General features: G+C 42.1%; 2 protein-coding genes across 2 annotated transcripts; both read left to right on the forward strand.

Moving 5' to 3' along the window:
• The first annotated feature begins 25,721 nt into the window (after nt 1–25,721).
• Nucleotides 25,722–69,683, forward strand: LOC133887485 (achilleol B synthase-like). Its single transcript, XM_062327454.1, has 14 exons — nt 25,722–26,008; nt 27,105–27,290; nt 27,733–27,822; nt 27,940–28,128; nt 38,604–38,688; nt 48,344–48,510; nt 49,919–50,107; nt 51,611–51,724; nt 58,788–58,910; nt 59,002–59,121; nt 59,713–59,811; nt 69,046–69,102; nt 69,368–69,414; nt 69,514–69,683. Exons 1-14 carry the CDS (start codon nt 25,811–25,813, stop codon nt 69,662–69,664), a joined length of 1,815 nt encoding a protein of 604 aa, XP_062183438.1. The 5' UTR covers nt 25,722–25,810; the 3' UTR covers nt 69,665–69,683.
• Nucleotides 69,684–92,037: 22,354 nt separating this feature from the next.
• Nucleotides 92,038–97,433, forward strand: LOC133886254 (ETO1-like protein 1). Its single transcript, XM_062326000.1, has 5 exons — nt 92,038–93,029; nt 93,187–94,896; nt 95,190–95,481; nt 96,249–96,558; nt 96,926–97,433. Exons 1-5 carry the CDS (start codon nt 92,902–92,904, stop codon nt 97,144–97,146), a joined length of 2,661 nt encoding a protein of 886 aa, XP_062181984.1. The 5' UTR covers nt 92,038–92,901; the 3' UTR covers nt 97,147–97,433.
• The last annotated feature ends 6,591 nt before the right edge of the window (nt 97,434–104,024 follow it).

The following is a 104,024-nucleotide window of genomic DNA, read 5'->3' on the forward strand; positions in this document are numbered from 1 at the left end:
ATGTTAAAAAAAAATTTAACATGTAAACATATATTTTTCTTGTGTAGAACGTATCTTAAGAGGATCTTTAAAATTGATTTCACTTTATTTAGAGTTTTATTAATTTCTCTATGATTTTTACAAAGTTCACAAGCATAAAGTGAATATGTTAAGAAACAGTACTGTAATTAACTTTTTCATATCTACTATTATTTTTACTATGTAAATAATAGTATAAATAAACTAATAAAAGTGGTTTCACTAATTTTTAGATGTGATGGGTCAGTTATGAATTAATCTAGTCACAACACATTTACACAATCCTGCATGTTACAATAACTAATTCATGAGTTCATGTATTTTTAAAAGACATAGAATCATGTAAGAAGACTTAAAAAATTAGTTTCATGATTTTTAGATTAGCGAAGAGTAAACTATATATTTAACTTGGTTTAACAAATATATTTTCTCACAGAAACTTTTTAACTTTTTTATGAGTAAAAATACTTTTGTCATGTAGATCATATTACAAGGAAACCAACCAAATTTGTTTCACTTCATTTGAGGCTCAGATGAATTAGTTATTGATTTTACAAGATTGAGATAATTTTTAGGTTTTCTGTTGAACTTCACTGAAAATTGAGAAAACCGCTCGATAAATCGAGAAAACAGAGCGGTTACCGACAAAATCGAGCGGTTACCGATAATGCAAAAAATTCGAGAAAATCGCTCGATAAATCGCAAAAACCGCTTGGTATCCGGTCCAATTCGACCGGTTACCGAGCGGCTAAAATTGCGATTTTTTCCCCAAATTTCAAATTTATTCAAATGAATTTTGTCCGAACTTTTTTAAAAATTTGAGCGGTTGCCGTGGTAATCACGATTTTTCGGTTACCGAGCAGTAACCGAGTTCCGGTTGGTAATGTAAACCCCGGTTTCGAACGGGTTCATAAAGGTCTTGGAGGAAAAAAAAAACAAATTAGGTCTCCTTACCAACTATTGATGGTAGGTATAATACTGGAACGAATTCATATGCGCTTTCAAGAAGGACTCAATTTCCTTTCTCTTATTACTCCCTGTTTCACGATATTTGTCAATTAATTGTGGTAATTGTTGCTCTTTTATTTTCAAAAAAAATTAAATGTAGAGTGTAGCTTTTAAAGAGGAAAAATCAATGCATGTAGAACAACTGAGGTAGGTTTACATGTTCGTGGCACATAATTTTAGAGGATATATTGTATTTTGCATTATTTTTTAATTTCTTTGGTCTATATTACAAATTAAAAGACTGCGAATTGATTGCACGAATTTTATGCAGAAGCAAACTATTTGGTCTCGAGCTGAGGATCGAGCGATGGAGTATTAGGTTGGAGATCAGCCGGTGACCATCCATATTCACTGCTACAAAACCGATCATATATGTTGATCTATCACTGCTGGTATCTAATGGGCTGGCAGTGATGATGTATCACTGCCAGTTTAAAAGCTGTGCGGGAAAAATTAGCTAATGTGATTTATGAACCAGCAGTGATGAAGGGCATCTCTGCTGTGAAGAACGGTGACGTCTTAAAAAAATGTTGAATTAGGACACTTAGAAACTAATGACTCTAAAAACATCACAAGACAAACCAATCTTAATTTCTATTTAAATGTGTTCTAGATTTATCTAATGTCTACTCTAACGTTCAAGATGATTGCAACATACTCTAGCAAGGTAAATTGTAAGTATGTAAATACGGAAACGTAAATAAGGTAGAGAGCCAAACTCAGCACAAGGGATTTTTATTCTGTGGTATCGGTGACATACAAGTTACTCCTAATCCACGTTGGAGCTTCACGAAGGATATGCTTCTGGTCGCCAAGTCTCTTTCGATCACGGCTCTTGAGCTAGCAAGTCACCAAGACAAGGCCTTAACCACGATAAGCCACCAAGGCGAGGTCTCACCACTAACATCTCTTCCAGTCACTTAAACACCATCTTCACTTCGGAGCTTTAGTCATAAAGACAAGGGACTTTGCGTCCCCGCACAATCTTCTTGCCACCGCTCCACACCAAGTCGGAGGGTCAACAAGTTACCGGTAAATCACAAAGACTCCAAGGCGTCGGTGTACCCCTCGGTACACGGTTGGATCTCTCCATAATCCACTCTCTATGTTGCAGTACCTAGCAACACTTCTCTCTAGGCCTAATAGCACTAACACTCCTCTAATGTTGTGCTAATTGCCTTCAATGAACACTTTTAGCACTTTGATCGCTTCTCAAGTGTATATGGGCTTCTTTGGACTCTGGCACCTTCAAATGGCCGAGTGGGTGGGTATTTATAGCCTCAAACCTGCCAACTAGTCGTTGCTCCAACGGCTAAATTTTACTGTGAACATCGGATGATCCGGTGACAACAGTAGTACAAGCATCGGGCGATCTGGTGTGTACAACATCAGAAAGTAGCCATTAGAACCCACTCAGAACTACTTTTGAACACCGGATTATCCGTTGTATACTTCATCTCCATCACCGGATAATCCGGTGTTTATACTTAAGCCTGATCGAGCCAACTTCTTCACTGTTCAACTGTCCGATGTGTACATCTTCTGATCACCGGACCTTCTAGTGTGTTAATTTCCATCTCTTTGCAACTCTCTGGAAAACACTTCGGTGCACTGTCATCTAGTCACAGGATCTTCCGGTGTATTAATCTTCAGCCTTCGATAGTTGTAGTCTTCTCTGGAACATATGCTCTGGTGTGTAGAGCACACAGATCACCGGACCATCCAGTGAAGTCATTTCTTTCCTCCTCTGAGTGAAAACACTCCGGTGTGTGCAAACTCCTGAGCACCGGATATTCCAGTGAGAACAAACTAATTTCGTCTCAATTTTCTACCCTTCTGGAAAATGCTCTAGTGTGTATTCCTTTGGTATCACCGGACTATTCGGTGTATTCATTTTCCGTGTGACTTCTCCATTTCAATCAAACTTTGTCCCGACTTTGGTGGCTTTTTCATGTATTGCATCCATGAGACCTACTAACATATATTCTTGACAAATATGTTAATCTCATTGACTATGTTGTCAATAATCACCAAAATCACGATTATAGCCTAATATGACCATTTTCGCTACAATTTCCGGTCGATAACTTGAGCTGGCAGTGATGCCCTATTGTAGGATCACTGCCGGGTGAGGGCACCGACCGGCTGTAATACCTAGACTATCACTGCCAGTTCTAGGCATGAACTGGCAATGATAGTTCATCAACTATCACTGCCGGCTGGTGTTATGAACCGGCAGTGATAAGGGGTATCACTGCTGGCTCAGAAGAAGGATCAGCAGTGAAAACAGGTGATCAAAGCAGGTACTGGTCGAGTGACTGGTCGGGTGGAGAAAAACTTTATATGAAAATCATAGCCCTCGATGAGATCTACAACTTTGTAGTTGAATTATTTTCATTGGAAGTTATTTAGATGTCCAAATTATCGTTTGAAGTCGGATGATAGATTATCTTAAAAAATTAATAATTTTTCATACGACGTTAGATGGGGATAAACTTTATATGATAACTTGTAGCCTTCTACCTATAACTTTGTAGTTGAAAATTTTGTCATTAGAAATATTTAGATATCTAAATAATCATTTGAAGTTTCGTACAGAAGAGATCAAAATAATTACATATGCTAATACAATCAATAGGACTACTGTGGTGGGGATGGTAAGAACATATCACGCGAGTTGAGAGGTTCCGGGTTTGAGTGCCATAAACCGCACGCGCTCGAAAAATCGTGTGACTTGCGCGGGCGCGGTTGTTCCTCTGGTGCAATCATTCTACTATACCCTCCGGGCAGCAGAGCAGTAGTTTTTCTGACCCTAAAAACTCGAATCAGGAATAGACTATCACTACTGGCTGAAGTCTTTAGCCGACAGTGATAACTCTTTCACTGTCTGTCCTTAGCCATCAACTATCACTACTTATTACCTACTGTCGGCTTCAAAATCGGCAATGAAGATCACTTTAGAACCGGCAGTATTGAGCTTTTCTGCCATAGTGATTTGACACAATGATATAAAACTGCTCTAGCTTCTCACTCTCGAGAGAGAGTTACAAGCCTGACGAATCAATTTTTAGGGTGATGAGTATGTTTGTACAAGACCGACGAGGATGACCCGCATTATAATGGACATTTATAGGGCATGGACATATGAGCTGATATAGTACTGTTCCAATGCTTACTGTGTATAAAATATTAAGAAGATGATTTCTTCATAAGAATCTACTAAAATATTGTTAGGATGACCTGTTCCTGCCAGCAATTACTGCTGAGATGGACCTCCATTTATGTCAGTTGGTGATGTCGGCTGCACTCTACCCCGACCACAAAATAAAATATTTCAGCTCAAATTTCCATGTCCCCAACCCCTAAGATATTTTCCCAACTAGTCGCGAAAATTCAGCTGTCTTTTCGCGAAATTCAAAAGAATAAATTCAACCGTGAGCTACACCGTTGGAAATCTCAGAGTGACACCATGTGAAATGACACTTAGCTACAGTTCAGGGCTGCAGTCTGGCAGCTGTTTCGATCGGGTTCATAATGGTTTTGGTGTGGGGATATAACAAATTAGCTCTCCCAACCAACTAGCTAGTGATGGTATCAAAAGTTGCCAGGAACAGCAGCCAACCTTGTGTTCCCAGCTCATTTCAAACGTTTAAAAGAGAGTGTGATAATACTCCGTTTTACGATATTTGTCCATCAACCTTTGATAATGGTTGCTCTTTATTTTCAACAGAATTTGAATGTAAAGTTTGGTTTTTAAATGCAAGGTAGGCTTACATGCTCCAAGAGGCTGGACACATAATTTTAGAGGATTTATTATGCTTTTTGTATTTTTTTTTAATTTTTTTTAAAGTGATGGATGATAACTCTTATAGGTGACGGGTCCCGCACTCGTTACCTCGAACACGTCACTGATGAGGTCATAATTTGACTCTTAGATCGTATCTTTAACATATTACCTATAACTGAATATAAATGACAGGTCATAACAGTGACCTATCACTTATGACTGATGGACGTGTTTCGTGTTTTTTTAAACACAAAAAAGTCAAAAAAAAAAAAAATTCACCCGAGAGCACCCTAATAAAGGCCCCATTGCATATGCACAATCCACATCATTTTCAAATATATTTTGGTCTTTGCATTTCGTGAGACTCGAACTCGCGCCCAGGGTCTTGCGTGTGCCTCCCTTACCCCCTCAGCTATCACGTACTTATGATAAAAATAATTTTTTTTAGCATCATATACATATATATTCCTAAGATTGTATATTATATATATATATACACCCTGATGAATGAAGAAAAATAATATAGAATACAAATATATATGAGTATATGTTTGTGCTACTATATATATATATATATATATATATACACACACACACACACACACATAGCATAAACCTAAGTATATAAATACCTAGAGGTATATATTGATCAAGTCATTGGTGACGGATCACAATTTGACCCGCCACTAATTACTAACTAGGTTGATCCGTCACTGATGAGTTAGTTATTACTGACGGGTTAAATTATGATCCATCATCAATAACTGGTTAGGATGACTCGTCACTTATGAATCGTAATAGGTGATGAGTTAGAACTATGACTCGTTACCTATAACTAATTTAAGATGACCTGTCATCTATGGCTGATCTAATAAGATGACTCGTTATAAGTGACGGGTTACAACTATGACTCGTCATTTTTACTATCAGTGATGGATCATATTATGACATCACTCATTTATATCTCCTTTATCTGTTTTTCACGTAGGAATTATAAATTAATGGGCCAAAAATTGATTCCACGAATTTTACACGGAAGATTGGTAGGGGGTAGGGGGAAGGAATGCAAGCAAACTATTGCGTTAGACTATCTCCAACCATTTTTCCTTCATTTCGTTTCCTTCCCGATTCCCTTCCCCGTTCCCATTCCCTTTATTTTCTCTCATCTCCAACAGCTTCCCTTCGAGGGGAATCGCGAAGGGAACGGAGAGAGAATCCCGTCCTGAAGGGAATGACCCTGGGAATCCCGTCGTGAAGGGAACCGTGAAGGGAAACCGTTGGGAGCGCTGAAGGGAACGGGAATCCCTTCACGACGGGAATCTACCCGTGAAGGGACTCCCTTGGGCTTGGTCTTATGTCGTAGTGTAAAACACGTGAAGTCACGGGTAAAGCATTTACACAATACACCTATATACTCCACAAAACTGCAGAATCAAACATCGTAGCACAACGAGGCCTTGTGGAACAACGGAATCCTCCCGATCGATCTACGGACTTGGACTATTTCATGTAAAATTTGTAAAAAATACATATCAAACACATGGGAGTTGATGCTCGTATTTGTTTTCCTGACATGAGACTTGTTCATACGTAGTCATTTTATTTTGATTAATTTGCAGGGCCTGCAAACTACTACGAGTCTGTTCATCGATCTCTAAACGTACAAAAGAATTCATGTCCGCTTTCGAGAAGGACTCTATTTGTTTTGATAATACGTAATCATTTATTTTGATTAAGCTGCCAGGAACAGCAGCCAACCTTGTGTTCCCAGCTCATTTCAAAAATTAAAAGAGGCAGAGTGATAATACCGGAACGAATTCATGTGTGCTTTCGAGAAGGACTCTATTTCTTTTCTTGCATATTACTCCTCTGTTTCACGATATTTATTGATCAACCTTTTAATAATAGTTGCTGTTTTATTTTCAAAAGATTTAAATACAAAGTATGGCTTTCAGGGAGAAAAATCAATGCACATAGAACAACAAATTACGAGAAACTAAGCCTTGCTTGGATGGTTAGTGAAGGTGATTGTATCTCTTACTCACCGGGGATCAAACCTCATATTTGTTTCTTGTGTGTCTCACCAATACGGAATTTTCTTTCAGCGGTAGGTAATATACCTGTCGACAGCTCTGCATCTGTGGTGACTCTATTAATCTCTAAGTTTCACATCTTTAATCTTCAGTAGATGTTGTATGAGTATGTATGTGTGATGATATAAGCATGTGCGTGAGTCTATAAGTTACACTGATGTTTGTAAAAAAAAAAAAAGGTAGGTTTACATGTTCAAAGGGGAGATCACATAATTTAGAGGCTATATTGCACTTTTGCATTACTTTTTAATTTCTCTGAATGTGTGCAGCAGTGGCCGTGGACGAAGGTAGGAGGGATTACAAAGACCATAAATTGATTGCACGAATTTTATACGGAAGCAAACAATTTATTCTGGGGGACAAAATGTACAAGCAAACTATGTGTATGCCTGTGGTGTTCTTATGTATATGCCTATGGTGTTCTTATATATATCATGAAGTGTGATGTATGCTATATCATGAAGGCAAGGAAAAAAAATAGTTTCTCGGGGGAGGGGGGAAGGGTCACATAGACAGTTTTTTATTAAAAAAATCTTCTATGACACTTTATACAGACATGTTTCAACAAAATCTGACTATGACCCTTAATATGCATAGACGGTTTTTCAGAAAATCCGTTTGTGTGTATTGTAAAAATGACATGTGTGTAGCTTTGTTATAGATGGAGTTGTATTCTTCTATAACAAGCTCGATATCTAGACATTTTTATAGAGATGAAACCCATAACAGTATGTGATATGGTTTAAAATCCGTCTGTGATAACCCGTTGTTCATTCAATTGTTCTGGAAAAAAATATTCGTCAAAATTGAAGTGTTGATCTCCGATATGATCGAAGCACATTATTGGGTGCGATCAGGGTTAACAAATTCATTTGGGAAATGAAAACCTCTACCCACCGATTTTCCAAAATTCGTGAAAACTGAAAAATTCGGTCAAAAATCGGCGAGAATTTGGACAAATTCACTTGGTCAAATTTATAAATCAGAGTAAAAACCGACCGAATCGAGTGAGTGAAAACTGGTCGAATTCCACCAAAAACCGAGCGAATTCTCTGATTTACCTATCGCATTTCCCACATTGAACGTATTTTGAATGAATTAGTCAAAAACTGGTCGAATTTCCCGATTTACCAATCGTATTTCTCGAATTTCAATAAAGTTCAACAATAAAACCAAAAAATTGCTCAACATTGTAAAATCAATAACTAATTCATCCCAGGTTTAAATGAAATGAAACAAATTTTGTTGTCTTTCTTGTAACATGATCTGCATGACAAAATTATTTACAATAAAAAGAGTTGAATGTTTGCTGTGAAAAAATGTATTATTTGCTAATCCAAAAATCATGAAACCAATTTTGTTAGTCTTCTTACATGATCCTATACCTTTTAAAAATATATAAACTCATGAAATAATTATTGTAACATCCAGGATTGTGTAAATATGTTACCACTAGATTAATTAATAACTAACCCATTACACCTCCAAAATTAGTGAAACCACACTACTACAGAACTAGCCTTATATGTTGGCCCATCATTGCTGGTTCCTAATGGACCGGCAGTGATAGGGCATCACTAACGGTTCGTAAGTCGTGCGGGAAGAATCGGCCATCGTGGTTTATGAATTGATGGTGATAAGGGTCATCACTGCTGGTCGATGGATTGAGCCGGCAGTGATGCACAGTAGTGATAGCATAACATCACTGTCGGCTGGTTAAATGAACCGGCAGTGATATCCCGGCTATACAAAAGTCATCCTCTCCTTTCATAAGCTTGAGCACAACAGAGAGGAGCTCTGTTCTTGCTCGGTGGCGGCCATTTTTACTCATCAGGATCTTGGTGGCTTCAAAATTTTGAGGAATCCTCATACCTTAGGTGTTCCAAGGTGTGTAACTTCCTCTCCAATCCATTTCTATTTGAATTTTATTTGCTAAATTGCTCTAAATTTTTAAATGATGGAGATGAACCTATGACCATGATGTTTTGAGACAATGTAGATGCAATTATACCTCATTTATGATATAGAAGCTTCAATTCTGGTGGAAACTGTCTTTATTATTGATTTACATTAGCTATATGTATGAGCATATTTATTTTTGGTTTTTAATGAATTAGAAAATTTATCCATGATATTAATTTATATAGCAAAATCCAATTATATTTTTTATATTTTAATTAATTAGCAAGCTCCAATATAGAACTTTAGGTATGAGCATATTTATGATTAATTTTGAGTGAATTAGAAAAATTAGCCATGATATTTAGGTATGTAGAAAGCTCCAATTATATTTTTTCTATTTTAATTAATTAGCATGTTCCTAATATGGAAACTTTAGGTATGAGCGTATTTATTTTGATTTTTAATGAATTAGAAAGTTTCGCCATGATATTTAGGTATGTAGCAAGATACAATTATATTTATGTATGAGCGTATTTATTTTTCATATTTCCTTAATGAGTCATAGATAAGGTGTTGAATAATAAAGAAATTTTTTAGGAATGGCACCAATAAATGCTCATCGGAAGCGGACACGAAAGCATGCAAAAGGCGGCTCCTCCAACCCGAGCCAATTGCTGGTAGGAGATGACGAGGTAATTTATTTGTTGGTGATCGCAAAATGTTCTAGATCTTACGAATTTGGATTTACAATAGTGATATAATTGTAGATGGACAGAAGATGGATGTACGATGCGAGTCGTGTGAGCGCAGAGTACAAAAACGGCGTTGATTGTTTCCTGGTACAAGCCGTGACGCCCAAGTCAAATACACAGTCTCAATACATCTGCCGTCCATGCATCGATTGCGAGTACAAGAAGCAGTTCTCCACCACCCAGCAAATACATTCCTACTTGATGCCAAGGGGCTTTATGCCTGACTATGCCCGTTGGATCGAGCACGGTGAAGCTGAGATTGTACAGGAAGGGCAATACATTGAAACAGAAGACAAAGATATGTGCACCGATATGCCGATCGAAGAATACATCGATATGCCGCCTGCCGAAGATACGTTGGCCGATGATGATCTAGAGGAGATGTTGGCCGACGCTGACATCGATGATTTGGAGTAGATGTTGCGCGATCGGGTGGGGAACTTCACCAATAAAAGAGGGTTTCAAAAGGTCCAGTGTATATTAGTGGACTTTAAAACACTGTTGTTCCCAGGCTACGAGAAGGAGCACACAAAGTTACCTACCGTACTTTCACTGCTGCAATTGAAGGCAAGCAATGGGTGGTCTGATACAAGCTTCACAGAGTTATTACTATTCTTGAAGAACTTACTTCTAAAGGAAAATGTGCTACTAGAAAACACGTACCAGACCAAGCAGGGTGTGTGCCCATTGGGGTTAGAAGTACAGAAAATACATACATGTCCAAATGATTGGATGTTGTATCGCGGAGAGCACGCAGACATACAAGCGTATCTCGTTTGTGATGCAGCATGGTACAAGCGTGATGATGATCATATCGATGGTGAAGGAAAGAAGAAAAGGTGTCCCGTGAAGGCGATGTGGTATTTTAGGACTTCAATATTAATTAATGTTCAGAGAGAAAGCAATCTTCGCAAGTTTGTATTTCTGTGCTAGTCCTACTAGTTCAGAGAGTATCATCTCTCAAGACGAGCTGGACATCCTATCTGAGGTTGGCCTAAACAGATTTCTTTTAGTTCGTCCAGCTCGTCTTGAGAGAAGCTGCTCTCTGAACTAGTAGGACTGGCACATAATTGCTGACTTGAGAAGAATGTTTCCTCTTCAAACCCATGAAATCAGTACTAAAATCCTAGAAGTAATAAAGAAATACGGCCTCGAGCCATATCATCATCGCCACTGTTTTATTGTATTTCAAAAGAAACATTTGCTTCTCCTTAGAGAGCATGATATCAAAAATAAGCATAGCATCAATATCTATATATTAGGGTGCATTGATTAGTATGAAAATAAGCATAGCATCAGTATCTATACATTAGGGTGTAAGAAGAAAAGCAACCAACAAGAATAAAAATTAGTCACCACAATCATATGCAACCACCACCCACCAAAGTCTATTATTTGATTGATCCGCATCAGATTATGGAGATAATTATATATGACTGCAAGCTCGACTGGGATAGTGAAAAAACGTGTAAGGTGCATGTGTAATAACCATCCCAGTCGAGTTTTGCATTCATATGTATAGTAAATTGTTATCTCCTTTCATCATTTGCGACTGCAAAATATGCTTAAGCACAACTCGAATATACAAATTAAGAAACAAAGTAGTTCACATACACTGAACATGAACATACACGTAAGTGCCACAAGTACAGAAGCAAAACCACCTCCCATCAAGCAAGATAATGAACTGAACAACATATGGATGATTGAATAAAATTGCTCTCAGATAAATATAACAATTGGCCCCGGACTACGATATCCTGCTCCCTAATTGTCCATTTCACACATCACAAAGCTGGGCTAGAAGCTAAGATCACAACTAGATGTAAAACTGAAAAAAAAATATTCTCTGAAATTAAGCTTTCTTCCTGGACAATGCTGCTGGACATAAAAGCTGACAGGGAGAGGATTACTCTTTGAGAAACAAACACTAACCGAGTAGCAAAATATCAAAGCAGTACCAAATGTTTTCCTGTTCTTCCATAATTCAATCAAAACAGGATTAATTGAATCAACAAATACAGCAGCTCCTAGTTTAGGAATCAAGCCTAACTGGCAATTTACAGGCTACCAACAATAAGCACAGGGACTGAACAATGGAATGAACCACTACTATCGGGGCAATCTGTGCCGATCCAACAACAGAGAACAAACAGATTTAACACCTATTGCACTAGACATCTAGCCCAACCTCAGTGTTCCATTTGATCATCACAGAGCATATCACCAAGCCGTCCAGAGAGCAGAAATGAAAGGGAGGAGAAAACTGAAATACTCACAGTGCAATTCGGCTAAAGGAAAAATCATTACAGTCAATAAGCACCTCCAACACATCATCTCCACCAATACAGCACCACCACCAATCGATTGCCTGAGCACCAAAGTTCTAAACACCAGAACTGAGCTCATTCAGCTTAATTTGAATTGACTAAACCACCCAGTGGTGAAACCAGAACTCAATTACCAAATCAACCATTAACCTCACAGTACATATCACTTCGCAGCAACCACAAACACCGTCTGGGAGGTGGAGGGAGACAGCGGGCGGTGGAGTACTCACCGCGATGATGTATTGGAGCTCAGGGATGAGAGCGATGGGGACAACCACGTGGAGGAACGCGGCCTCAGGAACGGGGCGGTGGCGTAGAGGCAGGCGACTCCGAGGAAGGTGGTGTTGGGGACTAAGGATGGGTTCAGCGTCTGGGAGGACGACGACGACGACGTCGAGGAGGACAGGGAACGGTGTCGAGGAGGACAAGAATGGCACTGGGGAGGATGACAGTGACGATGGCGCGGAGGAGGATGATGGTGCCGAGGAGGACAGGATGGCACCTGCCAGAAGGACAGTGACGGCATTGGGGAGGAGGACAACGGCATCCAGGAGGACATGGACAGTGGGCACGGCTCATGGACCTCCGGCGGTGTGGGCTCCTCGGTGTCAGGAGGCGTTTCGGTGGACGGCACAGGGAACGAGAAAAATTTTCTAAGTGTTAAAGGGCGCAGGGTGTCGAGCTATTTTATAGGTGAGGACTTTCACTGCCAGCTCAATATGACTACCGCCAGTGAAATGGTACCTTCACTGTCGGCTCACTAGGACAACCGGCAGTGAAACTACTTTCACTGCCGAATCAATAAGTACACCGATAGTAAAAGTAGTTTCAATACCAGCCCAATATGTCTACCGACAGTGAAACCCTTTTCATTGTTGGTACCGTGGGGTGCAAAAAAATTATTTTAGCTTCACGTGAGCACTGAGACTGAAACCCAAGCACTACGCCAAGTAAAATCGAACAAACCGCTGTGCTACTCAGGTGATTTCGATTGAGTTTGTACTATCTATATTTATTAATATTAAGTTGACCTAGCAGACCTAGTACATATTTATTTAAATTTGAACTTACTATGTACCAAAATTAATTTTTGTATATACTTAAAATCAAAAATCAATATGGTCAATAATAAATATATCTTCCACCATACACTACAAATTGAAGCTTCCATAACAAAATGAGGTATAATTGCATCCAAAACAAATTCATACATAGTGATTAATACAATTTAGCTACTTTATCTTAACGATTCGCCCTTCATTATGATCACGACGTACATAAGGAGGTTCGCCGGTGTTTTCCATGGGACCTAGGTTGATGTCCTCTCCGAAAGGAGGTAGCGCATCTAATTGATTGTAGTCTTCCTCATCAACAACATTCTCAACTCCAATAATCCTTCTTTTTCCTTGAAGAACCATGTGGCACTCCTCCTTGTTAGCCGAGTTTGGGTCCTTAACATAGAAGATTCGCATAACATCATTTGTAAGTACAAATGGTTCTTCTCTGTATCCAACAAGATTTTGGTCCACTGTAGTCAAACTGTTCTTGTCGATCTTCACACCCCCTGGGAGTCTGACCCATTGGCACCGGAAAAGAGAAAACTTTAACACTCCATAGTCGAGCTCCCATATCTCCTCTATGAATCCGTAATAGGTCTCCCTGTTTCCATTGCAGTCGTATGCATCTATACGGACACCGCTATTTTGGATGAAGCTCTTATTATCTTGAGCTCTCATATAAAATGTATAGCCATTCATGTCATATCCTTGGAGTGTTAGGATTGTAGTAGATGGTCCGTAAGCCAACACATTCAACTGAGCACACTCTATCTACTTATGCATCACCTGTGTGCGTAACCAAGCATCAAAATGATCTCTGTGCTCTCGCGTGATCCAAACATCGGACTTCCCTAGGTTTCTGGTGTGTAGCATCTTCTAGTGTTCTTTGACATACTGGTCCACTACAACTGATTATTGCATAACTGTAAAATGTGCTTGTGTGAATGAAACGGGGTCATTCGTGCGGAATGCGTTTGCACCAATCGTCCCTTTCCCCTGTATCCTCCCTTCATGGCGAGATACAGGCACACCAACTGATTTGAGATTCATGTAGTCAATGCGGAAATCAATGACCTCCTCAGTTCCCTAGCCCTCGGCCATGCAACCTTCCGATGGATTTCGGTTATGAACATATTTCTTAAGAACTCCCATGAACCTCTCGAAAGGGTATGTCTAATGGAGAAACACGGGGCTAAAAATCTGTATCTTTTTCACAATGTAAATAGTGAGATGCACCATGATATCAAAAAATGATAGAGGAAACAACGCCTCAAGCTGGGATAGAGTCTTGACCACATCTTCCTGCGGCTTATCTAGCTTGGTCGGATCGATGGCCTTCTGTGATATCGCGTTGAAGAATGAACACAGCTTTATGATTGGGTTTCGGATCTTCGGCGGCAGAATACCTCTGATTGCAACTGGAAGCATCTGCGCATCATCACATGACAATCATGAGACTTCGTGCCAGTTAATTTCAAATCTTTCATGTTTACTAGTCTCTTTATGTTGGCAGAGTAACCGAATGGAACTTTGATTCCATGCAAGCACTTGTACATTGCAATTTTCTCCGCCTTGCTCAGATTGTAGCTCGTGGGGCCAAGATATTTATTGCCTTCTTCCATCTCTTCGGGATATAGATCATGTCTAAGTTTCAAACATTTTAGGTCCTTCCGTTCTTGGAGTGTATCCGTTGTTTTGCCAGGTGTGTCTAGTAACGTACCAATCAAGCTATCACACACGTTCTTCTCAATGTGCATGACATCGATTGCGTGTCGAACCACCAAATCCGGTCAATATGCTAAGTCAAAAAAGACAAATTTCTTTTTGAACATAGGAGCTCTAAGATTAGATTTCGGAACCGGTGTACTCCTGCGTCCCTTTCCAAGGATAACCCTAAGTTCCTTTACCATCTCATATACCTGTCTCCCAGTGCAATGCTTAGGAGGTGATCGAGTCTCAACTTTCCAATCAAAAGCTCTCATGTTGCTACGGTACGGGTGATCCTTACGAAGAAATTTATGATGACATAGGTACACTATTTTTTGGCTGTTCTTCAGCTACAAGCTCTCTGTTTCATCTAAGAAACGCACACATGCACAGTAGCCTTTGATAGCCTGGGCTGATAGGTTGCCAAGGGCTAGCCAATCTTGGATTATTACAAACAACATTGTGCGTAGGGGTGAAGTTCTTGTTTGTATGCATCCCATACCTACACACCATCGTTCCACAAGATCTTCCATTAATGGTTTCGGGTAGATATTGATATCGTTGCCAGGTTGCCCTGGTATTAGCACTGGCATTATAATGTATTTTCACTTCATACACAACTAACGAGGAAGGTTGTAGATAGAGTCACAAGCCAAGTGCTATGACTACTGCTCATGTTGCCGAATGGATTCATCCCATCCATACTCAACCCAAATCTTATATTCCTCACACCTTCTGCAAAGGGCTTCTTGTATTTCCTATCGATGTTTATCCACTACGTAGAATCAGCACGGTGTCTCAGCATTCTATCATCCTTGTGCTCATCGGGGTGCCATCACATCAGTTCGACATGCCTTTTGTTCGTGAATAAATGCTCCAAATGGGGGACTATAGGAAAATAGCACATCACCATCACGGGATGCCTTTTCTTCTTTACTTCACCATTGATATCATCACCATCATGTTTGTACCCTGCTACACCACAGATGAGACATGCTTGCACGTCTGCATGCTCTCCGCGATACAACATCCAATCATTTGGACATACATGTATTTTCTATACTTCCAACCTCAATGGGCACACAACCTGCTTGGCATGCTTTATTATTCAACACCTTATCTAGGACTCATGAAAAATAAATATGCTCATACATAAATATAATTGTATCTTGCTACATACCTAAATATCATGGCGATTTTTTCTAATTCATTAAAAATCAAAATAAATACGCTCATACCTAAAATTTCCATATTAGGAACATGCTAATTAATTAAAATAGAAAAAAAAATATAATTGGAGCTTTCAACATACCTAAATATCATGGCTAATTTTCTAATTCATTAAAAATCAACCATAAATATGTTCATATCTAAAGTTTCTATATTGGAGCTTGCTAATTAATTAAAATATAAAAAATATAATTGAAGTTTGCTATATACCTTAATATCATGGCTAAATTTTCTAATTCATTAAAAACCAAAAATAAATATGCTCATACATATAGCTAATGTAAATCAATATTAAAGACACTTTCTACCAAAATTGAAGCTTCCATATCATAAATGAGGTATAATTGCATCTACATTGTCTCAAAACATCACGGCCATAGGTTCATCTCCATCATTTCAAAATCTAGATCAATTTAGCAAATAAAATTCAAATAGAAATGAATTGAAGAGGAAGTTACACACCTTGGAACACCTAGGGCATGAAGATTCCTCAAAAATTTGAAGCCACCAAGATCCTGGTGAGCAAAAATGGCCGCCATCGAGCAAAAACAGAGCTCCTCTCTGTTGTGCTCAAGCTTGCGGAAGGAGAGGGTGAATTTTATATAGTTAGGACATCATTGCCGGCTCATTTAACCAGCCTGCAGAGATGTTATGCTATCACTGTCGTTCGGTGGATTAAGCCGACAGTGATAAGAGAGCACGGCATCACTGCCAACTCAATCCATCGACCAGCAATGATAACCCTTATTACTGTCGGTTCATAAGCCACGATGGTTGATTCTTCCCGTGCGGCTTATGAACCCGGTAGTGAGCATATAAGGCTAGTTCTATGGTAGTGTTAGTTTACTTATACTATTCTTTATCTGAGAAAAATAATGGTAAACATGAAAAAGTTAATTACGGTGCTTTTTCTTAACAAGTTCACTTTATGCTGGTGAACTTTGTAAAAATCATGAAGAGTTAATAAAAATCTAAATGAAGTGAAATAAATTTTAAAAATCCTCTTAAGATACGTCCTACATAAGAAAAATATGTATTTGCATGTTACGCTTTTCCTTAATGTGATGGGCCAAATCATCATGTTCATACGACCCATTTCAGTATTTTTCCTTTTTTTAAAAAAAAAACTTCCTCCATATAAAATATGATGCAAATGACATTATTTTAATTTTTTTCACAATTGGTTTTAGAATTTTCTCTAGTATTTTTATGATTTTTTGAATTTTTAATTCAAATTTGAAAACTGGTCAAATTCAGAATTCGGTGCGGACCGAATTGATCAGTTTTCGCTCATCTCCCTAGGCTCTTTTGGCTTCCCCCACACACAACCCCTTGTCTGCCCTCAATATAAAATGGCGAGAATTATTTTTCTTCCTCACTCGCCATATCCAAGTGTACCACTACACTAAGAAGCGAGAAGTGTTCTACGTCCTTACTCATCTTCAGCGTCGGAGAAGCGATTTCTCAGCCGAGGGGGGGGGGGCATGAATCCTTTCACTACACCGGGGTGAGTATCATATGGTTTCCATCGTGGTTTATTTAGAGTTTGTTAGGTTTTCATTGTTTCGATCTGTGCAACTAATGGCACAAACTTGTTTCCGTCGTAGATATGCAATTGCGCAATTCATGGCAATCAGGATGTGGCAGGATGGTGTTGTCCCTATGGTGGCTTCGATGGTGTGGATGCTTGCCGTCGACTTCGGCCCAGAGGACTTCGTCTTCTTCGCTATTGTGAAGGCCCCCTCCGTCAATAATGCGTACGGCGTCAACCGCGTTCTCCATCTATTCTACCTGATGGAAATTTCGCCATTTCTGTTTGTCATAATGGAGACATTTTTTATCAACTGCAAGACATGCTTGAATATCCATTTCTTGCTTATCCATGTCCGGCAGTTTGGCAGTAACACAGTCTGATTCTGGCTGATGTGTGAGATAGTCAAGGTGCAACCAGATCCGGATGACTGCGAGCTGCTAATTGAAGATGATGCTTGGGTTAATATTGTGCAAAAATATTGGAGGCTGAGATGATGTCTATCATGTCATCTTTTTGAAAGATAACATCGATCGACTCAAGTTTGTCGATCACTTTTCATCTTTTTGGAAGACGGCTTCTCCATGATGTCAATCATTTCATCCTTTTGGAATATGGTGTCAACCGACCAAAGATGTATAGCTAGCTAGAATTATGTGTTCTGAACAATATGTGATTTACATCTGTGGGATGTTCTTAACCTTTGTGATATATATGTAAATGCCTGTGTTTTGTGTTTTGAACAATGTGTGATCGATATTATGAATAATGTGTGATCGATATTATGGACAATGTGTGATCGATGTTCTAAACAATATGTCAATGTGTTTAATTTGATAATTATAAAGTATGTATCTGTGTGACCATTTCCCCCTATAAGCAAATTTGCTTTGAAAGAGACACATATAGTTTCTTTTTAAAAAAATGTCTGTGACAATTAACACAAATATGTTCAAACAAAACATATCTGTGATTCTTAATACCCATAGACAAGTTTAAACAAACACGTTCTGTGACTCTTACTATGCACAGTCGGTTATCTAGAAAATTCGTCTGTGTGTAAGTGTATTGCAAATGGTTCTAAAACTATCTGTAACAAGCTCGATATCATGTACACTTTTATAGAAATAGAACTTATAACTATCTGTGATCTAGTTTAAAATTTATCTGTAAAAACCTATTCTAGGTAGTATAGGTCTGCTGATGGTGGCAATAAAGACTCTTCGTAACCTTAATGTCTTTCAACTTTCAAAATAGTCTGGATAGCCATTTTAATACAGATGCAGTACTAGGTTTTCTATGCTGCGGATCAGTACAGAATATTGATGAATCAAAAGAGATAAGCATGAAGCTTCATACAAGTTATACCAACCGCTCCTACATGGAGTAGCTCAAGTTAAAGTAAAAATCTGCATCAACTGGAGAGGAAGAGAAGGTATCTTGTTAGCTAATTGTTACACTCTCGAAGATGATTTCTTAAGAATCTACTAAAAGATTATTAGGATTGGTATTAACCACTATTGAGATTGTACTGAGGTGAGTATCATATGGTTGCTATCGTAGTTTAGTTAAGGTTTGTTAAGTTTTAATTGCTTTGATCTGCGTACATAATTTGTAACATCCTAAATCAGGTATGTGGTTGATTACAAAGTTAGTCCCAAATTAAAACTTTTTAGGATTAGATAAGTTGGCTAAGATGAGTACGTGGATGTGTGTGTGTCAGTATATGCACACTCATATCTGTTGGACTTGTTGAGTTGAGTAGGTGTTCTAAAAATAATAGAAGGAGTTCCAATTTAGTCGCTGCATCAAGTTAGTTTATATTTGTTGCTGGAGGTTTCTATGGAACCTTGTAAGGAGGATCGAAATTGAATGTTTCTCAATTTCAATCTTACTCTTAGCCTCTGCTCAGCTCAAATCTATTTTGAATTCAAATTTATGGATTCAAACCATCTTCAAGGTCTCTAGATCAAGTCCAAATATTTCAAAGGAACTTGATCTTAATCCCAATTCAATATTCCAAATTGAATTATCCCAAAGATTCCAACTAATTCTCTCTTTCTTTTCTCCTTTAAATTCCAAGTGGGCCAACTTCTCTTTCTTTTCCCTTGTGCAGCCCAACTTCTCGGCCCGTTTAACCTTTACCTCCTCCCCCGCGCTGGGCCGCAAGCACGTCACCACGGCCCACTCACCATCCTCTCGGTCTCGGCCCGTTGTTGCACGCTCGCGCTGAGAAACGTTGACTGAGCCGTCCCCTCATGCCACGCGTCAGCCATCGCCGTCGCCTGCGCGTCTCCTTCCTCCCCCTTCTCTTTTCGCTAGCACGACGCGCCAGCTCGCCGGCCGCCGCTAGCTCTCCTCTCTCATTCCGCCCCCCCCCCTCTCTCTCTCGGCCCCTTCAGCGCCCATGCCCAGCAATTGCGCTGCCGTACGCGCGCGCTGGCAGCCCTTTGCCGCGCGTCACCCGGCCGTGGACCAGAGTCGCCACGCCACCGCCACCGCCACGCTACCATCCTCACGCCGCACCCTGCCGCTTGCCGAGGACAGTACGATGCGCCACGTTCCTGTGTCCCTCTCGCCGCACCGACCTCTCTCTCGCTAATAAATAGCATGGCCGCACCCCTGTTTGCCCCCTTTCACCAGACTTACCACCGCCGCCTCCAATTCACGCCACCGCCACTCACCGACGACGACGTGCCACCGACGTGTTGTCAAGGAGGACCGGGCGATCAGACGTTGTCCCCGTGCCACTGCCTGATCGCTGGAGGCCGTACGTGAGCCATCCGCGCAGAGAAGCCGAGCCACTCCGCCATCGTCCTTCGACCAAGCTTCAGCCATCAGGACCACCACCATCCGCCCTTCTGGTGAGTCCCCTCGCCCTCCTAGAGCTGCAGAATTAGCATATAGGTGGCCCCCGTAGTGATTCTGTGCGCATAGCCGTGCTTCGTCGTGTGGTTGAGTCCGCCGCCGGCAACTTCTCGCCGCCGGCTTGCATTGGTACTCCATGTGACTGCCGGCCATCGAGCCATGCTGCCCAGGGCCTTAGGCCCCATTTTCTTGCAGGTAGATCACCTCCCCGTGCAGGGGAGGTGCTGCCCGAGTCGCACCACACCGTTTTTGCCCTCCGGCCGCTGCCCGATGCTGTATCTGTGGCCAGCTATCGTCGACGGACCACCAGACGAGTCCGCCGCATTGTGTAGAGGCATGGCGTGCTATCGTCGCTGCAAAAATCCGGCTAGAGCACGCCGCCGTCTAGGTTCCCGGCGCTGCGCTGCTGTAGCCACTCGCCGCTGATGCCAAATCCCCTTCCTCCCGCCGCGCGCCAGCGCGTGTGCGCCGTCGGGCCACACCCGCGCGCACCCGTGCTAAAACGGCCTCGGGCCATAAGCTTGGCCTGGCCAGCAGGCCTGAATTGGCCCAGTAGCCGGCCTGGCTGGCTTTACTACTACTGGGCTATGCCCTGTAGATCGGCCCAGTTCCCCGAGCCCGTTGGCCCCCAGCCCAGAGACTGTGCGAGCGCGGTACTATGCGACCCAGCCCGTTCAAAGCCCAAATTCGCCCATCCAGGCCCAGGTTGAAACTAACTGGGTCATGTTGGTACTGTTCACGAGGGCCCCACCTATGAATAGTGTATTTTAGGATTTTGTTTCTGAATTAAATTCGATTTAATCTTCCGAGAGCCGTAACTTTTCCGTTCTGGCTCCGATTTCGGCGATTCTTTCGCCGAGATTCATCAAAAATCGAGATCTACTCATTGGTCACGTTGATATGTCCTTTACGGCTTATTTGGCTTTCAAAATGGTATTAAATGAATTCTCCCTAGTATAGCTCGTAGTTATAATTGCAGGAGAGCAAGAGCACATATTCTGCGAATTCTGCGCCGGGAGTGTCAGGACTAAGGAGGATCCTGACTTCAACCAAGACCTCGAGGAAACCTCTGGAGAAGGAAAGTCCTATCTCCTTGATCATATTGAACCTATGGTTTTCAAATAATGTACATGATCAACTAAAATCGGACTTTTTATCGCATGTGCTATATATTGCGTTTTCCTTTCAAACTACTTGTAATAGTTAATCCTATCAACACTGCTATACCTTATATGTCATCATTCAGAATACATATCACCCTAGGAATACCTGTTGTTACATATATTAACAATAGACGACGTCTTAATATCTAGCATACTTAGGATGGAATACATCTCCTCGGAGATATCGCTTTTAAAATACTTCTCTTCAAAGGCAAGATTTACTATTATCAATGATAACTCATATACCATGCTTCCTTGATGGTTGTGAATTCCGTGATGGTCGGGAAATCCTTGATGTCATGTGGGACATGGAAGGTGATGTGTAAAAAATGGATGAAAACTGTTTTGGCGAGGGCAGGTAGAGTAGTCCTCCGGGGAGGGTGCTCTTGGGGGCATGAGGTATCGTGGTGGTACTCATTGCTGGAAGATACCTGCCCTGGTCGCTTAAGGACCGAGTCAATGCGCCGTCATGCTTAGCCACCCAGTGCAACCATGCGTCCTGTATGGGCAGGACTTGACTTTTCTTTCACCAGACTGAGTTGGGCATAATACCAGGAGGCTGAGAGCAACGCTTGAGCCAAGTTACCAGTTGTCCTGATGTTTGGAGGTTGCTAGCTGGCTTAGGCTTAAAAATGGGACTGGCCTTCGGAACATGGCCTCTGGTACTTGATGGATCACGTGGAAAAGCCCGGCAGGAAAGGTGTTTGGAGAATCTCGGTATGATTCGCTCCTCCGCTTGCAACGGTTGGAGGCTGAGCATATCGTATGGGTAAAGCTGTACAACCTCTGCAGAGTGTAAACCTATTCGAATAGCCATATCCACGGTTATGGACATGCGATAGCAGTAACCGTTTTGACTAGACTCTGGGTGCGTGGGTTTTGATGAGTGAGTGTGTAGATTAGATGTCCATGTGATGAGGTTTCTGGCTCGATCCGCCAGAGCTATGTGGTACTAGAGGTACACTAAATGTGATAAAAGGGACTACGGAGTGAGGTGTAGCCCCTCCCAGGACCAAAAAACCCCCAGATACAGTTGGTTACTGGTTTTTGAACTTTTGAAATTCTTTTAAAATCAATAGCTGATGATAAAATGAAATACCTCCATAAAATAGCTTTATGCTAAAACTATAACTGTAAAGCCTTATCCTTGAACTACACCATTATGCATCTATCAACCCTTGAAAGTAGTATAGGGCTTGCTGAGTACCTTCCGTACTCACTCTTGCTGTCATTCAGAAGAAGAAACTGATGTCGACTTCGCCACAGGTGAAGCCGGGGATGAAGAATAGTCATGAGTGTCATGTTCGCACCCTCGCTGCTTGTGGCTTGGGCGTGGTTTCCACTGTGTACTTTGATGGCCGTAGGCCAGGTTTGTAATATGTAGTACGGTTTGTAAACCTTTATTACTCAGTACCTTAAGTTTATGTACTAAGTTAGACTATGATACTACAACTGTTATACTGTGCGTATCAGCTACGTAATCCAGGGACTGATACAGGAGGCACAGGAGATCCCGGCAACGCGGGTCTTACATAATTGATGGTAATGCCTTCTTTCCGTCATATATCTGCAATGGCGCAATTCACAGCAATCAGGCAGTGGCAGGATGGGGTTGTCCTTATGGCTACTTCGACGGTGCAAATGCTTGGCATCGAGTTCGGGTGGGTGGATTTCGTGTTCTTTGTTGCTATGAAGGCCCCCTCCATGGACCCTGTGTATGCCGTGAATCGTGTTCTCCATTCTATTCTTTCATATGGAAATTTCGCCATTGCTGTTTGACAAAATGAAGACATTTTCATCAACTGCAAGATATGTTTTAACACGCATTTCTTGCTGAACCATGGTTGGCGATTTGGTAGCAACGGAGTCTGGTTCTAGCTTATGCGTGAGCTAGTCAAGGTGGGGCTTGATTCGGATGACTGCAAGCTGCTCACTGAAGATGATGCTTGGGTTAACAGTGTGCTGAAACACAGGAGACTGAGATGATTTCTATCATCACGTCTTTTTGAAAGATGGAGTCGATTGACCAAAGTTTGGCGATCACTTTTCATCTTTCTAGAAGATGGCATTGCTATGATGTCTATCATCTTATCCTTTTCGAAGACAACATCGCCAATAATGTATAGCTAGGGATTGTGCTTAGCCAACTAGGTTTACGTGTTCTAAACAATGTGTGATGTTCATCTGTGCGATGTTCCTAACCCATGTGATATGTAAATGCATGTGTTTTGTATTCTAAACAATGTGTGATGGATGCTATGAGCAATGTTTGATCGATATTCTGAATAATGTATCAATGTGTTGTTTAATTTATAAATTGAAGTGTGTATGCCATATTATGAGGGCAGCCAGAAAGCAAATTTGCTTATAGGGATCCCTTCTCTCTGGAGGAAAGGGTCACACAGACGGTTTTTAAAAAAACTCCATATGTGACAATTAATACAAACGGATTTCAAATAAAACCGTCAGTGACTCTAACTACTCACGAGTTTCAATAAAACCTGTCTGTGATCCTTGTTATGCACAAACGGTTTTTACAGAAATTTGTTTATGTGTAACTCTATTACAAACGTTTCTGAAACCGTCTGTAACAAGGTCGATATATATCATAGACACTTTTGTATAGACGGAATCTATAACCATCTGTGATAGGATTTAAAATCCGTCTGTAATAACATGTTATAAGGTAGTGAATCATGAACTTATTTTGCAGTTACCTTCTTAGTCTAAATATAAACTATTTAAAAAAATAACAGAAGCTTGAATAGATCTATAGAAAAGAACACAAAAATAAAATTGAGAACTATATACATGAAGATAACTTAGTAAAATAAGAAAAATACAAAGATCTAAGTAATTAAGGAATTAATAACGAAAAACACTATTATAAAAAGGAAACACCATTTATTCGCATATACTTCTCGCCACGTCTCAAATGCGGCAGAGAGAAAATGACAGAGCCCCAAGAGAATTAAATAGAAGGAACAGGAGGGCATGCAATGATGGATGCGCACAGTAAACATGGAAAAGCCCCTCATTACACCATAAATTAAGGAAACGATAAGAACTACCCCCGTCGACAAAATATTTCAGTAGGTTCTTGTTTGGAACCCACTGTATGTGTTCAATTATTATAATCAGTTTGTAACATGAACTAACTGTAAAATATTTCAATAGGTTCTAACTATAATCCGACTGTATTAGTCTGATTGTTCCAGTCAACTTGGGGCATTAACCGACTATAATATATTGCAGTTGGTCCTTATTACAAACCAACTGTAACATGCTATTAGGATAATTGGCTCTTTGCTGGACAGCTAGTTTCAATCTATCTGAGCTAAAGAACCAACTATAATACATTTAGTATGGATGGGTCAACAATTCGGCTGTAAGGACATCTCCAGCAATAGAGGTATCCGTATCTTTTTTTACTGTGCCGACTGCTACAGTATGCAAATGCCGATCGCGGGCTGGAAATGGCCACTCCAGCAGTGCCCGTATCGGCTGCTACAGCGATACGAGCGCCAATTACTGTAGTGCTCGTGGGAGCAAATTTGCCGCCAGGTTGAGGTCTCCCGCAACACTGTTCCTGAGTATACGCGTGGGTCCGGGGGAGGAGGAGATGAATGGAAGGTAGGAAATAGGGTAGCTGTTGGAGATGGAAAAAATAGGGGATGCTATAATAGTATTAGGGGATACTATAATAATATTATAGAGGATGAATTTTTAAGTATCTGTTGGAGATAGTCTAACTTGCCACTTGGAAAAATCATTTTTTTATACTGTCATGTCCCCAACCACTAAACTATTTCAGGTTCAATGTTCTCTGTTCCCTCCTTAATAATTCGATAGTTAGTACGGACGTGGGACAGGAAGCTTATAATGAAGCTGAACCAATAAAATGCCAATATCCTTTTTCTGTTTGCCTACGTATATTGATGAATAAAAAGAGATAAGCCCGGAGCTTCATACAAGTTACTACCAATCGCTCCTACATGGTGTAGCTCAAGTTAAAGTAAAATTCTGCATCTAATGGAGAGGAAGAGAAGGCATCTTGTTAGCTAATTCTCGCACTCTCGAAGATGATTTCTCAAGAATCTACTAAAATATTTTTAGGGTTGGTATTAATCACAGTTGAGATGGACCTGCAATCACTGTTGAGATGGACATCCATACGCAGCCCCATGCAGCCAACCACTAAGTCGGTGATCTGGGCTGCTACCCCTATAAAAGCCAACCATCATGTATGCATGCCTCCATACAGCTCCACAAGTTCGGTCAATTAATTTACCCAGCTTCTTTGCAAAGCTAGCTGCCTCCCTTGTGCACAAAACTTGAGCATCGCAGACCGGCCGGCTCGATCATGTGGAGGCTGAAGATCGGCGAGGGGGTCGGGCCGTGGCTGCGGTCGGGTAGCAACTTCCTCGGTAGGCAGGTGTGGGAGTTCGACCCGGACGCCGGCACGCCGGATGAGCGTGCCGAGGTCGAGAGGCTGAGGCAGGAGTTCACCCAGCACCGCTTCGAGAAGAGGTTCTCCAGTGACCTCTTGATGCGACTGCAGGTAAAATGCATGGTACATTGGTACGATCAAAAAGTGTCTTCACATGCAAACAGAAAAACGGCTTGTTTGCATGTTGGAGGCATGCAGTTGATGTTTGATGGGAGGGAGTGAAAATTGAGGGGAACCTTTTATTTTAAAATGGTTTTAATTAGGTGTTTCGGTGGGATGTAAATTGGAATTTAAGAGCATATAATTCCCATTACTTTGAACTCCTCGAGGCTGGGAACTGCAATATTGCTGTTGTTTAAATAAAGAAGGATACATCTCAGCCCTTAGTGGTAACTTTGATTAGGTGCCTTACAAGCATAAACTATTTCTTTCGGCTATGTGAGTTCTTCCTTCCGTGATGAACTGTCAGCACCAGTAGTCCTACATTTTTTCTGTGGAATTTTTGGTTGGGAAATTCAAATGAATCATTGAGTGGTGTTTTATTTATTTTACCAAATAAGGGGTAGTGGCTTAAACAAGTCTTGTATATCATGTTGAAGTTTAATTGTCCATCATTCGTTATTAGTTTCAGCTTTTGAGTTCAATTGCTTGATGCACGTAACTCGATATGGTATCAAAGTCAGAGATCTTGAGTTTCGGTCCTAGCCGGCAACATTTAAATAAAGAAGTTGCAGCATGTCCCTATTGCACATTTGAGGCCTCAGAGAGCCTGCATGCAAGTGAGGGAGGATGTTGAAGTATTAGTGAATTTCCACCTTTCCTCATTGGATTAAGCTTTTGGGGTAGGTGTAGTTTCTTCCCTATAGTCACCCTCTCTATTTCTTTAAGCAGATGTAGTAGTTTCTTTCCTATAAGTGGCTAGATTAAGGGGGGTTTCTTGAGTTTACTTCATAGATGATTTAAATTATTCAAACCTCTTCGACATAACTCGAAATTCTTTCGTAAAGAAAACTTGAGACCATGACTGTGCTTAAGGAAGAAGTCCCTGCTAGCAACGTGTTAGTAGCCGCAAACACGCTATGTCAATATGGCCTATTCAAAGTTATACAGATGACAATGTTGATTTTTTTATATTGTATATCATGTGCACCGACCTTAAATAGTTCTGGAATAAAATTCTTATAATAATGTCCCGTATATATTGCAGTACGCAAAACAAAACCGTCTTCAGGCAGATATTCCAGCCATCAAGGTTGTAGAGAGTGCAGAAGCCACAGAAGATATCATATTAACATCACTGAGGCGAGCCCTCACTCAACATGCTGCTCTGCAAGCAGATGATGGTCATTGGCCTTGCGATTTCAGTGGGATTATGTTCATTATGCCTCTTACGGTACGTCTTTTATTTAATTTGGCTGTACCATTTGACTGTCTTACTCTAACATATCTTGTAGTGAATTGGTGGATATTACTACGAGAAAGTACTAACTTCATTGGGTTAGCCAATAAGGTTGTCTTTTCAAATATTTTTTAACTAAATGATCTTGAGATATTTCTCTTCTCAAAAAGTCGATTGTGTTCAATGCCTTCTATATAGCTCATATAAAGAGTCTTAGAAAAAAATTATATTTACAAAATGACATCCGAGAAATAATGGAGTTGATTGTCTGTGTCGTAGTTCATGAGCTCGATTTAGTATGACCACTTTACCAGATATGGAGGGTTCAATGTAATTCTTCGTTTAACAGACCTGAACTAACTGCAATGAAATGGCATACCATATGGTTGACTTGCATGCAACTTACGGGTATTCTGTATGTTCTGGATTTCCACAGGTATTCGCTCTATATGTCACTGGATCACTCAATACCGTCCTATCAGCAGAACATCGACATGAGATATGTCGCTATGTTTACAATCATCAGGCATGTCAACAACTGTCTAATTACATTTTGTGATAGTATTAGGTCAAATGTGCAGTACTATTCTTCCACATGTAGCAGACTATATGACAAAGTATATTTGTAATATAATCCTTCTAGAATGAAGATGGTGGTTGGGGCACACAAGAGTTGGGACCCAGCACTATGTTTGGTTCATGCTTAAACTATGTTACCTTAAGGCTTCTTGGCAAGGCATGCACGGATGACGCATTGACCAAAGGACGTGCATGGATTTTATCTCGTGGGAGTGCAGCTGCAATACCACAGTGGGGAAAGATATGGCTCTCGGTATGCTATTAAAATAAAAGAAACTATTAAAATAATATTTTCTTATATTTGTATGTGTTTGTGAATAAAGCAACTAGGCCCATGTTCTATGTCTAAAATTTATAGTTTCCCATAGGTATCATGCATAATATTTTTGAACCACTTATATGTTGGGTGTAACCTTTTGAGTATTGCTTCACCGATGCCAGTGGCTTGCTTGAACAACCACGTTGCCACCTCCAATTCTAATAATGACAACATTGACCAGTGGGGTCTTACGGTTTAGGGTTAAGTGAAGGGTTCATCGGTGACCCCAGGGTATAAATGAAAGGGGATGGTAGGTTGGCACCACGAAGTGGACCACCAGATGAAGGTTCAAAGGAAGGCAGTGACAGAAGGGGCAGAGTTAGGGTAGGGCATGGCTAGAAGGTTGCTGAGGCCATGCTGCTGCAGCAGGTGGCGCTGGTAGTGGAGGTGTCGCAGGAGGCGAATGCACCAGAGGTGGGCGCCCAAAGTTGCAGGGCAAGAGACCCGGCAGGGGTGAGGATGGTAGTAGACATAGACACGATGACAAAAAAGAGAGGTGGGAATAATAAGTTGTGGTTACACTGGACTGGTTGCATGATCCGCTAATTGTGCTACTCCTCGGGCTACAAAAGCCTCCTAACCTTTTATTCTAACAATCTTGAAGTAGGACAAAGTAAGATCCAAACATGGGTTTTTAGATGAACTATTTAATGTATGTATGTGCTATCATTTGAGTAAAAAAGTGATGATGAGTAGTACAGAACTATCATATCCGGATACCCTAGGGTTTTCTATCATTCTTGATGCATATCTTTATCTCCGAGAAGAGAATCCATGGACGTATGGAAACTGCCTGCAAATACCCAGGATATCTCATAAACAGGAAAGTTTATCTCCAATAACATGAAGGAAGACTCCAGAGGCCGTACGACGCCACCTCCCCACCCATATATATGCAGAGCCTGCGACCCTACGGAGGACAAGTCCCAACAATTAGATACAAGCCAACACACGATTAAAGCATGCAGAAGCTCTGCAACCACCAAGCCTTTCGTAGTTAGATTTGTATTAGCATATCCCCTCGAGTACACGTAAGGAAGCCATCCGACTAGGTTTAGATTCATCTAAGCTAGCCACGCACCCCCTTGTAACAGTCTCAGAGATCAGTGCAAGATAAATATGACGTAGGGCTATTATCCTAATAGAGGCATGAACCTGTGTAAAAACCCCTCTGTGTGTTCTTTTATTCGTCTACTCGAAGCATCCCCTACCTCTTCTACAAGTTCGTACGATTGGCGGTTCACCAATCGTCAATAGCTGGCGCCAACCATGGGAATCATGAAAATAGGCATTGAAACATCTACACGCGGCATGCTGTCGACTTCGCCCAAGCCTATACCGAGGACCGACTTCTCAGATGAGGGGTTCTACGACAAATTTACCCCTTCAACTGATGATCGATCGGGTGAACCTCGACGAAGAACTCTCCGGCAATGATTCTGGTTACAAGATAAGTCGCTTCATGGATCAATGCGCTAAGGACTATGGCATCGAGTTCGAACCACTCGGCTGCCAAGGCAATCGTGAATGCGATATTCACCATAAGTCAAGACCCTCCCACACAGCTTTCGACAACATGGATTGTCGAGACACCTACCCGGAGCAATCTGATGACAAATCCATGATGGACCTGAACTCCTCTGGTGGAGATTACCCCAAGAAGTCTTCTCCATCGGAGATAGGGATGATGACCTGGTCAATCATGATGATAATCCTACAAACACACAAATCCTTGGTGCTCTGGTCTGGGGCAACAGCCATCCTCCGTTGACCACACCTCCCCAGATCCAAAACCCTAACAGAGCGTAGGGTTTACCATATCCTGACCATCAGCAAGGGGCTTGGCGCTATAGATCTGCAACAGCATAGAGACTCCTCCTTCTACAAGAAGCTCTCATGTGCCCTCCGACTGTTGATCTGATAACCCCCGCCGGCAAGGGTTGGATAAGCTCGGTGACTGGCATGATGAAGGAGGCTCTCATTCAGACCGAGAACTCCCATCTGGTTGTTGCCGGGAATAGCTATAATGGGGGGAAGTCCCGCACCACCCCTCTCATGATGGATCAGACTCAAAGAGGCATAATCCCCAGAACAAGATGACCCAGGAAGATAATCGAGCAACTAACCTCTGCAAGAACTCGCTGGTCAAAGGTCATCCGATCAATGACATGCGTAAGGTTATCAACAAGAGAAGGCACTCAAAGACCCTCGAGGAGGCATCGACTGCACCTCGATGATCCGATCAGAGGACGCCCCAGCACCAATTGAGCTAGGGTCGGTCTCTGACCCCCGTGGATAAGACACATGTGGCCGCCCGGACCGAGCAAGGTGCCATCAATGGATGCCGGGCCTTCTCTCCGAATCTACACAACATGAACTAGCCGGTGAGATTCCGTATCGAGTCGATTGAGAAGTACAACAGGAGCATGAATCCTGTTGAGTTCCTCCAAATCTACACCACGGCTATCCAAGAGGCTGGTGGGGATGAGAAGATAATGGAAAATTACCTCCCCACAGACACTGAAGGGGCAGCCAGTACCTAGCTGACCAACCTATCACCAGGAACAATCTACTCGTGGGAGCAGCTCTGTGATGTAATTCGGGCTAACTTCTAGGGTACATATGTTCACCCTAGCATGAAAAACGATATCTAACATTGCGAGCAGACGAAGAAAGAAACCTTGTGCGAGTTTGTGCGCCACTTCAGCAACACCCGGAACACCATCCTCAAAATCAACGACTATGATGTCATCCAAGCATTCACTCAAGGGGTTAGGAGCATACGATGCATTGAAGATGTCACCAAGAAGGAGCCCGAGACGGTCAAAGAGCTTATGAAGATAGTCCATATGGTGGCCAAGGCCGAAAAGGCACCCCTCTTCATCAAGGAGAAGACCTAGGGCATCAAACAACCATAGCCTAGGCTCGACAACGACATGGCCAAGAGCAAGCGCAAGCAAAACTCCAAGGAGGGTAAGGGCAAGAAAGCCAAAGCTGATGAAGTTTTTGCAGATCTGCCCGACACCCGAACAGACAAGCGCTCTGATTCTTCCCAGGGCAAGAGCTATACACCAGGCACCGATGAACGTGACGACAAGCCTTGGTGCGATCTTCACCAGACCGACAACCATAGCCTCCACGAGTGCTACCTCTGGTAGAAGACGGTAAAAGTCAAGATCGAGAAAGTGGCTAAGGGCAAGACCCAAGTCGCAGCCCAAAGCAAGGACTCCAACTCCAGCAGCAGCGAGGACGACTCGGATCTGATGTCTTTCCAGCCGGACGAGAGGACTATCGACCACATGTTCGGTGATTTCACATCTTACAAGTCCAAGCGGCAGTATAAGACGGTGGTCTAAGAAGTCTTAGCTGCCATCCTCAAGGGTCGCCAGACCATTAAGTGGTCAGATATCGAGCTTTTCTTTAGTCATGATGATCGCATAGAGAACTTCGTACGGCCAGGCCACTTCCCAATAGTGGTCAAGCCTACGATCAACAACTGCAAGGTCACCCGAATGCTTATCGATGGAGGAAGCTCCCTTAACACCCTCTTTGCTGGTGCACTCGAAGTGATGAAGATCTCCTGATCTGCCATCAAGTCGGTTACACAAGCTTTCCACGGCATAGTACTTAGATCCTCAGCCACTCCCATTGGCCAGATATCGCTCCCCGTTACCTTTGGGAAGCATGACAACTTTGGCCAAGTTCATGACTATCGCACACTATGCTTATCAATGCGTGAAGATTCTAGGACTTGAGGGAGTCATTACTATCCGGGGTTGCCCTACGGTAGGTCTCCGTTGTGACAAGCGGAGTCTCGATATGGCGTCTCAACACCGACTTGCCAAGGAACCCAAGAGCTCAAGGATCAAGGTGAATGAGAAGCCTACATCATGACCACAACCACAACACTTCGACGAGCAAACCTGATAACCTGGGGATCTAGTTCCACGACTAGTTCAGAACTCATCTAATAGCGCTACACTACCCCGGAAGTAGTAGGGTCACTGATTATTGGCTTAATCTAGTATAGGTCTACAATAGCTTGTGGGTCATGAATTAGCTCTGTAAGTCCCAAGTGTAAGTACTAAGAGTACCTCGTAATAATAAAGATCATATTTCCTTTATTACATTTTGTGAAGAACCGTCCAAATTGTATTCTAATTAATTATTAGGGCGATCATTTGCACAATCGCGACCACAATGATTAACCAAAATCCAATCCCGGTAGTCCCGGTAAGTGTTTAATACCCAAGATCGTAACACGGGCCTTTACAACATACTTCATCAACTCAAGGCATAACAAAGAGCAAGTAATGAAATTATATTACAAGTTCTTAAGTTATTACAGATTTTCATCAATTAACAGAAACTTACACTAGGAGGACAAAAGCAGAACTTCACCTCCTAGCCGCTTAGAGATACTACGCAGCAGAAAATAAAGTCTATTAACAACAAAAGATAGGTGGAGCCTTTTGCCCTAAGGCACCACCCCAAAATGACATCACCAGAGTAGATGGCACTACTCTTGCCAGTCGCCAACATTAGCGGGCGTGAAGTAACCGAAAACTACCTCTTTCTGACCTACAAAACTCATCAAAGCAACGTGAGTATGAAGGTACTCGCAAGATATAATCCATAATGGGTACATATAATAACCCGACTCCAAGGATAATGCATCTGGATGAATTAGTAAGGAATCAGCCATAAGGTTAAGTGAATTTGTATGCAAAAGCAAAATTCAACTCAAGTATGTGAGCAGCTACACCTAACCACTTATACCCTTCTATCTTGAGATCAACAACATAAATATATATATAACTTGAAACATCTCAACTCATCATCAACCATCACAACTACTTCCCAACATACCATAACATCATTCCACATCGAGACTCTACGATTGATGCAAATGGACAGAAGCATGCTCATGACCGAGAGCACGACAATTCAAATTGTTCTTACACTCTGCAGGGTGGTACATCTTTGCCCACACGACTCGGGTCCATCCTCTTGGCCCCCCGAGATAACATTTCTCATACCTGAAACTACCCACTTGCTCATGCCCCTATGGCACCAGGGTTATCGTAAGTGTGTCTCGGACACCTCTGGCTCCCCGCCACCTTGCTTCTTCTCATTCTTTTTCTCTTATGTGTCATAGGACCGCAAGGCAAGTGTCAGCATGGCGTATGTTAATCGGCTCATTCGTCCATTATCCGAATATGTGGTAGTACGGAAAGTGCTAAAGCCAACTGCAACAACGGTCGGTGCTTAATCAACTCAGGCAGGCCTATAGCATCCGAGACTCCATTCTCGAGCCATCCCTATCGCCCGTCTAAATCTCGCCTCATCCTCACTATCTCATACATCCCAACATCATTATTAAAATTGTGAATATTACTAAGCCCTAAGCTCGCGAACGATGGTCAAACCACCACTCAACTTCTACCGAAGACCTATGCATTGCTAAGCATCTCAGATACTTTTTAAGTTAGACAACAACATGTTAAACCCAGGTTACAAGGATTAGGATTATCAGCAAATAAGGTAGAAGTAATGCATCAACATAGGTTCTACCCACATACCCGACACAGACTCGCTAACATGCATAGTATACATAAAGCGATAACTAATCAAATTAGTCTCGACATGATCCAAAGTATAAGGTGGAACATGCTTAGATGCTTGCCTTGGTGCCCAGCTTCATAATTAACAGCAACAAACTCTAGATCGCCCTCGATCACGCCTGCGTCACACACCGACCCTTCGTTCTCTAAAGAACGGCGCATGCAATGCGATGAGCATGAATAAGGTGCAATGAGGTATGCTACAAGAATCATCTGAATTGAAATGCAAAAGCTCATGGTATAATTGATTTACTTAAGGTCAGTGCAAAACAGACCTTAATTAAGCTAGCTATCAAGATTAAATGAACTTCAATAGTTTAAAAAACACTTTCATACAAAAGTATATTTTTACTATATAGCACTGATCATAACATGAATTGTCCAAGTGGTTTCATAATTTTAGGATTTTGCCTTAATTAACTGTGATTTAATTAAGCTGAAACACATTTAATTAATTAATTATCAGAAAGTATTTCTTGAGTTTCAACATTTTTAACATGTAGTTCATACTCATACGAAGCTAACGCAACTGGTCTCATAATTTTTGGAGTTCATATGACTTAACTACGAAATATACAAGCTATCAGCAACGTAAACAAATAAAAGAAAAATATCTGATAAACAGTAACTCATAAAGTTCCGGGTCTCGATCGGAAGTTCCAACCTACCAGAAGTTCTGGATGAACTTCCGAATGACCCTCCTCTGTCTTGGTCATAGTGACAACCTAGAAGTTCCAGATGAACTTCTGGATGACCCTCCTCTGTCTTGGTCATCGTGACAACCCGAAAGTTTTGGATTAGGCCGGAAGTTTCAGATTGAACTGGCAAACATAAGTTCGCAATGATTTCCTTGCCGATTCAACTTGCGTGTTAAAACCCATCCCACATGAGCATGTGTTGGCACTAAAGCATGGATTCTAGACTTAAATTACCCACTTCACAAGCATGATTCACTAGCTCTTGCTCATCCAAACATTCCCCTACAGGCTCCAAAGCAACAAGAATGAAGCGGTGTTCACAACTACAATATCACAGCCCAAAAACTCGACCTTAACCAAACCAAAACGTGCATTCTCACCATGGAGATGAGGAGATCCTAGGATACTTACCCAAGATCCTTCTTGAGGTTGGTGACCGTTGGGTGAAGGAGAAAACGGAGGAAAAAGCTTAGGGAAGAGAGGTCAAGCTGCTGCTCCTTGTGGCTTGATTTTTGCTTCTTGAGGGAGGATTTGGGGGAGAAATTGGTGATTTGAGGGAGGGAGAGCTACTGCTCTCCTTGGCTGGTTCGTTGGGAGTGAGGGAGCGTGAGAGTGAGAGAGAGTGAGGGAGAGAGCTGCTGCTGCAGCTCAAGGAGAGGGAGGGGAGTGGGCCAGCTCAAGTGGGGCCCACTTGTTAGTGTATCATGTCCATTACAGCTGCTATTTCCCTTTCTTTATCTCCCTAGTTTCTTTCTCCCTTTAAATCACCCAACCCGAGGTGCTCTAGTGCTCCAAAAATTCTAGCAATTATGGTGCAGCGATTTAATACGAGATGAACCCATTTTAAATGGATTCACCCACAACTCCTATGCGGAACTTAAACTAAAAGAAAACTCTAAGGTCGGGTATTTTCATAACTCTTATCAAATTTTAAGTCGCCATGGGAATTAACAAGCACTCAACAATGCTCAATGATTAAACATGATGCTCATGATGCATGATTATGCTTAATGATATGTCTACGAGATTTAGGATGTGACACGTTTTCTTCATTTAGACTGCTTACCTGGGAAACCTTTCTGAGCAGACAGTCGGGGGCTTAACAAGTATTTAGTACTGGAAACCGAAAATGACATATTGTGTACATTCTGAAAGCCGATTCTAATGAGAAGGGAAGGACCGCTACGTTGCAACGTCGGAGTTGCAAAAAGGGTGTTATGACGCCTTCCACTCAGGCGGACCTAAGGCTGGCCATAATAAGCTCTCTGACTAGTGACTAATGAGTCTTGAACTAATCAAAGGAAGAAGTAAGTAAGGATATCACGATATATTTTGTAATATTAGTTGTCATATTACTAATTAGATCAATATACATTTTCCCTATTTCGATCCAATGCCTTAAAAGCTGAGGTAAGCCCCTATTCGGGTATTTACGCCCATGTGCGCACTCAGATTTCTAGACTGGCTATCTAGGAACTCTTCCCCGATAACCAGTCGGGGGCTTCATATGTACTCAGACTACAAAAGCTTGTTGTACGTGCCACAAAAATTGTTTTCTAATGAGTAGGGAAGACCATCTTTGAACCACGGAGAGCCTTATCGAGTCCATGAGCGCCTAAAAGCTAAGATATTTTTCGCTCAAAGTCTGACCTAAGGTAATCGTGATGAACATCCCGACAAGTGGTTTCAAAACTCCTTAAGTTACTTGGAAGATACAATTCAAAGGTCGAACACTTGTTTAAACGTCCCTTGTAGTCATGAAGATTCACAGTCATACATAGGCATTACAGTAGAAATAGGAACTTTTGGTTTAACAAGATTTTGAGCTCTTTTATAGATAAGCTAAAGGAAAATAAAGAGGTTTGCAAGAAGCCATAAGATCTACTCAACGCCGGGCTATGGAGGAAGAAAGAAGACAAGTCAAGGAAGTATCTCCCTCCTCATTCTCCTCTCTGACTACTGCTATCATCATCGGCAATGTGGAGGATGAGGATGGTGTGAAGGCCCTGGCTCCTCACCATCATCGTCGGTGTTGCTACCCTGGCTATTCCCTTCGGCCGTCCTCACCGGCGTCACTTGAGGACGAAGGCGAAGAAGAAGCCGAGACCTTGCCATCTTTAACAGAGACGATGTTGGTTGCCTCCTTTTTCTCTGCCTCAGCTGCCGCCTCTTCTTCCCGTATCTCTGCCTCCAAGAGGTCCTAGTCCACTTCATCTTGGACTGGGGATGACTCTTTGGGTGCCAAGGGCTTACCATCTTTACCAAGGACGCCACTGGTCGCCGCCTTCTCTTCAACCTCCTCGACGAAGGAGATGTTGACGACTTATGCAACAGAGCTAGACATGGCGGGAGATGATGGTGGCATTAGAGGATAATACTCTGGTGAAGATGGAGACTCCATGATTGAACTTTGGTTTGGTGCAGTGAGGCCTCATCGCCTAGGGGCTTTTAAAGGCTTCACGGTCAAGGAGACGGTGTCTCTTTGCCTTCGAGCATCAAATGCCCGGCACGGCCTCATAATGGCTCACGGGAAACCAAGCGCCAATCAGTCGTCAAATCGTGTCTTTTTGGCTAGCTCACGCAAACAAAGAGGTGGCCTCTTGATGCGTTTAATTAACTGTTGTGTTTTTCAATGCGAGCGGGGTGGTTGAGAGGACAGAACATTACTTCATCGTACTTGTGCGGTTCTTTTTGTCAGCTAGAGAATCTCTTCACCACCACGTAAAACTTCTGCTATGACAGTTCAACTTTCAAACCTAGCTTGCTATAAGTCTTCTCCTCCCCATCATTTTGCAAGGTTGGGACGATATTTTTGAGCGAATCAGAAATCCTGCTCAGATGGAATACCTTCTCGAGGACTCACTTGAGAAGTCGAAGGCATTTAGAATCCCGAATAGATGATCTGAGAACCCCGAGAACCCGGTCGGGCATGCTATCCTAATTGGGAACCTGAGTTCTACTCGATGATTCGGTTGGTCAAAATGCTTATCTTTGCTAACCAGGTTTTTGATCCGTCGAAGCCCTATTTCACATACTAGTGGGGGGCTTGACGATGACTAGTATAGAACTAACATATCTGGATACCCTAGGGTTTTCTGTCATTCTCATGGCATATCTTTATCTCCAAGAAGGAAATCCCTGGACTCATGGAAACTGTCTGCAAATACGAAGGATATCTCATAAATAGGGAAGTTTATCTCCAAAAATAGAAAGAAAGACTTCAGAGACCGTATGACACCCCCTTATATATGCGGAGCCTGGGAACCCAGCGGAGGACAAGTCCCGACAATTCGATACAAGCCAACACACACCATTGAAGCCTGCGGAAGCTCTGCAACCACACAACCTTTCGCAGTTAGATCTGTATTAGCATCTCCCCCTGACTACACGCAAGGAAGCTGTCCGACTAGGTTTAGATCCATCTAGGCTAGTCATGCACCGCCTTGTAACAGTCTTAGAGATCAATACAAGATAAACAGAACGTAGAACTATTATCCTAAGGGATGTCTAAACCTGTATAAAAACTTCTCTGTGTGTTCTTTGATTCATCTACTCAAATCATCATCTACCTCTTCTACGAGTTCGTAAGAAACCAGACCAAAATTGATTTCAATTTTTTCATATTGTATGGTGTTTTTAGTTGGGATGTTTTCACTTCAATTATCATGGAGTATATAACTCGAATTGTAATTTTTTTAAAGAATAGTAATTGGCCTCAAGACAAGTATTACAACAAGCAGTAGCTCATCAAGTAAAAGATGACAACGATCGCAGACAGAGAGCCATGGCGCGCAAAATTATTTTAATTATTAGTTAGTGACTTCTTGTATCAATATAAAGGAGAATTCAATAGCTAACTCTAGTTAAAACTGGGTTCAAACTATCAGCTTTTTTTTTTCTAAATTGTTTTCACTTTGATGTTGTGGAGGCACGGTCTGAACAAAATAGCTAGTGTCAGGCTCTAGGTTCAATAGATCCTTCTTCTTTGAACCTAGGTCTTATTAAAAATGTTATTACATTTATATATAAATTATTATTTACTGGCTAAGAATGGACTAATTCAAGATATTCATCTTTTCAAATGAAGGTGATCGGTTTGTACGATTGGTCTGGAAATAATTCGATCATTCCTGAATTATGGCTTGCACCACATTTTCTTCCATTTCATCCAGGTACTTGTTTCGTTTCTCAGGACAGTTATAATTGAACCTTTCATATAGCTAATGTCCCAACATAAAAATTCATTTTGATGTTCCACATTTATTATTACTGTCCCATTAGCCATCACTGTCACCTATTATTCGATTATAAAATAGCTGGTTGAAACGAATGCGTTGGTGATCTGTATTGGACATTGTCAATTTGTTTTTACCGAATGTTCTTTATATCGATCATGTATCCATAAGGACATTTTCATCTTTTTGCAGCAAAATATTGTGTTCGCGAGATTATTAGGGTTTTGGGTTTATAACATGCATTCGGTTTATAATATTTCAAACTTATAACTAAGGTAAGATTAGGCCAGTTATTGAAGGCTATTTCAATTCCAATGTGCATGTTTCAATGGTGAATCAAGAGTTGAGTCACTGATTTTTTAGGGAAAAATAATTTTTTTACACCCTGTTTTCAACCAATTAACACCACAAATCATTTTGTACCAAGTTATACTAGATGGTAAAAAGAATAATGGATTACCTCGGGAACACTACGTGATGAATGATTGCTCTGTTTTCATTTCATTTATAAGTCAATCACATGTTGACGACATATTTGCGATGGGATGGGCCATTAGTTTCTGTTGACCTTATCTCACTTGTTTTCATCTGGTTCCCCATTAACATCCATTTTGTTTACAATATTCTAAACTATGTATACTAAGTATGATAATATTATTCCTAGTTTTGAGAGGCTAGTTTTAGAAAATAATGAATCAAGTGTTATTGTGTCAAGGCTATGTTTATTTGGCCCTGGCTTTTCTAACAAGAGCTTCTTGATGGCTGCCCCGAGAAGCGACTGAAAAGCCAAGCTGTGAGAAGCCAAGCCACTTCATAGGGCTGGCTGTTACTTGGATTTTATTTCAAGGCTAAAATATCTAAAATAAACTTTTATAAAAATCTTGAAATTATAAAGGTTCATATTGTCATTGTGTGGATTGCAAAATTAGTCATGTTTGAATAAATTATTTGTAATTTAAAAAAAATTGAAATCCAAATTATTGACTTTGTAATTCAAAATTAGAAAACAAATATATGGAGTTTGAGCTCTATATACTCGTAATTTGAAAAGTAGAAACTAATTTTTTTTAATTCTAGGTTTCAAATTTACACAATTTGAATATTAGTTTCAAATATTTGAAAGTTTTGAAATATAGAACTCAAGTTCTTGGTTTCATATTTTGGATTTGAAACTATAAAATTACCCCAACTTCAGCATGGAGAGGCCAAATAAGTAAAGAACACATGTTTAACCCATCAAATGCCAGTTTTACTCCAACATGGGTGCCGTTGTTTGACTTGTTGGGATCCTTTTCTATTTATCTCTTGACATGCTAAATACATCTTGGAATCCGGCACAGGTGCAGTTGCCGGCTAGTCAAAAAGAAAATTAGGACTTGGGTGTCTGAGTAACATTGCCAAACGCACCTTCCAACCAACTTCTGATTTTTAGTTGTGATGAGGATATATAATTATTATTATATATTCTATAAATATAGTATATCTATAAGGGGTATAGATCCACATGCGTATCTTACTTGATTTGGTATGGTTTATAACCACCACGAAGAAATGTATGGAGATAAAGTATAAGAAAGGTAATCATATTGAATAGGGAAGTCATCCCTATTCGGAAAGGGTCTCCTAGATATCCGGGAGAAAAATATTTTGGAAGGGATTGCAGTCGGAGAAGTCCGGTAGGTTACGCCCACCTTACCCCAACTATAAAAGGAGTGGAGCGAGTACATCCAAGACACGCCAATCTACAGAAGCACAAGCCTCATAGCACCAAAGCAGCTCGTGCATTCAGATCTACAAAGTCGTGAAAACCCAGAACAAGCCTAATCGGGTAGGAACCATCAACACCCAGCAAAGATCCAAGATAGAAACAACCATCATCCGATTACGGCTTTAGCAATACGAACATGGAGAAATCTGCCTAGATTCTTATGACTAGATCTATACTCACCCCTTGTTGTAAACTCTGATCTTGAGATTAATCATGGAAAGACATGATGTATGGCTATTATCCACTCAGAGGCCTGAACCTATATAGGCGATATTCTTCTATGACCACATAGGTATCCCTATATTTTACATTATAAATATTTAGCAGTCGTGTACAATTCCTCAATAGCTGGTGCCGTCCATAGAGATACGATTAGATCAGTTGACATCGGAAGATATCACATCTCCAACCATGGTTGACACAGAGCATAGGTCCTATAGTGACTTTGGACCTAACATTTATGGCAAACCCGACAAGTTACCAGAGATTAGCCAACCTCCGAAGACAATCTACGACCAACCGACTCTCGAGTCCGTTGGTCAAGACGGTCATCCAAGCGATCGTATGGTAAGGGATTGAGTCATCTGACCACCAAGTTTGTCCCACCTCCCAATGGCGTTAGCTACCCAATTTAGGACTCCGATGGGGAAATCCTAGAGGACGAGCCCCGATTTTCTGAGTTTGATGCCTTCTCCTCCTCCTCTTCTTCCAATGATGACTAGGAGCATCATGAGGTCAACATTCTTTCGGTTGGGAGTCAGCTAAATGATGGTACTGCAAAGAGTGCCGCCCACCCTAATTGTGGGGATGACTTACCCACCCTAATTCCTCCAGGGAATCCCCCGCGAATGCTAGCAATGACCAAGGCCAAGACAACGAGGTTACTCTAATCAATTGGAACCTCTTTGGCCAGTTCAGTAGCGTTGAGCTCATCTCCAACATGACATGACAACTAGAGCGTGACAGGGCTCTCCTTTTCACCATCCCGAAAGAAGGGCAAAGGAGCCCAGTCGCCATGTATTGGATGCAAGAGATGACGGGATGTATCGTCAGGGCCCAACAGTAGGCGGAAGCCTTGGCCCGATGTGCCCAAAGAAATAACTATCGTATACGCACCTTAGGTAGTCGTATACGGTAGTTATATACCACTCATCGTCAAAAAGGTGCGCCACCTCTTCTGCATGGCATTTGTGCTCCAACTCAGAGCATCGCCTCTCTTCAGCCAGCTTAGATCAGAGTCTCTCCGACTCCATGGAAGGGGTTTAGAGGGAAGAGATGAGATTCCGCATTGAGGGGATGATCTCTTCGAGCTGTACAGGCATTCAAATAAACATAAGAATTGGAAAGAGAAAAAAATTCAAAGCCCACCATACCCAGACAAGTACCTGGGTGTCACTTTCGGGCATCGGGGATGAGGGTGCCTCGGGAATCAGGGACTCAGGACCCACCAACAAATTCGGCGAAGCAGGGTCTTCGGATCGTTCCCGGGTAGGATCCTTTTACATCGTGATAGAAGTTTTGGCAGCCTCTCAATTGCCCACCATCATAAACAAGTCGGCGATTGCGGCAACTAATCCATCCGTCGCACCAGGTAGTTCTTCCCTGGGAAAAGCAATGCTTGTGGTGGCAGGAATCATAGAGTCCCTTGAGAAGCAATGCTTGTGAAGGCCTAGGGTCTCCCTCCCTCGGAAGAAGGCTTATGCGGCTAAAATCCAAAACCATGTTCAAAACATGTTAACCAAAAAGTGAATCGACTCAAAACCATGCTTGCACATGCTTACCTCAGAAGATAGGGCTAATGAGGAGGTGAGGGAGATCTACCCTATGTGTTAGCTGATCCACCATTCTCCCCCGAGATGACCGGCGATAGGTGATCCCTCGAGCCAGGCACAGACTCCAATGACTCGACAGTCGACAGATTCACCAAAGAAGTCGATTGTTCCTCTGACACGGAAGCTTGCTCCGGTGGCTCTCCCAGCGGGGATGAGGTAGACGCAGCCGGGGGCTGGTCTGGCTCGAGTGGAGCATCCCATTGAAGCGTCAGGGAGGAGAGGACTTGGACCATGGCATCTTCGAAGGCGGTACTCGCGCTATCTCTGCTAAGTACTCTCCACTGCTGCCCCGCGATGGTTTTTCTCAGCAGCTTCAAAGGGTGACGTTCATCCAAGCTGGAGGAAGAACGAATGTGCACGACAACACAGACCTCCAGCTTACTCGCCCTAGAAGGAGCTGCTCGGGATGATGACTCGAGCTGAGGGAGAAGTTGTAACGACTACAAGATTATGGTTATTACTCGGAAACAAAAGGTTTCCAACTCATATAAAGATAAAGGCCTATACCCTAATGGTGTCTCCCATGACAATAGTCGGAAGGTCGCAAAATGCCTTCGGGATATCGTCACGATTGCCCAGGAAGTGATCGGCAAAAAGGTATTTAGCCCTTTGTGGAACAGGCTCTTCAGGAAGAATTGCACCTATGAAGTGGAATTTCCTTTAGCAATTGTTACAATCAGGCAAACATAGTAAGAGATGCCATGATGATGCCTTATCGTCAGGGGTGTCTCTGGTCGGATCAAACGACCTCGAGTACTTTCAGGCTGAATGGTCCCTAGCCTTCAAGGGGCTGATGCGGCACTGATAAAGTCGATCGCCATGTCCCAGGCAATCAACCCTCGCCCTTTGAGGTTCTTGATCGCCTCGAGGAGCACCTAGACTTAGACCATCTCCAACAGAGTCTGTATCCAGTGCTACAGTGTAGAGGAGAGAGAATCTGGGACCCCAAATTTGTCGAATTACTGTAGCAACCGCAACACTATTTGTAGATGTTGACTGTGTGTCCGGAGGGATGAGAAGAGTAGTAGAATGTAGGAAATATGGTAGCTGTTGGAGATAGAAAAAATAAAGAGTATTGTAATAGTTTTAGAGGATGCTGTAATAGTGTTATAGGAGATGAATTTTTAGAGTATCTATTGGAGATGGCTTTAAGAAGTTACTTGGACTCATGATTGCTAGTAGGGATTCTTCTCCACCCAAGTTGTACTCGAGAGGTCCATAAGTGGTGCACTCATAGTAACCCCGACTACAAAGCCTTGGTTGAGATGGCGAGATGCTCGCTAGATACACCACTCCTAAGGACAAATCCAGCTAAGCCCGAGCCACGCCTTGAGAAGATCTTCAAATGGTAGAAGTAGCAGAAGAAAGGGAGCAAAGGCCTCACCTCAATAAATGCCTTGTAGAGATGGACAGAGACTATAAAGGAATTGGGGTTGAGGTGGACGAGATTTACGCCATAGGAGGCAAGAACCTCCAAGAGGAATGTAGAGGCTGGAAGTTAATGTCCGCAGGATCAGACTCCACGGGATTAGACTCCATGAAGGAAGCAAGCCTTCCCCGCCAGTCTGCTGAGGTGGGATTTGCTCATTTCCAAAATCTATCATCCATCGGGGGAAGAGGCCATTGAAGAGCGCTTTGGGAATGAAGGTCGAAGAAAGAGGAAAGATTTTCTAATGGCAGAAAATTTGCAAAGGAGTAAGGACTAGTGACCACTTACTACTTCTAGTTATAAAGGCAAATGGGGTAATAATGGCTCCTTTCGTGAAGTCGTGATTACCGTGCCCGTGGCAACGGTAACATTTTTTATAATTGATTCGTCGTATTTTCTCTCACTTTCTTTTTGACTGGCAGCCTGACGTCTCGGGTGCACTCAAGTGGTGATGTGCATTAAATGCGATGTTGATCGAGAAGGGAGACATGATGGTTGGACATTACTCAAGTGTTGTTGCAACTAGAGTTATTCCCGATCATGTGATTTTTGTCGGACTAAGGTTTTTCTATTCAAAGGGGTCATTGATTGGGTCAAAGTTCTTATTCGATCGAATGTTGTTCTCGATTAGGAAGGAGGCGGCCTTGGTGAGGACAGGTACTTGGGTAGGTTGAGAATCTCAGCACCAAGGGGAAAACTCAACAAGAACATAGAGAAAATTTTATAAGGGTTTTTCTTTCATTAAGATAGATAAAGACTGTACATCAAAAGGTGTCAATTCACACCACAAAATTCTCAAGTCCTAGGATATCATTGACTCGAGATGACTTAAAAAAAGAGACGAAGCCTAGTAGAAGAGTCTATGCCTTTGGTTCCTTCCTCCTAGTGAGGTGTTGTGGCTAATGGATACGAAGTTGCTCGTTGTCCCATAAAATCGTCATCGAACGAAGAAGAAGAAAAAGATAATGAGAAGCTGGAGGATTCCCGACTGCCTGCTTTTCTCTTTCTTCCTTTTCACTTCCTCCTCGAGGAGGCCAAGTCAATCTCCTCCTTATATGGAGCCTGACTGCCGAGGTCTGATAGTTTATCTGGCCACTCGAACTCCACCTTGATGACATCTTCACCTCCCGCTACTTCTGTCCCCTCCTCCTCATCGGAGGAGATGACGATGATCTTTGGGGTCACCACCGAGAGGGCGGGACAATGTGGTGGAGCATTAGGTGGGGAAGCTTACTATAGAGGCAGTGGCCCCACCAACGATGGCGAGGGAGATACCAGTGGTGGGAATCTCAATTCCCTTGACAAAGAGGATGATGAGGAAGCTATTGCTGCGAGGCCGGAGGAAGATGAAGCAAGGGAGAGGGTTTTGACTTGAGTGCTAGGATAGTGTGAATGTAAGTTTACAGGATAACACCCAGGGAGTCTCCATTTATAAAGGCACAACATCCTATGGATATCCACCTCACAAGCAAGACCGGCGCCATCTAACATTAACAACAGGCGTGACCCTTTGACTCTCGATGGGGTATGGCGGGAGTTTAAGCGCACTTTAAGTAATTACCCATGGTCTCCGAGATAATCTAGCAGGGGGTCTAATCATGTCAACTCCCCTCAGATGTCACGTACACTTAATAGGGAACTAATGATAAGGAGGGAGGAGTTGAAAATTTTCTCAAATCCTCTAGTCAAAGGAAGTTCCATGATACATTTGCTTTAAGACTTGATTCGATCAAAACTCCCTTTTGGCGGACCTGCCTCATTCAATCAGAAGAATTCCTAATTAGGAGGGGAATGGTTTAGCAAAAAAAGGACCTCTTGACTAGAAAATTTTTGGCAAAGTTAAATCTTTTCATGTACCAGCAACTCTTTTCTGAGCTGATGAAGATATATAATTATTATTATTATATATTTTATAAATATAGTATATCTATAAGGGGTATACGATCCGCATGCGTATCTTACGTCATCTGGTATGGTTCGTAACCACCATGGAGAAAGGTATAGAAATAAAGTATAAGGTAGGTAATCATATCGAATAGGGAAATTATCCCCTATTCAGAAAGGGTCTCCTAGATATCTAGAAGAACAATAGTTTTGAAGGGATTTCACTCAGAGGAGTCCGAGTAGGTTACATATGCCTTACCCCAACTATAAAAGGAGGGGAGTGGATAGGTCCAAGACATGCCAATCTACATAAGCACAAGCCTTATAGCACCAACGCAACTCATGCATTCAAATCTACGAAGTCGCAAAACCCTAGAGTAAGCCGAGTTGGCTAGGAACCATCAACACCCAGCGAAGATCCATAGTAGAAACAACCATCATCCAACTAAGGCTTTAGTAGTAGGAACACGGAGAAATCCACCTAGATTCTTAGGACTAGATCTATACACACCTCTGTTATAAACTTTGATCCTGAGATTATTCAAGGCAATACAAGACGTAGGGATATTATCCACTCGGAGACCTGAACCTATATAAATCTCGTGTCCTTCTTTGCGATATTCTTCTCCACCACACAGGTATCCTTATATTTTACATTATAAATATTTCACAGTTGTGTACTATTCCTCGACAAGTTTTATGGTGCATTTTTTGCACTCATAAAAGATCTGCTGATAAGCCAATTCTTTGTTTGGGCATTGACTTTTTTGGAAGCTGGAACCAAACCTAAACAAACAAGCCCTGAGTGTAGTATATGCATATAGTGAGTTGGCCTATGTGGCCCATATACTCTAGGCCCGCCCATGAGACCAATAAGGCTACTATATAAAGGTAATCAGCAAGTTATTAAGGATCGATATTATAAACCGCTACCACCAAGAATATAAAGAAAGCATAACACACATATGCCTGGGATCTAGCACTGCAAGGAAACATTAGGCAACGCTACTTCAACTTTTACTTACAGGCAGGATAAGTTCATGAAAAAGCCTTCACCAAGGGATCAAATTCTCTTTTCCGCGAACATTCAATTGAATGACCCCTACTACTCAAGTGAACTACTCAACGACAATTGCTGCGTGTACCATCATTTCTAAACGAGGTGGGCTCAAACACCATGGAACACGTAAGGATAGTGGTTGGGCGCAGACAAGCACTAGATACGATCATCGTGATGTGTATGTGCTACTAACACGAAAGTGTGGTGTGGGGCACCGTCAAGCTCCGGTGCTAGTTGTGAGGGTGCAGACTAGGTGCACCATGGTCATATCCCCGTGCAGGCATCACCTTGACCATGGTTGTCAGAATTGCAATTCTACGATTTTTTGGTCTAGATTGACTAGATCGATTTTACGATACTAGTCGATAGAATTTATGATTTTACAATATTAATAGTTATGATCTTATGATTTGCGATCTTACCGTAAGGTTTCCGATTGGATTCATAATCTGCAATTTTAACAATCTTGACCTTGACACTCTTGCCCTAGTGGCCAGGTGACCATGGCTAACATGCAACTAGTGGGCCAACCGAGGTGGCACAACCTCGTGGCAGAAGAACAGTGAAATTACTTGACAATGATAGTGTTGAAAAAGATTCAACAGTAGTGACTAATTAAGGATAAGTGCTAGTCATTAAGGGTTGGGGATCTCACACCGTTTTTAATGCTTAAACACCAAGAGGAGGCCTGCAGCGACCCACCTAGAGTTCGACTGGGGCATGACAAGCCTATCATATATACTCCCTCTGTCCATCTCTATAAGACGTATTTTGACTTGAAAAAATCTTCGAGAGAGTATTTTGATCATCAATTTCCCCTATGATATGTTGTCAATTGCTAAAACATTAGCATCATATTAAAAGTATTTTGAAATACGAATCTATTGATGCAACCTTTGTACTCTAAATATACATATACTTTGACTAATTGTTGGTCAAAGTTTACAAAGTTTGACTTTTTCAAATCAAAATACGCCTTATAGAGATGGACGGAGGGAGTAATGTTTAGGTCATATGTGCACCCTGCAATTAACCTTAGCTGTCCATTTGTTGTGGAACATATCTAAATTGGGCAAAAACTACCTTGATCATATCTACACATATAACAACTCTGAAAGTTTGAGGAATAGACTAGACAATGTCAATTCAAGAGCATATTCATGAATGATGGATATCAAAATACACAATGAATCATGTCCTTCAAGTAGTATGTTGCTTCCTACTGCAGGGTTTTCAGAAAAGTTTTCAGCAAAGTGGTATAAAAATTGATCCAATATAGATGGAATCTTGAGTAGCCACTGGTTTTGGACACTAATTCAGACCTGCTATCTACGAAGAAATACGGATGAAACAAATAAGTATTTATTAGGGAATATTATAAAGATCATATATATTTAAGGTTAATGTCTTGTATTTCAAAAACAGGTTTTGAATTTTAAAAATATTTTTAAATTAAATTTAAATATTTTTTGGTGCATTACATATACCTAATCACTAATGGATTGATGTATACAACCGTAGATATTCTCTCTCCTCTGATATTATGAACTTTCATATTTATATGTTTGTTGTCATAATCATGTTTTTTTCTGAATAAAAGTCGACTTTCTCTTGCACAGGACGGTTTTGGAGCTATTGCCGGTTGGTATACATGCCAATGGCTTATATCTACGGAAATAAGTTTGTTGGGCCAATTACACCAACAATATTAGCAATAAGAGAGGAGCTATATGATGTACCATACAATGAGATTGACTGGACGAAAGCTCGTGGTATTTGTGCTAAGGTTTGTTTATTAAGTTTTGGGTAGATCCTAGTACAAATGACATTCTTTTAAGTACAAATTATATATAATAAGTGGGCTTATCTCGAATAAGTATGATACCATAAATAACCTAAGTCAATAGTCTTGTTTTTGTATCTACGCACAAAAAGAAGTATTTTCTGATTATGTATTAATCCTATACTGCACTATCCTTTTTGGTTATGTATAAACTCATTGCATAGGGAAAGCTCATGAAGTGATTTTTTTGTGATAAAATGAAGTGAAGATTTGAAATGGATGTCAGTACTTGTTTGTAGATTTTTGCATCTACTTTGTATGTTCTAATTGATTTTGAAGTTAATTTGTTACTCCCATTGTTGTTGAGTTTTCATAGTAGTCTAAAAAAAAGTATCACCAAAAAATTTCACCAATTGTAACAATTATGAAAGAAGTCTTTGAAATCAAGAAAAAAGTGCAAAAATATTAATGTCAGGAGATGATACTTGAGCACTACATTTACTTAATTTACTCCCTTACATATTTAATAATACCTTAATACACTAACATTTTTCTGAATTTTCAAGCTTTTGAGCAGAATGTGCGCATAACACTTATGATATATTGGAGTGTTGGTTGTTATGCACATGTGTTTAGTTAGTATACCAGAGGTTGGTGTAATTACTAGAGCCTATGTTTTAAGTGTCATCCATGCAAGACCGCATGAACCATCTTCAAGATTTGAAAAAAAAATGAGAAATTTCAACATTTCTTGTCACATCAGCCTCCAATGCGACACTTAGTGTTTAAAATAGAAAGCTGATTCTTATATGCACTTGTAAGACAATAATCCATTCATTCAAATAAAAACAATAAAAAAGAGATATTTCCATTTTCCACACTAATTCATTCTAGCTACATCTTGTTCACAATTCTTATTTTGTTTTTTCCACTGCAGCGTGTCACTAACATGTAGGCATAGACCCTAGCAAATAGCAAAAATCAAGGTATGGATGGGTTAGTTGTAGAAACAAAAACAAAAACCCCTCAAAATATTATGTATTGTGTTTCAAATTTTAAAATATGAAAATAAAAAATAAAGTAAGTAAGTTACCACATTCATGCACCTCATTCTAATGGTTTCAGTTACTACGGTGGTGGGAAGTGAGAAAAGGTTTTGAGCCCTAAAAAAACATGCTGAGGTTATCTGGTATGCTAGCTGTCGTTAATTGGAAGATGTTAGAATTACAACTTGAAGTCATAAATTGATCCATAAAGGTGTTTGCTTTTTGTGTCGTAAAAGTTTCAGTACCTTGATTCTATATAAGTTTGATTTCATAGAGTTTTCACTTATAACCAAGTATGGGTAGCACTAAAAAGAAGAAAAAAAATTAACCAGTTGACTCTATGTTATTTTTGTTGTTGCATGCAGGAAGACCTTCGCTATCCACGATCATTGGTGCAAAAATTTGTATGGACTTGTGTTAACAAAATTGTGGAACCAATGCTGAATTGTTGGCCAGCTAATAAATTAAGAGATGTGGCACTGCAAAACATCATGAAACATATCCATTATGAAGATGAAAGTACTAACTACATTTGTATATGTCCCGTAAACAAGGTAATGTATGCAAGAATGTGGTTTAGTTGCTTGAGCTTTCTAACAAAAAATATGATTTCACCTCTTCTACTTTGTCAGCAAATTTTAGTGCACTAACCTAGATTTAACTTGTTTCGGCAATACCAAACTTTCTATTTTGGGCCAGGCCTATGCAAATATCGAAGCATGACCTCAAAGGCACTATAAGTCACTAAACTTGTGATGTTGTCCCACTAGGGATGCAAGTTTTGCATTTTCTGAATCACTGGGTCGACCCAAAACTCAAAAAAATGAACTAAAAATTCATTACCACCCAATTTAGTTAAGAAAAAAATGAACTAAATAGTGACCCAGAACTACCCATTGGGTACCCACTTACATCCCTATGTCTCACATAGCTACGTCTCTGTATGTTAGAATTGGACATTTAGTTAGCTGAACTTGTATAAGTGGATTAATCAACAAAGTTCCAAGCTTTGTGTTATTCGTACACTACTGCAAAAAGGCATATGAGTGCCGGTTGAAAAATGGCTTCAGTGGTAATTTTTCAACCGGCACTCTTTACTCGGCACTGATACTCGGGTAGTATTAGTGCCGGTTGATCACCCGGTATAGTTGCTATTTTCAGAGAATAAAAAAAGAATTGGCGGTGGCGGGAGCGGCATCCGAGCCAACTCGAATGCCGCTTCCACCGTCGCCGCCGCCGCCAGGCACTACCGGGAACACTTCAAACGCGACGGGTCAAAGACCGCCGCCACAGCTCATGCACAAGATAACGCAGCCGCTCTGACCACAAACACAAATCAATTCATCTCATCCATATACTCATGTCAAATACAAGAACACAATCAAAATGACTATCTAATCCATATACTAATAAAGAACAAATCAACTCAAACCGCCACTGGCGAGGAAGACATGAACTGATCAGACCGCTGCTCCGTGGCCTGCAGGCGCTAGCTCATCTGCGCTAGCTCCTCCCCGATGACCGCTGCTCCTGACGCAGCCTCTACACCTCCTCGAGCAGGGCCTCCTCCCTCTCCTCCCCCTCCTGTTGATCCTCTCCATCACGGTACTGCTCGCCGGCAACGGAGCAGGAGGTGTGTCTGGCCGCGCTGGAACGATTCATGCGCGAACTCCCACCGGTCCGGGTGCACGTAATTAGAGATTATATAACACCTTAGCACAATATCTTAATCACAAATTTGCTGTGAAGAACCTAAATGTGCAAATCGTGGGTTTAGGGGCCCATGTGACACCACCCACATAAGTTTAGGGACCCGTGTTGCATTTTGCTCATCATCATTTAATTTTGTAGGCTTCGTAACAAAGCACTGTTCCCAGATAGTGTTGGGAATTTTTTTTGAAGCTTGGAGGCGGTGTTAAATGGACTTATTCATTTTTTATTGATATCTAACAATGTTATAAACAAAGAAAACTTATCATTTGTATCGCATAATCAGTTTGGACCGTGAACAAGTATCTTAATCTATAACTAACCTCTTGTTAGTTTTCCGTTCCTAGGCGCTAAATATGATTTGTTGTTGGATAGAAAATCCAAATTCGGATGCATTCAAGCTGCATCTTCCAAGGATCTATGATTATTTATGGATCGCGGAAGATGGCATGAAGGCACAGGTACTATATTGCCATGTCCTGTTCAGTAATTGTACTTCACTTGGTCATGGTTACTAATGGGTTAGAAGCATTATTTATATCGCTAGAAACATTAGCTATTCCATTCGTTTGATCCTTTTTCAGTGGGCTGTCACTTTATGCATTATCTACTTGCCGACTAATTACTCAAAGTATTCTAATTATGATTAAAAAAAATCTCAAAATGCTAGCTATTTTTCATTATTTCTAAATGTAAACTGACTCTCCTTTCATGTATTTTACACAGCACACTATTTATTAATCTGATGTGATAGTACATTAATATATAGTTTAGCAAGTGAACTGGACCCTTTTTAATTTTACCCTTTCCACAATACTTCCTCTTTCCACTCTGTCTTCCTCCTTCCCAGACCATCGTGCCCCTCTCCCAGCCGCCACCGCTGGGCGGGACCTCCGTTGTCTTGCCGTCCCGCTCGCCACCATCGCCAGGCAGGTCGCGGCCCCGGTGTCATGACCCTGTTGGACGGCTACGATAATTCCTCTCCGCTCCACGCTGCTTCGGACAGTCCAGCTATGAAACACGCGTTGTCGTTCGGTAAATAGTAGTTACCGGGTAAAGACAGTTAAACTGTGGTTTAGGTAAATTGGCTTTAGGTAATTTGGTGATGAGCTGTAACCTGGCTGGGATTGTTATAAACCCAATGCCGTGATGCTTTAGACATCTATCTGAACAATCAAATACAAAATGGAGCTCGGATAAGGAACGATGCTGAGGTTCCTCCGAAATCCCCAAAAATCTCTCCTCTGTTCTTACATTTTTCCCCGATCGATCCTCTGGTCACGACAACTGGTATCAGAGCCAGAAGCTCCTCGGAATCTATTGGAGACGAAGCTGATCGCAGTACCAGGTTGGCGACTCGTTTGCTCGTAAAATCCCTGGCAATTTCGGCTTCGGATCCGGCGGCGACGGCGGGGGATTGGATTCAGGCAAGGGTTGCGCGGCGGGTTCGCGTGTGAAATTCCGTAGCCGATCTCCAATCCAGGCGGCGGTAGAGTCCAGGGTGGATCTACAAGGGAGGAGCAAGTCTCTGAACTGATTCACTCTGAAGAGCTGCGCTATGACAAGGAACACCAAGGCAGCGGCGGCGGCGGTGACAGCTAGTGTGATCACTAATCCAGATGAAGTGGACGGATCCAGCCAAGGATTCGTGGAGAACATGCAAGATGATGTGCTGGATCTCAAATCCAGAGTAGGTAATGTTGAACTCCATCTATCACACATGCAGGATCAGCTAAACTCCATCCAGACCACAATGCTCGAACTGGTCAAAGGGCCTAGAATGGTAGAAGAACAAGTACTGAGTGAGACAGCCAAGGGCGTCGGTGTAGATGCGGAGAAAGAGGTTGGGAAAACTGCAATAGGGGATAGGGAAAGCAAGTTACTCGGACACATGAACAATGACTTGGCAAATGCAGTGATCTCTCCTGCTTTACAGAAGCATTCTGCGCCAATTGGAGTGGTATACACCGAAATGCCCACTAGATCCCAGAACCCAGCACTTGAGAATGATTATATGCACATTAGACCTCTACAAATGCCAATTCACTCCTCACCCAATTATGCTCCCCACCATCCTTACATACCACCCCATGCTAGGGAATCTGCTGGAAGATCAAATTCCTGGAATCAGCAAGATAAGTGGGGTAGCAAACCGCCAGATGCTTCGTTCAGCCTGTCTATATCTAGGCCCAAACTGGATTTCCCGTCATTCCAAGGGGATAATCCTAGTGGGTGGACAAGACAATGTGAGAAGTATTTTGAGCTTGCATCTGTGCCTCCTGATCTTTGGGTTTCTATGGCCACATTGCATTGTGTGGGAAAAGCTGAGCATTGGTGGTCAGGCTTAAGACTATCTTCTAAGTCAGTTAGGTGGTAGCAATTCTGCACCATGGTGTGTAATAGGTTTTCAGAGCATAGCATGTATGACATTGTGGAGATCTTTCATTCCCTCTCTCAAGTAACTTCTGTGACAATGTATATTGACAAATTCGAAGAACTGATGGCAGGAATGCAAAGACAGCATCCAGGATTGCAGGAGGATTATTATGTCAGGTGTTTTGTGAGAGGCTTAAAGGACCAAATCAAACATTATCTCAAGCCACACAAACCCAGAACACTGGAGGATGCATATGGCATAGCTAAAGACCTTGAGAAGGCAGTAATGAGTAAGAAACACTACCCTGCAAACCTTGCCACAGCTAGTAAATTACCCAATCAAGTGACTGTCACACAGAAGACCAATATGTCAGCTTCTAGACCAGAGCTATTCGCTAGACCTGACAAGTTACCAAACATAAATACCAGGCCTAAGGAGCCAGGAACCTGCTGGAAATGCTCTGCTCCATGGATTCCTAAGCATAAAACCAAGTGCAAATACTTTCAAGGGGCTGCACATGCCATGTCCTTAGAACCAGAAGAGGCTGTAAATACAGATTCCCCACAGGAAGTGTTGGAAGGGGAGGATGCTGAAAACAAAGCCCCAGAACCATACTTGATGCAGATTTCAAAACAAGCTGTTCAGGGAATTAGGACAGTGGCCACCTTTTGTCTTCCATTGATGGTTAAAGGAAAAAGGGGGGTAGCCTTGATAGACAGTGGCAGTACTAACAGTTTCATGGATGTCTCATTCGCTAACAAAACCGGTTGCGATATACAACACATCCCATTACAGACAGTGAAGATAGCAGGAGGAGGGGAACTGAAATCAGGTGGATTTTCACCCGAATGCCCTTATATGGTTCACAGGGAGAAATTTTAGAGTCTATTCCAGCTCCTAGACCTCAAAAGTTATGATATAATATTGGGCTGTGATTGGATTTACCAACACAGTCCAATCAACATTGACCTCAAACGAAGAGTTCTGACAATCAACAAGGATGGTTCCAAACCAGTGGAGTTTGAGGACTGTCAACAACCCAGGTTGGAGTACTTAATGGATAGCAAAAGATTTGAAAGGATGCTGTCTAAGGAGGTAATGGGGTATATCTTGCATTTAAATGCTTCACCCACTGATTTCAATTATGAGGAAAGGTTGGATGATGACATTAAGCAATTATTGGAAAAATATGCAGATGTGTTCTCTGAACCTCAGGGCTTACCACCACACAGGAATTGTGCCCATTCCATACCTCTTAAGCCAGGTAGTGTGCCACCAAACCTAAGACCTTATCGAATACCTCCTTATCAAAAGGATGAAGTGGAGAGGCTGGTCAAACAGATGATTGAGCAGGGAATTGTCCAGCCCAGTGAGAGTCCATATTCTTCACCATCTATTTTAGCAAGGAAGAAGGATGGATCTTGGAGGTTTTGTGTGGATTATAGACAACTTAATGAACAAACAGTCAAAAACAAATTCCCCATTCCTGTGGTAGATGATCTCTTTGATGAATTACAGGGGGCCACATGTTTCTCAAAATTGGACCTCAGATCAGGTTTCCACCAAATTCCAATGAACAAAGAAGATGTCTCAAAAACAGCATTTAAAACCCATTTTGGACACTTTGAATTCCTTGTGATGCCATTTGGGTTAACAAATGCACCGGCAACATTTCAATCCTTGATGAATCAAGTTTTTGCTGCTTACCTTAGAAAGTTTGTCCTGATTTTTTTTGATGATATCCTGGTGTATAGCAGGTCCTTGGAAGAACACAAGAAACATTTAGCCAAAGTCTTCCAGATACTGACACAGAACCAGCTTAAGGCTAAAAGAAGTAAATGCATTTTTGCAGTAGAGCAAATTGAATATTTGGGACATGTGATAGATGCAAATGGTCTTTCAACTGACAAGAGCAAGATTGCAGCAGTAGAAAAATGGCCCACTCCCAGGAATATCACTGAGTTGAGGAGTTTTTTGGGACTAGCTGGGTACTATAGAAGGTTTGTCCAAAATTTTGGAATCATATGCAGGCCCTTGCATGATATGTTGAAGAAAAACTCTTTTGATTGGGGCCCATTACAGGATCAAGCACTGGCAGAGGTTAAACATAGGCTGACTACAGCACCAGTTCTTGCTCTCCCTAACTTTACTCAGCCATTTATTCTAGAAACAGATGCTAGTGGTTATGGCATTGGGGCTGTTCTGATGCAAAATGGAAGACCCTTAGCCTACTTCAGTAAGGTCTTGAGCCAGACAACTAGAGCTCAGTCGACTTATAACAAAGAAGCACTGGATATTTTTGAAGCCCTAAAGAAATGGCGACATTACTTTTTAGGCTCTAAACTTATTATAAGAACAGATCAGCAAAGTCTCAAGTACATTACTGATCAAAGGATTTCCGAAGGTATCCAACATAAGCTTATGTTGAAATTACTTCAGTTTGACTATGTGGTGGAATACAGAAAAGGGAAGGAGAATAAGGCTGCTGACGCCCTTTCAAGAATTGGAACTGCATGTCAGGCTATAACCTCAGTCTTGCCATTGTGGATAACTGAAATAGTGAAGAGCTATGAAAATGATCAACAGTGTCAGCAATTAATTGCACAACTAGCCGTGACACCTGACCCTGCTTCTCCTTTTTCACTCCATGCAGAGGTGCTCCGGTACCAGGGCAGGATAGTGGTGGGGAAAGACCCCGAGATTCAAAACAACATCATCAGGGCCTTACATTCTTCATCCATAGGAGGCCACTCTGGCATTTCTGGTACATACCAAAGAGTCAGGAAACACTTCCATTGGGTTGGGCTTAAGAAGTCAATAGCAGATTTTGTGACTACTTGTCCAGTCTGTCAAAGAGCTAAAGGTGAAACTTGTTCATACCCAGGGCTACTCGACCCCCTTCCTATTCCTGACATGGCATGGACATACATTACAATGGATTTTGTTGAGGGTCTTCCAAAGTCCAATGGCAAGAATGTGATCTTTGTGGTGGTGGATAGACTCACCAAATATTCTCATTTTATTCCATTGAGCCATCCATTTACTACTGCCACTGTTGCACAATCCTTCATGGACAACATATTCAGACTTCATAGGCTACCAAAGGCTATTGTCTCAGATCGAGACAGAATATTTCTGAGTGATCTTTGGCAAGCAATTTTCAAATCTTTAAAAGTTTCATTGAGGTTCAGCTCGGCCTACCACCCTCAAAGCGATGGACAATCCGAGAGAGTAAACCAATGCTTGGAAAATTATCTGAGGTGCATGACCTTTCAGGAACCTAAGAAATGGTACTACTGGTTGTCACTTGCAGAATGGTGGTATAATACCAATTACCATACATCTTTGAAATGCACACCTTTTGAAGCCTTATACGGGTACCCTCCCCCACTCATTAGTGAAGTTTCGGTTCCTAGACCAGAATCTTCAGCTAGAGACTTTTTGGTGGAAAAGCAAGAAATCTTAAGCAGACTTAAGGACAACCTGTCTCAGGCACAAGCCAGAATGAAGAAGTTTGCCGACAGGAAACGCACTGAGAGGCAATTCAATGTTGGAGACCTAGTATATGTCAAGATGCAACCTTACCGACAAGTTGCATTTGGTCTCAGGGGTTCTCTGAAATTGACTACTAAATACTATGGGCCATTTCAGATTCTTCAGAAAATTGGGACAGTTGCTTATAAGCTATAGTTACCTGCGGACGCACACATCCATCCTGTCTTTCATGTGAGTCAACTAAAAAGGCACCATGGCACACATGCTGTTCCCAGTTCTGATTTGCCCCTGGTTGATAAAGACGGACGAATCAAAATGAATCCTGCCGAAGTCCTGGATACTCGGGCCTTACCTAGAAAGGATGATGTTGTAACCCAATGGCTAGTTCAGTGGGAACAGTCACCACCTGAAGAGGCAACGTGGGAGGATAAAGGCTTCATCAAGTCTACATTTCCTGATTTTTATCGCAGCATCATAAGGAAGTGGTGGCCGCCAGACTCATCTTCAGACGGACAGTCTGACGGTCCGGTCCAATCTTCTCCACACAACCGCACCTGAGGACAAGTGCGCTCTCCAGAAGGGGGTATTGTCATGACCCTGTTGGACGGCTACGATAATTCCTCTCCGCTCCACGCTGCTTCGGACAGTCTAGCTACGAAACGCGCGTTGTCGTTCGGTAAATAGTAGTTACCAGGTAAAGACAGTTAAACTGTGGTTTAGGTAAATTGGCTTTAGGTAATTTGGTGATGAGCTGTAACCTGGCTGGGATTGTTATAAACCCAATGCCGTGATGCTTTAGACATCTATCTGAACAATCAAATACAAAATGGAGCTCGGATAAGGAACGATGCTGAGGTTCCTCCGAAATCCCCAAAAATCTCTCCTCTGTTCTTACATTTTCCCCGATCGATCCTCCGGTCACGACACCCGGGCTATCCTCTAATTAGCATTCCCAGTAGGAAATTATCTACTGTGCCTCCTGGATCTGTAGTCCGCTGCCAGGCTTCAGCACGCAACTCATGCGCCCCTGCTAGGCTTGTGCGCGTTGTCGTAGGGTTCGTGTGCACCGCCTGATGCAAGCACCTCCGTCAGGCTCATACCCTTCTCAAGGAATCAAACTACAGTTGTGGCGAATCCTTCTCAAGGAATCAACACATGGTAAAAAAAAGACCAAGCTGCAATTAATTTTTTGTTTTAACCTGGTCACATGACACATGCTCGGAGATGCAGTAATATAAAGAAGTCAAGAACATGGCACATGCTAGACGAAATGCAGCAACGGGAGAACCTTTTTCTTTTTTATGAGAACACCGAAGGGAATGACCTTTGTTATCTTTGAGATTTAGTTTCTGCCTGGCAAGCCTTGACCAGATGACGAGGCCGTCTTTATCTGGTATTGATATTATTAGACTATGGCAGGCATCATGCCATCAGCAAGGTCCAAGGCCAGGGCAACCTGTCCATCATAGCTATGGTTTACGTACGGCCTTATACTCCCTACACGATCAGTGTGATGCTTCATTACATCTATACTGTAGGCATATTTGAGCAGGCCTGGCCTTTAAAAGTGATGTGTTTGGACTTTTCCTTCCTCTGAAGAAAAACCACTTCTTTACCACAAAAAAGTGTTGAACACAATTTCTCCATGATAGGTGTACGATGGTTCTCAAGCCTGGGATACAGCTTTTATTGTCCAAGCCTATTGCTCAACAAACCTTGCTAATGAGTTTGCTCCAACACTTCGGAAAGCTCATGAGTTCATAAAAAGTTCACAGGTTCAGTGTATCTATCCTATTTTCATAAGTATAGTTCAAAATAACAATATTTGCATAGAAAATTTTGACATGCATTTCTTTTTTTACTTAGGTTCGTGAAAACCATCCTGAATACGAAAATTATTACCGCCATAGATCAAAAGGTTCATGGACACTTTCAACAGTAGATAATGGATGGTCTGTATCTGATTGTACTGCAGAAGCACTTCAGGTAAGTACAACTTTCTTCTGATATAGTCTCTTATCCTAGAAAGTGGCAAATGTTATTCCGTGGTAAAAAAAAATATAAAGTAGCACCTAACGATAATCTAGTTCTTTTTCAGCTATATATATTTAGTCAAAAAGTCGTTATGTTTTATTTATTCTAATCATAACATTGATTTTTATGAACTTATACAGTTAGGTGCATATATTGCACCCATTATGGTTTGTTTGCACAATAGAATGATTCTAAAGTTCCCAATAGGTAAATGAGTATTGGATAGAATAGGACATCTGCACTTTGAAAATTCCCAGAAAGGGTTGTTCAAATTGAACCAAGAGAAGGAAGCAGGACTCACATACTCAAATATAACAAACACAGTTCGTCTTGATTTTTCGTCTTTCTACTATGCTATGGATATATTATCATCTTTTTGCACACAAAGTTGGAATTGCAAGCACATGTTCTAACATGTCCAGTACTGATGAGTTATATGGCATTTTCTAAGTGTGCATATGTGCAAACCTTTACAGTGCGTCCATATGTCACTAAGTGTATATTGGAATTTTCTTCTATTTACCCTTAGTTTGATTTCCTTAGGCATTGTTCCTGTTATCAAAGATTTCTCCCAATCTTGTGGGAAATCCCATAGAAGGAGAAAGGTTGTATGATGCAGTGGATTGCTTGCTTTCTTTTAAGGTATGTCTCTGACTAAAATCATTTATCATGTTCTTATATATATTTTCTGAGACTTATGAGCCTTTACTTCTAGAAGATCACATAATTCAGTTTAACACCTACTAGCTCCTGTGCCAGCAACCTCTTGCACTCTAGGACAAGTTCAAAGGGTTTTAATTAATTGAGTGATCACCATTCCATCATTTCAAAATCGGGAAGATATCAACTACAAATGCCATCCATTGTTTTCGCACCTTGGAAGTCTGCTGCCACGGCCATTTTGGCTGGATCCTTGCCCGTAGGAGAATTTTGCTAGCTGGGCCAAACCAAGCCTCGGCCGGTAGTAAGGAGTGGCCTGAAATCCCGCATTGAATCAGGTTAACTTGGTCATGCCTACTCTTAGTGTTAGATAACATAGCACTTTTAACTTTGATTTAATCCATAGATAAATCATAAACACGAACAGGTAAACTAGCATAATCATATAGCATGAGTATATCATGTACATATATGTAACAGGACTACACATGTATCTCTCTAATATACTTGATGACAGAAACAACAAAATATTAAGTATGGCAAACATGAGAAAATAGGAAATCAGATCATAGTGATTGTACCAATCAGTAGTAAGAGATGTAGAGCCCCCCCCCCCTCCCCCGTGATGATGATGTAGCGGGCGAGGAGGATGAGGACATAGAGGAAGCAGATCATGAGCAGTCACTCCGATCGCTTCTCAAAAATCTTATTCATCCATTCGATGGGTTTCGAAGACATGCTCTTCCTATCGTCAGTGCACGCCGAGAGTAGTCTACCTGTGGAGGCATAGTACAAATGAAGATGCAAAAATCCTAACTCCCGTATTTCCCTTGTGGTGGCGGACAATATATATATACTTCCGGGAGTACATACTCCCTACTATGATATACAACATAAATGAACTGGATATACTCCTTTATCAATATGAGTATACTTATATACTCATTCTAAAATACTCCAATGTGAACTACATGAAAAAATTGAAAACAAGTACATCAATTTTAATAGATTTTGATAATATCTTTATATTTGTACATAAAATGTAATATACTCAAAAAAATATGTCCAAACCACATAAAAAAGTATGCATACCACTTGGATGATCTTATATACTCATATGCTCCATGTACATACCATTTATCACATTAGATACTCCCTATGTTATAAGATACGTATGTGGGAATACATACTCCCGGGAGTACTAAATATGTGGGACAATACACACACACATATATATATATATAGGGCCACGCTATTTAACGCACTGCGTGTTAAATATTATTCCATGCGTCGCACCCGGACCAATCCGAACCCACCGCAGTGACTAAACAGGCCCGTAGGTGGGAAAAATAGGAAAACACCTATTAAGAAACCGGAAACCCAAAAAACACACGTTATAAAATAGAAAAATACACATTGTAAACAGGAAAACACCTATTAAGAAACCAGAAAGCCAGAAACACACGTTATAAAATGGGAAAACATGCATTATAAAATAGGAATGCCGGAAAACACATGTTATAAAACAGGAAAAACCTATTAAGAAACTGGAAAGCAGTTGTTGGCAGCAGCGCCATATATGGAGTATAGAGGAATAACAACCTGCGAGATTTTCTCTCTAAATAAGGAAATTAATCACGTAATTAGAAAACAATCTTCAACTAATTAAGTAAAGGGATAACAACATGAGAGATTTCCTCTCTAAACAAGGAAACTAATCATGTAATCAGGAAACAGTCTTCAGCCAATCAAGGAAAGGGATAACAACCTACGAGATTTCCTCTCTAAACGAGGAAACTAATGACATAATCAGGGAAATAATCTATGGGTAAACAAGGAAAGGAAAAATATGTAAAATGATCAAGTAACCATATATGTGACGTGTGAAATCACTTGTTTCCGTGTTTTGATGATTATTTTCATCATTTTTCGGTTTTGATGAGTATCTTTTCCGGTTGAGTAAAAGGCGATTTTCGTGTACAACAGAAATATTTCAGCATTTCCACGATAATTTTCCAATTCTAATAATTATCATTTCATGTTTGCAATTTTCATCTTTTACTTATAGTTTTTTTTTCTAACAATTATGGTTTTTGGTTGAGTAAAGAACATGAAGAAAAAAAGTACAGGGAGAACATTAACTAAATGATTTGTCCACTCAAAATTGAACCAAAAAAATATGAAAAATTATCACAATATATGATTCAACATATCTCTTTCTGTACTAGAAAAGATTTCAGAAATATTCCCTTAACACATCACATTAACTCAAGATCAAAATTGTACACAAATGAAACCCAATGCTTGGATTGAAAGAGATGGTAAGAACATGACGGCTACCATGCTGCCACTTGGCCCAGCAAGCACTACAAGAATCGTGGGTGGTGCCACTATGGCAGTCCCCGCCGAGGTCTAGGAGCGCGAACACGACCGGTCAGCGCATGCACCCGCCACAGCACCACCGCCAAGTACGTCGATTGGGCCGACGGTGGAGACTGGAGAGAGCACTTGCACCGATGGACGTCATCTCAGCTCATCGGTGAATGTCGGGGAGCAAGCGCAGCGAGATGGAGGGATTTACAACCATCTCAAATCGCCCTCACCAGTATTGGCCACAAAATAGGATCTAGAGATCTCCAGTGGTTTGTGCAGGATTAGAGGGGATATACGGAAACAATTGCTATTTAAAGACAAGTGGGGTGGTTTTTTTGGGTTGCGGAGGTAAAAATTACTGGTTTTTCCAGTTGCGGAAGTAAAATTATTATTTTTTTCAGTTGCGCGAGTAAACTTCCAGCTTTTTCCAATTAAGGAGTAGATGGCCCATTGATTTTCCGGTTGCTGGAGTAAAGTTCCGGTTTTTCTGTAGTAGTGATCCTATTGAGTTACCAAACCCTGAGTGTGTGGCCTGGGTGAAGAAATGGATGGAGAAAAAGAGAGTTCTTCAATTCCTAAATGGTCTGGGTCCAAAATTTTAGGCAAGATGTGCTGCTATGTTTCATCAAGCTAAACTTCCTAGCTTGGTGGAAGACATAGCTGCTATGGCACAAGAGGAGACCAAGCTAAAGGTAATGCTTCACCTCCACCCCATCCAACTTTTATGGTGACAGGATCCCAAGAGATTAGGGCATGTTATAATTGTGGTGAGAAGGATCATTTGAGTTGTGATTGTCACTAACCTTTCAAGTCTAATTGTGGAAGAGGAAGAGGCCATGATAGAGGTGGACGAAGAGGGGGTGTGAGTCATGGTGGAGGAAGAGGTTATAAAGCTAATCTTGTTATGACTGAAGAGGGCATATCTAACGTGGTCACAATCCCAGCTACTAAGTTAGAAGAATTGAGGAAGCTAAAGGAGGATGAGAAAAATTCAAAAATAGATGATCAAGGAACAACAACTTCAAATTCAGATTGGATATTAGACTCAAGAGCATCTAGGCATGTCACGGGTATGTCAAGTGAATTTACATCTTATACACCATACTCAATAGAGAGATAATCCAAATGGTTGATGGGACATCTCGACCTATCATGGGTGTGAGCATGGTGCAATGCACACCATCCATTACGTTCTCATCAGTACTATATGTTTCCTCTTTTTCAGTGAATGTAGTTTCAATAAGTTCATTGGTTTATTAAATGGATTGTCGAGTTTCCCTTGATTGTGAAAATTGTTTAATTTGGGAAAGAAAGATGGGAAGAAGGCTTGGGACTAGAGTTTGACATAATGGACTCTGGTATGTTGCAAGATGGATGAAACAATATGTCTTGCTCTGATGGTTGTTGAGAGTGAAGAAGAGGTTAAGGTAATGCTTTTACATTGTCGACTAGGACACATATCTTTTGATATCATGAGTAAGGTGTTTCCCTATGAAATGTGTAATGCGGATAAACGTAAATTAGTGTCTGGTGAATGTTAGTTTGGAAAGCACACAAGAGTTTCTTATGTGAGTAGGGGATTGTGAAGTGTGCCACCTTTTATATTAATTCACTCTAATGTGTGGACTTCTCCTGTCACTTCTATTAGTGGAGCAAAATATTTTGTCCCTTTCATTGATTGCTACTCTCGCATGACATGGTTATACCTTATGAAACATAAAAGTGAGGTACTTGAATGCTTCAAGGACTTCTGTGCATGTGTCAAGAATCAATTCAATGATCATATTCAAATTATTAGAACTGATAATGAGACTAAGTATGTGAACAAGGAGTTTGGAAGTTTCCTTTTCAAGGAAGGAATCTTACATCGGACTTCATGTCCTAATACCCCCCCCCCCCCAACATCAAAATGGAGTCGTTGAAAGAAAGAATTGACACCTCTTGTAGGTAGCTCGTTCTCTCATGTATACTATGAATGTGCCTAAGTTCTTGCGGAGTGAGATTGTTTTGATTGCTACCCATATCGTATGGCATTCAAGAGTGCTTGGGATGAAGACTCCTTATGAAATATTGTTTGGGAAAATAAGTTTGTTATTCCACCAAAGGTATTTGAGTGCACTTGCTTCGTTTGAGATCATAGACCTTAAGTTGGAAAGTTGGATCCTCAAACTGTCAAGTGCATCTTTGTGGTCTACTCATATGGGCTAGGGATGGCAATCGGGTACGATGGGTACGGGTAGTGCTCACCTATACTTGTACTTGTCGGTTTTTACCCGCCCGTGGGTATGACTAGATGGGTGGCGCAATGGCGCTAGCGGCAACGGCGCGAGGTGGGGCGGTGCAGCGCGGAGCGTTGTGGGGCGGCACCGGGCGGGTCGGGGCAGCGTTATGCGAGGTGGGGCGGCACTACGCGAGGTGGGATGGCGCATCATAGGGCAGCGTTGGGCGGGTCGGGGCGTTGTGGCGCGAGGCGGTGCCGGCGGGTCGGAGTGGCACGAAGTGGGGCGACGTAGGGTGGGTCGAGGCATCGTGGCGTGGGGTGACACAGGGCAGTATGGCGTGGGGCGGCGCTGGGCGGGGCAATGCAGGACGGGGAGGGGTGACATGGCACGGCGCAGGGTGGGTCGGGATAGCGTGCCATGAGGCGATGCTGGGCAAGGTGACGCAGGGCGGGGAGGGGTGACGTGACGTAGTGTAGGGAGGAGCTGGCGGCGGGGGGCGTGCTGGGAGCTCATGAGACGGAGTACGCTGGTTGGGAAAGGATTGGGGATTTGGAGGATTTGGTTGGGCCCACCTGTCAGACTTGTTTCACAGGTAAATAGGTTTCGCGGGTATGGATACTCATTACCTGTACCCGTACCTATCTACCCGTCGGGTAGTATTTTCTGCCTACAAACGTACCCGTGGGTACCAAATGCTACTCGTACCCTATCCTATTCAGATATTTACCCGCGGGTAAATGGGTAATTGGGATAAATTGTCATCCCTAATCTGGGCAAACGGGATACGAGTGTTGGAGTCCATCTGAACGTCGTATGTTTGTGAGCTTGGATGTGACTTTAAGGGAATTTGTTCCATTTTATGGGGAAACGATAGATTTGAGTTCTTTATTTGCTAATCATGAATCTTCTGGCATGTACAAGGATGGAATGCTAGAGGCTAAAGAGGAGGAGCAACCAGAGGACATAGGAATTTTGACTGGCTTGATTCCATGTCCACTTGCTGTGAGTAAGCTGGTACATGATGTAAGATCATATGAGGAAGATAATCTACGAGTGTATACAAGGATGAAAGAAAATCTCAATCAACTCCCTCCTGTTGGTAATGAGGCTGCGAGTAAGTAGGGGAAACCACAAGTAGTGGAGTAGCACCAATCACCAATTGCTATAAATGAAGTAGATCAGTTGTTGGAGACAGGGGGAGAAGAAGTTGAATCCTCCATTAACCTACCTATTGCCATAAGAAAGGGAACAAGGAGTACCGCAAGAAAGTCTCATATAAGGTATGGCTTTGAGGAATCAAATAGTGATGGGTATAAGAATGACATAGCTAAATATGTCTCATATAAGTCATTGTCTCCTGCTTACAAGCTTTTGTGGCATCACTACAATCAGTGACAATTCCAAAATATTGGAGAGAAGCCAAACAAAATCCAAGGTGGAAGGAGACCATGCTCGAGGAGCTAGCAGCACTTGAGAAGAACAAGACTTGGGATCTTGTTCCGTTCCTTACAGGCAAGAAGGTAGTTAGTTGCAAATGGGTTTACACGGTGAAACAGAACCCTGATGGAAAGATAAAGAGGTATAAGGCAATATTAGTGTCAAAAGGGTATAGCCAGACTTATAGAATTGATTATGATGAGACATTTGTGCCAGTTGCAAAAATGAGCATGGTAAGAACACTAATCTCATGTGCAGCTAATTTTGATTGCCCATTGTACCACTTGGATGTTAAGAATGCATTCTTACATGGATATCTTCAAGAGGAAGTTTATATGGAAATTCCACCTGGATTTGCTCCTGATTAGACTAAGGGAAAAGTATTGAGATTGAAGAAGTCATTGTATGGTCTAAAGCAATTGCCAAGAGTATGGTTTGATCAGCTCAGACGTGCAATATGCAGTATGGGATACATACAGAGTAATAGGGATCATAATGTGTTTTATCGTCACTCTAGAAATCATGTCACCATTCTTCCGATCTATGTAGATGACATAATTATCACTGGTAATAACACTTTGGAGATGGCTCATCTAAAGGAGAATTGAAGCAAAGAGTTTTAAGTCAAGGTTTAGGCCAACTCTGTTACTTTCTGATTATTGAGATAGCAAGATCTCCTAGAGGGATTATTCTTTCACAACGAAAGTATGACATGGATTTACTAAATGAGACAAGTATGCTTGGATGTCGTCCTGCTTCTACTCTGTCAGTGAAATGGGATCGGGGGGTCCCCGACTCCCAGGGCCAGGTCTGTAGCAGTGCCACGTGGCGCCATGCCTTAGGGGTCACCTCCCCGGGAGGCCCCCGAGGGCCCAAGGAACACAAGTTCCGGGAGAGGGTGCTCGGGGCCGAGAGCAGTGGCCCCCGAGCACCCGAGTTCCCCAAGGAGCCAAGAACCAGTCCCGGGAAGGAGTGCTCGGGGCCCGGGTCGGCGGCCCCCGAGTGCTCGGAGTCCCCCGAAGATCCGACACGAACAGTACCGGGAGAGAGTGCTCGAGGCCAGGAGCAGTGGCCCCCGAGCACTCGGTTCCCCGAGGACCTGAGGAAGACAGTTCCGGGCGGCGGCGTGCTCGGGGCCACGGACACGTGGCCCCCGAGGATCCGAGCTCCCTGAGGACATGAAGTTAACAGTACCGGGAGAGGGTGGTCGGGGCCAGGAACAGTGGCCCCCGAGCACCCGAGTCCCCCGACGACCCAAGATGAACAGTACCAGGAAGGGGGTGCTCGGGCGTGGCTCCCGGGCACCCGCAGTCCCCCGACGACGTTAGAAGCCCCTTGTCGCTGGATCCCGTGAGGGCTCAGCGGTGAAATGTCAATCGGTGGGAGGCCCGTTGCTGCCTCAGCAGGAGCAGGGGCTTGTCACTTCCGACCACTCCCCCCACGCTTATCGTCAGTCCCTGCTACCGCCTAGCAGGGAGGCATAGGAGCATTCAATGCTGCAAGACTTATCGCCTGCCCCCCTGCTGTGTCAGACTCTATCTGACCCAGCGGCGTGCGGGGCGGCTCAGAGGCTAAAGCTGGGACGTGAAGGCCAACGGGACAGCTCAAGGAGCGTGTAGTCAACCCCTGTAACAGCAAACTGTAGCGTCAGGATATCTGCTCTCTATTTTATGTTTACGGGAACTTGTGCCCCCGGCTGGGCACGCAGGCCTCCCCCAGTTGTATAAGAGGGGGAGCACTCCATCAGAAAAAGATATACCCGATCAAATGAGAGGTCTCTCGAGAGAGGTCTCTCAAGAGAAGGAGAAGTTCGTCAAGTTCAGAGAGTCCGGCACTTGAAGACCCGGGCTCCAAGTAGATAGACAAGAAATACCATTGTAATACCACCCCCGTCTACGGGGCGTTGGAGATCCAAAAAGGGCATTCCAAGAGCCCTCATAATACAATAGCACACACACAGGAGTAGGGTATTACGCCTCCGCGCGGCCCGAACCTGTCTAAACGCCATAGTTTTCCTCCGTGTCCACCGGCCCGACTGGTTCCCACCTGTCTCATCATCCGAGGCGGACTCGGGATCATCCCCCCGGCCGAATCTCTAAAAAGGGGTCTCTCGGGATCCCTGCAACAGGAGTTAATCCTCCGACATACTCCTATCGAACAAAATCACAAGTTGGATAAAGATAGATATCAAAGACTTGTGGATCGGTTGATCTACTTATATCATACTAGGCCTGATATAACATATGCAGTGAGTGTAGTTAGTCGATATATGCATGATCCTAGAAGTGAGCACCTAGATGCAGTCTACATGATCTTGCAATATTTGGGGAGTAGTCCTGGTAAAGGACTATGGTTTAGGAGGAATGATCACCTAAATGTAGAAAGCTATTGTAATGCCGACTAGGCTAGCTATCCTGATAATAGAAGATCAACTTCTGGTTATTGTAATTTTGTTGGAGGAAATCCTATGTCTGTGTAGTTAAGTGAGATGTTATGGATAAGAAACTTATTATCTAAATTGAAGCTATCAGAAGGGACCTTGAAGCTTTGGTGTAACAATAAGTTGGCGATCAATATTTCTAATAATCCAGTTCAACATGATAGAACCAAACATGTAGAGATTGATCGCTTCTTCATCAAGGAGTGATTGGATGATGGAACACTAAAACTAAGTTATGTGGCCTAAGGTGATCAAGTGGCGGACTGTTTAACAAAAGGCTTAGGAATTAGAGAATGTATATCTGCGTGCAGCAAGATGGGAATGATAGATATCTATCACCCATCTTGAGGGGTAGTGTTGGTGTGTGTGTGTGTGTGTGTGTTATCTAATTATGGAGTAGTATAGGAAGCAAAATATAAAATGTTGTAAGATTAAAGGAACACTAGAGGGCAATGGAAAGTATCGAGAGCATTCCACAAAAGTCAACACTAATCAACACAACAATGCCAAGAGATCAAGTCAGGGTTGCCTTTCACCAATGAGGCCACCAAAGCAGCACACCAGCCTCAGGTTTTTGGGGACTAGAGGAGTCCACCATGGTGAAACCGGCTGGGACTATGGTTTTGGGATAGGTTTTCCTAATGAACCAGATCTACAAAAATAAAGAAAACGAAAGAATGATCTAAAAAGAATTTAATATTTTACTTCACACCAATGGTTATTGATCACTTTTTTCCTTTGAAGAACAAAGATGGCACCTTTTCTACATACGAGTGCAAGAGAACTACAGCTTTATTGGAGGTGAGTATTTTTAACATTGCACTTTTATTTTATGGAAAACCAAAATCACACATTTTCAAGTAGATTCTCTCCAGGGGTAGAAGAATATTTGTAGAAAATTAAACCACATGAGATGCAAATAATATTTTTAAATCTAGGAATGTGAAAATTTAAGGGTTGTGCATGCGTATGCATGTTGTGTACAATTATTCAAATTGTTAAAATTTTGTTCTTGTTTGATACATCAGGCCTGACTATACACTAACATGAATTTTGTTGGCTCTAGGTTCTCAACCCTTCTGAGACTTTTCTGAACATTGTTGTTGATTACCCGTAAGAGATGAAAATATCTTCTTACTTGAATACAATGGATTCTGTATTTTATAATATATATGCATGGGAGCTAATTCATCGTTTTTGACCAATTGATAGATCTGTGGAATGCACATCATCGGTCATTCAAGCTTTGATTACGTTCAGAGAGCTGCATCCAGGGTATCGCAATGAAGAGATAGGAAAATGCATTGAAAGTTCATCCAAGTTCATTGAGAACAAACAACGAAAGGATGGCTCATGGTCTTGAAAATCATCTTGCTTGTTATGTGTTGTTTTTTCGAACTTATGTGTGCAACAATAACTAGATTACCTATTGTATAACAGGTTTGGTACTTGGGGTATATGTTTCACTTATGGGACATTCTTTGCGGTAAAAGGATTAGTTGCTGCTGGAAGAACTTACGAAAATAGTTCTTCCATCAGGAAAGCATGCAATTTTCTGTTGTCAAAACAGCTAAGTGCAGGCGGATGGGGAGAGACTTATCTTTCTAGTGAAACTGAGGTAATTCTTAATTTTCCTTATCTAACCATTTGCTTTCTTCAAGGGTTTGTATATTTGTTAACTTGATATGTTAGATACATGATATTATCCCTGAGCAAACTTTTAATCTGATTGTTTTTTTTTAGATAATGGGAAAAAAAAGTCCTGGCCTTTTGTATCGTGTGATATATACAACCCTAATTCATTATTACATCATCTCAACTCATAATTGAATGTTGAAGAATATGCAAATGTAAAAAATCATATGAATGTAAATCATCGATCACATTGTCTAGTACTAAACCGCCACCCAATCTTGGTGAAGAGCTTCATAACTACCACCTCCAATACTTGGCACACTATGCTTATGTTTTCTCTCTCGCTTTCCTGCTGCATCAATCTCTAGAATCTCAATCAATAAGTACCCCTGAAAAGTACCTGCATAAAAGAGGTTATTGTTTTCTTATCAAAGACAATATCATTACAGCAAGCCAAATTATCCAAAAAAGAGCAGCCACCCTAACCAAGATTTCTTTCTTTTTACTTGCTCCTAAGTCACCTAACCAACCACGATTTAATCTGATCATCTGACTGGCCACCGGCAAGCTAGTTGCCAATGGTGGATGCTTGTGTGCTCAATTTAGTCATGGTTGGCACCAACAAGTGGGCTTTTAGTAGGTTTTAACCCTAGTGATTTAATCCTGGAAGAGAAAGAACAGGAGTAGTCTTTTGTTTCTGGACAATATCCAACTAGTCTAAGACGCTTAAGTGGCAATCAGTTGGTTAACATCAACTTTGTAGCCAAATATATGTTGAATAAGTTTTTATGGTAAAGGATCAGATTTCTATCCATGTAACTTAGAAAAAAGTATCTATTTGTTGTACACTATCCATGGTAAAGATTGTCTAGACACAAAAAAGTATCTATTTGTTGTACACTATCCATGGTAAAGATTGTCTAGACACAGGGTTCAGGAATACGGAACTTGTGGCAAAACCAGAACTTGCCCAACTAGCTAGTGGTATCCTGATGGTAAGTAGCTTGTTTTCAGGTTTTTTCCATGCCAGGTTTTTTGGGATTCTTTGAGCTTTTTCAAATCCCAATTTATGTGTCGTATATAACAAATGTTGATAAGCATATCCTACCAAAAGCGAGGATCAACCAGGGGTCACATAAGGGCGAAACAACCTGTTCTTTTAAAATCCTAGTCAGATTTGGTTTTTTTTTCCAAAATCGATATAACTGGTCGTTATTGCCGGAATATTTTTTCCAACCCTGTTTAAACCTTTGATGAGACATGGTCCTTTGAACCGCTGATACATACTGTTCAACATTGATTGGTTCGGACGTTAATGAATTTTATCATTGTTTGCTGGCTTCCATTGTAATATTTGACAGGATTATGTGGAGGCAAGTAGTCCTCATGCAGTGAACACAGCTTGGGCAATGTTGGCTCTGATTCTTGCTGGGCAGGTATACATTGTTACATTTGAATTGTCATTAATACATTATTTATGAAACTATTCCAATGCTACTTGTCATTTCATATCATGGGCATGGAAAGCAGGTTGAACGAGATGCAAAACCTCTATACCGTGCTGCAAAAGAATTGATCAATATGCAACTAGAGTCAGGCGAGTTTCCCCAACAAGTAAGTCTTCAAATTTTTTTTTTTGCTACAGAAGGATTACAAACACGCATGTAGCTAACTCAGAAGGGAAAATGCATTCTCACGAATTTGGCAGTTTCATTTTTCTTTTAACAGTAGGATTATCTCTATATAATAGATGCCGGAGTATTACGTAACAAGAAACCCTATCATATCATCCCTATTTTGAATGGTCGCACAAGTGCGCGCTAGTTATAGGTCAAAACGTTTTTTTTTACAATCATGTATACGTCTAAGTTGTCATCTGTGCATTAATCGTCAGGTGCTTTTGATTGCAGGAACACGTTGGATGCTTCAATTGTTCCTTATACTTCAACTACGCCAATTACCACAACTTGTACCCAATTTGGGCTCTTGGAGAGTTTCGAAGCCGACTTCTTGCACAAAAGAAGAGAAATGGCTGGGCATGATTCCTTCACCTCCCTGCTCCTACGGCAGATACGGGTAATTGAATGTATAAACAAGATTTGCAGCCGTTTGCATTGAGAAGATGTCCACGGATCCAAAGTAAATAAAGTCCATGATATGTGTATCATTCACAAAAGAAGTACTGTCTTACTGGATGTTACGAATTATAGTTGTGAGACAATGCGGATGACTACCCATGTCATTTTCTAATAAGTAGATGATGAGCAATTGAGAAAACTTAGTTCAAGGGGTTTCGGAGTTTGGAGTAGAGTTGTTCTGGTTCAGCAAACATATGTAGCTTAATTTCCCTTCCTTTCCTTCTGATCGTCGTTAGAGCTTCGTCCTGCAGTTCAACATACAGCAGAAATTCCGTTCTTTCTTCTTCTATTTTTCTATCAGCTGCATCCTTTTTCCTCTTCTTTTTTTTTCCCCTCCTAGCTATTTCGTGACAGTGGAGTTGCACAGCAGTTAGGTCGCAAGATACCAGTTTCCTATTAGCATGCAGCAAAACCTGGAGTGTGTCTCTGGGTTTCTCACACGTACTCACAGGTCACACAAGATTTTTTTTTTCGACTCACACGACACAGGCAAGCATTAAAATCTTGTCACCAGAACACAGCTTAAATACTCTGAATGGACGAGGATATTGGTAAATATTGAATATGTGTCGAATAATTATATATAGTTGTTACATATAGAACTTGAAATTGTATTAGCGATATACAGTGAAACTAGAATAGTACTCAGTGGAATTTTAGTATGATTTTTATAACCAAATCTCTTCATAAATATGAGATGAGGACCACTGTTATAACAATGATGGCATAGCGACAGGTTCGTAGGGATTGACGGTGGTTCTGGTGGAACCCCAGTGCGGCAGATATTACTAGATGGGGAGGAGCACCTGTAGTCATACTCTGGAGATATAGGGTTCGGCTAAATCTCGTTAACAAATATCGTACATCAGTGTCGTCTGTGATTGTATGTATCGTTTTAATAGATCGATCTGGCTAATTTCCTAATAATAATAAAAAACATTTTTTCTATAATACGGTATCATTTATTAAGTAGAAATTTGGGTACAAGGACATAAACAATGTGGCACCCAAGGCGGTCACCGGTCGGTTTGTTTACCAGAAAATCTAACGAGCGATGTTGCCAACAGCTGGCTCAAATGCTTGCCACCTGCCGCGATCCACATCCCAGCTCCTGCTTGATTTTATCGACCACCTGAGTTGTTCTCTTTACTTCTGAAGAAATTGAAAAAGGTTAGGAGATAAGTACAACAAACGAACTGAGAGAAGTAAGAGACTTGTCATGGGCATTCTCCGTGGTCCCTGCAGGCTGTGCAGCGTTGCTAGGCTCGGCTGCTCCGGCTGTCCGGCGACCAAGATCGGTGGCCGGGTGCCGAGATGGCGACACAGTGTGGGGGCCGTGCCGCCGGGGACGTCCTATACACAGGCTGACCGAAACAAGCTTACTAGTAGCACGACCCATCAGCCCGCGAACAATTGATCCACAAAGCGGGAGAGATCAGCCCAAGTTTAGTTTTTCTCCTTTTTTCTTTTTCTTAGCTTTTTCTTTAAATCCTTGTGATTAATCATCCTGCACTATTTTGAGCCTTTCAACAATGCGAAAGACTTGATTCAACATTTTAAAAAACTGAGTTCAATATTTTTCACATACTATTTCAATATTTCTACATAAAATGTTGTGCTAGTTTGTGATTAACCATCATAAACTATGCTTATATTTTGTATCTTTCAACTTAAAAGACTTGATTCAAAAAAATTCATTTACTATTTCAACATTTTTCACATAAAGTATTGGATTGAATTAGTTTTTCAAAATTTTCAACTAGTATATAAAAATATTGGATTTAAAAAAAGAAAAAAATCATATTAGATATCATTTTGTTGCATTAATTGTAAACAACACCATAGTTCAAACGGATTCAAAAACAGAGTTACGGTTGGACTGAAAAAATCATTTTAAAACAGATTAAAAAACAGTGATCGCGACTTTATTGTAGATAATTTTACTGTAGAATGACACTGTTCATGAAAATATTGTGATGTTTTGCTGTATCATAGGTGTTGTAGCAGTCCTATATCACTAGATCTTGCCCATCCATCTCCAATCCAATGACTCACAACATGGGTAAAGTCACGGGCACCGTTCCTCTCTGACTTTGCTTAGAGTCAGAGGATCCTCATCGCCTCCAATCAAGTGGATGTACCTATCCTTCAACCCCAACCCCAATCCGCTCCGTGGCCCGAGACAAGAGCAATCGCATCCATCCAAACACTCAGGTGCAACGAATCTCAAAGCTCCCTACCCGGAAGTTCTTTTCGGGCGTGCTACTTATGGATGCGAGGGCTCATCTGTCCGGTGGCCAAAATGTCATGCCTTGTAGGAGACTAGGAGCACGTCGGGCAAGCCGCACGTGAGCGGATGGAGACATGGCGTTGGGAGCTTCGTGCCTCGTAGGAGCACGTCATGGCTCGCTCATCTCAGAAGGGCATCGAAGCCAAGTTGGAAGGAGACATTGAGCCATGCCGTTGAGTCATCATCCATGAAGTCACACCTCATGAAGGGGCAATCTAGCGTTTCTGTGTTTGGCCACATGCCAGGAGAGGCCGGGTCCACGCCTTGGGGCCAAGGTGCACAAGGGTCCAAAATGGGCTGCTAACTAGTAGTAAAAATGTTATAGGACCATGGGCCTTGCATTGCTTCTGGAATTTGCACCAAGATTAATTTCGACGAACATATTGTCCTGGTTTTGTAATTCGACAAAGTCATAGCAATCGAGCTTGAATTACCATTTGGTTGTGGAAACATGAAAGCCATGGAATGAATTTGTAGAAGCAAGATTTGTATATGCGCAACATGAATAATGCAACTGACCCTGCAAGTAGTATTGTTTGTTTTATTCTGATCATCGTAAATATTCTTCTTCTTCCTTATCCAATATACATGTTAGCAACCTCCTTCCTTGATTCAATAGCAATAGGAAGATTGGATACAAATTGGATTACAATGACCTCAGGGAGAGGGAGGTCTCAGTTAGCAAGCAGGGGATCGGATCAAAGAAGCTTAGCAAGGGGTTCTAGAGAGAGTTCTAGAAGGTACTAGAGGAAGATTCATGTGAAAAAGCTAGAGGAGGAAGATGAATAGTAGAAGGGCAGAGGGATCCGGTTTGTGTATTCTCTTCTTCAATGACTTCCAGTGTGGGATGTGTTCCTTCTTGTACTCCACGTCCAAAAAGGCTAGCTCAGACTCGCCGCAGGCCATGGCCCATGTGGTAGCCCACTCCAATGTACACATGTCCCTAACATCCCTCCCTTCTTGAGTATCGACTTGTCCCCAAGTTGATGAATTGGAACCATCTGGATCCCATGTTGCCTGTAATGTAACTAGGTATAAGTATTGCTTCAGCATCAGGAAATACCATGAGAAACATACAGATGCAGCCATGCAATGTACTAGCTTCTTTGACTGGCCAGTTTTGACAATGCTTTTTAACAATCTCTGAGCCTCCTCAAGTTGGTCTTATTCTTTCACAGAAACTGAATCAGATTTTTGTCCATATTGATTTTCAATGCTTACTTGTGAATCTGAAAATTTTTGTTTCTTTGATTCATGTAGATCGCCAGTACCCCCTTGTATTGGGTAATTCAGATGCATTCCTCTTCTGGATAACAGCCACAACCAAGTCTTTCTCCTCCAAATTAACCTCTGGACCAATCTCAGCATTCTGGTTACTGCTGATTGGATCGCTTTTCTCATCTGGAACCGAAGAAGAACTTTTGACAACAATCTCGAAATTCTCGAAATGTTCAACACTATCCAAGCCGGGAATTGTGTCTTCACACTTTTTATCTGCCTATTGGACTTCAACTGCACTATCAACAGTCACACCTCCACCAATCTTAAGATTGGCGGTAGCATTCTGACCTTTATACAATGTACCCTCATTATCCACTTCCTTGACATCAGTTGAAGCGATTCCAGGTTCACCAGCACTAGCATCAACACTTGATGAATCTGCGGGTGGTGAGGGCTTATCATCTCAATCTTTATTCGTTCACGTGGTGGTTGCCTACTCTTCCTCTCATTCTAAGCCAATGTCATGTTACTGCCATCCGCAGTAACTTGTTTGCAATCCCACCGAATCCTAGTGTAACTGTATCATCCTGGCTAGCACAACCTTCCTCGGCTTAACAAGCATGTTTCACTTTTCTTGTGTGATGTTGATGTGGATAATCAAGGCTGAAGTTGTAAAGTATTTGAGCAGCTTCTGAGACAACTCAATTAAAGTACATAGCAACAAAATGGTGTTCTGCTCATGGTGAGTAAACGGAGAAGAATAACCCAAGTTAAAATCTTCATTCTACTTCCCAACAACTTCCAGACTGCTTAGATTCCAAACTGCTTCGAGAGTCTCCATTCTCCCTCCTCCCTCCTCCCACCTCCCTCCCACCTCGTCGCTGCCTGAGCAGGACACCGGAAGCCTGCGTGGCCGCAAGGACGGTGGTGGCGGGACTATTTTGTGGTGTCCACCCGGCTTCCTTCCCTCCTTTCTTCCTCTCTACCTCTCTTCTCCCCCTCTCGAGACCGTGGCTCCTTGTCATTGTGCTCAGCGTTCGTGGCAGGCTCAGCGGTCAGATCCACAGTGTGGTGTGCATGGTGGGGGTGGCGCGGTGGCCAGATCTATGTGCCTAATGGTGCGATGCAGTGTTCCGGCGATGCGGCGGCTAGATCCACTTCCCTAGCGGCACGGTGTGGTGGCTTGACATCGCGATGGCCAGATCCACCTAAGCTAGGGTGTGACTGTCGGATCGGCATGCCAAACGTTGTGATGCGGTGGCATGGTGGTGCAACAGCCAGATCTGTGCCCCTGACAGCCAGATCCTCACGCATGTCGGTACAATGGCTGATTCTATGCACTTGGCGGCCAGATCCGTGTGCTAGGCATCCTAATGGTGCTATGCAGCGGCCCGGTGGCCACCTCGTCGACTTGATTTGGTATCTCGTCGGCGCGGCGACCTAGTGATGCATCGACGCATATGCACGCAAAGGCTCGGTGTGCTATGTTGTGTGCATCTTTGTGTGCGCCCCATTTTTTGTAGGTGGAGGGTTCGCCAGTTGGCTTGCTTGCAGCGGATATGCTTCGCTCGCCTGTTGTCTGGTGTTCGTCTAGCAGATGCTCGGTGTGGTCTCGCATGCGCGTACTTGTGTACGTGTGTCTGTTCATGTCAATGTGTGTGTGTCCGTGTGTGCGTGCCATTGCACCTGCCGGTCGGATCCTGTGCTATTGTGGTTGGCACGGTGTGGTGGGCATGACTCGGTTGCCCCCAGTCTCCTTGTGCCATGGCGGCTCCTCCCCTTATTAGATTTCTTCGTGGCATCATGGTCGCGTGAAGCCTCATGGAATCATGGTGGCTTTGGGGTGACGTGTGCTCATGCTAGCTGTGGCATTGGGTGGGGGTTGGGTGCCTCGGGCAAAAGTCTTGCCTGGCGTTTGGCCTAGGCCAACAATGGTGATGACCTGGAGCGTCGCTTTCTCCTTGGAGGCATTTGTCAAAGGTGCTTCTCCCTTTTTCTTTGCCGTGGGATCTTTCAGGTGAAAACCTTATCCATGCCTGGACGGGCGACGGTGGCACTTGGGGCATCGTGTCCTCCCTAGAGGCGTCGCTTTGGAGGATCCCATACCGAGATCTGATGGCCAATGTCTTAGTTGTGGCGGAGCCCTACTTCGGCAATGGTTGTGTGCACTCCGGACCTCTACAAGGGGCAAGTTGTCAGTGAGACCTCTATTCTTTTGGTGTTACGCCCTTTTGTCCACGGGAGGGCTATGGTGGAGTCGGAGCTGTTGCGTTGGGGCGTCCAACGAGCTTGGTGATGATGACATGTGGTGACCGTGGACGGGGACACATGGACATCAAGACAGTGGTTGAGGTCTGTCTCGGGAAGTCAGAGCTGCTTGGTCGTAGTGTGCTATGACCTTGGTAATGATAACTCGTTGGCGGATTCCACGTGTTATTTCTGGAGTGTAGTGTTGTTTGCCTTTTTGTTAGCACTCTTGTCATTGGGTTTTTGCCGGTTGGCCCTAATTCAACCAGGCAGTTGTTAAAATTTGGGCCAAATTTCCCTCATAAATGGGGCCAACTCTCTTCTTCTATAATAACATCGGCATCACTAGTGCCGTCCTTTCGAAAAAAGATTCCAAACTGTTACCACTATTGCTTCCTTATGGGAGGATTTCACTAGCAGTGTGTATATAATGTTCACCAGGTGGTTGCAAGATTTCAATTACACTTCTGATGCTCTATGCAATCCATGTCTTGAATAGTCCCCGCTCCTCCATCAACTGAAACAAGGTATCTTTTTTTTAAGTGGTGACCATAGAGTCAGCTCAGCCAATTCTTTGGATAGAACAATGATGTGCTCAGGTAACTATTCCACACCAAGGAACAACACCACCATGCCTCTGGTGTTTTGAACGTATATTCGATCAACTCCACACATTATCCCTGTAGATCTGAAATTTTGACAAGATGGAGGCGGCCATGGTGGCTTCCATAACCAATTTTTCTCCACTTCACACAACACCCATAAATCATATTGAATAATGGCCATGGCATTGGTCGCAGATCAACTCCATTAGTTGTCGCAGATCAACCCCTTCAGTTGCATAGGCGGCGGCTATGGTTGTGGCTTTGGTAACCTCATACCTTTACCAAGCGCAAACATGTTGATGTTGTTGTTGGGAAGCACGCCCAGACTCCATGGAACTTCGTCAAACGCCCAAGGTACACACGGGCTGGCTTGCACCAGAGACATCGTACTTGAAGCCGCAAAGATCCTAATGTTGATGATGAGCTGCATAGAGGCTTGTGATGATGTCAACACAATGCCTGGAACATGCACGGACGCTAGAATGCCAATGTTGGAGTTGAGGAATTTTGACGAACAGTTTGTGGGCACGTTGATGGTGATGTCACTGGAGGTGGTGTCGAGGGTCGGCGGCGCTGTAGCACCAATGTTGGGGTCAGAGACCGACTCCTTGGCGACACTGGACGTGGCAGATGTGGCAGAGGCATGGTGCTTAGCTGACGACAAGCTCGCCATGGCATCGCGACTACTCATGACCGAGGCAACGTCGAGCTCCTAAAATGACCCATACTAGATGTCGAGCTGACAACAGTCATCATAGATATTTCTGCCATGTAAATCCCCATATGCTTCAGCAACGTCATGCCTTGATCGAAATGCAACAAGAGCCACCACACGTTTTGATCCCTCACACAAGTGCACCTACTCCACCACTCCAAATGGAGCAAACACTTGACGAAGCACCTTCTCGGTGATAGGATAACAAACCTGGTGAATGGTAACTCAAGAACGCAGATTGGTGACCTCGAGTCACTTGTGGGCTTTTCATCGAACATGTGGCGTGCGCGAAGCTTGTAGTCAGGAGAGTAGAATGTGGAGCTAGAAACACAGCATTTACAAAAGCTAGAAACATCAAAGGGCTATGTAGAGTAGAATATGGAGCTCATAATCACATAAAGGCTTAAAAAGATACAGTGTCACAATAACATAAAGCTACACAAGCTAAACCTGAAAAATTGTTAGCGTATTTAAGTTCACGTAGTCAAATTATGTTAAAAGTAACCACCACATAAGCATCCACTCGTGCTGAGATAATACAAGCATTAAGAACTAGGAAACTTCAATCTCGAACTAGGCATACAAGTATTCATGACAGTAGGCTTTGCAAACGCTCACATATGAAATCAAGACTTAGTTAGATCAAGTGATTAAAAATGGAATATTTAGACACATTTCTTTGTAATTTATTTTATGCTCAAGTTGTCTCTTATTTTATGCACAACTACTCAACTTAGTCCAAATTCAAGACTAGCAATTGAAAATGCTAAATACATACAAGTCAAAGCTCAACTACTATGATTATTTTATAAGATAAGATGCAATACAAATGCAACAACAGTAAGATTGAGTGTGTACAAAGATAGCTCCCCTCACACAATGCCATAGAGATTACACACTCCAAGCTCTCCCCTCAGAAAAGCAAACCTGGATGCATCTAGAGGTTTGGTGAAGATGTCGGTAAGCTGGTGTTAGTTGTCTATGTATCTCAACTCAATGTCTCACTTCTTATTGTGGTCTCGCAAAAAGTAAAATCTCACATCTATGTGTTTGATTCTGGAGTGTTGGACTGGGTTATTGGCTAAGCTTATGCCACTGATGTTGTCATATAAAAGTGGCACAGTTTTGAAGTCTAACCCAAAATCTCTTAAAGTAGCAACCATCCATAAAATATGAGAACAACAGCTAGCAGCAGCAACATATTTAGCTTCAGTAGTTGACTGTTCAACACTAGACTGTTTGCGAGAAAACCAACAAATAAGAGAGTTACCCAAGAAATAACAAGTATCGGAGATACTCTTCCTATCAATTCTACAACCAGAAAAGTCGTCACCCGAAAAACCTCAAAGAGAAAGAAAGAGGATGCAAAAAAACAAAAACCATATTCAAGGGTGTATTTGAGATACCTAAAGATGCGCTTCACTGTTCAGATGTCCCTGGTGATGCTTGGAAGCAGGCACACAAGCAAACGGCGAAGTGGATATTGGGTCTTGTCGCCATTAGGTACAGGAGAGAGCCAATCATGCTGCTATACTCCCACTGGTCTGCCGCCTCACCATCTTCATCCGGATCATACGGTCGAGGTAACCATCGGTGTCGTCAAGGGCTTCGCATAGCTCATGTCAAGATTCTTTAGCATATCATTGATGTACTTCGTCTGGTGGACGAATGTACCTTACTTGCATTGCTTGATTTGAAGCCTAAGAAAGAAGTTGAGCTCGCCCATTATCGACATCTCGAATTCACTGCTCATAGTTTTTGCAAATTTGGCCACAAGTGCATGAGAAGAGACACAAAAATGATATCATCCACATATATCTAAAGTAGTAGGAAATTATTGCCTTGCCTAAAGGTGAACAATATTTTATCGACCAACCCCATCACATACTCATGCTCTAACAAGAAGGACTTAAGCTTATCATATCAAGCCCTATGCACATGCTTAAGCCTATACAAAGCCTTCTGAAGCTTGTAAACTCGATGTGGGTATTTGGTGTGCTCAAAACCAGAGGGTTGCTTGACATAGACCTCTTCTTCTATAAACTTATTTAGGAAAACACTTTTGGCATCCATTTGATACAACTTGAAACCGTTGGATGCCAAAAATGTGAGGATCATAATGGCTTCTAATCTAGTTACTGGTGCAAAGGTCTCTTCAAAGTTTATCCCCTCTATTTGAGTGAAACTCTGAGCCATAAATCTAGCTTTGCTTCGAACTACATACACATTCTCTCCCTGTTTGTTCTTAAAGACTCATTTTGTGCCTATGGTATGAATATTTAAAGGTGGTTCTACAAGGACTCAAACTTGGTTTATCTCAAAGTTTTCTAGTTCTTCATGCATGGCATTGACCTAATCTAAATTAGAAAGAGCGTATCCAACATCATAGGGCTCAAAAGAAGTAAAAAAATGCAAAATCAGTGAAATGAGCAAGTTGAGTAGATTTGCACCTCGTTACCCTTTCACCAAGGTCGTCGATCATCAGTTGTGGAGGATGTCATCGTTAAATGGGTTGAGGAGCCTCACGTTGTGAGACGATCTCCCCCTCAAATGCTACTGGTGCAGGCTCGAATGCAGCTGAAGTGAAAGTAGAGGGTGCAGGACTCTCTGCCAATGTAGAAGAAGCAGGAGCTAGCTCTGAAACATGTGTGATAATAGGAAGTAGTGGATCATCCTCATCATCACCGAGAGCTGGAAGGTCGCCATCTACAAAGATGCTTCCACTCATATCTTGATCACCTACACACTCAAGAGTAGGGCTAGCACAAGGGGTTGATTCATCAAATGTCATATCATAGGACTCCATGATGGTGTTAGTGTCAAAATTATAAACTCTATAAGAATGACCATGAAGAGAATAACCCAAGAAAATCTCATCAAAACAATGCAACTCGAACTTATAAAGATTACCACGCTTTAGGATTAAGCAACGATAACCAAAAACTCTCAAGTGAAAAACCTTCGGCTTCCTCTCAAAGTGAAGCTCATAAGAAGTCAAATTCAAAATCGAGCGCAAGAAAATCCGATTAGAGATATAGCAAGCTATGCTAATAGCCTATGCCAAAAACTTCCTAGAAGTCCTAAGCTCATCAAGCATCGTCCTAGCTATCTCCACCAAAGTTTGATTCTTCCTTTCAAAAATGATATTCTGTTGAGTAAGGCGTGGGGCAAAAAATTGATATCCAATGCCATGTTTAAGACAGAAAGTATCAAAGAGATAGTTCTTGAACTTGATATCATTATCACTGCGAATTGCTTTCAATGCACTAGGGAGTTCCTTGAACAATCTCAAAGCTAAAATCTAAAAATGTGAAAACACTTCATCCTTACTCACAAGAAAGAATACCCAAAAGTAGCGAGAGTAGTTATCAACAATAACAAGTACATACCACTTCCCACCCGCCGAACGAACTCGAGAAGGATCAACATTGTCCATATAGAGAAATTCTCCTAGTTGTTTAGTCATCACCAGATTGACTGGTGGGTGAGAGGCCGCAATCGTATTGCCATGCCGATAAGGAGCACAAACAAGGTTCTTCTCAAACTTGAGCTTGGACAATCATCGGATCAAGCCGAGGGCACTCAAACGAGAAAGCAAATCAAAGCTCATGTGCCCTAACCTCCTATGCCACATCCAAAGCTCAGAAGAAGGTTGTGCAATTAAACACCGAGAAGAATCATGAAACTCAGAAAAATCGACACCAAAAACTCTCCCAACTCGAAAAATCTGACAAACCAAAGCGCCTAATGAATCAAGAACTCAAGAAGCATCACGCTTGAAGCGCACTTCCAAGTCGTCATCCAACAACTGAGATACAGAAAGCAAATTGTATCCCAGATACTCCACCAAAACCACATCTTTGAGAGTAAAACATCATCGGGGTGAGGCTGGAGAACTATGATGCATCTCCGATCATATGGCGCGAACTATCGGAATCGATGAGCCACTTGTTCTCCAGGACTCCGCCTACCACCTACATATGAGAAGTGCAGTAGGTGGATGGCTCAGTACTGGGGTTAGACAGAAACCTCTTGGGAATCCAGTACTGGGTCATCCATCCTGAAGCAGTAAAAGCAGACGCAGGCATATCAACACTAGTATGCTAGGAGTGAGTACCACGAAGAGGAAAGTGTGGGTCATCAAAGCGTTGTGACTCAGAGCATCTAACACGTGAACCAAAATCATATGAGTTAAGGTAAGATTCACGCAAGGCACCACCTCTAGGAGAAAACTGAAGAGCGCTAGAGACTCGTGAGTAAGAGCGAGGAAAAGACTCATGTACACCAAAAGAGGGACGATACATATCCCGAGTACTTCACTCCAACTCACGTTGCTCATTCTCCTACGGCAAAAGAAAAACCCAACTAAGTGACCCTCTCTCTAGCAATAGGTGCAATGGTAGCGTCTCTCAGGAACTCGACTGCTGGTCACTCTAGACTCTCTCACAGGGGCTGTCATCTTAAGCTATGGAATTCTCTTGGGTTGTGGTGTGGGTTTCTTATTGGTCAGTTGTGGTGTGAGTTTCTTCTTGATGGGTATTGGTGTGACATTGATTTTGGAGTTTTTAGTTTCTAGGGTAGTAGGTGAGGTAAAAATAGTCTTGCCAACCACATTGTAAGCTACCCTCTCAAAACCCAACTCGAGAGCCAAAACCACCTTATCGGCACACATCTTGGTCTTGGGAAAGATCAAATACATTTTACCCTTGCCTTTTGAGCACTTATCTACAAGAGAAAGGAGATACTTATTCTCGGCCATGAGTTTCTAAACCTGCACTCTAACCCAGCTGAGTTTGTCCTTAAGAACTATGCAGATGGAACAGTTTGCTGCACATCCTTGGAACACTCAACACATCCTTGGAACACTCAGCACTCTCCAATCTAGACTCTAGCTCTTGAATATGCTTGGCTTTCACTTCAACATCCTTTGTGAGCAAAGGGTAGTTTTTGCAAGCTCCTAGAGGAGTAGGTCTAGAATCCTCCTCAAGGAGCTTCTTCTCAGCAGTCTCAAGTCGACTGGCAACTTGAGCATGAAGAGTTTGAAGCTCGGCAAGTTCAGTCATGACAATCATACAACTCTCACAATCCTCATCTTTTGCCCTAGACCTAAGCAAAGAAACCTCAGTTGACACAGACTTATACATAGGCCTAAGCTCCTTCAACTCACGAACTACTTTCTTATGTAACATATTCTGGCTAACAAGAGCATCATTCAAGGGTATCCATCTGAGCAGAAAGCTAGTCGTAGGAATGCAATATCTCAGAGGGATCAAGCTCAGGGTCGCTGCCATTGTCGTCCGTCATGAAGCAAAGGCCGATGAAGTTCTTATTCTTCTTGTTGTTCTTCATGGTCTTCTCCTCCTCCTCTGAGCTCTCATCCTCACTTGAGGACGTGTCATTGTCGCTAAAAGCTATCACAAAAGCCCGTGACACCGTCTTGGCTGCCTTCTTGGTCATCTTGTTGTGGTTTTTGAGGAAGGGCTTCTTGTTCCTCTTATGTTTGTCGTGGTCGTGATTACGGTCTTCCCATTTCTTGAGCTTGGGATAGTCCACCTTGAAGTGAGTGGTGTCACCGCACTAAAAATGGACACGAGAACCACCTCTCCTCTGGTCTCACTGGTTGTTGTAGAAGCAGGTGAACTTCTTCACAATCAATGTAAGATCGTCATCGTCAAGCACATCCACATGCTCCTGTGATAGAGACCAAGGAAAACAAATCAAATCCACAAGTTAAAGTATTAGCACACGAAAAGCCAATCTTGCCTAATTGCCACCACTATGTCTTGAAACCAATGCCATATTCTGAGATAGTGGGTTTTCAAGACCTATCCTAGCCGCATTGGCTATCTTGGTGAACTTGAGCTTACTAAAGTGTTCATCATAAATTAATGTGTCATAACTGGATGACTCATCAATGTTCGAGATCTTTACTTCCCATATGCTACGGTCAAGAGCATAGAGAAGCTTGATTGTACTCTCATGATCAGAGCAGGGCAAAACCCCAATAGATCTAAGGTTGCCAATAATTCCATCAAAGTTAACAAACATAGCATCCAAAGACTCTCTGAGTCCTTACACAAACATCTGATATTCTAGATTGTATGTGCTCTACCGTCTAGCCTTGTTTTGGTTAGCACCCTCATGAAAGACACTCAGAGTAGACCAAATCTCCCTAGCAGTGTAGAGGTGCTGGACCCTATCGAACTTATTACGACTTAGGCTAGTGAACAATATATTTCTAGCCTTGTTATTGGCTTCATATTATTCAATCTGGGCCTGAGAAGTACGAGTAATGGGAATCTTATAGTTGGAGTCAATGATCTCCCATATGGCACTTCCTTGGATCAAGAGATAAGCCTTCATGTGCATATTCTAATAGGAAAAGTCACGACCTTTAAAGAGCGGGATCTTTCCATATCTCTCCATTGTCGCCTACGAATCAAAAAACTGGTTAAGGTCAACTAGTGATCTAACATGGCTCTAATACCATGTAGGACCAAGAATAGCGAATAGCGGAGGTGAATAGGTGCCTCACCAAATTTTTGGATGACCTTCTCCCATTCTTTCACCCAACACACCTCAAAACAACATGCGGAAGCAAAAACTCAAGAGAAATATATTGCACCAAAAGATCCTCTAAGAAAGCGTGGCTCTCATGGATATAATTGAGCAGTAGGTTCCATTGAAAACCAATCCATACATTATCGCACACAAAAGCTTGTAATTTGAGAAAAAAACACTTAAATCCAAGAAGATAGTTACCGAGTGAAGAACTCTTCAAGCTAATGATTTAGAGAAAATAGAATTTAAGACCAATTATAAATGTGAATTTTATGTCTCTAGCAACATAAAGAACCACTTCAACATGGTGAAGAATTTCAGCTTTCAAATAAAAAAATTACAACAAAAATCGAGAAAATTGCAACCAAGCAAGGGAGCCAATAGAGAGAAACTAGAAGGAGATGAACACAAGCACAAGAGGAAACATAAACTTCATATTTTGCAGATGAACACCCTATTTTCGGTGTATTACAATTTTTTGCATATAAAATCTCGCACCTAATACATAGGCTAAGCACTCATCTCTTCCTCTGCTAAAACCCTAGCACACAACTCTCAAATTGATGGCTCAACCAGCCCTCCTCCTCTATTTATAGCCTAGGTTCTTTGATCCCTAAGTTTCCTAGACCGTTCACAAAATGTCTCTCTCTTTCAATACACTCATACCTACCACCGAGGGTATCATCGAGGGTATTTTATCCATCTTTTTTTCTTATACATTGGATGGTTGTGACGCCTTCATGACTTAGCTTTGCGATAATGTCACGTGCACTCCATCCTTTTATGGTTTTGAGGCCAAACCGCGAAACCACTTTGCATGCTTCTCAAAGTATGACTCACCGCCACTTGCTTACACCTTAAGCAAGCGATCCGATGTCGACGCGTGTATTTCATCTTGTGATCCTGACCGCCGACAAGTCTCTCCCGCTTCCGATCACTCGGGCTACCTTGTCACTTACACTGTTATCCCTTTCACTTAACTTTGTCAACACACCATCTTCATCTATCTTCTTACGCTTTGCTTGAGCTCCACATGTACCCATGACTCTACCCGACCTCTTTGATAGTTCGGCACCAAGCACCACGCTTAGCCCCAATCACCCTATCGTCAACCGGCAAGTTGTATCCATTACCTGCACATCATAAGACAAGCATAAACGTATCTCCAACTCCATCATAGATTAGTCAAAATCAAAATCCTCAATCAAAAAACTCATCTCAGAAAATTGTGAACGCCGGATGGTACAGTGTTGCGAACCCTTCATCGCTGGACCATCCGGTGAATGCAACCCATCAAACAAGCAAACTCTCTGGAAAAATTAGTCAGGCATGCACATCCTCTATCATCGGACCATATGGTGTATAAAATTCCTAAACTCTGCCTCCTGGAATGCTTCAACGTGCACAGTGCCTCATCGCCGAACCATCCGACATGTACAAATTCTCCAGCGCCAGATCATCCGGCGAGTGCAAACTTCCTGGCTCATGGACAAAAATTCTAATTTCATTTTTCTCCAGCTCCAGTTAATCATAATCATAATCATGCATTATAATACATAAACATGCTCATGCAAAACCGAAAATCATCAAACCAAATCAACATCAATTTCAATCACTCGTCACATATAAATCAAGGCACTTGTCAACTTGGTTTCTCATACTCCATCCTACTGCGCCGACATGCATCGACGAACGAGAGAGCAGATCTCTAGAACCTATCACTCTTAGGATCCTGCACCAGTAGAGAGAATAAGTTTTTGAGAACGCTCGGCGCGACTGCTCATGATCTGCTTCATCAACGTCATCAATTGTTCGCGCGATCTACTTCCTGATAGTCATCAAGTCACCTTCTACATCATCACGGTTTGCTTCCTCTATGACTCCTTCATCATTGTCTGATGCATCCCTATCACGGGGGCCTTTGCATCTCATGCTGCTGACGGGTAAGTTCATTGTGATCCGTCATGTTTAGTATACATGTTTTCTTGCTGCTTTTGTCTTACAATATATTATAGAGATATATGTCTAAGAATAGACTCTTGCAATATGATGATGATAATCGATCTGTTTATGTTTATATTATATTTAAAAATTAAATTAAATCTGAAAATACTATTTTATCTAACAGAAAGGAGGGGGCATGAGATGGCCAATTGTTCTCTATCCTTATTGGTGAGGCGTTCTTGGCGCACAGATGAGCAGCCAGGTTAGCCGAGCGCCTTACATGAACTGGAGAAAAAGAAGATAAATTCAAGCTTAATTTGCTCTTGATGTTGGCCAGGATTCAAATCCTCGGCATTTAGTCCAGTAAATTAAGCTTTTAGCAGAGATGATCCTTCTCATCCAATCCATATACTTGCACACACAGGATGGATCTGGCTTGTCAAGTGAGTTGAGTATGTTGTTTTCACTATGTCTAAACCATGGCCAACGACTGTTGCTAACGTATGATTTTCTCTCGTGTCGATCGACTTCTGTCTGGCTTGATTTGGACTGTTGCCAACGACTGTTATCTAATATATCATAAAGTTAAAAAAAAAACTGGGCCCAAAAAAATGTTTTCAAGCTAGTCTACCTGCCGTTGCCAAACGCGGTTAAATTTGGTTTATTATCTAACCACTTTGCTGACACCTTGGATGCAGTGGGTAGCAGTGACAGATGCAGAGATTATACAATCGAGTTACATGTTTGGTAGGCCAACTTCTTCAAACGTTTGTCGCATAATTTATTCGAAAAATGTTCATTTCATGGTTGCCTTTGAATAAATACCAGTTAAATGCTTGTGTTACAATAAAAATATAAATATTAAATATGGTGACATCAAGCATAAACTCAAACTATAAAGATATGGATACGTCGAACGAATACATACGATACCATAGTTTGATTTCAAATAGGATCTGAAAAAGGAGTAGATTATCTACTAATTTTCTCTCTAATTTATATATTTATTTTTATTAATAAAATATATATCCTATATCCATAACCGATAACGAAACAGGGAGACTGAAAGACGAGAGTGGATGAAAAAAAATTATAAATTAGTTGAATTTTAGGAGATTTTATTAGATGAGAGTAGAGTAGAGGGAAGAGATGACACGTGAATCAAGTGCTATATAAATATAGCAGAGATAATTTATGTTTGAATGAATACTATTTGTGTTTGAAACTTTGAATTAATTTATTCGGAAGTGTTCACTTCATTTCACTTGCTCGTCTAGTTTAATTAGGTTGGCTTTGGTCACCAGATAGACCAGACCGAACGCAATTAGCAGCACCAAGCCATCTCAAACACAGGTTAATTAATTAATTGCTGCTGCTGCTGCTGCAGCAGCACCAGCAACGTAAGGTTGAGACCAGAGACCAGACCACCGCTGCACGCTCCTAGACCCGGTCCACGGGCCAGCCCGAACTGATGGAGCAGCGGCTCTGGCTTGGTCCATGCGGCCGGTGCACCGAGGCGCGTGTCAGCGCGTGGGCCCGCGAGGAAGGCAGGCGGAGCCGTTGGTCGGTTGGCTGAGCGCCACCGTTGCTGGGTCCGGTCCGGTCCGGGTCAGACCGTAGCCCATGGATAGCCGCCGTTTTATCCGCCTGGTTTCCCTGCCCTTGCTTGGCTGCTTCACTTCCACTCTTCCTATGTCTTACAAGGAAAAAGGAAGGGAACAAACACGGGCTCTTCGCTCGTAAAAACGAAAATAATAAGATGTAAGATGGGTTTTTGAACCGGTTCTAGGACTCGAGGGAGAAGGCTCGTCTAACATAACTGCTCTTTAACATGGTTACTGACCGTGAGTCCTCCTACGTTTAAGTCCACGTGTCAATGATCACATCAGCGGATAGTTCACGTTAGAAGAATCATTTTTGGATTCGAGTCGGGGTAGGATGGAAAAAGTTACATATTCATACCACCGTCAAGACAAGATGGGAAATATTTGGTGCAAATGGTCTGTCTACTGCAAATATCAAACTCCAACCGTCAGATTCTTATTTGAAGGCTAATATTTATTCCATCATCCCACTTAGATGTAACTGTTCAGGTTTTACCGTCATGCGGAGGGTTTCGTGTAAAGGTGCTCTATTGGATGATGAAATCTTACCCACGTGAACGTGAGTCGCTGCATCAAAACCCGATAATTATCATCCATTGCTCACACCTTTGCAGTAGATAGCTTATTTGCACCTAATATTTTCTCAAGACCTGTGGTTTATTTCTCTTTTCAGCTCCTCCTTATGGTTTAGATCAGATGTGCTACAAGTCGGAAAAATTGCAAACATAGCCTCCCTTTGAAAATCACAAGTACTTTTAAATGATACCATGAGTTCCGTCTCTAAAGGTTAAAACTAATATCGTTAGTTTTTGCTTTTGGCGCGTAGTGTGTGTCTAAGATCTTAACTTCATATAAGGTGACGGCCATATACGGAATGCAAATCACGATAATGGGTGATCAATCGCTCATGAACACTGGTAGCACTCTTGCAAACTTGAATCAAGAGGAGGCAACTATTGTGTGGTTATATCCGATGCAAGCGAGAGAGATGAGAACAAGAGAAGACGAAGGAAAATTGGAGTAGTTTATTTGTCTTATTTGTATGCAGCTCCACGATCTATTTTTTTAAGAAAAAAATGCAAGTCTCAATTTCTTTAACATTTTCTTCAATGTGTTTCTTTCCACGCCCTTATCAACTAAGCAAGTTAATCGGGCAGTTGATTTTTTTTCTTTTACAAGAAAAAATTCTCATTTTCCCTATTTTAATGTGCAACCTAGCACTCTTGGGAGACTGTTTTGTGCAATCCAGTTCCCTCCTTTTTTGGCTTTTGATTCCAACCTAGAAGTGTACTAAAAGTAGTAGTAGATGGAAAGTAACGTTAGCAGCGCGGCTATTCTTCAGAGTTCAGACCCTTTAAGCCTTTACTGCTGACCATGTGTGACAGCGTTGGTAGGACCCAGTTTGACTTCGAAAAAAAAGAACGAAAGAAAGAGAAAGAGAGAGAAAGAGATGCAGGCATAGAGAGAGATGCAGGCAGAGTGACAGTGACAGTGACAGTAAAACTTCGTGTTAATGAAGTCGGATAAATTACCAGAACCAGATGTGAATGTTGTCAGATTCTACTGCCACGGTAACTTCACTTGAAGTAGCACAGCTGATGTTTAGTGTAATAATCAGATATCGAGTAGATACCTGCTTGATTTTGTATTTTGTAGCCCAACATATTTCAAACACAGTTTGATACAGAAAATCAATAGCAAATGAGTGCAGAGAGCATCCTGTATAAATAAATTCAGGACAAAATGGAACAGCAAGTGTGAGTTGTTGCACGTTCTTATCCATGCAACGTCCACGCGGCGGAAAAAGAAATTTAAAAATTGTTATAAAAGAAAAGAAATTAAAATTCGTGCACATGCGTGGTGTCAACCAGACACCACGAAATAAATATATGACGGGGAGGGAGACTAAGAAAGCAAGCTATGTAGTATTTTAATTTCATGGCAATACTACTTGGTAGTTGTTTGCTAGATTCTTGGATTTTGCCATGGGCATGAATGATAGAAAAAAATTTGTGTGGAAAGTCAAAAGTTTATGTGTTCAAAGTCGAAGTGTAGCATACGCTCTAGTGTAATTTAGGCGTCTCGACTCTTGAGTCAAAATGTGTATATTTTTTTGCAGATGCATGTCATGCTTTTGTTGTTTCTTTTTTTTTTTGACGCAGCATTATGTTCATCTACTAGTCATTCATTTTTGTTTCTTTAATCTCGTCAAATCATAAGAATATAGAATTAACAAAGACAATCTTTTCGTAAAAATCTCTATGCCCTTGATTCAGTTGCTCCATTTAGCTTACATATATCCGTAAGGATCATATGTGCATAGAGTTAGCATCACCTGCGAAACACACTTGTCGCGCATCTGTACATCCTTTTATTTTTGAAAGCATCATCGTTCCACAAACGAAATTGTCCATTCAAAAGAAGTCAAAACTGCAGTTACTACGATATCGTCAGTTTCCATCCCTATACTTTAACAATGCTATTCAATCGGAACGAATGTGATATTTGTTTTTGGATTTTTCCTTAAACTTCCATGGATTTAAATCAGTATTGTGAAACGGAGACAGCAGACCGACCGTTGAAGTTGTATTGTAAACAGAGGTAGTAGACCACTTGGAAGTGTTTGTTTTCCTTGATTTTACTTCTACTAATAAATGGATTTAGATCCTTTAACTTCACACGTCTGAGTCAGAGAATAACAGTAAAATGTGTCTGGTGCACTCGGCAGGCCCTACCGGACGGGATTTTCAAGCGATTAACCGCATGATTAGCCCGCGGTTTCATTTCTTTCTCTCCTGTGGCATCGTCCTGTCCTTCTCTCTCCACCCTGCTTCTTCACAAAAGAGAGAGGAGGTAGATAAAGGACAGACTCTTTGCCTTCTTTTCCTCACAGCAGCTGCACAAAAGCGTTCGTTGGCTGCCTGCCTCGTCCGGGCTTTGGATTCCCAAGAATTCCATTCCAAAGCTGAATCTTGGGACCCCGCGCCCGGCTGTGCGCGCCTGCTCCTCTTCCTCTTCCCTCCCTTCCTCCTGCTCCCGCCGCTCCAGCGAAAGGGGACCGAGGGAACGCGAGCAAATCTTGGGGATTTTGCCTTTGCTCGCGCCCGTGCCGGTGGATTCGCTCGAGCGGGGGCCGCCAGCCCTTTTTTCGTACTCCGGGTTGGGTTGGGTTGGATTTGGTTACGAGGTGTGGTTGTGGGGTGGGAGGAGAGAGCTCGGGGGAGGCGGAGTGGTTAAGTGGTTCTTGGCTTCTTCCTGCGAGGGCGAGCCCGGCCGGTTGGGCCGTGTCGTGCCATTAAAGCCGGCGCCATTGGGTTTCCCTCTCTCTATCTGTCTCGCTCTCCCTCTCTCTCTAGCTGCAGATTGGTGCGGTGCGCTGCGTACCTAAGCGGTGGTTGGGGTTGGGTTCCTGCGCCTGCCCGGAGCTCGACTGGGGCTCGGAAGTCCAAACGCGCCGCCTTTCCGGCGCTCCTCTGCGGAATTCTTGCGTTCTTGGGCTCCGAATCTCGCCGCCGCAGGTGTGGGGGGTTGATTCGTGGTGTCTCTTGGTTGTTGGGGGTGATTTGGGCGCCTGGATGGGAAGGATTTGAGTGGTTTGGAGAGGAAGAGGAAGGGGTTCTGATTTGCCGTGGTATGTACCATGAGGAAGCTCTTCTTCTCCGAGTCGACCTGCAAGGAGACCAAGCTCCACTCCGCGCCCCACTCATGGCTGCCGCTCGAGAGAGGGAAGCTCTCCAAGTTCTCCGGCCATGCCGGCGGCACCTCCATGTAAGCGCCTGTCCCTTGCTCAAGATTCTGCAGGATGCGCTAGTTATGGTTGAATTTTGTTGCTCAAGATTCAGTCTTTTAGATGCTGATGTTGGTTTTGATGTGTAGAACCGGTTGATTGAGATGTTCATCCTTTTTTCTGATGTCTGCGGTGCAGAGAGTCTTTGATGAAGATGCCAGAGCCGGCGGTTCTTCCGCACTTCAAGCCCACGGACTATGTTGACATATTGGCTCAGATACATGAGGAGCTGGAGTCTTGCCCTCCGGATGAAAAGTCCTGCCTGTACCTGCTCCAATTTCAGGTCTTTCGTGGCCTTGGGGAGGCCAAGCTATCACGGAGGAGCCTTCAGTCTGCGTGGGAGAAGGCAAGCACGATACATGAGAAGCTGATCTTTGGGGCGTGGCTGAAATACGAGAAGATAGGAGAGGAGGCGATATCCGACCTCCTCAGCTCGTGTGGCAAGTGCTCCCAGGAGTTCAGGCTGCTGGATTTCATGTCACAGGTCTCCACAGAGTCACATGTGATGAGCTATGATGATGAGTCTGATGAATTTCGGGGCTCCGCGGTGATTCATTTCCGGATAAGAGATGATATGATTGTATGTGATCGGCGGAAGCTCGCAACTTTGTCAACTCCACTGTATGCGATGCTTAATGGTGGATTTAGGGAATCGTATCTTGAGGTCATTGACTTGACTCAAAATGGCATCTCCCCCATTGGCATGAGGGCAATCAGTAAATTCAGCCTGACAAGAAGACTACCATATTTGTCAGCAGATGCTATTTTGGAAATGCTTGACTTCGCCATTAAGTTTTGCTGCAAGGGTCTCAAGGATGCTTGTGAGCGAAAGCTTGCTTCTTTCGTCTGTTCAAGGCAAGATGCTATAGACTTCATGGAATGTGCTCTTGAGCTGGACTGTTCCATCCTTGCTGCTTCATGCTTGCAGGTGCTCTTGAATGAACTTCCGGAATGCTTGAATGATGAACAAGTGGTTGGAATATTCTCCTGTGCAAATAAGCAGCAGAGGTTGACAATGGTTGACAATGCATCTTTCTCCCTATATTGCCTTCTTACTGAAGTCTCCATGAGCACCAACCCGACATCGGATGTCACTGTAAATTTCTTGGAAAAGCTGGTGGAGTCAGCATCAGATTCTAGACAGAAGCAGTTGGCCTTTCATCAGCTTGCATGCACGAGATTGCTAAGGAAAGATTATGCTGAAGCTGAGCGCCTGTTCAATGCAGCCTTTTGTGCTGGCCATCTCTATTCAGTAGTGGGTTTGGCTAGATTGGCCTCTCTAAGGGGTAATAAACATTTTGCTCTCAAGTTGCTAGACTCTGTGATGTCATCTCGGTGGCCTCTTGGATGGATGTATCAAGAGAGAGCACTGTATTCGGATGGTGATAGTAAGTTAGAAAATCTTAATAAGGCTACTGAGTTGGACCCTACTCTTACATATCCCTACATGTTCCGAGCTGCATCTTTGATGAAAAGGCAAAGTGTTGAAGCTGCACTGATGGAGATCAACAGGATCCTGGGATTCAAGCTGGTGTTGGAATGCTTAGAACTAAGGTTCTGTTGCTACCTTGCTCTTGAGGATTATAGAGCTGCCTTACGTGATGTGCAAGCAATCCTCACACTTGATCTAGATTATCGTATGATTGGTGGCCGAGTGGCTGCCAAACAGCTGCGTATGCTTGTGCTGGAGAATGTAGAGCAGTGGACAACTGCTGACTGTTGGATGCAGCTTTATGATCGGTGGTCATCTGTGGATGATATAGGATCCCTCTCTGTCATATATCAAATGCTGGAGTCAGATGCTGCTAAAGGAGTTTTGTACTTCAGGCAATCTCTACTGCTTCTCAGGTAACTATATTAGTTTATGTTATTGCACAGAATAATAGTTAGCATAATTCAGTACAATAGAGTCAGTCCATAATTGGCATACTAGATGCTCATGCTACCGCACATGGTTTGCATGCCTGGCATGTCTTGCACCTACTAGTGTGATGTATCTGGATTCTGGAATGCCAAATCAGTAGTTGACTGATCAGAATGTTTGCACATGCCTTGTGTGCTAACGTACAGCATGGCCTTATTTTTCTGGCAGCAATATCTGGGATGTTAGGACTTATACAATTTCATTCACTTTTTACCAGATTAAATTGTCCTGAGGCTGCAATGCGCAGCTTGCAGCTTGCTCGCGAGCATGCTGCAAGTGATCATGAACGGCTTGTTTATGAAGGATGGATATTGTATGATACTGGACACTGTGGGGAAGGATTGCGGAAAGCGGAAGCATCAATTGCAATACAGAGGTCATTTGAGGCATTCTTTCTAAAAGCTTACGCTTTGGCCGATTCGAGTCTCGATCCTTCTACCTCAGCTACAGTTGTATCACTTCTAGAAGATGGATTACGGTGTCCCTCAGATAGACTCCGGAAGGGTCAGGTATGGTTCTTGCTACCCCCACATCTTTGTCTCAATTCCACTTAGCTAAACAGACCATGCATGATAAGGAGCTTTTGTCCTGTTTCTGCTGTGACATTTTACAAATGTAGAGATCTAAGTGGTCTTATACCAAAAATAGGAATATAATTGCAACTCATAAAATTTGCTGAGGGTTTCATCGCAACACTGTCTTGGGATAATATGGAATGGAAATTTGTTTCCTTGTTTTTCGAGTGGTCTCGAAATCTTTCTATTGATTTCGCAGTTCAGGTATGCATTTGTTCATTTGCCAGGTGTTGGCATACTTTGTTAGGAAGTTAAGATGTCCTATCCATTGGTGCATTTAGTATGGGAATGGCACTCTCAACATTAAAATCGGATGTCCTGGTGCTTGTAACATGGCAACTGATCATCAACTGAGCTGTCCAATAGTGATTCAATTTCCTATCGTGTGGTTGTCCTGTTATCTAAAGTTAGAACATCCGATAACATCTGGGCTACTGAGAATTTTCATTTTTACCGTATAGATAAGTAGATTGTCCCTTTCAATTGCTAATCTAAAGAAATGTGAATTTCCTATCGTAACTTTTGTTACAATAGGAAATTCACATATTTACCATATAGATAAGTGAACTTCCTATTGTAACTTTTGTTGTTACCTTAGCTGCTTGCACTTAGGCCTTTTTGCATATCTGTAGTATTATAGTTTGTGATGTTCAGAAAGTGTGCATAACTGCATCTTATACACAATTGTTGAATATGTTTAGGCTCTGAACAACCTCGGGAGTGTTTATGTGGATTGTGGGAAGCTAGACCTGGCAGCTGAATGCTACATCAATGCCCTAAAGATTGGCCACACCAGAGCGCATCAAGGCCTTGCAAGGGTTCATTTCCTTAGGAACAATAGAACTGGTGCGTATGAAGAAATGACCAAACTAATAGAGAAGGCCAGGAACAATGCATCAGCATATGAGAAGAGATCAGAGTACTGTGATCGGGAGCTAACGAAAGCAGACTTGCAGATGGTCACCAAACTCGACCCTCTGCGAGTCTACCCCTACAGATATCGTGCTGCTGGTAAGCGCTGCTTCCTGCATGGCATATCAGTTTATTATAGTTTTGGTTTGACAAACCTAAGCTGTGACATGATTATAGACCACCAGTTTCAAAGCAGATTGAAACTAGGGATATAAAAATCTGGATGCAGTAGTTTAGTTGTTAATAGATGTAGCTCATCTGTGCTCAACTCCCAGTGGCTTGTGCTACATTAACTAACCAACTGGATGCAGTAAGAAGTCAATGTGATTTGCCATATTCTATGTTCAACTTGATCAGTAGGTGTAACAACCATAATATATTTCATTCAGTTCATGAATTAGCTTATCTGTTTAATGTTCCCATGCCTCCTCGGCTGACGCGGACTCTGTTCTGATTTGATACCCAGTGCTGATGGACAATCACAAGGAGAAAGAGGCCATCGCGGAGCTGACAAAGGCGATCGCCTTCAAGGCAGACCTCAACCTGCTCCACCTGCGCGCGGCCTTCCATGAGCACATCGGTGACATCTCGAGCGCCCTCCGCGACTGCCGCGCGGCCCTCTCCGTGGACCCCAACCACCAGGAGATGCTCGAGCTTCATCACCGGGTGAACAGCCAGGAACCCTGAGTCCATGGTGTATATACAGGATCTCTCATAGCCAACCAACCATGCCAGTGTATGTTTTGTACCATACACAGCAGATCAATGTAAGGATAGCAGCCATTTAGGTCCCCTTCAAAACCAACCCCATTCCTTGTGTCCTCAATTAGATATGCTGTTCATCATAGTCTCCTTTTAGTAAATTATTGTCAATTTGTGATTAAGCCTCCTAATTGTAATAGCCCATGTTGCCAAAAAAAAGTTTTGACTATCTCATGTGTAAATGAAATGGGAAAAGAATGGAAGCTTTTGTCGGCGCAAAGCTGTCAAACCCGGCCAGCTTGCTGATCACTGGTTGCACATGTGCAGATATGCTTCTTGGTTGTTGGTTAATCAGGGGTGTTCTTTGTTTAGTACTGGTCACCAGCCAGAATTAGCATCCAGTCGCCATGATTTGGGTGAAAGACTGAAGGAGAGCAACAGTTTTCAGCTTCTGAAACTGAATGGTCAATGAATTTTGTGTGAAGACTGAAGAGAGAGAGAGAGCATCACTTTCTCAGGCTGAATGGTCCATAAATAGTGAATCAGAAGGTCTAGTGGAGGAGGAATTGTATGATTTTTTTTTTTTTGTCATAAGTGAGCACTGAGCAGCATTTGTTGGTGTACTTGTCTGTGACGTTTAGCTGCTCTGATTTGACTGAAGCATCAAGAATAATTATCGTCTCCCAAGTCCCAACATATTCGACGACCGAGAAAAAGATGACGGAGATTTTGATCCAAATTCTGAGACAAAGCTACTTCTCACTAATTTATGTGAGAAGTGGCTTTTAGGGACAGCCATCTTCACCCCCTTCCACACATGCGACATCCGGCCCGAGCGGACGTCCGTGCGCTAGTAAATCAAACATAAATCCTTAGGGCTTTTGCAAATTTGTCACTGATTTTTTATTTTGATCCTGCGATAAACTCTCTCCCTAGCCTTTGCGTGCCTTTACATCTTTTTGGTTCAGCCAGCCAATTGTGGCAGGGTACCTTACCTCTCGTTTTGTCTTCAAATCTTTTACATCTTTTCATAGGTTTGTCGAACAATCGCAACAAATACGAATCCCAGTTCCTATCAACAAGATCTCCAACACGGCCATCATTTTTCCAAAGGAGAAAGGTGGGTTCATTAGGTGATTGGTGTAACCATGCAGGCAGAAATGACAAAAAAGTTTGGCCTTTTTGTTAACCCTTTTGTGCCGAACTGCCGATCGACAAATGTCAAAAAAAGAAGAAAAAACGTCAAGAAAATTCACGTCATGGGGCAGCGGCCGCCCCCAACTTTTGCGATGGATTTTCAGAGGCAAGCTTCACAGTGAGAGGTACATGAGAGAAAACGATGTGGATTTGTTGCTTCGTTCACAGAATGAGAACAAATTGTGGATAAGAAGAGCTAGCTAAGCTGATAAGCTCTATAGCATCTGCTTCTCGAGCACAAAAGGTCGTTTTTTAAGCTGAAACTTAGCCAAACAGTACCTTGAAATGGGAAATACTTTGCACCTTCCAGTTTTCTATTTCACGAAGATAAGACAAAGAACTTGACGCACAGCTCCCGTAAGAACCTTGCTGTATTTTTAAGCCCTCCAATTCATCTGTGACTTGTGAGCCACCATATAAGTGAGTACTTTTGAGCCATCCGATTATGGGCATTACGATAACTTACGTATGGCAGTGCTCCCTTAAAATAATAGCTGTAACGGATGTGGAAAATGTTTTTTTTTTGGCACCTAGGCGGATGTGAAACTATTCGTGTAAGCATACGACGACACTTGTACTGTATGAAAACAACAAAAAATAGACAAAATATGTGTTTCAAACTTTTGTCTCTTTAGCAGTGCGCATATTATCGTCAACCATAAATTTGTATAAACGTTTGCTACATTTGTTTTTTTCCTTTAATTTTTTCGAATTACACTCTAAACAAACATGGGTGCCACGACTACTTAGTTAAGGAGTTTTTTTATATTTTCTAACTTAAAATATTAAATAAATATACTCCTGGTAAAAAGATTTAAAAAATAAATGGCTGCCGCCCTCTCATAGCGCGGGCTCTTACCGCCCGGGTTACCCAGTCGGACGAACAGTATTCCTCGAAATTACTGTTCACGACATTATTTCGTCTTCCACCTACTTTATTTAAAATAGTAGTCTTATGTTACTCTAAAAATTCTATAACTTTATATATATGTTTCATAATCCACATGCAACCCATTTTAATTGGATTCATCCAAAAAACATGCGTAGAATTTAACTTAAAATTCTTCAAAAAAGACTACTTTTATAAATTCTAACAATTGTTAGAGTCTCAAATAAATTTCAAAAATATGAAAAAAATCACTAATATTCTTTTCATATGATGGACTAATTTCTAAAATTATTTACAGCCATAGTTTATATGGTGAAAACAACATCATATGAAATTTTGTAAAAGTAGTTCCATCCTATAAATAAAAAATATTTACATTCTATACATAAAAAATATTTACAATTGATATATTTCCAATGGCTAAATTTTGTATATGTTTGAATTTTCTTTGAATTCAAATTGAATAAAAGGATTAATATCACATGAAATGATAAAAATACATATAAATAGATTATTATAAAAGAACTCACTTTTTCACTATATAAACTATGGCTGAAAATAGGTTTAGAAATTATTCCATCATATAAGAAGAATATTAGTTATTTTTTTCAGTTTTTTAAAAATTTATTTGAGACCCTAACAATTGTTAGAATTTATAAAAGTAGTCTTTTTTTTGAATAATTTTAGTTTAAATTATACGCATGTTTTTTTGGATTAATCCAATTAAAATGGGTTGCATATGAATTATGAAACAAATATAAAAAATTATAGAATTTTTAGAGCAACATAAGGCTACTATTTTAAATAAAGCAGTGGACAAAATAATAGTGATGAACAATAATTTCGACGAATACTGTTCACCCGACTGGTAACCTAGCGGTAAGGCCCACCGCACCGTTGCTGCCCTCCGGGAGGGTGGTCGCCTATCCGCTGATGAGAGGGCGGTAGTCATTTATTTTTTAAATATTTCTATAGATATTTATTTATTTAATATTTTAAGTTATAAAATATAAAAATAAAAAAGCTCCTTAGTTAAGGTTCTCCTATCAGGCCTTCGTCATAACAAAGAAACCTAATGGGGCTGAAATACCAGGCCTTCTTGAAAACACGCCTTCATCATACCAGGCAGAAATACCATGTCGACGTCGGGCCAAAAATTTTCAGGCTAGGCTCAGGCGTCTCTTTTTGTCAGGCACGTAGCGCAGGACACAAACCACACAGGCTCGACCTTGCCCAAATCTGGGTCCATGCTCATCATCTATGATCTGTTATGTCATGGATAATAATGTTGCATAAATGAGCAAGAAGGGGGAGACGGACCAAGTGATCACGAACTTGAGATCAAGGTAGTAAAAACGATCTCATCCTTGTTGAGAGAAAATTACAAAAAAGAAATGAGACGATATTTTCACCGGATTCATACTAATCCATACGAATAGTGATTTTAGGCCGGTGGAATCACTTCGATTGTGGAACCAAACTCGCCTTTTTTTTTAACTTAGAAATTAGAGATTATTAAAGATGGAACTTCTTTATCCACTTGTCTATTTTTTTAAGAACTTCTTCTGCTACAGGGTGGTGGCAGCAAGAGAAAAAATTCCCAATTGTTTCTGATTTTTTTTTTGAAAATTCCTCATCTATTTGCAATTGTTCTAAATTTTTAATTTTTTTTCTTGCCTACACGGGCTAACCGTGCCTTAACAGGCCAGATGGGCTGGCCAGCACAACATAAAGGCTGGTGGGCCATGTCGTGGGCCGCCACTCAGGCTTGTAGACTAGCACGGCATGGCCCACGAATAGGATCATGCCTAGTGTGTCATGCATGACGGGTTAGGCTATTTTCATTCCTGTGCCGATCTGGCTCACTGGTCCAGTTGGCCATCTTTAGCTCCAATAGATGCCCTACTAAAAATTGATAGCCTTTGCTAGTGCCCAAGTTGATGGGCTAGTGGGTACTAATAACTGAAAAATTAGTTAGGTTTTGGTGCCACTACACCACACCAGGTCTAGCCTATTGGACTTCACCTCTGACCTCAACGTTGATCAACTCTAGCATACGCATGAGCTTATGAACGAGCATCGACCATCATCTTTGTTTCCATGGAAGATTAACAAGCTAGGGCCTGTTTGGTAGAGCTTCCAGAGCAACTCCCTGAGTGGAATCAGGGGGAGCTCTGCCAAACAACAGTTTTCAGTTTTTAGCTCACTGAGTGAAATCTGTGGAAGTGATTTCCTAAAATGAACTAAATGTTAGGAGCTGAAAAAAGTAGCTTCTCCTGATTCACTTCCCACATAGAATCACTTCCTCTGTAGAGTTTACCCTAGAGAATTACTTTCAACCACAGAATCATTTTACTCAGAGAATCACTCCCTCCAGAGAATTTGGATCAGGAGAGCTCTACCAAATAAGCTCCTAGTGCAACTAAACAAGCCGGTGACCCATAATGTTTTCTAAGGAAACTAACAGGAGGACTGCTTGTTGTATTAAATAGAAGAAAAGCCCAACAAACTGCAAACAGTGTTACAAAGGCCAAAAAAACAATAAATCAAAAACAAAAGGTCAGAGAACCCAACCAAACAATCCCCCAACCCCAAAATAGGTGGCCTATTCTTGTGCTATGAGGCGCCCAAGGTTGCACGTTCCTGCAAAATCCCAAAGAGCGGCTTCATCCTTGATTGCTTGAACGATTTTGCCCACGGGTTGTCCCCTATGGTCGAAGATGCGTCTATTTCTTTCCTTCTGGATCTCTCCTAGGAGATGTGCATGATGAGCGATCTTATTCTACTCCGCGGAGCCTGGGGGATGTTGGCCATGACCGTCCACCATTCATGGACCTACTCTGATTGAGGCCATTCTACTGGGTGGATGATGGCTTGAGCCAGCCATGCCGTGATTTGGCCCCATACCTATTGGGTGTACCTGAATTCCACCAGAATATGGAGGCAAGTCTTTGGGGTTCACCACAAAGGCCGCAAGTAGTGTTAGAAGGTGAATCCCTTTTAGAAAGATGATCTGCAGTCCATAACATGTTTTGGTTAGCCAACCAAGAAAAAAACTTGTATTTTGGTGGTGTCCAGGCCTTCTAGAAGATAACGGTGCAGTTGGTGTCCGTCGAGCCCCAAAATTGCATCTTGTATGCTGAAGCCGTGGTGTATTCCTTTTAGGCTGTAAGCTTCCAGACAATATCATCAGGTGTCTCAGGTTGAAAGGACACATTATGTTGCCTACCAAATGAGGACAAACTTGTGGATGTGTTGTTGGCTCCTAATTTGGTGGAAGTCAATATCTCGGATCCAAGAGTTATTTTTTAAAGCATAACGTAGGTGCCTGCACTTTGTCCTAAACGCCTTGAAGATGAGGGGGGGGGGGCAAAATCCATAGGTCTATGACCACCGGCCCAAGCATATTGCTAGAAGGATATGGATTCACCATGCCAATAGTAATCTCCATTGCCGCCACAAAACGAAGCCTATTGGTGTTATTCTGGATAAAATGATGATTTGCCACTAAAAAGATTGACACTTTGATTATGAAGCCACTCATGTCATTAAAATATAGGACCATCTAAGTTAATGACTGTGGGACAGAGTGACAAATAAACGAACCCACATCTTAGCGATGGCAAAAAATCAATTGGTTCAACACCCTACCAAACACTAAAGATTTAGGACACATAGACTGCCTTTGCATTTCGGTTTGCAGACTTGATCCTAGTTGACTTTGCAGCTTCCCCCTGTTAGGCTTTGACAACCAGACCAGAGGAACCAGAACTTTTGAGACACCTCATGGAGAGGGGGAGGCCGAGGTAAATGATTGGGAAGTCAACGAGAATGGCAAGTAGGTCAGCAATGTCCTCATCTATGTTTATCTCAGAGCATCTTTATATTAGTGGCGAATGTTTTTAGCAAAGTTGGTCTTGAGTCCTGTTGCATCCCTAAAGGAGTTAAAATACTTGCGAGTGCCGAGACATCCTTTGCTGTCGGGGACACGAAGATGACCACGTCTTCGGCGTACATGGACATACGCAATTCTGAGAGGTGACCACACATAGGTGCAATGCTGCCCCTTTTTGAGGCCAGTACTAGGATACGCGGCAATGGGACGATGGACATAACAAACAACAGTGGAGATAATATGTCACCCTGGTAGAGCCCTCGTCCATGCTTGATCGGTGGGTTAGGCACACCGTTTAGGAAGACTCTGGAGGAGGAAGTGACAAAGAGTGTGGAGATCCAATCGCACCATTGCCGCTGGAAGCCTAGGTGTGATACGAGGGTCAACATGTGTTCCCAACGAACAAATGCATCGACACCCTGTAAGAAGGAGCTCCCAAACCAGGGAAGCAAAATTCCAATGAACCCATTTGCGGTCGGGCCTATTGAGACATACATTCCTAGATCTTCATTGGAGAACTCGGTTAAGCCTTCATCACCGCCGAAGAAGAGATGAAGAAAGCAAAAGTCTCCAAATACCCCCATCGCCATGAGGAATCGGAACCCTAACATAAGTAGATCAAACGTGCACACGCGACCCAGATTAAAATGGCAGGATATGCCAAAAAAACGAGCGCGCGGCAGGGCACATGGCCGACACGGTAGGTTCCATCGACCGAAAGGAGACGTTAAGGAGTGCTAGGGAGATGTAACACATTACTGAGATAATTTGTACAGAGAGTACCAGCAGTTTTGGAACGTCCCGTTTGAGAAATCATCATACATGCTCCTTTGGCAAGATTGAACCTGATCACCACCTTTGTACCTCTCCTAACCTGGTCAA

Source organism: Phragmites australis, chromosome 12, assembly GCF_958298935.1.
Source record: "Phragmites australis chromosome 12, lpPhrAust1.1, whole genome shotgun sequence".
Classification (NCBI taxonomy): domain Eukaryota; kingdom Viridiplantae; phylum Streptophyta; class Magnoliopsida; order Poales; family Poaceae; genus Phragmites; species Phragmites australis.

What these genes read in the sequence shown, in the direction of transcription:
- LOC133886254 (XM_062326000.1), top strand. Translation starts at nt 92,902, where the DNA reads ATGAGGAAGCTCTTCTTCTCCGAGTCGACCTGCAAGGAGACCAAGCTC. An exon ending in CATGCCGGCGGCACCTCCAT is followed by an intron (nt 93,030 to 93,186) that starts GTAAGCGCCTGT and finishes TCTGCGGTGCAG; the next exon opens with AGAGTCTTTGATGAAGATGC. An exon ending in CAATCTCTACTGCTTCTCAG is followed by an intron (nt 94,897 to 95,189) that starts GTAACTATATTA and finishes ACTTTTTACCAG; the next exon opens with ATTAAATTGTCCTGAGGCTG.
- LOC133887485 (XM_062327454.1), top strand. Translation starts at nt 25,811, where the DNA reads ATGTGGAGGCTGAAGATCGGCGAGGGGGTCGGGCCGTGGCTGCGGTCG. An exon ending in AGTTCATAAAAAGTTCACAG is followed by an intron (nt 58,911 to 59,001) that starts GTTCAGTGTATC and finishes TTTTTTACTTAG; the next exon opens with GTTCGTGAAAACCATCCTGA. An exon ending in ATTGCTTGCTTTCTTTTAAG is followed by an intron (nt 59,812 to 69,045) that starts GTATGTCTCTGA and finishes TTTCCTTTGAAG; the next exon opens with AACAAAGATGGCACCTTTTC.